The sequence below is a fragment of the Pinus tabuliformis genome, chromosome 3_1 (genome assembly GCF_031772625.1).
Source record: "Pinus tabuliformis cultivar Carrire ecotype Pingquan chromosome 3_1, CPIR1, whole genome shotgun sequence".
Taxonomy (NCBI): domain Eukaryota; kingdom Viridiplantae; phylum Streptophyta; class Pinopsida; order Pinales; family Pinaceae; genus Pinus; species Pinus tabuliformis.
Window position 1 is genome coordinate 190,843,461 of NC_142301.1, and position 144,179 is coordinate 190,987,639.

At 39.5% G+C, this 144,179-nt stretch overlaps 1 protein-coding gene across 1 annotated transcript; it reads right to left on the reverse strand.

Moving 5' to 3' along the window:
• Positions 1 to 48,521: 48,521 nt before the first annotated feature.
• LOC149186453 (putative receptor protein kinase ZmPK1) lies at positions 48,522 to 99,766 on the reverse strand. Its single transcript, XM_089409352.1, has 2 exons — positions 99,521 to 99,766; positions 48,522 to 51,044 (listed from the first exon to the last, which is right to left on the reverse strand). Exons 1-2 carry the CDS (start codon positions 99,764 to 99,766, stop codon positions 48,522 to 48,524), a joined length of 2,769 nt encoding a protein of 922 aa, XP_089265478.1.
• Between the last annotated feature and the right edge of the window lie 44,413 nt (positions 99,767 to 144,179).

Sequence of the window (144,179 nt, forward strand, 5' to 3'; positions counted from 1 at the left end):
GCGCATTGAGATATAGAAAGGTTAAGAATAAAGGAAAAGGATGATGAGTTTAATAGTAAATGCATACCTTTTCCATGACCCAACATACTCCTTTGCTTACCCTTTTTCATGTCCTCATGAAAACCATGTAGTTCATAAAAAGAGCAGTCAAGGAATAAGTTGGAGAAGGAATGTCGTAAAATGGTTTGAAACCATGATTCTTGGCCAAGAGCTCAAAGATGTTCCCTGTCTATCCTTCAGGCAGTTCATATATAACCCAGTACCCTTCAGCGGGATACCAAATAATAGGGTTGCGGAACTGACAACCTAGCCAATAAGGGCCTTCTCTTAGGATGAGATTGCTATAAGTGACAAAGCATTCTGCAACCAATTTAAATTTTTTATAATCAAATGGCTTTCTATTCTATACATTGCTATTAGAAATTGTCCACTTGAACTTGGCTGTGGCCAAGGAGCTTTCCTGAATGGAGAGGAAGTATTCTACTCCCTTCTGGACAATTTCTTTCTAAATAGGCCCTAGAATTTTGATTACTCCTTCCCTTTTCATCAAACTTTTGTGATTGGCCAACATTTGTAATGGGTTTTTTGGTTCACCTTTGATCCAGACGTCCAATCCATTTTCCCGCTTCTGGGACGTGTTATGAGCCTTGAACCATTTCAGTTGATTAACAACGAATGAAATAAAAGCTTGGAATTACACATCCCCCACAAAAGGACTAGGGTTCTTTTCGTTTTCTTCCTCTAATACAAAATTATGTAATTAAAATTCACACAACAATCTCTGAACTTATACCCCATGTTGTTTGCAATAGTTTATGAAATTCTCAATTGTTTTTAATTCTATTGGTTTTCCAGCTCGACGGCTTTGTTTTTCAGCTGCATGTATCTTTCTAGCAAAAATAAGGCATAAATATTGGCAAGGATCTGCATGCCAAGACATCAATGTACAATGAGTAAATAGTATCCATTTGACTCATGACCTTCTCTATATGAGCTTCATTTTCTCAATTCTTTCCTCTTCCTTTTAGTATTTATCGAAGGTCTCACTTTCTAATGTATTTATGTCCCAAATTTGCCGCTGTAATTATTTGTATTTTTGCTAGGAGACAGTTTCTAGCTCAAGCTGTTCTATGGTAAGCCGAGCCTGAGCTAAATCTTCCTGAAGTTTCACTATGGTGGGGTCATTGCTCGTCGTGATATTTTTGGCTTGGGTATTTGTCTGTGTACTCCTGATATGAGAACAGATGCCTATTGTTTGTGTTTCTTTGGTTTAGGAGGCCGAAGCCTCTGTCTGGGTATCCATGTTGTAGGAGGATATCGTCTTCGTCTAAATAGCTAAGTCATGAGAAGGTATAGCCTCTATTTGGGTAGCTGCTTCTACAAAAATTGCATGTTGTTCTTTAAAAAGCTTAGTGAGTAAGGGCTCAGTTTGAGTCCCCGTAGCTTTTATTTCATGTAATTTAGTTTGAACGGCTGCATTTATTATTTCTGGGGTTTTATCTGGAACCTTCCCCACTGCTAATTTTCTTATCTTTCGCCTGATCCTTTTTACTATTTTCCGCAGCCTCCTTTGTTCCTTACTAAGCTTCTTAATTTTGCTTTTATTCTTTTTAGGAGGAACAATTGTTCTGTTAATCATCTCTGCTCCTAACAAGCTCGGTTGCTCATCTTGGCTTTGTTCTACAAGAACTATGTCCCTAGATTGGTAGTCATCTCCCTGGTTTGTTTCTATTTCTCCTGTTTGGCCTACATTCTCTGTATTTAGGCCTACCTGAATGGGTTCTTCTAGAGGCATATCACCAAGTTGGCTCACCTCTTCTTGAGTGGCCTCTGCCCTTGTTTTTTCTTCATAGCTTATGTTTTCTTATACAATTCTATCGTGGCCAGAGTTCATTGCAGATTGGGTTGCTCCAATGTTCAAATTGAGCAGGATTTTCAGCTGTATGAACTCATTCACATTGGCCAAAATCTCAGCCAATTCAATTTCATGCAGTAAATCCCCTGGGGGACTTGATGCTGAGGGGAGTTCTGATTCATTGCTTTCCTCTTCTCCAGAATGCCTTGATTCTTCCCCATGGTCCGACTCAGAGTTATCTTGGCCTTCTATCTGCAATTGTTGTTCACTTCCCGAGTGTTATAGCTCCAAATCTCACTCTTATGGTTTGTGATGCTGCACTCATGGCCTAGGGCAACCCCTCCTTCCAGACCTGGTCCTAAAATTTAAAAAACAATGTTTTATCCCTTATACGCGACATTTCCCTGAGTTAAACGCGTGTACACGCGGGTCTGTGTATACCCAACCCGCGTGTATGTATTAAAACACTTAAAAAAATAAATAATTCCTTATTTTCGGACGGAGATCGCGGGTTTTACCTGCTGATCACCTGTTAGTGCCCGTGGCCCAACTGTTCCCAACCAACTCCTAACTAAAAAACTACTTTGGAGATGGTATAAAAATACATCAAAGGGAAGGCCTAAGGAGAGAGAAGAGAGAGCAAGATTATTATGCTGAGATTTTCCCCTTAGACCAGGTCTGAAGTCCTTGGTGCTTTCTGCACTTCCCCCATTTTGCATAGGAAACCCTTGTTTCCATGTGTATTGGTGATCATTCATCCTTTATATCACCATTGAGTAAGACTTGGAAGGAGCTCTTGTTGGAGGCTTGAGGCTGGAACGAATCCGGGAGGAAGCTTTGCTTGGATCCTGCTGAAGGTGTTCCAGGTGAAATCTTTCCGTTATATGTACTTTAATTGCCTTTATATAAAGAAACACGTCTTGGTTCCCGAAACAATCTTTCTTTATGCTTATGAGATTCTTGTTTTGAATTCTTATGCAAGTAGTTACTTAAAGATTTTTATAACTAGCTTTATAGCATGAAGATGGTTTATGTATAAGTATTTGTCCATGTACTGTTGTGTTCTTTGATTTGTTTGTTTTACAGGTCAAAGGAGAAGAAGGGAACTCCAAGAAGGGTTTGGACCCTAAAGGCCTTCTCGAACGTAGGACCTTAGGTACGTACCCTCAACATTAGAATTTGCTTACAGTAAAGATAACGGCTGTGTGTGTGTTTCTTTGAATAAGCAATTTTCAGTCTGGTAGAGTCTTAACCCAAAGGACCCTAGGGGTACTTTCCCCTCAACCAGAATTGGCGACTCCGCTGGGGAACAACACTCTTGTTGTTCCTAGTTTGGGTAGTCTTCAAGCCAATCAAGGCTCAGCCCCTCTGTTTGCTGGCTCTGACTGTCTGATCTGTTCTTGAAATCTAAGCTTTTCCAGTTTTTTCAGTCTGTATTTTTTATTTTTCTTGAAAATCTTCAGATACGCAGTTTTGCTAGGTTAGAGAAGTGTATATACGCAAGTTTAACTAAGTGAACCCGCGTATATGCAGGTTTCCTCAGTTACAGTCGCGTGTACACGCACTCTGCACATCACTGCAGGCGCGTATATTATATAATTTTCAAGATTTATAGATTTTCTTTTTGCTGAATGTTTGTCTGGTGGTTTGGGTCAGTTTGAAGCAGTCATTTTCCAGTAACAGTCCTCTGTTTAACAGGGGGCATCTTGTTCTGAACTCTTGCTAGTTATAAGGAGTATTAGTCTTGTTTTCGTTGATTGCAAGCGTCATTGTTTTTGGCACACAAGATTTCTGGTTAAGAATCTTGACTGCTCTGTTTTGGCAGAGTAGGAAGATTGGATTCAATCTTTGTGTTCATTTTGTTTTGGTGACCCTTTTGTTTTCTTAACGAAACCATTTTTGTGACCATTTCTCCTTCGTTTCGGGAAAGTTGTTTGTTACCATTTTCTTGAAACTTGTCTTTTGATCTTTTGGACTTTCATTGCTGCTTCTGATTGTCAAGAGCGATTTCAAACGCATTTATTTTTGTTGGGTTTTCATCATTTGAAAGGTGTCAATTCACAAAAGTGTTTGGTTGCCTATTCATCAATCATTGGTGTCAGTATTTTTGAGAGCATTCTTTGAAAAAGACTTCTTGGCTTGATTGAAAGAAAATCTTTTGAAAGTTTTGAGTTTCGCTTTCTTAAACTTGCTTTTTATTTGATTTCCTTTTTTTTGCGAAGTGAAAGTGCTTTGTGTTTATCTTAGAACTTGTTTTTATTGTTTGGACGAAATGATTGGTAACACATCATTTTCTATCTAAGCATTTTCGTGGCAAGACAAATTTGATAAGGTAGAAACTTTCCTTCTTTGTTTTTAGAGTAGTCTTTAAATCTTGCATCCACACATAGTTCTTGCATTAGGATAGATTTGCATATCTTTTTAGGCATATATAGTTTCGTTAGTTTTTGTGAGTGTGGAGTCTGAAAAGAAAAGGAAAATTTGTTTATATTAGAAGTACCTCTGAACCTCATAGAAATTGCTCTTCATCGAAAACAAAAAGTGCATGTGCATGTAGCTAAGTTTTATTAATTTCTTTTGCGTCCATAAAAACACCACAAGTTTCATCTCCATTACCTTGTGACTTAAAGAACAGCCTAATAAAATCAAGCGCTAATTAAAATCCACTAGAACTTTTTGTTTTAGTCAGCTACACCAACAAGTTTAGGATTTTAGGGCCTTGGATTAGGCGAGTGGAGAGTTAACTCTCCAAGGCCACATAAAACGTCAAACATAAGAGTCTGAATAACGAGAGAAAATCCAATAGCGTTAGGAAGACTAGGAAAGCTCCGGATCTGGGAGTTAAGCACGAGGGCCTGTGAAGACAGGGAAGAGAGATACCCCCTCTCCTACTTGTCCGAACTTACCTCACGACTGTTCCGCCTGGCTTCTGCGACAAGTTGGTACCCATAGTTGCCTCTCCTAGGGATCTACACAGGTGGCTGCGGAGGGGAATCCCGTGGCACCTGAGGTCGACGTTGCATCACTCTCGACAGTACTACTGGAGGGCACCCTTGCGAAGCTTGGGGGCTTGCACCGGCGCAGGCTGTTGTTAGGAGGTCAGCGTAACTTCCTCTGATACCTTCGCTGATAGGACTGGGCCCTCATCATCCCAGACTATCTTCGGAAGGCCCCTTATTTCACTTTCTCGTATTTTGGTGTCCGGTCCTAATCACCCGGAGCGGAAATACGTGGAAGTTGTTTGACTGGCTGTATCTTTAGGGGCTTTATAGTGTGTGCTCTGTGCTCCTAGTTGGCCTAGCTTTCAATTTTTTGAGTCTTTAGTTAGATCATAACAAAAAATTCAAGGTGGCTGACCGATCTCCTAGACGGTCTCGAAGACTTCGTGGTCTTTCGCCACTAAGTTTAGAGCCTTCTCCGAGAAGGCGCAGAGGGAATACCACCGGTGGGCTTCGTCCTACGCCGGTTGACGCATCGGGGATTGATCCTCCTCTCGGGGACATTAGCGGCCAAGAAAGGCCTGGCACTTCTGAGCAAGAGAGGGACACTCCAGTCCTTTCTCGAGTTCGTTTTCAAGTGGAGAATAACGTAGAGGTAGAAGAATTCTCAGAGTCGTTAGGGGCTCCGAATTCTCTCCTACCATCTAGTCATCCAGACGTATTGCAATACGTTGGGCCTCCATCTCATAGACCATCAAGTCCAGGTTACGCTACGCGCTTTCCATTCATGACCACTACTAGAAGCATGGCTTCTACAAGTGCTACGACTATGCAAACCCCTACATCGGTGCAAGGGGGAGGAACCATTTCCATCCCCTCCGCTTCCTTGTTCGGATCTTTTGCTAGCACATCTTTAGTTGGGTCTACCTCCATTCCGTCCACTAGTGGAAATGCCCAAACCAATGCTTTTGGTACTGGACTCTTCCCTTTTGGCACCCAATCACAGGGTATTCCATCGGTTCCATTTAGTGCCGCTACGTCCATGATGGGCGGATCGGCTTCATTCCAGGGTTTTCCCTTTGAAAGTGGTCATATACCACATTCCAACCCGACGGTAGGATCCATGCCTTTTTCTTCTGTAGGACAAAGCAGCAATCCTTTCCAAGGTTGGAATAACCTTGGGGTTAGTAGTGTGGGAACTGGGAATTCGTTTAACGGCCAACAAGGGAATAGGCCGTACTCCACGGTTAGCATGTTTCAAAGTATTCCTCCCCTTGCTTCGGCTTGGAATCCGTATCAGGGGTTATCAACTCCCTACAATCCTTTAGGAAGAAACTTTGCTGGTTATGGAGGTTATACGGCAAGAGTTGGTCAAACTCCGAATTTTGCTGGACCACAAGGCTTGCCTTTTGGTTCAGCCGGTTCTACTGGTCACTTCGGGCAGCCTGGTGCCTCCCAAATTCCAGGACAATCTTTTCAGAGCTTTGGGAGTTCTGCCCAGTCTGGGTGGAATCCCCTAGGTCCTCCTAGGCTTCCTTTCCTGGCAACGTTAAACTTGCCAGATCTCACTAAGTTAACAAATGACCCAATCAGGTATAATCCGGCTTGGCCTCCGGTCCCAACCAAACTCCCTTCGGACATTCCAAAATTCGAAGGGAAGAGTGGTGAAGACCCAGGCGACCATGTAACCACATTCCATTTGTGGTGCTCATCCAACTCCCTTATCGATGATTCGATTAGGTTGAGACTCTTTCAGCGCACCTTGACTGGTAATGCGGCCAAGTGGTATATAGAGTTGCCAGGGGGCAACTTCAAATCCTTCGCTGACTTAGCCAATATTTTCTTAAATCACTTCCAGTTGCCTGTCCGATATGATGCCGGAACTGAAATTCTGGCCACCTTTCGTCAGGATAAGGCAACCCACATTTCTGATCATATTCAAGAATGGAGACGGAGAAAGAGGCTCATTAAAGCCGAAATTCCTCCGGAATACCGTCTCGAGTGGTTTTTGAAATCTTTACAACCTGAGATCTCCAAAGATGTCTCCATGTCTGGGGTCTATTCTCAGGAGCAAGCTATTTTTAGGGCCCAGCAATTAGAATTGATTTACTCTCAGTCTGGGATCCTACAAAAGTACTTGCCAGATGCTCCTGGATCTAAGGTTGATTTAGCTAAGCCGAAGCCAGGTCCGCACGTGGATGGTATCGTTGGGTCAGTAGACACAACTACAGTGAACATGTTGAATCAATTGCAGCAGTTGTCTTTGCAAACTGCTTCTAACAACCAAGTCACATTGTCTAATCCTCCCGTTTCCCAAACTTCTTCAATTAATGTCTTCCAATCCGATAACCCCAAAGGAAATCAAAGTTCCAATGGGAAAAGGAAAGGACGTGGTAAGAAGAAGAACTCGGATGGGAAGCCCGATGCAAATAAATCCGGTAACAACGCTGGTGGTGGTAAAGGTGAGTCGAGAAAGAAAGTTAAGTTTCCTTGCAAGTTATGCAGTGGAGACCATCTAACTCATCTTTGCCCTAGGATTGAAGACACTCAGTGCTTGTTAGGACAGCAAGGGACTTCTAGTTCGCAAGCTATGTTAACTAACCCGTTTCCCCAAGGGCAGCAACTTCTTGCTGGCGCGAGTTCGAACCCTGGGACCTCCTTAGGGGGCAACCAGGAAGGGGACAAAGCATCAAATGTTTTTATGATGGGTTCAAATGTCCATGTGACTACTCGGTCACGTGATTATGGTGAAGCCGAAACATCTAAGGATAAAACTGTTCCCGGAGGTACTGACCTTCATATTGAGCGACCCCCTGTTGAGACTATACCTCGGATACCGAAAGGTTCTGCCAAACGCGCGACAATTAACCCTAATGCCAGGGCCGCCCAGAATTACTCCATTGTGGAGGATCTGGCTCAAAGCCCGTGTGCTATGTCCACTTTAGAGGTTCTCCAGTCGTGTCCGGCTCAGAGAAGTGCTTTACTCTCCGCAATTGGAGCAGTTGATCCGACTAACTCTTCAGTGCTCACTTTTGACATGTTAAATGTCAAAAAGCGACTCCCTCATCATATGGCTTTTCAGATAAAGTCTACATACCGGAAAATCAATATTTTTCGCACCGTTATAGATGAAGGAGCTTCCACATGTGTCATGTCGATGTCATGTTGGAAGGCTATTGGCTCACCTTCGGTTGTTCCTTCACCAACCGTCTTGATTGCATTTGATGGTCATTCTCACAAGCCGCATGGGATTATCCTGGCCTTTCCTATATGTGTTGGAGGGAAGGTCGTTAATATCAAAGTTGAAGTCGTAGATGCTAACCTAGACTATAATCTCCTATTAGGAAGGAACTGGGTATATGAAATGGAAGCCGTCGTATCGACTCTGTTTCGTGTCATTTGCTTTCCTCATGAGGGAAAAATCATTAAGGTTGATCAATTGGACTATTCCCCAATCAATCCTCAAGCAAGCTCCGACTCTACTGTTCCTTTGGTGGATAACCCTCGCCCGCCGACTGAGAATTTAGGAGTAGGGATGTATTCCTCATTGATGGGTACATTTGATCTTCCCTCTCCTTTTGCAAAAATCAATGCTATTTCATCATCCAAGGAGTCTCCTCGAGAAGAGTTCTTCCGAACTCATTATTTTTCCGACCCTTGGACCTTGCCTTCACCTACGACCACATTAGTTGAAGGACAAGTAAATGGAATGGCGTTTCCTATATCCGCAGCTGAGCTTAGATATCAGTCTATCGTAGACGCTGCAGATAACCACTCCACTCCTTTTTCTGAAGAAGAGTTGGATGGTCATGTGGCCCCAGCCTGGAGCCTAGATTCTATCTCTACCTTGGATTGCTTGGATTCAATTTTACCTTCTGAAGAAGCAATCCTTGAAGTAATGATGGGTATAGATCAACCTTGGGAAGACTTACACCATCGTTCGTACTTTCTTCCTCCTTTGCAGGAAGTGGAATCTAGGTTTTCCGAGCTCTGTACTAGTGATGTTGATATGGTGTCAAACCCTTTGGCTCCAGCACACATTTGTGCCAAAGGTAATATGTCGGTAATTTCAAAAACGATACCCATCAACATCTCTAGGGACCCTAACATCATTGAGAATATCTTCATCGGAATCGAGTGTTCCCCTGAAGAAATTCAAATCTACACTGACCTCTTTAAGGAATATCGTGACGTATTTGCTTGGTCTTATGAAGAAATGCCTGGCATTGATCCTTCTATAGTTCAACATGAGATCAAGACATATGAAAACGCGAAACCTGTTCGTCAAAGACTTCGTCCAGTTAACCCTAGGAAAGCAGCAGCTATCAAAGCTGAAGTCCAGAAGCTGCTAAAGGCAGGTTTTATATACCCTGTTCCTCTTACCGATTGGGTTTTTAATCCAGTCCCCGTAGATAAAAAGCAAGGAACAATCCGAGTATGCATCGATTTTAGGGATCTAAATAAGGCTTGTCCAAAAGACAATTACCCCACGCCATTTATTGATCAAATTATCGACGAGTGTGTGGGTAACGAGATTTTTTCCTTCATGGATGGTTTTTCAGGTTATAATCAAATTTCTATCCGTCCTGAAGATCAGCATAAGACAGCCTTCATATGTCCCTGGGGTACCTTTGCATATCGAAAGATGCCTTTTGGTCTTAAAAATGCTGGAGCCACTTTTCAGCGGGCCATGTCATACGCTTTCCACGACATCAAACATGTCATTGAGGCATACTTAGGTGATCTCGCTGCTCGTTCTCGAAAGAGAACAGATCACCCTAGTCATCTTCGATTAGTCTTTGAGCGATGTCATTTTTATAAAATCTGGTTGAATCCTAACAAGTGCATTTTTGCGGTTACGTCCGGTCGGCTGTTAGGGTTTATTGTGTCCAATGAAGGCATTCGGGTTGATCCCTTCAAGGTTGAGGCAATAATTCAGTTGCCTCCCCCGTCTACACTTCGGCAACTTCAAAGTATTCAAGGGAAGGCTAACTTCTTAAGACGATTTATAGCAAATTATGCCGAGATCACTAAAGGGTTCATGCGTCTACTATGGAAAGGAGTTCCATTTATATGGGATGACTTTGCGCAGCAGTCGTTTGATGCTTTGAAAAAAGCATTAGTCTCTGCCCCGCTTTTGAGTCCACCGGATTATGGCAGAGACTTCCTTTTATATCTCGCTGCAGCAGAATCAACCATTGGTATGGTTCTAGTTCAGGAGGACGATGCTCTCGCCGAGCACGTCATTTATTATTTGAGTCGAGGCTTAATAGGCCCTGAACTTCGCTATTCTCCGGTTGAGAAGTTGGCCTTGGTAGCTGTCCATGCTGTCCAACGGCTCCGTCATTATATTTTGCTACATAAAACTTTTGTCTTAGCGGCAGTCAATCCATTTCAATTTGTCCTCAGTAGGCGAGTGATTGGGGGCAAATATAATAGATGGATAGTCATTTTGCAAGAATTCGATCTCGAGTTCTTGTCTGCCAAATCTAAGAAATCCATGGTTTTTGCAGAACTTATCTCGGAGCTACCTTGTGGAGATGATATTGTTTATGAGGAAAGTTTACCCGACGAACATATATTCCTCATCTCTGCACAAGACCCTTGGTATAGAGATATCATTGTTTATCTCCAGACTTCGAAGTGCCCCTCTACTTTCTCCAAGGATGAACGTCGCAAATTACGTCACCTGGCAAAAAACTATGTTATTGTTGGTGACACATTATATCGTCAAGGGGTTGACTCAATCCTCCGGTGTTGTTTAACCTTAGAGGAAGCAGAGTCTGTGCTCAATGATTGCCACAGCGGAGCTTGTGGTGGTCATCTATCAGGGCTTGCTACAACCCAATGCATATTACGTGCCGGCTATTTTTGGCCTTCACTTTTTAAGGACTGTGTGGAAGCAGTCAAACACTGCCACCCATGTCAAATTTTTACTCGGAAGATGCGTGCGCATCCAGCTCCTCTTTTTCCCGTTGTCACTGTCGGTCCCTTTACTAAGTGGGGCATTGACTTTACGACTTGTAATCCGCCTTCAGCGGTGAATCACAAGTACATTATCGTGGCTGTAGACTACTTCACGAAGTGGGTTGAGGCCGTGCCTACTTATAAGAACGATAGTGACACGGCAGCTTTGTTTCTTTTCAATCAGATCATCTCAAGATTCGGTATCCCAAAGGAGATTGTCACTGACCATGGCAGTCATTTCTAGAATCAACTGATGTCCGAATTGGCTTGTAAATTAGGCTTCCGTCAGGAGCATTCATCCCCTTATTATCCTCAGGCCAATGGGCAGGTCGAGGCAGTTAAAAAAACTCTTAAGACGATACTCCAACGGACAATCAATAGAAATCGGTCCAATTGGCACATTATGTTGTATCCGGCTCTATGGGCATACCGAACCTCCATCAAAATGGCTACTGGTTTTACACCCTTTCAGTTGGTTTATGGGATGGAATCCATCTTCCCGGTCGAATGTGAAATTCCATCTCTTAAGTTGGTTGTTGAACTCCTTCCAGAGACTTCGAGTCTCGAAGAGCACCTAGTTCACTTAGAACATCTCGATGAGCAGCGTCGAGACGTTGCCACGATGAATGAGGCTCATAAGAAAAGGTTTAAAACGCAGTATGATAAGTCTGTCCGTCCTCGAGCCTTTTCTGAAGGTGACCTTGTCTTGGTCTACGACCAAGATAAATACACCTTGGGGGCAGGCAAATTTAGGCCTATGTGGTACGGTCCTTTCATTGTTAAACGATTTTTAGAAAAAGGGTCGTGTGAGTTAATCGACTTTGAAGGGAACAAGCTGGCGGAGCCCCGAAATGGGCTCTACCTAAAGAAGTACTTTGCTTAGTTCAAGCTGGGCAATGACTTCTTTGTACTTTATGTATATATTTATACGTATATCGTCGAGCGTTTTCTGATATCAGTGCTTTTTGGTCTGCTGTGGCAGGTGCTGATGGATGATTTGGTCTATTTTGGGTTCGCCGATGGTGCTAGTCGACACACTCGGAATCTTGCTTCCGCAGCTTGGGTACTTTATTATCCAACTAGTCAATTGATGGTATCGAGAGGCGTGTGTATCGGTCCTGCTTCAAACAATATGGCCAAGTATACAGCTGTTATTAATTTATTATCCGAGGCAATCTCTTATGGGATCGACTCGTTGGTAGTATATCTTGATTCTCAATTGATAGTGTCTCAATTAAATAACATTTATCGGGTTAGGGATCCATTATTATATCGCCAATATTTAAGGGTGAGGTTGTTGCAAAGATCATTTATTTACATTAATTATTTGCACATTCCAAGATCTCAAAATTGGTTAGTTGATTCTATCGCTAATGAAGCATTAGACTGGCATATCAATCATTCATCATCATAAAATCATGCATCAAAAAGTCAAACTGTATATATATATATATATATATCATAAAGCGCCTCGAGTGTACATATGTGTGTCCAAAAATATACAAAATTGGGACTCAAATGCCCATAATCATGTCAGGCATATCTAGCGCCTCAGCTCAGGATGAGCGTCTAGGTATGTCACTATAGCATTAGCCACGCGCCGAAAGACGCCCAGTCACGTGGCATGCCAACCACATGACGCTGCATATCCGGAGGAAGGTCCTCTATGGCGGCCATCGGTACTCGGCAGCTCAGTCTCGCCAAGTGTCACTGGACGTTGTTTAGGGTCCGTTCCGTATCGGCAGCCGCCTCTTCGGCTCCTCGGCCACGCCGTCCATGCTGCGGGAATCCATCTGGTCGTACTGGCCCAATATCTGAAACATGATCATCATATTAGTCATTTGAGTCTCACCAAAAAATATTTTTCAAAATTCATCAATTATTTTTGAAAAATCTAAAAAATAACAAAATAATAAAAAATTCTTACCAATCTCGCCCCATGCTGCATCCGGTGGTAACACTAGATCAGGATCTCCTTGGAAATCCAGCCCAGCATAGGGGTAGTCATCCACGGCGATGATTTGCTGCTCCCACCAGGTAAAGAAGTCATCGTCAAATGCATTCCTTGGGACTTCCCCACCCCCCAGACGTTTCATCAGGTCAGCCCACCGGCCCATGCGTGGATCACGTGGGCTACTGATGGCAACTTCTACCCTGGGCGGAGTGCGGGAACCTTCTCGAAGAAGAAAGTGCACAAGATGGTTCCGAACCCAAAGTTCTTAGTATGTCCCCTCCTGATAGAAGTGAGTTGTTCCTTCATGTTGGCCAGAAGAGGAGTACACCAGTCAAACACAGTAGTGAGACAGTCCACTGCCACGCTCATGGTTACCCGTGACGCTTGATGTAGTGAGGATGATCCGTTCACTCGAGCTATGGTGAACAAGATTATCCTGAGTGACAAACTCGCCACATGTGGGATAGAGATCTGGCTCCCGACCTTCCGATGACCCGGGCAGTAAATCTGTACATAGTCATCTAAACTGAGGCTATTCCGTGTCCTGCCCCGGGAATGTACTACCTCTCCCCTTCGGGAAAGGCCCGTGATAAAATATATGTCTTCCACTTCTATCCTGAGTGGCATCTGATCAATCATGAATGCTTCCTCATCCACATCCCAATAATCAATGAGCCTCTCGAGCAGACACGTGTTCGCTTTCATATTTGGCAATTTGAAGAATTTAAGCAACCCGCATCCTCGTAGGGCATCTAATGCCTCATCATTGCCCATAACTTCATTATCCACGGCTGCGTGCTCTCTTTCACGCCATGTGATAGTCATCCTGGAAGAAAAAATCATTTTCATCCATTAGTTTTGTTTATAAAATTAGTTCGCTGCGCACACACGGGTTCCTATATACACAGTCGCGTGTAGGGCCGTCGTATACACGAGTTCAATATTGCCAACCCGCGTGTACGCCGCGAAGGAATTTTTTTCAAAAATCCAACGGTAAAACATCAACTAAAATTCCTAAAAACTATCCCAATTAATTGCAAGACAAGTTTAAGGCTTACCTGGAAGTTTTCGGCAAGTTTGAACGGTTGAATTGGTCACAGGGAAGTTTGCTCCTTTTGCTCCACAACTTTTGCTCTCCAAGTCAAATGGTGAAAATGGTGAGTCCAAAATGCCTTTTATAAGTTTTGAAAATGCAAAATTTTTTCAAAATTTTATTTTGTTTGGCCTCATGTGACTTTTAACTTGGCAGCTTGGAATGTCGAGTTTGGTTTGTTTTTCAGGACATTTTGGACATTTTTCGACAATTCGAGACGGTTCCATGACCGCTGACCCGTCATGGCAGGTATCGTGTTTTCACTGGCATACAGGTTAGGGACACCATTTTTCCGTTGCATTATGCATGCTAGCCTCCATGTGACCGATACATCTGCCGTAGGGTCCACCCCATCGTGTTATGGTTCGTAAGCCATTTTCACTCGCCGATTCTTTAAATCATGACACGGTGGTAGAGCCATCCCTTTACATGTGCATCGTAGTTAGCACCTCACTGACATTTTTTGCCCATGCTGCTTCGTTTTGAGTAGGCTCGGGAGTCCTCTGTAGTCCCGCCATGACTTATGCGTTGAAGACTCATTCCTCTTTGCTTCTTCGCTTCGTTCTGGCCTTATACCCTAGAGGCTCCTATGTGTGTCGAGTTGTACTTCTGCATTGCATGTTGACCATTTTCACCTTTTGGCCTAGAGCCGACTTCACTTGGACTCGTGTTTAAGCCAACTTTTGACCATGACGTCTGCAAAATCAACCTTGCATACCTTTGACTTCTGCAGCTTGACATACCTTGATCCGTGGAAGGAACATACCTCTGAGTGTCACTGACCAGTTTTCACCTCCCTGCATTGAGCATAGGAACGTTCCTTTCCCAGGAACTAGATCATCTGTTTCACCGAGACTCGTTCTTTCCACTGTACCATAACATTCTTTTATTCTTTTTCTGGCTTAACAGAAAAAGACAAAAAAAATAAATATTCCAAAAAAGAGCGGGAACAGGGACATTATTTCCATTTATTGTTGGCAGCTAGAGTCAGTCATGTCGCCCTTGAACAAAGCACTCAAAACAAAGTCTCCTCCATATGGGTGGGATTTAGTTTGACTTAGGTATGCCATAACCTTGTTATTGAGTCAGTTCTCCCCCGATTAGTTATCTCTTCCAATCATATGGAGGGTTCGTTCATGCCTCCTGCATGGCGAACTTATACAGAGATCATATGCTGCCACATAGTCACATTGAGTCGTGCTTTTGTTCAAGGGAAGTTAGCCTGAGTCGGCCTCTCTGCGGTGTCTCTTGACTCATTTTTCAGTCGGCCATCCCTGGTTGTCAGTGTCATGTCTATCATCACATCAGCTATATTGGTCCTTTACTCGTGCCGGTTTGAGAAGGTCCCCATTGACTTCTTGCTGGTGGGTCTTGTCCTTATCGACGACGACACCGTGCTCTGAGGACAGGCCTAGAGCCGCACCCTGGCCCTATTTTCATTATTGATAGGTCACCTTGTGCTCAACATCGATCAGTATCATGGGTCTTTGACTAAGTGGTTTCCCTTGTGTTCGACATCAGCATACATTATCACACATTGGGATTCGTGCAGTACCTTAGTTTCCATTTGACCCTATTGGTGGATACCTCTCCTCTGTGTCAGCTTTCATTATTGGTTGGTTTAGAGGGTTTCTGCCGTGCGCTAGCCACATCTTATGTACGCCGGAAACGTACTTCGGTTGGGTTACTACATCTTTTTCGTCCGATTCCTTCCACATTATTGGCCTACGGGTTACACTCGTGCTAGATTGATGGAGGATGCCTTAATTCCTTCCTTCTAGCGGATCTTTCCCTATCGACTCCGACTCATTGCTCTGGGGCAAAGATCTAGAGTCCATTTGGCAATACCTTGGGGTTTGCAGTCATTAGTGGCAGATCCTTCGCTATCGACAGTGGGAAACCAACATTGTCTCCTGATCGATAGATTCTTACAGGTGTTCGACTTCAGCTCATCTATTCACACTTGTTAGATTGTACTGGGTACCTTGACGCTCATTATCATTATCGGTGAGTAGTCTCGCGTTTGTTAACGGTATACATCAATGACCGGTAATCAAACGATTTCTCACATGGTCGACTTCAGATCATTTATTCCCATGGTGTAGAAATGTACCACGGCGGTCGGTGAAGACCTCAGGTTGTATCAGCATTCATTGGTTCACTTGACAGTTGCTCCTGTTGCTGCCAGTTGATACCACTGCACCTTATATGTTGCAGTCAGTCATGGCGACATTCTATATGCTAGCACCTGAGTTTGCAGTGTAGTACCATCCTATTCCATCATGTTCAGTTGGTACCTTTTGGGATCAGTCTTTGATATCAGTGATCCGTTGCATCTTTTAGCATCATTGACAGTCTTATATGTGATATTCAGACATGTACTTGCTCATTATGATCAGATGATCCATTATGTATCTTCCAGTCGTTTATACTTGTATACTTAGTGGATCCGCTTGTACTTGATATGCGGACATGCTTTACTTTTTCTGAGCATGGGTATGCCCGCCTCAGACAGTGTTTCTTTCTGATCTCCTTTTGGTGGCTTGGCAGGCTGAATTCTGGTGAAGTCCTCCTCGGTTTCTCGACAGACTTCCTTTCCATGTACTTACATAATATATTTCGGCCATCATGTTCCCCTTCTGACCTCATATATTAGGGGGCATCTGTTATAGCTCCAAATCTCACTCTTATGGTTTGTGATGCTGCACTCATGGCCTAGGGCAACCCCTCCTTCCAGACCTGGTCCTAAAATTTAAAAAACAGTGTTTTATCCCTTATATGCGACATTGCCCTGAGTTAAACGCGTGTACACGCGGGTTTGTGTATACCCAACCCGCGTGTATGTATTAAAACACTTAAAAAAATAAATAATTCCTTATTTTCGGACGGAGATCGCGGGTTTTACCTGCTGATCACCTGTTAGTGCCCGTGGCCCAACTGTTCCCAACCAACTCCTAACTAAAAAACTACTTTGGAGATGGTATAAAAAGACATCAAAGGGAAGGCCTAAGGAGAGAGAAGAGAGAGCAAGATTATTATGCTGAGAGTTTCCCCTTAGACCAGGTCTGAAGTCCTTGGTGCTTTCTGCACTTCCCCCATTTTGCATAGGAAACCCTTGTTTCCATGTGTATTCGTGATCATTCATCCTTTATATCACCATTGAGTAAGACTTGGAAGGAGCTCTTGTTGGAGGCTTGAGGCTGGAACGAATCCGGGAGGAAGCTTTGCTTGGAGCCTGCTGAAGGTGTTTCAGGTGAAATCTTTCCGTTATATGTACTTTACTTGCCTTTATATAAAGAAACACGTCTTGGTTCCCGAAACAATCTTTCTTTATGCTTATGAGATTCTTGTTTTGAATTCTTATGCAAGTAGTTACTTAAAGATTTTTATAACTAATTTTATAGCATGAAGATGGTTTATGTATAAGTATTTGTCCATGTACTGTTGTGTTCTTTGATTTGTTTGTTTTACAGGTCAAAGGAGAAGAAGGGAACTCCAAGAAGAGTTTGGACCCTAAAGGCCTTCTCGAACGTAGGACCTTAGGTACGTACCCTCAACATTAGAATTTGCTTACAGTAAAGATAATGGTTGTGTGTGTGTTTCTTTGAATAAGCAATTTTCAGTCTGGTAGAGTCTTAACCCAAAGGACCCTAGGGGTACTTTTCCCTCAACCACCGAGCTAGATAATTCTATGGGCTAGTTGATACTGCCCTGGGGGATTTCGGCTGCTCCTAAGTCTATCCTCAACCTAGCGGAATGTATACGCTTTTGGGGAGTGTTTGATGTAAGGGTAGTCCTCTTCCTCTTCGGAACAGGGTTAGGCAAAGGCAGAGCTAGGCCCCCTTCAATGGAAAATACTAATTCCTCCCAACTTGATTGCTACTGGGCGAGGTTGTAACTCACTATCAACCTAATCAAGTAGTGGTGGCTCATGATGGTTTCTATATGTTGGGATTTTTTCATGCTTCAAGCGGTGTCATGCAACAGAAAATTCAAATATGCACGAAAATTCATAGATAATTTTTGTTTCAGAACTTCTAGGAGTTTAAGTTGATGAGGCCTTACCACGTGTTTTCGCCCATCACATGTGACGTAGTTCCCCATGGTTCTCCCAGGGATGATGGTCGAACTCCTTTGCCTTTGATGATCAGGCCCTGTCCCTCATCCTTGAAGACTACAATAGCATCCTGCAACTTTAATATTTTATTAGCCCATATGGGTCCTTCTGCTGGTAATCCAGACACTTCAGCTATCATTGCATCTAACACTATGATTTGCCTCCCTCTTATCATAGATTTCTCATTCTATAAATTTTGTAGGAATTCAATAGCAATTGCTTCGTTGGGTTGTTGAAATCATGTGAAATATGTTATCCACCCAGCTTGAGCTAGAATTTCTCTGGCTGCATCAGCAATAGCCAGTATTAGTGGCTCCCTGCGCACTATTCTTCCTCCCATACTACCTAGATTCAACAAACAGTTAGTGTAGCAGAGATATCACAACAATAGATAGAGCCGAGTGACAGAACAACAAGTTGTTATAATGGTTATTTCAGATGATACTTTACAGGCATAAATATCGTTAACTAGGACTTGATATTGTTCCACATATTTCGTAATTATGGAATGTCGTATTTCCCTGCACAATCGAATAAAGGACTAGAACACATACATAAATACATTGGAGTTTGCTCCTGTCTCCCCTTTGAAATGATAGGTCACCTTCGACCGAATGAGTGAAGGAATGACGTGTTGGCGACGAAGTGCACGGGTGATAAAAGTGGCAAGGTATGCATATTAATGATAGGATCGCAAAATATATCGGAGTGCTAAAATCAATTCATATAACAAAAATTATCAATAAGTGTGGAGATGTCGTGAGGTGATTCGAAAAAGAAAAAGTACATCTGATGCAGGAAAGATACCTTTCCGTCATCATTCCACTTAAACAACTACGATTGATTTTTAAAAGATATCACATGCATAAAGTTTCAAAAATAGATAAGGAACATAATTTCTCTATAGTAAAGGTAAAAAAAATAAGAAAAGGGAGTTATAATAACAATTGATGTTAAGAATAAGACTCCAATACCATCAGTAGTGCTTCTGTTGCCCGCAGGTGTTTATAACCTCAACAGAGTTTCTTTTTCACCTTCTGGAACAATGATCCTCTATGTATAATTAGGAAAGTGCATTATGATGTTAGAGTAGACACCAATGTACTGACTTGCTAACCAGATGAATAAAATTCCATTCACTGGGAAGGAGCAAAAGGTGGGTAGGCCGGCTCGTGATGAGATCTCTTGTTCCAAGGATTTTATTTTTCTGATGCATCCATTGGATCATATACTTGGTGCGGTGGCCATAGTGGGAATGCCACTTCGCTGCTTCCTCATGATCATGGTAGGCTGGCTTATGATGAGACCCCCTATCCTCCATCTGAAAAATCATAGAATTGTTAGTAAACATATGTATTTTTTTTATTTGTTTTCTAGACAACACTTCCTATTTATATATATAGGGTGGCTAAACAGTCCTTAAGAGTAGGGATGGTGGAATAAGTCTGAACATATCAATAGAAAAAAAGTGTGCCCTTAACCTTATTTGATGATAAAGAACAAAGAGAATTATAGGGGTTAGGGAAGAACCAACATGGTACAAATAATCATTCAATTCGATTTATAGTGAAAATAAGGACAGTGAAGTGATATATATGGTTGTGTCCTTCCTTTTTCAATCAATACAAAGCAATCTCATTAAAGATGATAATATTCAATTTGCTTGTTCCAGTAAACTTCAAATTTTGTATCCTTACATATATATTTGTATACTTTCCCTATAGAGGATCATAAAGAGTGAGCAAAAGAAAGGGATGATATTCACAAAGTGCTTATTTCCTAAAGGAAACATCAAAAGAAAACCTCACCTGAAGAGTGTTGTTCCTTATAGGGAACAACAAGAAAAAACACACAAAAAGGTGTTGTTCCTTAGAGGGAACAACAATTGTTCCCTGTAAGGAACAACAAATGAAAAATACACGCAGATGGTGTTGTTCCTTGTAGGGAACAACAAAAGGATATATACATGAAAGTGTTGTTCCTTATAGGGAACAACAGTTGTTCCTTAAGAGGAACAATGAGAAGAAAAACTGCACACTGAAACTGTTGTTCCTTAGAGGGAACAACAAGAAGAAAAACTGCACACCGAAAATGTTGTTCCTTAGAGGGAACAACAAAGGAAATACATGCTGAAAAAAATCATTGTTCCTTAGAGGGAACGGCTGCTGTTCCTTAGAGGGAACAACAGTTGTTCCTTAGAGGGAACATTAGCTATTCCTTCTAAGGAACAACAAAAAGAAATAGAAAATTGGACGTGAAATTGGTGTTCCTTAGAGGGAACAGCAGGAAAACAATGACACACAGAATCGTTGTTCCTTGGAGGGAACAACAGTTGTTCCTTAGAGGGAATGGTAGTTGTTCCTTAGAGGGAACATCAACTGTTCCTTAAAGGGAACAGTGGAAAAACAATTCCATACAAAACAACTGTTCCTTAGAGGGAACACCAACTGTTCGTTAGAGGGAACAATAGTTGTTCCTTAAAGGGAATAACAACTTTTCCTTAAAGGGAATAGTGAGAATACAAATTCATATGAAACGATTGTTCCTTAGAGGGAACAACAAAGGGAAAAAAAGAACTTATATATAATTCATACAAGCAATTCAATCAAATATAAAGGAGAATTTATGTACAAATTTCAAAAACAACTAAATTCTCCACTAGGCCAATGTTGTGGACTAGTTTCCCTCCTCAGCATGAATTTGTATGGTGGAATCTTCCCATAATTGTTGGCAAAAGGACTCCCTAGTAAGTGGCTTGTGATAAAGTCGTACTCGATGTCCATTCACTTTAAAATAGTAGCCAGACCCATCAGTGGTGGCTAATGTGAGGGTGCCATTATCATGCACCTCTTGTATCTCATAAGGCCCTAACCATCTGGTCTGGAGTTTTCCCGGGAAATCCCATAACCTAGAATCATACATGAGTGCCCAATCTCCTTCATGGAAGATCTTCTTCTTGATAAGGGCATCATGCCATTTCTCTCTTTGTTGTTGGATCAGTATAGTATGCTAAAGAGCTAATAGCTGGATTTCATCCAATTCATTGATTTGATGTAGCCTATTAATCTGTGCTTCATTTAAGTCCAAGCCTACCTCCTGAGCTTTCCTCAATGTCTAGATTTCAAATTTGATTGGGAAGATAGGTTCTTTGCCAAACACTAGCTGATATGGGGAATATCCCATGCTATTTCTCCATGTCGTGCGGTATGCCCATAGGGCTTTTGGCAATCGGGTGGCCCAATCACGTCTATGTGATGCAATTGTCTTTGTGAGTATTGCCTCGATTACTTTATTAGTGCTTTCTATCTGGCCATTTGCTTGCGGGTGGTATGGAGTTGTGATTCTGTGCATGATATGATGATTCTTTAATGTTGCAACAATTTGATGGCCTATAAATTGTGGCCCTCCATCAATAATTATTTCTCTAGGCAAGCCATATCACACGAATAGTTGGAAAACAAAGTAGATTACCTAGTCCTCTGTTTCCTTTGGTAATGCTTCTGCCTCCACCCATTTAGTCACATATTCTGTTGCGACTAGTATGTATGTCTTTTGATTAGATGATGGGTTTATTTGACCAATGAAATCTAACGCCCATTTTTCAAAAGTTTTAATGACTAATTGCGGATGCAGGGGCATCTCATTAGACTGCCCAGGGTGTCCCATTCTTTGGCAACTATCGCATGCCTGGACGAACTTCTTGGTGTCTTTAAAAATGGTGGGCCAATAATAACTTGTCTGTAAGACTTTGTGACCAGTCTTGTGGTCTCCAAAATGACCACCACAAGGCCCATCATGGCAAGCTTTAAGGATGTCGAAAACTTTATCTTCCCTAACACATCTTCGAATGTGCATATCAACCCCTATATGAAATAAATATTTGTCTATCCAGGAGAACTAAGTGCTACGTTGTACTATTTGTTTTCTTTCATTAGGCATCAGGTGCTTATAAGATTTTCCCACTGCTAGGTATTTTGTGACATCCGCGTACCATGGTGTTCTCATGGTGACAAAAATAAGTGTTCATCAGGGAACTGGTCTTCTACTGCTGCTGAGTCGCCCGTCTTTGTTATTCGTGAAAGGAAGTTTGCTACTGGATTTTCTTTTCCTGATCGATATTTGATAATTATGTCGAATTCCTGCAAAAGGATCAACCATCTTGTCGCTCTTCCATTTGTAACATGTTTATTAGCTAGATATTTAATAGTAGAGTGATTAGTATACAAAACCACAAGGTATCTTGTTATATAATGTCTAAATTTACTGATAGCATAGATTACAACGAAAAATTATTTTTCAGTCACAGCATAATTTAATTTAGCAGGAGATAGATTTTTGTTGATATAGTATATTGCATATGGCTTCTTATCTTGCTTCTAGTAGAGAACTGCTCCAATGGCTATGTCTGAAGCATCAGATGAAATCTCGAATGCCAAATCCCAGTTTGGGCCCCGTAATATAGGGGATATTGATACAAGCCTTTTTAAATCTTCAACAACAATGTCACATTTGTTAGTCCAAATGAAATTGATATTTCCTGTTAATGCATATAATGGTGCAGCAATTTGAGAAAAATTCTTTATAAATATTCTATAATAGCCAAAAAATCCCAAGAAACTATGTACCTCAGTCTATGTGGAAGGGGTATGTATTAAAAGAATTATCTGAATTTTTGTTGGATCTACCTAGATTCCAGCTACTGAGATATAGTGACCCAAGATGAGGCCCTAGGTCATCATCATGTGGCATCTTTCATGGCTTAAACAGAGCCTGGTAGCAATGCATCTTTGCAAAAAATTCTCTAATGTTTGTAATGCTGGCTCGAAGTCATCTCCGTAAGGTGTAAAGTCATCCATGTACACCTCGAGCCCTTCATTTATCAGATCTGAGAAAATGCTGAGTATAGCCCTTTGGAATGTGGCAAGTGCATTGCACAACCCAAAGGGTAAGACCATATAAGCAAATGTCCCCCAAGGGCAGGTAAAGGTAGTCTTATCCTAGTCTTTTGGGGCTATTTGAATTTGATTGTAGCCACTAAAGCCGTCTAGGAAAGAAAAGAATTTTTTTCCTGCCAATGTGTCCAAGACTTGGTCAGTGAACAGAAGGGGAAAATGGTATTTTTGGGTTGCTTTATTAAGCTCTCTATAGTCAACACATATACACCACTTTCTATTCTTTTTAGGAACCACTACTAAAGGAGAGACCCATTTACTGTCAGATATAGGGTAGATGAAATTTACATCTAACAATTTTTGTAGTTCAACTTTAACAATGTCTTGAAGGGGAGGGTTTAACCTCCATTGAGGTTGTTGAATGGCCCTAACATCTTTCTCTATATAGATGTGTTGCATGCATACTTGGGGATCAATCCATTTCATGTCTAGGTAATCCCATGCAAAGGCCTCTTTATATTTTCTAAGAAGTTGAACAAGCTTCTACTCCTGGTCAGCAGTTAGGTTTTTGTTAATATTTAAAGTTTTTCCTGGTCCAATTTCTATGGTTTTACTGTTATAAATAGGAGTTGTTGGTATTTACTGGTCATTAATCTCTTTTAAGAGATCTTCTTTTATTTCATTATTGAGGGCTGCTTTGATCATGTGACATTTTAGATGGGATATGGCATCTGGTTGGTTACTGTAAGTGTTAATGATGTCATCTTTTGTTTGATCCTAAATTCGAGAGCATCTTCTATAGTTAGCGGTGATCTAATTTTTCAGTTAGATATCATACATGTTGTTTTTTGGTTTTGATTATTGTTAAACTTGGCTGAGCTGGAGGGTATAAGGCTAAATTCTTCACATTGCTTCCTCCTGCTATAGTCATGCTGCCTGTTCGACAACTTATGTAAGCATTTGCGGCTGCTAGCCAAGGTCTACCTAGACTTAGGGGATGTCCATCGAGTCAGTTTCTAGGATGGATTAGTAGAAAGTCTACACGGTATTCCCAGGAGTCTATAGACACCATTACATCCTGTAATGTGCCTTCTGGTTTGACTATCGATCGGTCATCCAATTCCAACAAGGTCATGGTTGGGTCCAAGGATGTAATGCCAAGATTTTGCCAAGTGGTTGTTGTAAGAATATTGATTGTTGCCCCTAAATCAACTAATGCATTGGGAAAGGAGCATCCATTTATTTTCATAGTGACTATAGGATTTCCTAGGTCCTCATATTTTACTGGTGTTTCTCTGCCTAATAGTAAATCAAATAAGGTATCGACTACATGGACAGTTGGGGTTGTTTTTATTTTCCTCTTTGGATTTTTCATGCACAATTCCTTAATAGTTTTTGCATAAATTGGAATGTCCTAAATAGCCTGGAGGAGAGGTATTTTACACATCAATTTTTAAATTCTCCCAGAAGATCAAAATCGGGATATTTTATTGGGCAGGGTATGATTAATCTTTCAGGCAATGGTGGAGAAGAGGTGATCGTTTGATCATGATTTTTCTATTTAACCATGTTCTCCACTTGTGGTGCTTGTTCTATAGGTAACGAATCCTCAATTTGTTTATTTTTATCCCTCTCTGATTCTATTATCTGCCTAGACCTTAATTGAAGCTCATTTCACTCCCCCAGGTCGATTTCTAGTTCTGGTCCTTCAATAATTTACACAAATTGGACCAGTCTGTTGTTGGGGTTTGGGTTCGGTTGGGTTGGGAGCTGCGGTCATGGGTTGGTCTGAGGGTTTTGTTGTAATGTGTAGGGTGCTGGCAGTGTGGGTTGAGGTAGGGGGATTGTTCTTGCTAGCTGGTTCATAGGTCTTTGCTAGCTTGGCTACCAGTTCTAGTTCCGTGAGGTGGAGGGTGACCATTGAGATTGATATGCATTGTTCTGCCAGAACAGTGGGAAGTAAGAGGAGTTTGGCCAATTGTTATTTTGATTTCATTGGTTGGGCGAAGGTGGCATAGAGAATGGTTGTTGTGACCAATTGGAAAAAGGTGGCTGGTTCTACCACATAGCTCCTGGGTATTGTTGCGAATTATATTGCGAGGGTTGAAAGACGGACCAGTAGGCATACTTGTTTGTCGTGGTTGCCATTGGTGACACTGATTTAGCAGGTAGATTGGTTCTGTTTCTTCCTCTGCCTCTTTGTAGACTGCTTTTAACCCTAGGAGTGATGGGAAACTTTCTATGGCATGATCTTTAGTACACATGGCACATGTTTGCACCATATTCAGCGGGCACTCTTTTTGACTATGCTTCTTCCTGCATCTAGGATAGAATTTCACCAAGTTTTGTTCTCCTTCAGCCTTCTTTTGCTTGGCTTGCATAATGTCGAATTGCGTTGTCAGAGTTCCCAAGATATCTATTTTGAAATCCTCTAGCAGGTTGCCAGTTTCTACACGAGTTATACCTCCACGAGAGATTTTTTTGTCCGTGGAGTTCATGTCACGTTTTGCTGGTTTCAATCTCATATTGCCTCTTGAGCACCTGATACACAATTTAATAATATCATCATAGTCTTCTTGAGATATATCACCTTTACCCATAATATTTAATGTCTCTACCCATTGTTCCTTCATCCCTTTAATCAGTGTAGTTTTTAGCACGTTATCAGGCAAAGGCAAAGTTACATAGGGAGACCACTGGAGGTTATACTGAAAGCGTTCCACATATTCTTCTAACGTTTCACTGGGTCTTGCTACCATTTGGAATATTTCTTCCTTCAATTCCCTAGATCTACAATAGTCCTAATATTTTTTAAGGAAAGCGGTTTGCATTTGATCCCAATCATTTATTGTACCCCCACCTAATCCCCTAAACCAGCGCAAAGCTACTCCTTTCATTGTAGAAGGAAACAACTTTAGTTTTTGGGGGTCAGTGGTATAATCATAACCCCGACATAATACATCAAATTCAAACATAAATGCATCTTGATCCTCTGATGTGAGTCCATGAAAAGTGGGAATATTTTGCAAAGAGATGGCTTTCATGGGTGCGTTGACAGCTGTGTCAACGATGGGATACTGCAGTGTAGAAGTCTGGGTTGCTTGTGTTTTTTTGGCCATTTGATCAAATATATGTCGGTACCCTTCTAGGATCTCTAGAGAGTTATTGCTAAGATGGTTAGAAGGGGTGGGAATGATCTTAACAGCACTCCCTCGGTTTGGGATATTGGGTGTTCCTTGTTGAATTACTACCTGAGGGGATCTTGGCTCCTATGTTTCCCCTGTTTCTCCTCCTCCTTCACGATATTACAAGAATTCTATTCTTGTGAGGAAATTGGCCGTGAATTTTCAATTTCTTGAAAATTCTACTCAGTCCCTACTATTTTACTGTGGACCTCAGCATAGGTTACAGATGGTGAGCCTGTGGCCCAGAGGGAGATAGTAGGTTGTCTGGAAGCAATGTTTTTGGGACCTACTGATGGCTGGCATTCGGCTTTCTTTAAGATGTCGTCTATGAAAGTTGATTGTCCAAGGGTCACCATTCCCTTAGATCTGTCGGGTTTGGGTAGTGGAATTGGATTGTTTTCGGGTTTTTTCCTTTTAGTCATTCATGCAAAAAATTCAAATGTTTATCTCTACCCTAAGTTCCTCACAATTCTACTGGAAAGCGAGTGGGAGAGCAGGCATTTCACGTGTTCTGTACGTAGGTTCTTACTTTTCATTTTTAATACCCAGTTCTTTCTCAACTGACAAGCAACAAATACCTACTTCAAATTTCTGTAATTGTGCTAAAAATAAGGCAGAGGAGAAAGCACTTTAGTTACTCACTACGTAGGTTCTTGCCTTCTGTTTTCAATACCCATTTCTTCTTCAACAACAATCATTAGATGTACATTACTCTTTAGAAATAGCTACATTGTCCCCAGAAATGGCGCCAAAATGTTGGTCGATAAAAGGTGCCTTTTAAAACTCCTAATTATCCTCACATGAATTATCAATCCAGGCAAGTATTCTTATTTCAAGAGTGTACACAGTGTGTGGCTGCTATTTACTCAGAGAGTAATGTTTCTAAATTGCGATATAGATATTTTAAATACAAGAGTAAATGGATGCATCTAGTAAATTCTAAGTTAAAGAAAACTCAATCCTTTAACTAAATCAAATCTTACATTCATCAAAGTAACAGCAACATCGGTTGAGAGTAAAGTAATGATAACTCATTCCTCTTTAACTGATTCAATCTAAATCAAACCCAATCCTCAATAATTAATTTAAACAGCAAATGAATATCAATCTGAGTTTCAACAACAATAGTTAATACTCTTTACAATTGATTATATAAAGAGGAATATTTATCTAAGAAACTTGATCTGAAATGAAAGCAACTTAAATCATTGACAATCCTGCAAATTATAAAATAAACATATTATGTCAATAATGGAAAATAATAAACAGCGCAGCGATAAAATCACAGAAAGCAAGAATACTATCAAAACATCAGACTTGTGAGAATTGGAAATGTATGACACGAGAAGAGCAGTTGAATCCACCAGAGGTCGGGCCCTTAGCCGCTAGCGAAACACTTCTAAGTTACTTCAGGAAATGTGAGGGAACAACAACTTCACTTATATATTAATCATCAAACTGAATGAGCATTACAATATATTCATGTTCTTCTCGACAACGAGAGTCTGTGATTACAATTGCAATTACAATAATATAGAAATTCCTCCTCCCTTTCTTCTTACAAAGCATCTCCTTTTATAATAGGAAAGGGTGAAAAGATAAATGCTAAATACGATCCCTCGAGAGAGATCCTGAGGGATTCGCAATAGTTTTCCATCTTCGTACATCATTTGCTTTCCTACATTGATCCTGTTTATTTGCTTTTGGCCGTATCTGCAACCCTCACATTCCTTCTTTAGCTTGTTGTTTCTTTCTGTTCCTTCTTAGGGAATAGCATTTGTCCCTTTTGTTGTTTTCTTGCATAAAGGAAATTAATAATTAGCTAAGTCATAACTGCAGGTAATTTCTTCATTTCTTACCATAATTCCTTAATAGATTAGCACATTGAGATATAGAAAGGTTAAGAATAAACGAAAATGATGATGAGTTTAATAGTAAATGCATACCTTTTGCATGACCCAACATAGTTCAGCATGGTGAGCATGATCAAGCTACTCATATTCAGAGGAGTAGGGAATGAAGATACATACTAGTTCTGGTTCGTGGTAAGAGCAATGTGGAAAGCGCAAGGGGTCATGGACAATAACATTAAGAAGGATACATTGGTGAGCATGCTTCAGGACCGCGCATTGACATGGTATATCAAGCACTCTAATGACCACCCAAATGCAGGGATAGCAGAGATCCAGAATGCATTAAATAGAGAATTTAGTCGACTGAAATAAGAGACACAGTCAATCATCGGGTTTAAAGAGATCACGATGCTTCCAACTGGGACCCCCTGGGATCTGGATCAACGACTAAGGTGCATGATCCGCGAGGCTAATATGACGCTAACGGATGCGCAGCACCACACATGGTTTGTGGAATCTCTGACACTGCACCTGAGGACGACGCTGTCACAATAGAAACTTTCAACCTAGGCAAAAGCATTAGAAATGGTGATGAGGTTGCATGAGACACCAATACAAGATCTGGAGTTGGGAGTTCAACAAATCCACGTGCAACTACAGAACCTCTACCTAGAAATGTAGAGCTTGAAACAGGATAGGGCACCGCGGCCGGAGGCATGTGAGGAAGTATGGTGCATAAAATGCAAGGGCCAGGGCCATGATAAGGATCACTGTCTAGTATTCACGAACTACCTGGCAGGAGGGGGACCAATGCCGTTGAGACCAGAGGCAAAGGCAGGGCCGAGTGCGACACTCGCATTATGGTGCACAATCTATTAGATAGGAGGAAAACACACGATGGATAATTGTCATTTGTTGCAAAAGTATATACAGACTACCCAGCAATTGTTTTGTAATTTCTATAGGTCAGTAGGCCACAACGAGCATACTTGTCACAGCTACGAGTTAATGATGGATCAGACCCCAGCTTATCGAATGCAGACAGAAACATGAGCCCTCAACCTAGTGCCAGGGATGGCGGGCACTGGATTTCAAGGGCGAGGTTGACGACGAGGAGGAATGGGACCAGGAAGGGGCCACGGACAGTTAATTTGTTACAATTGTAGAGGACCGGGGCACTACGCCTGCGATTGTACCAACCCAACGAGAATATCATGTTCATACTCTACTCAGTTCGATCATGAAGTAGTAGATTGTCCTACGTTGATAGCATAAATAAGCGAGAAAGGGGTACTCCAACCTCCTCCGACTCAGAATATTCAAATGACGATGTCTGAACCACGCGAAGAAGACCCAAATGTGAACTTGATGCTCAGAAGCGGTGCGACCATAGGGGAGGATAAATGGAAGAAACCCGAGGAAGGTACATGGGTTCACAAGGCTCCTACAAAGGAACCTGAGTTTGACTTAGAATGCACAAAGGAGATGTTCATGGAAGCTAAGAAGAGATTCATGAAAGCCTCCACTTTAGGTAGCAAGGATCAACCAGAGCCAGGGATGGATCCTTCCATGCTTACTACCTTTTTGGAGACATGCATGAAACTAATGCATGACAATAAGGTAGTTAAGGCACTACATGAGTTGATCACCAGGTGCACAGGGTCAAGGGAATCGCGCATAGTTCGAAAACTGGGAGAGAATCCATTGTGCACTAGGAGGGAAATGAGATTGACGGAACATATTGGCAAGTATGAAATGGATCAGGTAATCCTAGACCTAGGTTCGGACGTGAATGTATTACCAAAGCAGACATGGGAACATATGGGCAGGCCCGCATTACAGTGGTTCCCTATTCATTTACGAATTGTGAACCAACAGAAGATTTTTCCCATGGGGAGGTTTCAAGGGGTAATAGTTGATATCGAAGGTGCGAGCACATAGATAGACTTTGAAGTAATAGAGATTGTCAATGACAGAAATCCTTATCCCGTGTCTCTAGGAATGGACTAGGCCACTGATGTGAATGGAGTCATTAACCTGAAGAAGTGGAAGACGATATTCGAGAAAAATTCCCTACGCATAGTAGTCCCACTAGAGCCAGCCAAAGGAGTGCACTACACTGAACCTGTGCGCGACGATGGAAGTGACAATGAGCTGGATTTTATTTACAAGATAACTGCACGAGATCAGGATCAGGTGAATCCAACTACAAATGGGAGGATCTTGTGGGAGCATGCAAGTTCCTGCACCTCAGATTCAGACGAAGAAGATGATCGCTGGCACAATCGGTTGAACGAAGTGGCAATGATAAATTGCTACATGATGATTAGATCACTACGTTGCGTAACAACATAGACCTGAGATCTGCCAACATATGATGGATTGACAACGGTGGATGAATTCTTGAGCAAGTTTGAAAGTGCAATAACGGAACAACAGTGGTTCGATGCGTTGAAGTGGGCATTGTGCACAACACCTATGCGCTAGTTGGGAACACACCAAGGAAATTTTGAGAACTGGAGCGGATGTAGAAGGGTGATGTGCCTACGATTTGGGAAACCACAACTATGGATAGAAGATAAATACGATGGACGAGATGACCCACGCATGCACCTTGCGAAATGGACCAAGGCCTATGGGGAAGAACCACAGCCTGAATGGGTACACTTATTCTACCATACCCTGGATGTCATACCCATGAATTGGTATACTGAGACAGAACTCCAACATGGTACAGGTGAATGGGATGTCTTGCGCGAGGGATTTTTGTTAACATTCACATTTGAAGACCGATGGTCGGATACTGTTGACGATGCGCTGCAAGCAGTAAAAGCCACCATCTTCAAAATACCATAGGAACCAGTGCAATTAGTTCAACCAGCATGGGCAACCCAGTTAAGAAGTGCCCTAGAATGTTATAACATGAAATTAGAGGAGGATGATAAAGACCTCCATAATATTAATATTCCAGAAACTGAAGGCTATCGCAAGGTTCGAGGACCATCAATTGAGGATCCCAACATCACTGCACTGCTAGAAACAAAGCAGGTAAACATTGGCATAGACGTTGACCCGAAGTAGACTATGCTTGGGGACTATTGGGACGATACTACGATAGATAAGGTCGCTAAGTTACTCTCCGAATACCAAGATTTGTTCCCGACCAAAATCACGCACTTAAAGGGGATCATTGGCAACTTAGGGATGATGAAGATCACTTTGAAACCAGACGCGAAGCTAGTCAAGCAACAACCTTACTAGTTAAATCCAAAGTATAAAGAAAAGGTCCGTGACTAATTAGACAAAATGCTCACAGTCGGAAGTATTGAACCAATGGAAGAATCTGAATGGGTGAGTCCTATGGTAGTATAGGAGAAGAAACAGAAGGGTGAAATTAGAATATGTGTGGACCTCAAGAAGCTTAATGACACCTGTGTTCATGATCCATTCCCGACACACAGATGAAGTATTAGAGAATTTTGGCAGTTAGGAAGTTTACTCATTCACGGATGGCTTCTCAAGATACCATCAGATCAAAATCGTGCCGGAAGATAGGAGCAAGAAAACCTTCACAATCGAATGGGGCTACTTTCAATACATCATTATGCCCTTTGGACTGAAGAATGCGCCAACAATATTTTCGCACATAGTGGTGGCCGCATTCAAGGAATACATCCACAAGTTCTTGGAGGTCTATCTGGATGATTGGACTGTATTTGGGTTAGTTAAACACCATATAGCATGCTTACATTTGATGTTGGATACTTGTTGATGACACTAGATTGAATTGAATCTTAAGAAGGGAACTTTCTCCATCCCCTTTGGAAACCTGCTCGGCCATGTGTTCTGCAAACAAGGCCTGATGGTGGACCCTGTGAAGACTACTGATATTCTCAATTTGGAAGCACTGTGAAGTGTCAAACAACTACGCGCTACTTTTTGGCACACTGGTTACTATAGAATGTTTATCAAGAGCTATGCACAAATAACAACACCAATGGAAAAACTATTGAAAAATGATGCTACATATTGTTGGAATGATGATTGTAGGAAAATTTTGGATGTTCTCAAGGAGAAAATGGCATTCGCTCACATCCTGGTCTTCCCAAAATGGGATTTAGAATTTCATGTACATGTTGATGCGTTGTGTATTGTGCTGGGAGCTGTACTTACGCAAGAAGGCGTGGAAGGCATGGGTCACCTAATTGCATTTGCGAGTCGGCAGCTATCTAAAGACGAAAATAACTACTCTACTACTGAGCACGAAGGGTTGGCAATGGTCTATGAGCTCCAGAAATACCAACACTATTTACTTGGAGGGTACTTCAAGATGTATACCGATCATTCCGTGTTGAAATACATGGTGAAAAAGCCTGTGTTGGGGGGAACATATGTAGATGGTTGTTACTATTTTGAATAATATGACTTTGAGGTCATCGTAAAGCCGGGACGCCTAAATGCAGGACTAGATCACTTATCATGAATTGAGATAGGCGAGGAGCCAACAAATTTGGAGGAGGGACTACCGAATGCACACCTCTTTGCAGTGTGTGTCGTAGATGGTCACTTCGAAGATATAATTCAATTTTTAACCATAGGGACTACATCGAAGGAATATTCAGTCCAGTAGAAGAAGGAATTGGTGGTGCGCATGGCGGACTTTTCTGTGATCCGGGGCACCTCTACAAAATGAGAAACAATGAGATATTGTGAAATATGTACCTGAATTTGAACAAGGACAGATCCTTGTGGAGCACATGGGGGGGCCGCAAGAGGACATTATGAAGGATTCATGACTGCATAGAAGATTCTTCACTCTAGGCTATGGTGGCCAACCCTACATCAAGATTCGAAAGCACACTGTCGAGCCTGCGACATATGTCAAAGGACTAGGAAACCATCACGAAGGGATGAGATGCCACTCAATCCACAAATGATGCTACAGCCATTCGAAAAATGGGCAATCGACTTTATGGGACTGATCACACCTCAGGGAAAGATGGGTGTGCACTACATCATCACCGTGACAGAGTACCTGACTCGATGGGTAGAAGCATAGCTAGTTAAGGACTGCATGACTGCTACAACTGTGAAATTTTTGTTTGACAATGTGTTGACACGGTTTGGTTGCCCAAAAATTTTAATGAGTGACCATGGAATGCACTCCCTAAATGAAACCATCAGCGCACTCCCCGAGGAATTCCAGGTGTATCATCATCAAAGTACACCGTACCATCCGCAAGCTAATGGGACAGTAGAAGCATTTAACAAAATTTTGGAGACTACACTGACCAAAGTATGTAACACGCAGTGAAATGACTGGGACCTGCGCATACCTACCATATTATGGGCATACAGAACCACGTGCAAAAAATTGACAGGTCAGACACCTTTCAAGTTAGTCTATGGCATGGAAAAAATAGTGCCAATGGAATACATCATACCCATTTTGCGGATAGCAGCACTTACATTCATGTCAGACCGCGAAGCCTTGGAAGAGAAGCTCGCGCAATTGGAAGAACTTGAGGAAGAATAGTTTCTAGCAGGATTCCATCAGCAGGTAAAGAAACAATGCGAGAAAGCCTAACACGGTTGCCATATCAATTTGTGCACATTCAAGGTAAACGATTTAGTGTTGTTTCATGATAGAATGTTTGAAAATTTTCCTGGAAAATTTAGAATGCATTGGTTGGGACCATATGTGGTAAAAGAGGTCACAAACGGAGGCACGGTCCAGCTAGTCAAAATTAATGGAGAACCCTTCCCAAGAAGATTAAATAGCAGTTGACTGAACCCCTACATAGGTAGGCTGACTATCTGACTAACTGACCAAAGCACAGTCTTCGTGACCTGAAAAGTCGGACAAAGGTACGGGACTATAAACATAGGTACTAGAAGCCGACATCAAAGTAGAGAATCAAGTTAGACGCAGATGTACATTTTTATATTTCCTCAAGAATAAATCTGAAGTCTTTGTTAGGTTTAAAGAATTTAAGGCTCTGGTGGAAAACCAGACAGAGAAGAAGATAAAGATGCTGAGAACAGATAACAGTGGAGAGTTTTGTAAGAAGGAATTTGAATAATTTTGTAAGAAGTGTGGTATAGCACGGTAGAAGACTAGTCCATACACACCTGAGCAAAATGGAGTTACAGAAAGAATGAACAAGACGTTGATGGAAAGGGCAAGAAGCATGCTCAGTGGTGTCGGGTTAGGACAAGAATTATGGGCAGAGGCAGTGGAGACTGCATGTTACCTGGTCAATAGATCACCTTCATCAGTGTTGGAGGATAAGACTCCACAAGAGGTATGGACTGGTAAGAAACCCTCTCTTTCACATCTAAGGCTATATGGATGTGATGCATATGTACATGTTCCAAAGGAGAAAATAAAAAGTTGGAAAGTAAATCTGAAAAGTGCATCTTTATTGGGTATAAGGATCATTTAAAAGGTTATAAACTTTGGAACCCGGTAACAAGGAAGGTTTTGTATAGCTGATATGTGGTGTTCTTATCCAGGAGAATATTGGTGGCCACGTGCAAATTCTACTTGGACCCCCACCATTGCTTCTTTCAGTTTTTCAATTTCCTTAATTGTAGCATAGTTTACTATTTTTAGCATTTTTTTGGGTCCTAAACTTCCGGAGCCATTTTGAGGCCCTCAACGATGTTTTTTTGGAAATCTACCGTGAGCAAGTTTCTATCTAAAATCATATTTTCCATTGTAGTCCTTATAGATATCTTTCCAATAGGTTATCATGCATGTCAAATGAAGATAATATGACCAAGTCGCGACCCCGAGAAGTTGGTTGTCCAACTCAACCCAACGGGGCCCATAAACTCTTCTTGTTACATCTCCTCGGGTTAGGGTTTTGGTTGTTTAGGGTTTTCTCTTATTGTTCAACAATAAAAAGGCCCTTGAGCCTCATTGTAAGGCAGTTCAGAGGCATGTATCTGCCACATCTCTTCTCAGAGATAAGCTACCATCGCCCGAGCTAGTTTATTTCCATTTCTGTTTGTAAGCATATTTCATTATTCTCCATTAATGAAATGAAGTATTATTTATGTTTTACCTCTGTATCTATGTTTATTTCTGTACTTTATTGCATTCCTGTTTAAATCCAGATCAGTGGTATCAAAGTGGTTTTCTCTTTCTCTGTTTTTCCTTGCATGCCCCCAACGAGGTCAGGATATAAGGAGTTAGGGCTTTAACTGGTCGAACCTTTGCAATATCAGCCTCGCAAATCCTAACGGCCTCCCATGGAAGATGAAAAGAAAGACGAGGGGACACGAGATCCTATCAAAATCTTGCTCGAAGAGGCCCTCGAGTGACAAAAGAACACAATGATGGATAACTTTGCCCAAATCCTTCAGTGACTACCCAGGGGTGACACATCTACTTTCAGCAGCTACTCTAGAAGCACCACACCCTTTAAGGTACAAGTTAACTTTGGCATTCCCATATTTGAGGGTCTGATATATGCAAACGCTGTAGATAAATGGTTAAATCTTCTAGAAGGGTATTTTTCTATTCATGATTTTTCCTCCCGGGAAAAGATTACATTTTCTCTTTTCAAAGTCACCCCCCACGTTAAGGACTGGTGGGAAACCTAATGCAAGCAGAAGGATGAAAGTATGACCTCACTGTTTTTAGCCGCACCCACTTGGAATTCATTCCGGGCTGCCATCAATGAGAAGTACTACCCTGTCGGAAGCTATGAGGATCAATACATAAAGTGCACCACGTTGGGGTAGGGAAGGGACCAAGACATTCCAGAGTTTACCAATATTTTTCATACCCTTCACACAAATTTGGGTATTAAGGATTCAGAGTAGCATTTCGTACTCAAATAGCATGGTTGCCTGCACATGTACATCCAAGAGAAAATAGAATTCCTGAACATCTTCTCGCTCGGCACGGCATACTAATATGCCATTAAGATCGAGCAAAAGTTTAAACAGAAGAAGTGAGACTTTGGATCTGTGAATCTGAAGTAGGGTAAAGGTGCCCCCAAACTGCAGAACAAAGGACAAAGCCAAGGTGGGGTGGCCCAAGACAACCCACCAAAGCCACAAGCAAGGAACAATGTCATGAAGCTGAAAAAGCACATGGAAACTGGTGTGAGTTCCATAAGAGCTCCACTCACAACACAAGTGAGTGTCAAGCCAAGCAGTCACTGGTGGTCGAGCTAAAGGCTTCAGAATCAGATGCATGTTCCGACTCTATGTCAAAACTCGACAAGGGGAATGAAAAAGGGAAGCAGATTATCGATGCGGATCCCAACGCCGCCATTACCACCATGAAGATCGAGAAGGAGGAACTCGAAGATATAGAGGAGGAGGAGCACCTCTTCCACTCCTAGATGTGGGTAAAGGGCTCCCTACTACAGTTCATTGTCAACAGTGGGAGTGAAAAGAACCTCATTTTGGCAGAGGTCGTGAAGCGGTTGGGCTTACCAACCACAACACATCCACAATCATACACAATCAGGTGGCTTCACCATGGACGGGATCTTCGTGTGAGCCAGCAGTGTCACCTTCCACAGAACATCAAGCCCTTCACGGATGAGGTATTATGTGACGTTGCTCCCCTTGATGTTTGTGATGTATTATTAGGCAAACCATACTTGTGAAAGCGACATGCTTTGTATGAATCAAGGCCGCGTGATGTTATTATTACTTTGGGAAATAAGCTATATAGGATACCTGAGGTAGCACTGCCTACCGCCATCTCTTTGATTACTGCAAAACATTGCAGTAAGTTCATTTTCAAAAAATGGAAATTTGTTTTCTTGATGATACACCCTCATGGAAAGAAGAAGATGGTGGCCACGACCTCCAGACAGGGCCCCTCCGCATGACAACTACAGTGTTGGGTGCAGGAATTATACTTAAGTAAACTCCTCAACTTTTAAATTGTCAACCCAGGGGATTCGTAAACTTAGAGACGAAGCACAAGCAATGCCAAAGATGGTATGAATATTTCTAATATCAACTCCTACTTTCTTAAAAGGAAAAATTGCATAATCATACTATAAAGGAATAGGCAACTCGAACCATCAAAAGAATCCAAGGCTAGAGAAAAAAGAAATGTACTTGCAAAAGCCATTCAGAAATAAAAGGAGGCAATTACTCTAGCTGACCATTGATTAACTAGTGAGAATGTGTTTTCTTTAGCAAAAACACCTTAGCAGTCTTCAATAGATGGAACCCTTCAAACCTGCTTATGTAAAGATGTCCTTCTTGTAGGAATCGATCTTGCACTAGTGTAGTCTGCTTGCACTAGTGCAGGAACAACGATTTATGCAGAAGGTGTAAAGTAATGTCTGTACTAAAAGTGCCTTTCTTCTTGCAAGGGCTTCAACTTTCTCAAGTCCAAAGCACTCAGATATAGTACCAAAAAACTGGTTCTTGTACCCGATCATAGCTTCTTACACTTTAACTTTTAATTCTTGAAATCAATGCTTGATTATTGCAAGTGTTATGAATATCAAAAACATGAATGTCTGAAGAAATAAAGAAACAATATTTTCAATTTATCTTGTTGTGAAATGTTAATGAAAGCAAGAAAGTTGTTAGAAGTAAACTAAAGAGGCTTACTGCATCACACTTTCTAGCACTGGTGCAGGAATAGTTCTCCTACTCGGACCAGGGGAAACCAAACCAAATGTCCAGAAAGTGAATAGCACACCAATGTGCACTGGTGCAGGTAATTTCTCCTACTCGAACCAGGTGGGGAAAACCAAACCAATCATGTAGAAAGTGAATAGCACACCAACGTGCACTGGTGCAAGTAATTTCTCCTGCTCGAACCAGGCGGGGAAAACCAAACCAATTGTGTAGAAAGTGAATAGCACACCAACATGCACTAGTGCAAGTAATTTCTCCTGCTTGAACTAGGCGTGGAAAACCAATTCAAAATCACATGCAGAAAAGGAAATTTAACTACTTCGCGCTGCAGATCTACTTTCACTCAGATAGAAATTCAAATGTTGTAAACTAAATCACACTTGGCAGTTCGAAAACATAAATTACAAGATTAGAAAAGAGAGAAAGTTATGACGATTGTCCCACGGTCACATGTTTGAGATGGAATTCGGGAGCATGCAAAAACCCTAACTTCCTTGGATCATATGTCCGCAAATATAGTGATACAAGATTTGCAATTCTGTCACAAAGTTCATCATGATTTCTTCTCAAATGGGTTTTCTTTTAAGCTTCTGAAGCTTTGTAGAAAAAATGTTATGGAAAACATTCCATGAGGACTTATTTGAAGTAGCGAAACCCTAGAATCCAAAGCTCTGATACCAAAAGTTATGCAACCATCTCACAAAATGATCGAAAAGATAGATCAACCACTTCAAAATCAACCTCTTTAAGGGGAAAACCTCATTTACATTACATAAATGAGTAATTATGGGATGATTCACAGACAATACCTCCTTTCTATATATAGGATTCTAAGGGGTCACAATATAATCAGAGCTGAAATAAAAATAACAATGTATGGGCGCAAAAATAACAATAGTGGGCCTCTATGGGCCACAATAATAACAATATGGGGACAACATGGCAACAGAAATAACAATAGGGGCTATAATGACAATACTAATGGGGGAATATACTACTATTATAGGGAGCTAACAATTTGTTTGCTTGGCTACAATTTTATTTTATAATATTCATATTTCAATGACATCATTGCAACAAATCAAAGATATGAGTTGAAGGTTATTATGAGTCATGTCAAGCTTAAAAACCCTAACTAAAGATGTGGCAGGAGGAGAGGAATACATGCAGCTCAGTTATTCCACATTAAAAAATGTGTCGCCCCACATTGCTTTCCATGATTTTGTTTGATCAAGTTGTAATTCCCTGTAGAAACTGAATTCTTAATTGTCCTCGAATCGCCTCTTCTAGTTGCCTTTCTAATAGATTGTAACGCACAAAGGAAAATGCAGAGCTTTCAAATACTTTTAGATGAAGAATATCTGAAAGAATATCAAATCCTAACCCTTGGTTAAAAATTCAACGTGGGTCCATCCATGTGACAGTGAAATAGGAATCCTTCAGCTAATTAATAAATAATATTCACTAGGGTAATGTGATGCAGGTGATGTGTGATGTGAGATGTGAGGTGGCTATATATAGGTTTTAATCAAATTTATTTTCAAATTAAACATTTAAAATATTAATATTAAGTTTGATGATTATTAATTATAGAAATTAATAAATGTAATAAAATAAGTGAAATCAAGTGATGGGAATAATTTAAGATTTTGTGATATTAGCAAATATAAAATTAATAAACAATAAATAGTAGGGTAGGGTGACGCAGGTGATGTGAGGTATCTATATAAATTAATAAATAAAATTAAGCTTAATTGTTAAAGATTAATGATTATTCACTATATAAATTAATATATTAAGGTGTGTGGGACAATGCGAAATAGCTTATGTGATTTTGGCTATATAAATTAATAAATGATAAATGAGGTTAGTAAGACAATACGAGGAAGGTGATGTATGTTATGTAGCATTTACTTAAATTAATCTTATTTATTAGATATCGTTTATTTATTAATATATGTTAATGAATTGATGAGGTTAACTTAATTATTTGTCCTATAAGTTGTTAATATTGATTGTTATTAGTTGAGTTAATTTTTTAGATTGCATATACATAATCCAAAAGTGTGTGTCAAGCTTAGTGGAAGTTAAATAATAAGTGACAAAAAAATCAATGTCAATTTTATAATATAATGGTGTGAATTAGCACATATAGAAATAAACATATACATTTTATTTGATGTTCATGCACATTTTGTGATTTTTGGTGTGAAGTTCATGAAACTTGTAATGTAATAACCACTATTTATGTTGTGGTCTATTGTCCATTTTGGTGGAATAATATCCTTAAAGTGAAAGTTGCATGTGTGTAGCAAAGTGTTGAAGAAAACATTAATGCAATGCCTAGGAATCCCCTTTGTGGTTTTCCAAGTATGATATGTACATGGGAGTGAAATTGCATGAAATGCATTATTGGGTATTGAATATTATGCATAGAGTGTTGGCATACTAAAGTAGGGGAATTAAACTAGTGCCCTCCATCCAAGTCTCATTACATGAAAGATGATAGTGGAAGGTATATTGGGTCATTAATAAAACCTCAACATTCCAATTACTATGTTCATTTGAAAACTTCTATTTACTCATGCAATCTGTTAGGAAAAAGCACAAGGAAGGGAGAGAGGAAGAGTGGGGTAGAGAGAGAGGGTTTTTGGGGAGAATAGAGGGATAGAGTTAGAGGGGATCATTGTGTTTGTGTGTGTGTGGGTGTGTGTGTGTGTGTGTGAAAGAGAGAGTGACTAAGTGAGTGAGAGTAAGGGGGTACGAGGGTGTTATTTCCTAAAAATTGCTCATGCAACTACATAGGTGATCAATGGAAGACATCATCAATTAAGTATAACAAAGGTTATGTAGGCTTTCTAATCAACAACCTAAAAACAATTGACTAGAAAATATAAATTAGGTTTTATCTATCCATGCAAAATCATGAGTCAAGATTTACACAAATCCACGTCCATATGCCTTTGGTAGTTACGCAAATATGTAAAAAGTGGCCTTTCATCAAAGAATGACACAAGGAAATATTAATATCATATCATAATTAAAGTACTAAGATTGCACGGGTACCCTCAACCTCCCACACACTTGAGAGAGATTACTTGGGGCCTCCAAAGTACTTCTCATGTCCTCCAAGCATTGTCAACATAAAATGGCATCCAAACTCAGTCGATGAACCAACAACCATGACATTGATCTGGGAAAAAGTTATAAATAAGACCCTTAAGATAGTCATTTCATGAAGAGAGAGTGCAAAGTCATGTTACCAAAATCAATTTTAATTTTTTCATCACAAGTTCTCAAATATTGATAGAATTTTACTTTTAACCTTTAAACATCCATAATTAGAGTTCTTATCCACTTTTGGGAGAGAGATCTTGCAAAGGGAATGGAAGGATAACCTTCCATTGGAGACTAGAAAAGAGTGCCATAAGCCTCACATCCTCCATTGTGTCTCTTAGTAGACCAATTTTCTTCAACCATTTGGAATATAGAGTCATTGCTTCCCATAATCCACCTTGTTTCTTATTTTTGTAAATTGTTGATTTACTTATCCATTTAAGAATATATGAAACATAAATAATGTTTCATTTTGTTTATCTCCAGTCTAACTATTTTTGTGGGTTTATGTAGGCAACAAAAACCTCTCAAATTTAGTTGAATTTGACTTAACTATTCAATAAAATCCACACCACATATTGATGACTCCAATGTTCTCTATCCTACCTTTATTCTTTGTAGGACTACCCTTATTTTGAAATTTCATTCAATCATTTATTAAAGACCTCTTCCAACACCTAAGTGCCTTTATTTGGTTCTTTGTTTATCGCATTTGTGTATATTCCATACACAAATAAACCATGTGGACATTGAAGAAATAGACATGTGTTTATTGTAACTACTATTTGCGCAATTGGAATAAATGTTGAATTTCCTATCACCGCATCGAAAAAGATAAACTTTTGTAAAATTTTCCACATATTTGGTGGTTTTTTCATTATTGTTTAGAAGTTTTCAGCACACAATTTTCACCTTGATCAGTTTTTTAGCACAAGGTGGTTTTGTCCATGGTTTTGTAGTTTTGATTAAGGGGCTATGGTTTCGTTTTCATATAGTCTAAACGGAATGGGAGTTTACAGATGTTGTGGTATCTACATATTGTATTATAATACTATAAAGATGAATATATTGAAAACTGTTTTTTATTTTCTAAGGTAAGATCACACACCTTAATTATGCACATGATTTTGTTTTGCAAATGACAATATCACATATATTTTTGGTATGTGTTATATTCTCTAACTAACTACCTCCATATGTTTTACATCATGTTGGCGAAGTGGGGAGGTGGTAGACCTCATGAAAAAATTTAGGGGCTAATATTCAAAAGTGGGCTAATATTCACAAGTGGGCTAATTTTCAATGATTTTTCCAAAAAAGGATTTGCCAATTTCCATTTCTTTATAAAAGTTATTAGTTTACCTTAAAAATCACCAACATTATATCGAAAGTATATATAAAATCCTGATAAGTTTGAATAATTTTACAAATACATAAATAAACATTTTATAGTTTGCATATTAGGGACTAATGATATTCGCCAATGTTTTTAGACTTCAAAATAATTTTCCATGCTTAAAATTTTCATTGGTAGCCCTCTTTGTTTGAAAGGGTTGAAATGGGGTGGAAGCCCCCTACATAAGGGTTCAAGGGTAGTGCTCTTGAAACAAATATGTGTGGCTTTTGTTTCATTTTTAAGTAGGCTTTGAAACATGGTTTTCACTTTGGGTAGTTTTGTGGTGCATGGTGGCTTTGTCAATGGTATTGTAGTTTTTATTAAGGTACTATGGTTATATTCTAATATAGGGTAAATGGATTGGTAGTTTACAAATGTCATAGGATAGACATACTGTATTGTAATACTATAAAGATGAATACAATGAGAAATATTTTTGGTTTTCTAGGGTATGATCTCTATGTGAATGTGTGTACGTAACATTTTTTCTTTTCTATTTTATTGGTCATTTGTTTGCAACAATTAATTAAATAGGGTTAAACCCTACATTTGATGTCAGAGCAGTTTGGCTTCAAGGGGACACTTTTGTGGCTAAGGGGTCTTGCTTGGGTTTGTGGTAGGCCCTGTTACAGTGGGAGACCTATGTAATTGACTATTTTGGTAAAAGGAAATATGAGTAGTTCAAAGTTAGAGATTGAGAAATTAAATGGGTATATTTTTCATCTATGAAAACTCAAAATGGAAGATTTGTTGGTGGAAAAAGATCTGTTGTTTTGTGGATTTAGGTACTGCACTAACAAGGATGTCAACAAAATTTTGGAGCAAGTTGGATAGAATGATAAAGTGTACAATGCAATTATGGCTCGCGAATTCAGTATAACTGAATGTTTAAGGAGAACCTATATCGAATCCATTATGGAACAAGTTAGGGACTTTATTCCAATTTAATTCCTTGGTGAACGATTTTTTTCAATGGAAAATCCCATATAACCCTAGGATAAGGCATGAAAACTTGGTGATAAAGTATATAAATGCCTTCAATATTGTGGTAATTCAACTATTATATATTGATATTAATATTTCAAATGAAGATAAGTATACCGATTTGTTTTCTTCTTTATTCAACTCCTAGGATTGTTTGGTTGTTTCCATAGGTACTAATGCTTAAGTTTCAATGATATAATCTCATCCTTGTTATTAGAGGAGATGAGATTAAAAAACACAGAATGTTAGAAGAAGGGTTCCTTTTATTTGTGGCTTTTAATTACCTTTCAGTTGCCTTAGAGAGACAACCAAAAGACTATTCATTTAATTGTTGACCCATGGTTTGTAAGGGAACTTGAAAATTGTCATGCACAATATATCCTAGTACAATCATGTATGTTTCTTGAAGTTGTAATAACTAAATGATTGTCACAGTTCAAGATAGATGTTTTTTCAAGTCATCTAGCAATCTAAATCACACCTTCAATCCTTCAAGACAATCCACACTTGTAAGAATATATATCACGCTATTTAATCTATGTTGGAGAAAAGTAAATTACAGGAAAGTAAATCAACTTGTGTGAAAAATAAATCACACCCATGTCCAAAGATGACTTTCTCAAGTGTCAAGAATAACCTTGATTGTTGTAATGGATATGTAAAATGGAAATGCATTTAATAAATAAATCATTAACTCACACTTTCTAGAAAGAAAATTGAAACAATAACCCAAATGCATACATTAACTAATCCAAACTATTTAAGAAAGCATAATGTTTAAGATTTTGGAAATAGAGCAATGTTAGAGCTATATTAAAGTTACAACAAGAAACCTAACTCATATGATGTTGTAATTCCTTAACAAATACATGAATAAAGATTGAAGTTGTAGAAATTAGCAATTTATTAGAATTACAACCATACCAAAAATAAAATGCATACATAAATAAATAGAAATATAAATTTTAACTATAACTAAGTTATGGATATAAACCATAGTTTACTAAAGAAGGGGGCTTCTTCCTTAGAAAGGGCACTAGTTAGAAAAGTGATAAAATGTGAATCCTCAAGAAATTGTTAAACAAATTGGGGAAATGCATTGCAAATTGTAAAAAACAAAATCCGTAAATTATGATTACAAACTACCAACTTCGAACTTACAAATTCTCTCTCTACTCTCTCAAATAAAGTGAGATATTTTATAAAAAAAAGATTTTTTCTTAAATAAACCAAACAGGTAGATGGACCGCCATGAAAATCAAATTCTTCATCTTGTTACATCATTAATCCTATTACATCCATTAAAGGGTTATGATTTTAATCCTATTACATCCATGAAAAGATTATGATTTTAGATACAATGATGAAAATAATGAAAACAAATTAGTTTCATTTTCTTTAATTACGTTGTCCTAATGATGGATATATGCTTTCATTACATTACAACAATAATGGATATATGAATGCATGTGAGTAAAGAGGAATCCTCTGGTTGGCACACTGTTAGCTCTGTACTGCAGAAGACGAGGAATAGGAATCACCCCGTGCTGTGGAAGAGAAATCCGTCGAGTCGAAAGGAAACATGAAATTTGTTGTGGTAAAGGAATCTACTTTAGAAAGTATTTCGATGGCCTCGCTTATGGAAGGTCTCACATCCTTTTCACACTGAATATAGAGAACTGTTTTTTTAAAGAATCTCTCCACCTCTTCTAAATCAAAATTTCCATGCAATTTGCGATCCACTACTTCCTCAATCCCTCTCCCTTTTTTCATCATTGCAAACACCCACTGCACCAAATGGCCATAATTTTGGACTGTTGAATTGGATAATGAACTAGAGGGATAGAGATAGAGATCCATGTTCGTAAGCCTTCAGTAGTTATGCATATATGCAAAAAGTAACCTTCTATCAAATAATTACACAAGGAAAGATTAATATCATATCATAATGAAAGTACTAAGATTGCATGGCTACCCTCCACCTCCCACAGACTTGAGAGAGACGACTTGGGTCCCCCAAAGTACTCCTCATGTCCTCCAAGCATGATCGTCACAAAATGGCATCCAAACTCATTCGAAGAACCAACAACCATGACGATGATATAGGAAAAAGTTACAAATAGGACCCTTAAGATAGTCACTTCATGAAGAGAAAGAGTGTAAGGTCATGTTGCCAAAATCAATTTTATTTTTTTCATCACAAGTTCTCAAATATTGATAGCATTTTCCTTGTAACCTTTGAGCATCCATCATCAAGTTGTTCAGCACTTTTGGGAGAGAGATATTGCAAATGGAATGGAATGATAACCTTCCATTAGAGACTAGAAAAGAGCTCCATAACCCTCATATCCTCCATTGTGTCTCTTAGTAGACAAAATTTCTTCAACGATTTGGAAGATAGAGTCATTGCTTCCCTAATCCAAATTGTTTCTTATTTTTGTCAATTGTTGATTTACTTATCCATTTAAGAATATGTGCAACATTATTTATGTTTTATTTTGTTTATCTCTAGTCTAACTATTTTTGTGGTTTTATGTAGGTAACAACAACCTCTCAAATTTAGTGGAATTTGACTTAAGGCTTCAATAAAATCCACACCACATATTGATGACTCCAATGTTCTTTATCTTACCTTTATTATTTGTAGGACTACTCTTTATGTCTAAATTTCATTCAATCATTTATCAAAGACCTCTTCCAACACATAAGTGCCTTTAGTTGGATCTTTGTTTATCACATTTGTGTATATGCATTACGTAAACAAACTACGTAGATGTTGAAGAAATAGACATGTGGATCTTGTAATTACTATTTGCACTATTGGAACAAATGTGTGATTTCCTATCACTGACTCATAAAGATCAAATTTTGTAATTTTTTCCAAATATTTGATGGTTTTTGCATTATTGTTTACAAATTTTCAGCAAACGGTTTTCACCTTCAGCAATTTTGTGGTGCAAGGTGGTTTTTTCCATGGTGTTGTAGTTTCAATTAAGGTACTATGGTTATATTTTAATATAGCATAAATGGATTGGTAATTTAGATATGTCACAGGATATACATATTGTATTGTAATACTATAAAGATGAATACATTGAAAAATACTTTTAGTTTTCTAGGGTCGAATCTCAATGTGAATGTGTGTATGTGCCATTTTTTTTTCTATTTTATTCATCATTTGTTTGCAACAATTAATTATATATGATTAAACCCTACATTTCATGTTAGAGCAGTTTGGCTTGAAGGGGACACTTTTGTGGCTAACTGGTCTTACTTGGGTTTGTGGTAGACCCTGTTACAATGGGAGATCTATGTAACTGATTATTGTGGTAAAAGGAAATGGGAGTAGTTCAAAGATAGAGATTGAGAAATTCAATGGGTTGATTTTTAATCTATGAAAACTCAAAATGGAAGATCTGTTGGTGGACAAAGATTAGTTGTTTTTGTGGATTTAGGTAGTGCACTAGCATGGATGTCGACACAATATTGGACCAAGTTGGATAGAAAGATAAAGTACACGATAAAATTATGCATCTTGAATTTAGTATTAGTGAATGTTTAAGGAGAAGCTAAAACAAAGCCATTATGGAACAAGTTAGGGACTTTATTCCAGTTGAATTCCTTGGTGAACAAATTTTGCAATGGAAAATCCCATATAACCTTAGGATGAAGAATGCAAACTCAGTGATAAAACATATAAATGCCTTCCATATTGTGGTAATTCAACTATTATATATTAATATTAAGATTTCATATGAAGATAAGTGTATCGATTTGTTTTGTTCTTTATTAGAGTCATGGGATTGTTTGGTTGTTTCCATAGGTGCTAATTGATGGGACCAGCCCTGAACACCTACGACTTATAATTAATTGTTGATTGTATTGTTGATTGCTTTGTGGTTGGTTGACTTTATGGCGCAGTACTGTGGTTTGATTGATTTTAGGACAAGTGTCCTGGTCTTGGGGCTCGCTCCTCCTACCTCTTACTGTACCCAAGAAACCCTAGCTCGGCTCATTCCATTGTTGCTCCGGTCTTCTGTTGCGTTGTCGAGGTGAGTGTTTCCGCTTTGTCTCAGGTCACTGCTCCTCAGGGTTTCGCTTACACACTCGGCAATGTCCTCTGTTTTGCACCCTATTCTGAAGTTTCAAGACCCCTGGTCTCAGTCATGGGTTTCTGTTTATTCGGCTCTGGTTATGGTCTTGGGTCCTTGTTGTTCTCTGGTTTCGATTATGCTACTAGTTTTCAGATGTCTGCCTCGTTGTTTGACTGTAAATTTGGTTTTTTTCTACAGGTCATGGTTGTAGGGTGGCTCGACTCTCGGCTCTCATTCGACATTCCACCAGAGGTGAGTTCTCCTTCTTTACTTTGCGTTTCTGCCTCATTTTCTTTTGTCACTAACTATTCTTGCTCCTTGTGAGCAGTGGCCACTCTATGACTGTGACCTTGGTCTGCGGCTTCCTTCCTCATTCGCACGGGCTCGGCTCCTTCGGTAAGTCTCTCCTTAAACCCTTGCCTCTGCTTTCAGTTCTTTGTTTTTGTGGCTCCGTTTACTGGGTTCTAATGACCCTGCTTGTTGGCCACGCAGGTATACGGCTGGGCTCTCCATTCGCTTGTCTCGTGCCTTGACACCTGCACTTGTATCGGGTAAGGTTGCTCCTTGTTTTGCCTCTATCTGTCTATCCGAAGCGTTCTATGTTAGCAGTCTTCTTTGAGTCTGTTGTTGGGAATTTGGCTTCGGCCTCATTGTGTCTTGGCCTCTGTATTTATGCCTCCTGCTATTTAACTTATGAATTGTAATTATATCGGTCCTATGGTGACATTGTGGTTGTATTTTGGCATTGTTACTAGAGGAACTCTGTTTTCATGGCTTGTTTGTATTTGGTGACTATATAGTGGACTGTAACTACTCGATATTGATATATATATACACATTGATATATATATACACAGTGGTTTCTTTTTCCTAATTAAATAGCAAAGGAGAATGATGAGTTCTGTTGGTACCTGTAGCTATTTGCTTACTCCTTTGACAATGATTTACTTGATTCTTCTACAAGATCACTCCGTTATTTTGCTAAACTTGTCTGCTTACTCTTTTTGCTCCTGTGTTAGTTATTCATTCTCTGTCTTTGTTATAAAATGATTAAATGATCTTTGTTAAGTTAGAAAAAAAATACTGAGGCTGCAATATATGGATTCAGATTACAAACTACCAACTTGATACTTACAAATTCCTTCTCTCCTCTCTCAAAGAAAGCTAGATATTTTATAAAAAATACTTTATTTCTGAAATAAACCAAACAGATAGATCGACAGCCATGAAAATCAAATTCTTCATCCTGTTACATCATTAATCCTATTACATCCATTAAAGGATTACGATTCTAGATACAGTGATGAAAATAATGAAAGCAAATTAGTTTTATTTTCTTTAATTACATTGTTCTAATGATGGATATATGCTTTCATTACCTTTCAACAATAATGGAATGGATATATGCATGCATGAAAGTAAAGAGGAATCCTCTGGTTGCCACGCTGTTAACTCGGTACAGCCGAAGACGAGGACGCACCCTCTGCTGTGGAAGAGAAATCCGTCGAGTCGCAAGGCAACATGAAATTTTCTGTGGTAAAGAAATCTGGTTTAGAAAGTAGTTCGACGGCCTCGCTCATGGAAGGTCTCACATCCTTTTCATACTGAACGCAGAGCAGTGCTGTTTTCAAGACTCTCTCCACCTCTTCCGAATCAAAATTTCCATTCAATTTGGGATCCACTACTTCCTCAATCCATCTCCCTTTCCTCATCACTGCGGACACCCACTGCACCAAATGTCCGCAATTTTGGACTGTTGAATTGGATAACGAACTTCGTCCAGTCACTATCTCTAACAAAACAATGCCGAAGCTATAAACATCCACCTTGGCCGTGATGGGCAGATTCATCGCCCACTCCGGTGCTAAGTAACCCCGCGTACCTCTAATTGTGGAGAAGGAGAATGCTCGATCTCTGTCTACCAGCTTTGATAAACCAAAGTCAGAAACTTTTGGACAAAATTTCTTGTCCAGAAGTATGTTTTGGGGCTTGATGTCACAGTGCAGAATCCATTCCAAACATTCTTCGTGGAGGTAGGCTAAACCCTTGCCCGTGCCTACTGCAATCCCAAATCTTTCTTTCCAGCCCAAAACTCTATCATTGCTTTCTGTGAACAGATACTTGTCCAGAGACCCATTTTCAACGTACTCATAAACGAGCAACCTGTGTTTTCTTTCTGCACAGAAGCCAAACATACGAACAAGATTCATGTGATGGACTCTCCCAATCATACTCACTTCTGCCCAGAACTGATCATGGCCTTGGGATAGCCCTTCTAGTTGCTTTACAGCTATCACCTCACCATCGGGAAGCACGCCTTTGTACACCGTCCCAAAACCTCCTTCCCCCAGTTTTATTTTGAAGTTATCAGTCGCCTTCTTCAACTCTGAAAAGCTGAACTTCTTGAATCCCCCGGGAATCATTGAGTAACGTCCTAGACTATCCAAGCCAGGATCTCTAAATGCTCTAAGCATATACCGTAATCCAAATATTGCGCAAACCAGCTCTGCGACACCAAAGGCAATCGCAAATCCTAGCGTATATTTGACAACGCTTCTTGTCTTATGCTTCTTGTATTGGCCCGTCCCAGAGACAATCGGTCTCACAACCGAACAGTTTAATGGCAAAGGTTTAAACAACACACTAGTAGAATTAGAAACAGAAGAATCATCGCTGGAAACTTTGATATACATGTGGTTTTGCTGACCAGGAGATCGATATCCACTGATAAGTAAAGCCTTAGGATAACAAGTTCCGCTGCCTTCCATTTCGTAGGCAAAGCCTTCACATTTGCTGGTATTCATGCACCAACTTTTACAGCTTTCAAACGTGATCCCAGTTTGATAGTTTAGATCATAGCCATAATAATCTGTATGTGGAAGATAAATAAGCTTTGCACTGGACGCACTCAGTGGTTTATTGCGCTCGCAACCTTGGAACCAATCGGTGGAATCATTCCTGTGAAAACCAGGTGGGCAGGTACAGCTGGGCATCGGAGTGTATATGCAGAGACCGTAGATTCCACAGAAGCCATGAACAGAACATTGATTAGGAAAAGCCATCCATATAATATTCCATATACCTGTCTCTTCCACCAAGCTGTATAGTCTGAGGTTTCCATCAAAATCCAAAGTTAATCTTCTCTTGGGGCCTTCGCCGTAATCTGACGCGTTAAAGGTAAATCCGTCGCTTGACTGGAAACTACCGAAGCTGTCCAGCACCGCTTGGCGGCTGCTATTATATGTGTTTCTGCCTTTCTGAAAGTTTGGCAGACTGGGATCAGGCCAGTAGTTGCTCGATATGCCTGATCCCTTGTAACTCAGACGAAGAACATTGTCGCTATCGAAATAGAGACGATAGTGGCCTTGGCTAAACGTGGAAGTCCCCAATCTGGATATTAACTGCACTGAATTATCATTCAGGGTTTGAAATGGAAGAAGAGTATCGGTGGGCTGCTGGAAGCTTTCCCACACAAATGCTTCACCTGAAGAGCTGCGTAACACCAGATTTCCCGTTTCTAGAAGAACAGCATCCTTTACATTCTTGTTACTGGTGTTGGTACTCCACACAACGCTACCATCTGCATCCCTGAGAACGAGGTTTCCATCTTTCTCCAGATAAAGACGAGACTCTCTTCCGTTGACAGGTTGGTCTCTGTTGGCCACCCAGACTACTGTTCGGTTAGCTGTGTAAGTATACCATATGGCAAAAGCATAAGCATTGTGACCTACTCCATAAAATCCAGCAGAAAATCTTCCATTAGGAGAAACCAGGCAAGTAGTGTTCTGTTGAGGAGTGAGCGACGAACCAAGGCTCAGCCGTTGGTTGTTGGAATCGGGAATTCCAGAAACAAGCCGGCTGCAGGTGAAGAGAAACAACAAACGCCAATAGACTCCCTCTGTGGCTTTCATGATGGCCAGGCCAACTTTGTTATGAACCAATTCTGCAGTTAGCTTTCTCTCTTTAGAACTCTGTACACCGATCCCAACCACAGACGCCCACTATAAGCAACGGAAGAAATCATGTGTCGCGTGAGGGCAACTGGTATTCTGGGTGCTGTAGAATTTCCGAACTGGGAACAACTACCGGGAGAAAAAGGTTGGGAAGGGCCGGCTAACAGTATCCCGTTTGATTGAATTAAATCTATATCACTGCGCTGGTCTGGGTGAGCCGGAACTCACCAGAATCCGATATGGACAAGTTGTGCTTAGCCGGTCGGACGAGGGCGCCGATCTTGTTCTTAATCCACCAACCACACCCCCACCAACCCCACCCCTACCAACCCCACTAATCCCACTAACTTCCTAGGGGTGCTAAAATCTTTAATTTAATTTACATACGCTTTCTAATTGTTCAGTTCACGTTAGTCGCCAAGCCTTGGCATTTAATTTTAGTGTTATCCGACTGCGTCAATTCACCATCTTTGCTAAAATCTCTAAATACAAGCAAACAAACTTCGCATTCGTCCGGACGCGTTTTGTGAATTATCACACGCGCTGATTTGTCGTCTTCTATTGGTTCGTCGTGCATGTGATGTGGAATATGACAACTATTACATATCAAATCTCAATGCTGATATGGGGTCTACTATTTTATGAGCTAATCGCATGTGAGTTTTCTTTGGTGTATTATTTACTTGAGGATGATATAAGTTAATTATGTAATTTTATTTGGTATAGAGGTTGTCGTTTCATGTGATAGGTTTATTTGATCGTGTTTTTTATAATATAATAATAAAGGGCAGTTATATTTATATATATATATATATATATATGATAAATTAGTAATAATGTTTTTTTTTTAATAGTTAAGCTTTTTGCATTTCAGCTTTATTTTAAATTGTAATTTCAAATAATTTTTTCCATAATATTATAGAAATAGAATAATTCAACTGTTTTATATTTCATTTTAGTCGTTTTGTTTTCTTATCACTACTCTGCTTATTCTAAAGTCTGAAATCTTGTTTACAACTATGAATTTTTGTGAACCATTTAAGTTATATAGTTATGTTATTTTTTGGATAATTATTAAATATTAACTATTTTAAAATTTATACATTTAATAATATTTATTTAATTTTTAAAATTATCAAATATATATATGATTGTAGAAAATAAAATAACAATCTTGCTAGTTGAGACTCTAAGATACACAAAAAAACAAAAAATGTTTCCAAAGTGTCTGAGACTCCAAGATAAACATAAAATCACTTATAGTTGGTAATTGGACTTGTTTGAAAAACCCTATCTCCATCCTCTCAACTCACATCTTGCAATCTTGCATTGTACAAAAATTAAGCTTAAAGCGAGAAGCTTAAAGGTTAATATCTACTCGATATGACTACACCCACTAGCCATTCATATCATGCTATACAAAAACACTAATATAATTGATTTTTTTTGTTTTATTGGTGAAATAGACATTTTCTATTTGATTTCAAGAGTTCTTATGTAGTTTCTTTACTGTTCATAAGCTTAGGGTAGATCTAGGTTTTTATGAAATGGGTTATTTATTAGTTTAATTAGAAAAAATATTTATTTAGTGGTTAGATATAGAAATCTCAAATATATTTTTACAAATCATATAACGTGTTCAATACATTCATACATGAATCTAATGTTATTAGAAATTAAATAGCAAAGCAATGGAACACATAAAATATTGCAAAATCACAAACACAAAAAAACATAAAAAAATAGAGAGAGATATATGTGGTTCACTCAATTTGGGATACGTCCAAGGAGAAACATATACTCCTTCCTTTTATATTATCCAACAACTTGAAGGGATGCAACCTATAGCAAATTTGTTGTAGCTTCATCTTTTCTCTCACATTGTCTCCTATCTTTTTCTTACACATAATAATACATAATTGTAATACAATTCCCTCATATAAACCGAGGCTTTCCATCTAGGGAGAAAGCCCTAAATTAACATAAATTCTATTGTCTTTTGCCTAGTGAACGATCGAGATTGACTACAAAATTGCAATATTTTACAAGGCAAGTATAATTGGGTTTGGATAACTTAGGTATTTTATATTCATACTTGAATATGGATGCAACTGGGTTTGGGCCTTTTACATGTTAGGCTATGGGTGGGAGAGAATTATCCTTCTTACTTGTCAAAATGATATGAACTTCTTCAAAATGTAGGTTATGTATATTATTATTAGTTGAAAATTTAGAACCCTCCTTTATTCATATTTAAAAGTGCGTTGAAACTTGTTTTGTTATTTATAATGTCCTCTTTCATTCTAACTCATCATGCTAAAAGTTGAGATCGATTGTCCCTCTTCAAAATACTCTATAATTAATGGGTTTGAAAAGATAAGTGACAAAACAAATTTCCTAATGGTTTAACATGGTTTCTAAAAAATTAAAACTACATAGATAATGCTTATGCATCATCCGATAATTACACCAAATCATTGGCTAGTTTGGCACTAAGAATGAACACTATTGAATATGTTTATCTTTTCTAAGTAATACAATAAAAAAATTCATACCTCAGTTCATAACCATTTTAAAATTTTATTCCATGTAAAAGGGTTGTAATGATACTCTCATTTTTGTTGTAACAATACTTCCACTTCTCTAAAATAAGTCTTCTTTCCAAGTGCAAGCGACTACTCCTCGTGAACTAGGACTTCAGCCAACTTTAACCAATGATATACAATGATATGCAATACAAATCAATGCTATATGGAGCAAATACATCATTTTGATAAGTATATATGATTGATATATAACTCTTATATCACCAACCAATGACTCTATGGACCCAACTTACATCATTCAATCAAATTTTCCAATATAACAAGGGTTATGTCAATGATATGAAGAAAAATACTTTTACAACCAATACCACATACATAGCTAGATTTAACAACTTTTGCAACACATGCTAGACACCATGTGTCTCTCCATGACCAATGCACAAAAATTTGAGACAATAATGGTACATGGATTTTACGAAGGTGCACAAGTGTGCTCTCTTATATGCATGATCAATACAATGATATGCAGAAAATACATGCATGCATGTGCAATGATATGTGCTCTTTGCAACAACACCAATAAGAGAAAACTACATGGAACATGCTAGCACATCAGGGAAAATTTTAAGAACCCCCCTAAATTTATAAATATAATAAATGGGCGAATCTCCATGGTATATAGGAAAAATGGAAGGCGATTTTATCAATAATATAATATGTATATATAATTTTTGGGCAAATCTCTCACTAGGCATGGCGAATATTTTACTCAATTATAAAATCTTGTAAGATCTTGGCGAGTCTTTTACTAAATAATAAAACTTTGTAAAGTCCTAGTGAATCTTAGCATAGGCTACATGCTGGTTTAATTCCCCCATTTAAATAGGCTACAATACCATGGGTCAATACCATGTGCCATTTTGGTGAATACCATGGGTCAATACCATGTGCCATTTTTATTTTTATTAATTCTAATATTAGGTTTAATAATGGTTTTTTGCATGGTATTAATAACAGTCTAGTCCATGGTATTTGTCCCATAGTATTTTGGCCATAGGTTTCACCTAAATATAACCCATTTTTTGAGTGTTCGTAAATATAAGGTGACTTATGGAGTAAATTAAAAAATGTTTGATTTGTTTACCATACCTCTCGTTTATTTATATTTTTATTAATTTACCATACCTCTTTTACAAATATGGTATTTGGCCCATAGGATTCACTTAAATAAAACCTCTTTCTTGAGCCTTCATAAATAGAAAAAGAGGGTTATGGACTAAATATAAAAAGAGGTTTTATTTATTTACAATACGTCTAGTGTATTTATATTTTTATTTATTTACCATACCTTTTGAGTAAGTATAAAAAGACGTTTTATTTATTTACCATACCTCCACTTTACTTATATTTTTATTTGTTTACACCCTTACATGTATATAAGGTGACTTATGGAGTAAATATAAAAAATGTTTTATTTATTTACCATACCTCTCATTTATTTATATTTTTATTAATTTACCATACCTCTTTTATAAATATGGTATTTGGCCCATAGGATTCACTTAAATAAAACCTATTCTTGAAAATGGGCGAATGGATTCATTTAAATAAAACCTATTCTTGAAAATGGGCGAATGGAAGGTTGTAATTCCTAATTTCAAGGGCTAAATTTACCTTTTTTACCCTCTCCCTTAAAATAAGGTGGGCTATTTGAGGTGATTTGTAAAAATGTACTATGATACAAAATATTCGCCCACTAAAAATTTAAAACCCCTTAATTTTGCCAAAGGGTGAACATTCGCCCCTAAAATTATCCTTGTAGCACATGGCTACTCTCAACACTACAACCATAAATAAGGATTTCAGCAGCAGCATATATGGAGCTCTTAATAGTATATAAATGTAACCTCAATGAAGGCCTTTTGCAGTATCTAAAATCCTCACAAAAAATTAAGTATAACAACAAAATATCATTGATCAACAACATATAAAATAACAACTGACACCAACATTGAACTCTTTGTAGCAATCACCATACTCTGCATAGACATATACAAAATAATGATCTGATAGTAGAAATACAAATAGCTTGACATAGTAAAAACAACATATATATATATATATATATATATATATATATATATATATATATATATATATATATATATATATATATATATATATATATATCCTCCTCATCAGTAAAAAAATATATCATCTATGAAGCTCAAGATTATAGAAGCATACTCTTATAGCACCAAATCTAGCTCCGGGCAACAAATTAGCAAGTAGAAAAAGCATAACGGGTAGCAAATAACACAATATAACAACAATCTCTGCAACATCATTGTATGTTTCCAAGCAAATAGTGCATCTAAGAAGCAATAACAATGAACTGATCTATGCAACAACAACAACAACATAAGATATTTCAATATAGCAACATCAACAACTCATAAACTCATAATCTCCTTGACCTCATGCTATGAAGGTAAACAACCTCTCTCCTCATACATTGACATCAAAATCCCAAGCAGTAGAAGCATGCCAATCTCTAGAACCAAGACATCATAGGCAACATACATTCTCTCATGATTCTCATCAACATCATACTCTCTCCATGTGTTAACAACATTATACATCATACATCTAGATATATAAAGAACAAATAACAATTTGTACACTCTAGATGTGCCAACTCTGATATTTGATCCTTTGATCTCTATAGCAACCACGCAAACATGATAATACATGAAAATATGTAATCTATTGATGTGACCACTAGCAACATACCAACGTTTCCATGCAAGCATACTAACACATCTAAATATTCATGAGGCGGCAACAACACAACTTTTTTTAACATACTCCTACAACAAAGCAATGTCAAATAGATGCATAATAAGCTCCTCCATAATTCACACAATGCCAACAATTTGTTGGTCCATTGGAAGCAAAGGTTCTCCCCTCAACATGTGCCATTCCTTCACTCTTTTGCATCCTTCTCTTTGAAGAGTTAATGCTCTAAATCTTCATCACAAAACTCTGAGCAGATTCACCATCAGTAGCATAAATTATTGTAGCATATAATTGGAAACACAAGTAATGTTCTTCACTAAGGCAAACTTCTATAATCCAGGAAATGACAACATTCTCCCACAAAGTGGTCACAAGCTCTTGTTTCATATATCAATCATTAAAAATATACAATATAAATTATCTTCAAACAAACACATGTATGCACATCACACTTGTACTAAATGAGCTCCTTGACCATACTCATAAATAAATGGTTGTCATGTCCTAAAAAATATCATAAGAATCAACTTGCAGCTAATCTGAAGCTATTTTAGGGGATGTGAGCATCTTTCATAGATCACTATCAAGGTGCTAGGGGCTAGGAAAACTACATGCTTCGCTAATGAATTAGCAAAAGAGTTGAGTTAGCTAAATACATGTTTAATATGAATGTTTTGGATGGAAAACATATAAGTCAAAATTCTCTAGTATATAGTATTTAAACTTCTATCCATTAGAACCAAATTCAATTAAAATGTTCTATGATATTAATTGAGTCTCTCACACTAATAAGAGACCTAAGGCGGAAAGAAGAAAAATAGTCGATTTACCTAAATATATATTAAATATGAATGTTTTGGATAGAATATATATAATTAAAGATTCTATATACAATATTTAAACTTCTAAATATATGTTTGATACAAGTGTTTTAGATGGAAAGTATATAATTGAAAATTCTTTGATATACACTATTTTAACTTATATCAATTAAAATCAAATTCAATTGAAATGTTTTGTAATATTATTTAAATCCCTCACATTAATAAGAAACCTAACAAAAAAAATTAATAGTACTTCAATCTCTTACAATAATAAAAATCCCAACACTTAAAAAAGAAAAAAGAAAAAGATGAATGTGGACATGGTCCGATGGTTAAGTGGGAGGTTTAGTTCTCACCGGTCTTGTGGTCCACTCCTTTGGAAAAATATGTATGATTGAGAGTAGCTCATACACAATTTTTAATAATCTCACGTATGTAATCCAACAGGTAAATGAGTAAATTTGGTCCCTACATGTCCGTGGTCCATCCAATGCAACATAATTTCTTTCGTTAAAAGAAATTAATAAAACTAGTCTTCGAATAAAATTATACATTTAAATATAAGCCCAAACCCTATTAATAATATATTTTTATTTATCTTCCAAAACCATAGAAAGTCCTCACGCGTACCTCCCCGGAATCGCATAATTTTTCAACCATAATTAAAGCTATAAAAAGCCCTCACCCGTGTCTCCTTATTTGTAATCTAAAGATGCGATAATTTTTATGTCATTTTATGATTCAAATATAATTCCAAAATTATAATTATATCATATGAAATAAATATAAAATATAAAATTAATTAATTTTATTTTAAAAATATTAAAAGAAATTAAATAATAAATAGTTATAAATAATTTAAATCTTTTAAAATCCAAATCATATGCATCATAATTATTTTTATGTAAAAAAATTGTTTTATTTTTAATTTAGTTATGTTCTAAAATAAAATATTAATGGCAATGCTAATAAGGAATTTAAAATAAATGATGAGTTCTAGTTTATTATACTAAATTTCATTATATTAATTTGTTTCGTTGTTTATTTTGTATTTTTAAATGTAAAAAAATTTGCAACTATATAAATTATATATTTTTAGATTCCAAGTATTCCTAAATTAATAATGGGCATCATGATATATCTCACATTGTCAAAATTAAAAAAATCATAAAACTTAACTAAATTATGAGTATATTTTATATTATCATCTTAATGAACTATATATATATATATATATATATATATATATATATATATATATATACACACAGATATAACAACAATAGACAATAAGAAACTCACAAGGTGTAGACTAGTTGTTTTGAGTACGCCTTAGTCTTCATGAAATTTTATAGTCAAACCCTATGAAGAGGAGATGAAGATGAAAAATATTTTTGAAAAAAATAAACTATTTCAAAACACATCCAAACTCCACCCACATTAATTCAGCACATTAAAAAAACTCTTCTAAATACTCCATTTATATAAATTAAATAATACCTAATAAAACAAAAAAATTGTAAAGTGAAATATGCCATTGTTTGAGTACTCCAAATTAAACTTATTAAACCACAGAATTCCAATAAAGAAAGATATATCGCTTAAGCACTCACACTCCCTAAAAGTTTGTTTAATTCAAAGAAAAAGAATAATTCAAGGAATAGGATATATATAGATCCACTAAGGATTCACATGAGCTAGGGAAAGTATGGTATCTAGGCAAGGCTCAAGGTGTTTATAGCCCGAATCTAGAAGCGATCGCGCACAAGGATTCACAGAGTTTCTTGAAATCATCTTCTTGTAATTGCAAAATATCGAACTTGCGTCGCCCTAGTTAGTTATCCAGCCAAGCAGCGTCTAATTTTTTAATGTTGTGCAGGTTTTCTGTATTGGATGATTATCGATCAGTTCTTCCACTTCTTTATTTAATTTTTTCATCATCCATGACCTTATTTACCTAAAGGCACTTAACTATGCTTGAAATATAATTCTGACACTGGTTATTATGGTTAGGATTTGTAAATTTTTTGTTTAAATATGATGACCAGTTTGCTGTGTGTAAACCCTCACACTTTCCTCATGGCTGAAGTCTTAATAATGTTTCCAAAGATCGCCATCTAATGGCTATCGGAGTGAGCCGTATGGAGAAGTTCTTGGTGTTTTCCCTGCAGAATTCGAATTGTAATTATGCTACCTCTGATGCAGGTGATTTGAATGAGCGTAAGTATGCAGATTTTATTTATTTTTATGAATCTGGAAGTATCTTTTTTATCTATGCACTGTAATCATAGTTGGAGTTTTTTTATGGCGGTAATGACAAGGCTTCCAAGGATGCCAAGATTGGAAAGAAAATGGGTGAGCTTCAGCTCGCAGTGCAGTTCATTTGCTCATATCAGGTGAACATGATGCACATGTTTCTACCATGGAAGAGGTGGTCACTCCACTCAAATCAGTTTAGATTAATGGATTGGTCGTATTGAAAATCATAAAGCATTGCATAGAATGTTCGACTACTCTTGTCAGCGGGAAACTTTTTGGGTTTGGATATTGGAAGCGTTCTTGAGGTCACCAACTATTTCCCATTCCTGAGCCAGGGAGCATAGAGGATTGTTGTGATTTTCTCGATTTACAAAACTTGAAGATGTTCAAGTTGCATAGAATATAAATGGGCAGATGGAAATTGTTGGTCGAATGTGTCATTGATCAAGTTGAAATGTAGGAGTTTGGGGCTAATGTTGATGATTTTATTGCCTATTTTTATATTGTGTCATGGTATTTTTGGTCGTTATTAAAGTGACAGTGGTCTGACCAACTATTGTCACAATTCTGAGTGTGAGTTGGAACTGGTCATTCCAGCAATACACAAATTTTGCAGGATATGATGAAGACATGACATTGAAGAAGGAATTAGAGAAGTTGCATCAAAGATTAAAGGATGATGGACAACTAGTTAAAGTTTGTGTGAGTTTGTGGAACAGACTCATGGTGTATTATGTGTCACATATATTTACTAGTAAGCAAGTGTAGGATGTTTTGTATTGGTCTTTATAATGTATGTACCTAGTAACTTGAAAAATTGGATTGTGTAATGTAAGCCTGATGTGGCATGTGTACCCCCATAAAGTTTGTGGTAATCTTTAAACCACTTTGTAATTGCGAGTTTGTGGTCAACAGGAAACCATTGTGCAGTGTTGGTTTGTGGTAAGCCAGAAACCACTTATGAGAGTGAAGTGGACAGGGATTCCTGTGGGCATGGTTTAGGGTCAGCCGACAAAACCCTTGGCATGGTTGAGGGTGAGCCGAGAAAACCCTGGGCCTGGTTAAGTTGGGTTTATGGTGAGCCTTGATGGTTGAATTGAGTGCCTTCATGGTTGAGTTGAGCCTTGGTGGTTGTGTTGAGCCTTAGTGGCTGTGTCTGAGCCTTGTTGGTTGAGAGCCCTTGTTGGCATGGTTGAGGGTAATCTGATAAAACCCAAAGCATGCTTATGGGTAATCCGATAAAACCCATGATGATGATGGCGGGGGGTTTGAAGGTATAGGTACATGTATGCAGTTATAGTGTTTGATAGAACCATGTTTGCAAAGGACATCGTAGTAAATTGTGCTATAACACAACAATTAGCAACCATGCATTTTGTTGGATGGTTTCTCCTTTATATGGACATCAACATATTCTTTTGTTATGTTTGACCACAAATAGATTTTGCAGATTGATATCAAGACAAGTAGTCATTAAGGCAGAGTGTTGGAAAATGTAATTCCTACTTGTCTTAGTTGTGAATTTCTATGTAAAGGAGTCTATTCCTATTCCTTAGGGTTGTTATATGTAGATGTTCCTAGATTGATGTATCGTCGAGATATTGTCTCAACTAGGTGATTGCGTGTCCAACATAGTCTACCTATCTTGAGACAACACTAAATGTATTTATATGTAACCTAATTTGATGTGAATAGACAATATAGTTTGCACTATCGCTTGGTGTTTACCCTTTCTTTGAGTAAATACTACGACGAGTGGTCCTATTAGCCAACCTCTTGTCCTTCATATGTCATGAGTAGTTCCAACATTACCAAAACTAGTTTCTACCCTCTATACCACTTCTTCCTCCAAGGGAAGTTTTCTTTAAGCTCTTTTCAGACTCCCTAATTTAGAAAATATTTCCGAGTGAACTTGTCTACTTCACGATCATTAAAGTATCTAAAGTTTCATGTACCTAGCATAAGTTTAACCCTTTTCCGAATTGGGAAAGACTACTTACGAAAAAGGAATACACTTGTCTACCTCAGCTAGGAGGTTCTCCCTTCTATACTTTTATCTCTTTTTCTGGCTTAGGGGACAACTTTATGAAAAAGGAACTTATAAAAAATAGAAGGGAGGGAACATCTTTTTCCATTAGTCATCTTAATGGCAACGTCAGTTGCATCACCCTTAAACATGGCACCTGTCTGTTTCATTATATCACAGATGGGTTTTAGCTTGCCTAGGAGTTGTACCATCCATATGAGTCTCTTTACTCCTCTGACTAGTTACTCTTCTAGTCATATGGAGCATGCTTCGATGCCTCTTGCTTCATTGCATGATATCACATGGTGCTCATTAGTCATGCTACCAAGTCACTCTTGTGTCATGCCTCTATGTATTCAATGGAAGTCTCATCCTGTGTTAACCATCTGCAGTAGCCTGTTGACCTTTTTGAGTCAGCCATCCCTATGTTAGTTGTACTTCATCGCTTCATGAATTCATCGATTCATCACATCATCCTAGTTTTTTCCATGTTGATTGATGGGAGATACATTAAGGCCCTCCTCAATGTATACATGGGGGATACATGGGGAATACATTTAGTCACCTTCAAAGTTGTCTGATCCACAATCCTGGCTTTGTTTCCTCACTCCCATATTGACCTCTGAGTTTTATCATAATGTATTTCAGTGTTGAGCTTCTCTTTTGACCTCATACATTAGGGGGAATTTGTTATCAACCTATTTTACCCTCTAGGTATGAACCTTAGTACTTGATTCTAAATTACTTTTTCCAGAATCAGGACCCTTTTTCTCCCAATTTGATCCAAAGTCGCTCACACAGCAGCCTATGGGAATGACTATAAACCCAAAGTCGCTCTCAGGCCCACTCTATGGGAGATACCACCAAATTTTGTTCCCCTTTCAGTGCCAGTGACCAAGGATGCCTTCTAAAGTGTCTTAGTCCCTAGGAGATCAGTGTGGAGCGATAAAAAGTTGTCTTTTGAACTCCTAATTACCTTCACATTAATTATCAACCCAGGGACGACTTTTTATTTCAAGAGTGTACTCAGTCTGAGGCAGCTATTTACTCAAGAGTAATGTTTTGTAGTATAGTACTTAAAACCAAAAAGTAAATGAATGCTTGAAAAAGAAATCTAACAATAACATAAACTCAAATGCTCTGAAATCCAACTATTCACTCAGCAAACATCAATTGAGGATACAGTAGCAATAACTCATTCCTCTAGAGATTGATGCAATTGAAATCAAACCGAAACAAGACAATCAATCTGGGAACGAGGAAGAAATAACCAATGTTCTCTACAGTTGATAGTCTTGCTTTAAAGCAATCAAAAGGAAATCGAACTTGAACTAAAGCTTCCATTGAAAGTAAACTAGGAAAACTCTTTAAAAGCAAACTAGCGCAATTAATCAATAGAAATGAACAACAAAGTAAATGGGTGCATGTCTACAACTTAACTACTTCAAAAGGCTAAATCATACCAAGCATTGCATTAGTCAAAGGTTCGGTAGCAATAACCCATCCTTTTCATAACTGATGAGAACAAATCCAAGGTCTGGGAGCTAGGTAGCAGATGCTGGGGCTCACTACAGCCTGAGATCGTCCTTGATGAATGTAAATGAAATGGCATGTAAAGGAAATAACAATGAAATAGAACAACACATCAGCCAAGGGTTTGGTGGCAATAACGTATCCCTTTCATAACTGATGGGAGCAGATCAGAGGTCTGGGAGCCAAATAGCAGAAGCTGACACTCACTACAGCCCGAGTCTGTCCTTAAGAAATGGCAAGTAAATGAAACAACAAATCAACAATCTTGAAATAGACCAACAATTGAAATCAAACAACACGCAGAAATAGAACACCATTAAATAATAATGAATATGAAACAACGATGGAAAGTCAAATACAAATGCATAACAACTTAACACACGACACACCTCAATAGCAATCTGATCTTGGTAATATACTTGTCAGTCTTAGTTATAAATAATACGATTGTCTTTTAGAATGGAACAACAACGTTCATAGATTCAACAATCGCAAGGAAATATAATTTCTAAGATGAATTCAATAATACCAATGGTCAAATGTTACAATACAGACATTCCATAATTGAATAGCAACGGTATCCTGTAAAAACCATTTATGTCAGAACTTAAAGAAACAGCAATGCGTTGCAAAATCAATATGATATTTCTGTCTCAGAAACGAGATTACATGACAGAGCTGTGATGTAAAATAATAGAACATACCATATTACCAAGTAAAACTGATAAGCAAACCATGCATAAAACAAAAGAATATAATATACAGTAGCAGCAGCAGCGTACTCCACTAGAGGCTGGGCCCTTAGCCACCAGCGGATGCTGCTGGGTTACTTCAGAATGAAAAGAATGAACAACAACTCCCAAATCATGTATTAATCATTAAATTATGAAATCATTACAATAGCAAAAGCTTGAGGATTACCACATGCAACAACCCCTTCTTCTTCCTATCCTATCATGAAGCCTTGCTTCTGAATCTCTAATTCAAATCATCAATTCTCCATTCTCTTAGCCATCCCCAAATCATCCCATATATCCCCATCTCTGATCTCTGTTTTCATTTAAATAGAGAGAGATCAGAGAGAAGTTACAATAAGGATAAGTACAACATGATTCCTATTACAAAATTGGTTTGCTTCTAACCATTTGGTCAACAAGAACAAGGCGAATTTGGCTTTGCAGCTGAGATTTGGAGGACGACCGCAACAATAAATCTGAGAAAATCGTGTTCAAAGAACCCTACGTTTCTCTCACTACAAGATGAATTTGGGCAAACCGTTTTGTGTTAAACTTAATTGGGTCCGTTCTGGATAAAACCCATGTTTCGGATTTTCCAGATTCATCTTCATTTGCTCAGAATCTCAACCGCAAAACTGTCACTTCTTATTCGAGCGAATTTCTGGGTTGGCACTTTTAATGATCAAATCTTCAATCTGGAAATTATCTTGGAGGCTAAAAATGGTGAATAATGTTACCACTGATTTATTAAAACTATTATTGATAAAATCGTGCATAATCATCAATTTATTAGAAATAAAGGAGAATAAATAATATTCATCCATAAAAGCATAAATTATTTATAAAATGGATTTAAATGATAAATTATAATAAATGAGATGATGAAGAATAATAGAAATGGGTGGAATAAGTGTTCAAAAGTGATAATAATAATGGCATATTAACGACCCAACATACCCCCACATTCAATATGTTGCATGTCCTCATGCAACGAAAACTGAATATATTGCATGTCCTCATGCAACCCAAAGACAAAAACCCATGTGTTAACCAAGCAATAAAAAATATGATCATCTCAGCTCATGAAACGGATAGAACAAATGAATTTTTCCTTAATTAATGAATATTCAATTTTAGCAATCTTGATGAAGGCATAACAATTTTTACATTGACATTCAACTATATGTATGAAGTTGCAGCAAAATATGATATACATAACAACAAACTTCATTAACCATTTTCTCAAAAACTACAAACCAGATTTTGTTGAAATGTTGCAAGTAAATTCATAATATATGAATGTCTTTATGATCCAAAAATCGCATTGTTTTGATGCACAGATCATGAGATATAAACAAAATGGCCGTAGGTGAGAGTGCATGATTTCCGAAATTATATGAACCAATTTATCTTGAAATAATCTAGGTATGGGTATTTTAATAGTATTTCTGTGTTTCCTAGAGATCACAAGAATTGAGTTCATAGTTTTAAAAATATTATGGAAATCAATTTCTACACTTAAATTGTATGCCTTAAATGAGAAAGAAAATAGAAAACATCTACAATGCATAGCAATTCCTCCCCCTCTTTGAAAAATTAGCATGCCCTCATGCGATGTTAGAAAACAAATAGAGGTGGTTGCTACTATCTGTTGAATTCTATGTTTGGTGTAAAACAACATGGAATAAGGGAGGTGTTGAGAATGAATAAGAATAGCAATGGATGATAAAGAATATGAATGATGTGGTCATAAGAAAGAAATGAAGGAACACTCCCCCACACTCGAAAATGATATGCTGCTGAAAAAGGGGAAGTGGTAAAGATGTGAAATGAAGGATGATAAATAATGTTCAAAATGGATTTTCATTAAATTCTCCTAAATTCGTAATAAATTAGAAAATTATGCTATTTTACCTCGAATTTTACCTCCAAAAAGAAAAATGTGAAATGACATATATGGATTGGCAGTTGTTGAAGCTGAGTTGGTGCGAAAAGTGATGCAAAAGGTGGAATCCAGGTAAGCACATCATGTCTGAAGAATTTTTCACGTTCGCGAGCCTCTTCTGTTAAGTGCAATAGTGTGGTCATGCTACGAATAGAATTCTGCCCATACTTGTTGTTCTCCTGTAAACAAAGCACTATTTTGCATACAATGTTCTTGAATCCATAGTGTTAGCTTTGAATAGCAACAGATAAGATACATGCAAAATTTCAATTAGAAAAACTTATGTATACATGCAATACTAATATGTTGTCAAATCAACAAGGTATGACAAAGTGGAGTAATCATATTGCATGCAATCCCATAATGCATACATTCCCCCCTCTAATTGGAAAATGGGTTCCATAACCATAAAGCATATGAAAGGGGTGGTGCTGACGGCAAGGAAATGGAATGAACAATATATCAGTAAATGAAGCAGAGTACACTTATCAATGATAGGACAGTGAAAGTTATGGTTATATTGAGAACGAAGTGTGTAAAGATAGTTATGAATAAGAGATAGGACGCTTTGGATTGATGATAGTTTATGCAAAACGAACAAGGACAACAATATGCTAAAAAGATGCTTTGCTGACGGTATTCTAGCTGAAAATGATGTGATTGATCATAAAACAATTTCTCATGCATAAAGGTTCAAAATAGGGAAAAAGTTAAGGAAATAACTTCTCTGATAAAAAGAAAAAAATAAGAAAAGGGTATTATAGTAATAATTGACGATAAGATATAACTTCAATACCATAAGCAGAGCCGCTGCTGCCAGCAAGCGTCCATAGCCTCGGCAGGGTTGCTTTTTAACCCATACGAGCTAGGATCCTCAAGTTATAAATGGAGAGTTTCAGTGTTGTTCTACAGAAGAGATCAGTGTGTTGGCGTGGTAACCAGATAATCATATTGCCATTCACTAGAATGTAGCAAAAGTGATCAGGTCGGCTTGTGATGAGACCTCGTGTTCCAAGGATAATTTGGCTATCCAATGGATCATAACGCTGGTGTGGTGGCCATAATGGGAATGTCACTTTGTTACAACCTTATGAACATGGTAGGTTGGCTCGTAATGAGACCCCCTATCCTCCATCCGCGAACAAAATTTTGTTGTTATTACATATTTTTATGATAAAATGAGGGAGGCTCAGTACTCCTTAAGAGTAGAGATGGTGGAAGAAGTTGAACATGTCAATAGAAAAATATACCCATAATCTCATTTATTACAGACAGAGAAGATTATAACCAGGAAGGGTGGAACCAACATGGTATTAAGATGATCAATCAATATCATGTTCAATAGAAAACAATGCAGTAAAGTAGTATATAAATAATTGTGTTCCTTTGAAAATAAGCTATCATCAAGGAGTTGTCATGTTAAAGATCATAACGTGAATGATATTAACTCGCTTCAATAGAATCCATAATTCTTGTCCTTATAAAAGTAGTGTACTTCATGCCATGAAAGGGAGTCAGTTAAAATGTGGTTGAGATGAATTAGGAATAATCCCACAAGAGGAAGGAAGGGTTGCTCTCGAAAATAATCCCAAAGCATTGCTCTTTTGAATGAACAACAAAAACACTCAAAAAGTGGTGTTCCTTGTAGGGAACAACAAAGGAAATGCACACAAAAAAAACAAAAATACACACAAAAAAAAGTGTGAGAATGAAAATGTCATTCCTTTGGAAAAATGAACAGCAAAAACTAAAAGTGTCGTTCCTTTAGAAAAGGAACAACAAAAATGCAAGTGTCGTTCCATTGAAAAAGGAACAGCAAGAATGAAAAGTGTCATTCCTTTGAAAAGGAACAACAAAAATGCAAGTGTCGTTCCTTTCGAAAAGGAACAACAAAAATGCAAGTGTCGTTCCTTTCGAAAAGGAACAACAAAAATGAAAAGTGCAGAAGTGTTGTTCCATTAGAAAAGGAACATCAAAACATGAAAGTGCAGAAGTGCTGTTCTATTCGGAAAGGAACAACAAAACGTGAAAGTGCAGAAGTGTTGTTCCATTCGAAAATGAACAGCAAAATGTGAAAGTGCAGAAGTACTGTTCCATTTGGAAAGGAACAGCAAAACGTGAAAGTGCAGAAGTGTTGTTCCATTCGGAAAGGAACAACAAAACGTGAAAGTGCAGAAGTGTTGTTCCATTCGAAAAGGAACAACAAAACGTGAAAGTGCAGAAGTGTTGTTCCATTCGAAAAGGAACAACAAAACGTGAAAGTGCAGAAGTGTTGTTCCATTCGAAAATGAACAGCAAAACGTGAAAGTGCATAAGTGTTGTTCCATTCGAAAAGGAACAGAAAAATGTGAAAGTGTAGAAGTGCTGTTCCATTCGAAAAGGAACAACAAAATGTGAAAGTGCAGAAGTGTTGTTCCATTCGAAAAGGAACTGCAAAACGTGAAAGTGCAGAAGTGATGTTTCATTCAAAAAGGAACAACAAAATGTGATAGTGCAGAAGTGATGTTCCATTCGAAAAGGAATAGCAAAATGGACAATCATAAAATGCAAACATGCAAAAAAACAAATTAGTTGCTCATGGCATTGATGCTGAGGATGAGTTACACTTTGAATGAAGCAACACCTGAAACACAAAATATAAGAAATATTAGAAAAGAAACAACGTTTTATTTAAAAACAATATGTAAATAACTAAATTAAGTTACAACAGCTATGATATTATGTAAAAAAAAATGATCTTTTTGAAAAATGTTTTGGGAGAAGTGATAAGACATGAATCTTCAAATCGAAATCAATTCTTCATTTGTTCTATTATGAATCCGTTGGGTAATAAGTTGGATAAAATTCCTTTGTTTTATAAAAATTTCTTTGAAAAATCACTCATCCATAAATTGACCTTCTTTATTTTCCCAGGACCTGCAAAAAACGAGTATCTACCTGCAATAAAACATTAAATCATGGAGAAAGAGAGGTGCGCAGGCTCCCCTAATCCAAGAATTATGCAAAAAAAACTAACAAGTAGTTACTCTGTAGAACAAATCCACAGAGAAAATAACAAAGTGAAATTTATTTGTCACCTGCGGGAGAGCAGTGGTCGACCATACTAACCAGCGGTGTTTTAATCACAACTTCTTTGTTTTTCATCCAAATTGAGTGATTCCAAAGCAAAACGAGAGCTAATTCAAAGGTGTATCTCCAATGGAAACAGGTTTTAAAAATTCAATTATATGATATGTCAATTTTAGTTAGAACAACCTGCATAATAGAGTCATTGTCGATTACCCGGCTTAGACCAACAATTGATATTTCCAGCATAACGTTTTTGTTTGATGTCAGATTCGAATGATTCAAATTGGAAATGAAAATAGATTCATTTATTTATCTTCAATAGAAACAGGTTTTTAAGACAAGAAGAATTGATAGGTAAAATATTGTAAGGAACAGCCGAAAAGACATAGTTTTAAGGGTGTTGATTTACGATAAGAAGTCAGTATTTTGATCATAACTTCCCCATACGATATCGAAAATGAGTGATTCCAATTGAATTGTAAACTAGATTCATAGGAGAATATTCCATAGAAACAGGTTTTAAAAATTCATTCATTTAAGCCTCCAAAAATTGACTGTCCCAACTCTATTCCTAAGCTGCCTGCTAGACACCCTGTCAATGTTTCGGTTCTAACGTTTTCGTTTCAAATCCAAATTGAGTGATTCAAATTGGATTGAAAAGTAGACATCAAGAGCTACTTAGGATGGAAACAAGTTTTAAAAATATTCACTTTTTGTCCCTCAAAACATGACTGTCCCAACTATTTTTCCATAAATTTCATCAAGCCCGCAAGCCAAAAAAATGATATTCAAGCATTTTTTCATATTGATGATAAAAATGAATATAAGTGTTTGTAGAATTGTTATTTCCATTTTAAATCATCTACATACACAAATGAATTAAAAAAAATTATCACCGATGTTGATTTCCATAGCATGTTGCAACAAAAAAACAACTAGCTTTACAAGAAAAACAAAATGCATTTATTTATGTCCTTATTTTATTTTCTCCACTATCCTACTCTTCTTTGAGAATCGAATATGTTTATGTATAAGAGTATTTCCAGTGGAACCATTTTAGAATTAAGGCTTTACATATGCACATACCCAAATTTGAAAAATGCATGTTGATAAAAATTAGGGTATGAGAAGCCAACTTCCCTTGAAAAGATGGTATCAAAAATTGTTGAAGTATGGAGTGATGATGCAAACACGTGATGGAGTGAAAAGAATCTTCAATGTATCCGTTACTTTCTTGATTTCTCATATCCATCATATCATGAAGTTCTTGAGCTTTTAAAATAGCTTGTTGATACATACTATAAGAAACCTCATTTTCTTCCATAGCTTCTACAATTTTTGAATTTGAAACATTCTGAATCTCATTGTAAGTTTTCTCTAATGGCGCATGTGAGATAGAATGGGTGGGAAGGGTGGGTAAATTTGGCAGTTCAACATTGTAAGCATGTTGTACTGATTTATTATGGTGAGGGTGTGGAATTAGTTGAGCAGGAAAATGTGTGAGGAATGGAGCATTGTGATGATGTGGTTGATTGGGTTGAGTGGATGAATTTGGTATGCAAGGAGGATGTTGTGGAAGAGCTGGTGAAAAATATGGAGAATATGTTTGTGCTACAAGATGAGGGAGAGTAGTCATGCCATCAAAAGATGAACCATGCCCAACTTATAAACAAGATTGGTGGTTATATTGAAATTGACATGGCTGCCCTAACACATTAGCATTCCATAATGGATTATGCAAGTATGACAATGGAGAAAAAGTGTTTTGAACCATACCTATAGGCCTTGTTGCATCTTTCCCATCTCTTTGATATGATATTTCCATTCCAGATAAGGAAGAGTGAGTATCTATGGGATGCTCCTTTCGGTCATGAGGGAAAAACACTTCATCAAATTCTTCATTTTTATCAACCTGCAAAACATCCAATTTTGCATTTAGAGAGCTAATAAAATCAACTTTAAAATTTTCGAATAAAGCATTGATTTCAGCTCTTATGTTTCCTATTCTTGTAGCAGATTTAGAAAATAAGGAACAAACTTCTGTAGAATTCTTACCTGCCTTGGAGATTCCTCTTGATTACCTTATGCACAATTCACAAACATCATCATATGACAACTGAAAAACATCACCTTTTCCTATCAGATTTAAAAGTTCTAAAAATTTATCTTTGATTCCTTTAAGAAGGAGTGTTTTTAAGATCTCTTTTTCCAAATGCTTATATTTTGATTTTTGAAGGTTGTATTGAAATCGATCTACATAGTCCTCCAAACTTTCATCTTCCCCTTGTATCATACCGAAAATATCTTCATTGGATTTGCAATAGTCTTGGTACTTCTTCAAGAATATGTTCTTCATGTCCTCCCATGATTGGATGCAATTCCCACCTAGGCTCATGAACCATCAGAGAGCTGCTCCTTTTAGAGTAAGAGGAAACACTTTCAATCTTTGATCATTAGTACAATAATCATATCCTCTACAAAGTATTTCGAACTCAAATAAGAATGTATCTGGATCTTCATTTGCTAAACCATGAAAATTTGGTAAAGATGGGGGAATTATGTGCATTTTTGTTACTCCTCCTATATCTTTGATAGGAAATTCAAAAGTAAAAATGTGAGCCATTTCTTACCATAATATAAGATGTTCTTCAGGTGTTTCTTTGAGGCCCCTTCTTCAAATGTTCCTATCAATCGGTTAGTGAAATGGGTGGTGCTTACATCACCACTTGAGAGAAATCATGAGATTTTTTTTTTAAAATTTCTATTTTTTTCTTTTAATTCATTCACACAAAAATTCAAACATCTATTTCTACCCAAAAAATCAATAGCAAATCTATTAGGAAAGCGGACAGTGGAGCAGGGCTTTTACATGCTCCGCACGCAGGTTCTTACCTTCCGTTTTTAAGATCCAACACTTCCCTAACAGGCACTCATCAGATGCACACTACTCTTCAAAAATGGCTACACTCTCCCTGGCAACGATGCCAAAATGTGGAGCGATAAAAAGGTGTCTTTTGAACTCCTAATTACCTTCACATTAATTATCAACCCAGGGACGACTTTTTATTTCAAGAGTGTACTCAGTCTGAGGCGGCTATTTACTCAAGAGTAATGTTTTGTAGTATAGTGCTTAAAACCAAAAAGTAAATGAATGCTTGAAAAAGAAATCTAACAATAACATAAACTCAAATGCTCTGAAATCCAACTATTCACTCAGCAAACATCAATTGAGGATACAGTAGCAATAACTCATTCCTCTAGAGATTGATGCAATTGAAATCAAACCGAAACAAGACAATCAATCTGGGAACGAGGAAGCAATAACCAATGTTCTCTACAGTTGACAGTCTTGCTTTAAAGCAATCAAAAGGAAATCGAACTTGAACTAAAGCTGCCATTGAAAGTAAACTAGGAAAACTCTTTAAAAGCAAACTAGCGCAATTAATCAATAGAAATGAACAACAAAGTAAATGGTTGCATGTCTACAACTTAACTACTTCAAAAGGCTAAATCACACCAAGCATTGCATTAGTCGAAGGTTCGGTAGAAATAACCCATCCTTTTCATAACTGATGAGAACAAATCCAAGGTCTGGGAGCTAGGTAGCAGATGCTGGGGCTCACTACAGCCTGAGATCGTCCTTGATGAATGTAAATGAAATGGAAAGTAAAGGAAATAACAAAGAAATATAACAACACATCAGCCAAGGGTTTGGTGGCAATAACCTATCCCTTTCATAACTGATGGGAGCAGATCAGAGGTCTGGGAGCCAAATAGCAGAAGCTGACACTCACTACATCCTGAGTCTGTCCTTAAGAAATGGCAAGTAAATGAAACGACAAATCAACAATCTTGAAATAGACCAGCAATTGAAATCAAACAACACGCAGATATAGAACACCATTAACTAATAATGAATATGAAACAACGATGGAAAGTCAAATACAAATGCATAACAACTTAACACACGACACACCTCAATAGCAATCTGATCTTGGTAATCCACTTGTCAGTCTTAGTTATAAATAATACGATTGTCTTTTAGAATGGAACAACAACGTTCATAGATTCAACAATCGCAAGGAAATATAATTTCTAAGATGAATTCAATAATACCAATGGTCAAATGTTACAACATAGACATTCCATAATTGAATAGCAACGGTATCCTATAAAAACCATTTATGTCAGCACTTAAAGAAACAACAATGCGTTGCAAAATCAATATGATATTTCTGTCTCAGAAAATGAGATTACATGACAAAGCTGTGATGTAAAATAATAGAACATACCAGATTACCAAGTAAAACTGATAAGAAAACCACGCATAAAACAAAAGAATATAATATACAGTAGCAGCAATAGCGTACTCCACCAAAGGCTGGGCCCTTAGCTGCCAGCGGATGCTGTTGGGTTACTTCAGAATGAAAAGAATGAACAACAACTCCGAAATCATGTATTAATCATCAAATTATGAAATCATTACAATAGCAAAAGCTTGAGGATTACCACATGCAACAATCCCTTCTTCTTCCTATCCTATCATGAAGCCTTGCTTTTGAATCTCTAATTCAAATCATCAATTCTCCATTCTCTTAGCCATCCTCAAATCATCCCATAAATACCCATCTCTGATCTTTGTTTTCATTTAAATAGAGAAAGCCCAGAGAGAAGTTACAATAAGGATAAGTACAACATGATTCCTATTACAAAATTGGTTTGCTTCTAACCATTTGATCAACAAGAACAAGGCGAATTTGGCTTTGCAGCTGAGATTTGGAGGACGGCCGCAACAATAAATCTAAGAAAATCATGCTCAAATAACCCTGCGTTTCTCTCAGTACAAGCCGAATTTGGGCAAACCGTTACTTGTTAAAGTTAATTGGGTCCGTTCTGGACAAAACCCATGTTCCGGATTTTCCAGATTCATCTTCATTTGCTCAGAATCTCAACCACAAAACTGTCACTTTTAATGATCAAATCTTCAATCTGGAAATTATCTTGGAGGCTAAAAATGGTGAATAATGTTACCACTGATTTATTAAAACTATCATTGATAAAATCATGCATAATCATCAATTTATTAGAAATAAAGGAGAATAAATAATATTCATCCATAAAAGCATAAATTATTTATAAAATGGATTTAAATGATAAATTATAATAAATGAGATGATGAAGAATAATAGAAATGGGTGGAATAAGTGTTCAAAAGTGATAATAATAATGGCATATTAACGGCCCAACAATCAGTTGAATTCCTTATATGTTCAAGCTAGCGATGATTTATCTCTTAGAAGTTTCTATGACTTCTCTTTTTCCTGAGTGTCCAGATACATCCTTCCAAGACCTCTCCTTTGCCTCTTTATATTGGACCATCTAAGAGGGTCAACTAGTTTTGAAGAGCTAGGATTGAAACTGAGATCTTGAGATTATGTTATAACTTGTGAGGTCTTTTTCCATTGGCCTACTACCCTTCATGCTCATTTCTCGGATATAGTGGGGAAACTCTGCCAGATTGCGGAGAAGAGGCTTGGAGGTGAAAATTTATCATTGTATTGTTCCCTTTCATAATTAATGTAAATATATATTGCCTTCCTTACATGAATTTGTGTTCAGTATGCTATATGTTGATATCTATTGCTTTTGATCTAACGATTTTCCGAGGAAGATCACTTGTTGTCTTCATTTAGTTGTGATTGTGTGCAAGGATAGAAATCTAGTGTGGATGTGTTGGATCTCTTGAGTGGAACGAAACATCTGTATTGAAATCAAAACCCTTCCCTGACATGCGAAAATTCCAGGTGTGGTCTCTTATATTTTTATAGCATAGATCCGACTGGTTGCTGCAAAATTTGGCATTTAGGTTGGGAATTAGTTTATTATTCCATTGATTCTATTTTTCTTTGTCTGATAATGTGATTTGGACATGATATCACGGAGAAAAAACTCCTTACATATTTATCTGAAACACTCTATATGATCAACCTCCCTAAAGTCAACCTTCATATTGTCAACCTCCTTATGCTAAACCACCTTATGGAAAAAACCCACCACAGTGGGGGCAGACCCAAACTCAGCAAGGTTGGAATACTTAGTTTGATACATACCAGAGACCTTACACCCCATATAATCCACAATTTCCATTCTTGGCAATGTTAGAATTGTCAGATGTGTCATGGCTTACAAATGAAGTAATACTACACTCATCGTATTGGCCTCCAATACCAACTAAAATACCTAGCAATTGTCCTAATTTTGAAGGTAAATCTAGAGAATAACCACAATCACATGTTATGACTTACCACCTTTGGTGTTCATCTAACTCTTGGGTTGATGATTCAATCTAGTTGCGCCTTTTCTAGTGCACTTTAATGGTTTTTGCCTCTAAATGGTACATCGAGATCCCTTGAGGTTCTTTCCAAGATTTTAATAGTTTGGCCATGTCTTTCCTCACCCATTTCCAATTTCATGTCTGCTATGATTCTAGAACCCATCCCTTAACATATTTGCAACAAACGATTTCCAATCGTATCTCCAATCATATTCATGAATGGATACATAGATGTCGTCTCATCAAATTTGACATCCCCGATCAGGTTTTTACTAAGTGGTTTACCAAATCATTCATCCCTTCTATCGCTAAAAATATAGCCGTGGGTGGCTGTGTAACTGAGGAACAAGCCATCGCCCATGCCCAGTATTTGGATCTTGTGTATTCACAATATGGCACGTTGTATGAACTCCTACCTAGTATCCAATGACCTTCGACTGGTCTTGCATCTTCCACACCTACAGATACACCACCCATTGATGGTATCATTCGATATGTGGCACATCAGTCTAGTAGTACCTCGACTTCTTCTAAAAAATCTAAATCTACTTAGGATGATGCAACCTACAATACTGGAGACAACTTAAAGAATCCTGGTAAAACCTAAGCGGTAAATGATGTGCAGTCTACTGTAATAGATAAATCCTTAAAATGAAAGAAAAATGGTAAATGAAAATCTAATTAGGATACTCCCAAATAGGACTCCCAAAAATTGTCAGTTGATGATTCATCAAAGCGAAATCCTAAATATCCTTGCCTTATTTTTTATAAAGGTCATTACAGTAAGGATTCCCCCTGATGTGCCAAAGTAAGTCGTCCTCTGGTAGGAACATTAGAGACACCATCTATGATGAAGGAACCTTTCGCATATGAGGAGATGAAAATGGTAGACCAACCCCATGCTCGAACCTCTATAAGCTATTAAAGTGTTCATGAGTGGCTCGGAACCTATTTTTGTAGCCACTAGATCAAAATATTATCCTCCTCTTGAAAGAACCATGGTGGAGAAAGATGCCACTAATATACCCTCTTCCTGCACTTCACCCAATTCCTATCCTCTACATATCTGGAAACCTAGAACTAGTTCCATAATCTAACCACCCCTTAAAGGTGTTCTTCAGAAATTGTCTTATAACCCAAATGTGCAAGGTGCCAAACACTACAACATTGTAGAAAATATGGCTCAAGCACCCTTGCCAGTGTCAGCTTTGGAATTCCTTCGAACGTGTCCATCACAACGGAAGACTTTTCTATCCACCATTGGAGGAATTGATCTCACAGATTCCAACCTGATCACTTTTGATCTTGAAAACTATGTCCCTTGCTTAACACCTCAACATGTTTTTCTCATACAAGTTGTTATCATGGGCAAAACCATTGACCAAACTATTGTTGATGAAGGAGCCTCTACATGCATTATGGCCTTATCATGTTGGAAAGCCATTGGTTCCACTCCTCTCAACCAGTCCCCGAATACTTTCGAAGCTTTCGATGGTAGATGTTTCCGACCGTATGGTATTCTCAACTCTTTACCCATTCAATTCAAAGGAAAAACTGTCAATTTCGAAGTAGAGGTTGTTGATGTGAATCTCAATTATAACCTTCTACTTGGCCAAAGCTGGAATCAGGCAATTTTTTTTGTGGTCTCTTCTCTTTTTCGTGTGCTTCATTTTCCCCACCAAGGGAAAATTGTCACAATAGACATATTGGCCTTATTTTCCTTTGACTCTTCAACCGGTAATGTACCTTATGTTGGGAAAACCATCATTCCTTATGAAAATGTCGGAGCAGGTCTTTTCAAAGACTTTGCCTTAATGGGAACTTTTTCCGTTCCTCCTCCCACCAATGTTGCCTTAGTTAACATGATCTCGTATAGTAATGACCCTTGGATCATCACTTGCCCTGATCAGATTGATAATTTTGGTGACACCATGACACTTAGTCCCGTTGAACAAGATTACCAAGCTATCCTTATGGATTCCACTCTTGCATCTGAAACCAACAACCGATTGAATATGGTCCTAGACTCATATTCACAAACTTCTTAGATTGGTTCTTCGGATTCTGAAGATCCTTTGAGTGATACTTTCCCCACTGACGAAAATATCATTGAAGTCATGTCTCTTGAAGAAACCCCTTGGAATGATATTCATCATCATTCCTCTTTTCTTCCTAGCCTTAGTGTAATTCCTACCTCTCTAGAGACTTTAGTTTCCCATGCAATGAATGCTCCTTTTTAGACTCCTATCTTGGTTCACGAGGTACCGTCTGAAGGAAATTTGGGAAACATATCAACAACCATGCCTATCGACATCTCTGTGAAACTAGGGATAGTCGAAAACATTCACATAGGGGCTTCTTGTTCTCCCAATGAGATTAATATCTATACAACCCTATTCAAAGAATTTCATGATTCCTTTTCCTAGAATTACAAATAAATTTCTGGCATCGATCCAAGTATTGTGGTGCATGAGATCCCAACCTACCTAGATGTGAAACCTATTCAACAACGTCTTTGTCTGGTGCATCCAAGGAAGGTAGCTGCTATTAAAGTTGAAGTTCAAAATCTTCTCAAATCTTTCTTTATTTACCCCATACCACTGAAATATTGGGTTTCCAATATCATTCTAGTAACTAAAAAGCAGGGAATCATACATGTCTGTCTTGATTATCATGATATTAATCAAGCCTATCCTAAGGATAATTACCCTACTCCCTTTGTTAACCAAATTATCGATGAATGTTCTAGGAGTGAAATATTTTCCTTTATGGATGGATTTTCTGGATATAACCAGATTAATATCCTTCTTGTTAATCAACATAAGACTACCTTTATATGTCCTTGGGGTACTTTCGCCTATAAAAAGCTTCCTTTTGGCCTAAAAATGTTGGTTCCACCTTCCAAAGGGCCATGTCTTATGCTTTACATGATATTAAACATATTGTTTAGTTGTATCTTGATGATTTACCTGCACAGTCATCTAAATGTCAAGACCATACAAATCACCTACGAGCAATTTTTCTTTACTACCAACACTATAATATCCATTTAAATCCTCATAAGTATGTCTTTTGTGTAAAATATGGTCATCTCTTAGGATTCGTAGTCTCCAAAGAAGGAATCAAAATAAATCCTCTTAAGGTGGAGGCCATTGTCAATCTCCCACCTCCGTCTTCTTTACACCAACTTCAAAGTTTGCAAGGGAAGGAAAAATTTCTTCTTCACTTTGTCCCAAACTATGCTGAGCTTGCCAAGGGTTTTACTAGCCTTTTGAAGAAATGGGTCCTATTCATTTGGGATGACCTTGCTCAGAAGTCCTTTGATGATTTAAAGACCACACTCATTAACGCACCTTTGTTGCATCCTCCTAATTACCATCATGATTATTCCCTATACTTGGACGCCACTGATAGTACCATTGGTATGGTACTGGTTCAAGATGATGACGATGGAAATGAGCATGTTATCTACTACTTGAGTCATGATATCTTTGATGCTGAGACTCAGTATGCCCATGTAGAGAAGTTGGCATTGTCAATAGTTCATGTTGTCCAATGTTTTCGCCACTACATCCTCTTACGCAAAACTATAGTGATATATGATTGTAACCCCATCACTTATATTCTGTCTTGGTAGTTGCTTGGGGGGAAATAATCCAAATGGATTTTCATCTTGCATGAGTTTGACTTAGATTTCACTAAAGATAATTCAAAGAAATCACTTGTTTTTGCTGATTTGATTTGTGATCTTCCCTCTGTAGACATGACTTTTGTATATGATGAACTTATTTGTGATGAACCTCTCTTCCTTATTAGCAACCACAATACATGGTACATAGATATCATCATATATCTCCAAACTTAAACCTTTAGATAAGAGCTATCTCACTCTGAACGACGCTGAATCTGGTACCAATTCCAACCCTATCGCATTATTGGGGATACCTTATACCACCTTGGTATGGATTCAGTCCTTCGAAGATGTTTTACACATGAGGAAGCTCAAAATGCTTTAAGTGATTGCCACTCTAGAGTGTATGGTAGTCATATGTTAGGATATGCTACCACTCAATAGATCCTTCGCATCGGTTATTTTTGTCCCTCTATTTTCAAAGATTGCATTCTTGCAGTTGAGAAATGTCATGCCTTCCAGATCTACAACAGCAAATAGTGAACCCCACATGCTTCCTTACATCTAGTTGTAACCATTGGCCCATTTTCCAAATGAGGCATTGATTTTCTGACTTGTAATCGTCACTTAGTTGGGGGGCATGGATACATCATCATTGCTATTAATTATTTCACAAAATGGGCTAAGGAAATTCCTACCTACAATTCCAACAGTGAAACTACAGCTCTATTTCTATTCAACCATGTTATAGCTCAGTTCGGTGTACCACAAGCTATAGTCACCAACCATGGCTTCCATTTCTAAAATCACATGATGAAATAATTGACTTCTCAATTGGGCTTACATCACAATAGCTCAACCCCGTATTACCCACAAGCCAATGGCCAAGTTGAAGTTGTCAACAAAGTTTTGGTCACTATGCTTCAACAAACCATTTGGACACATAAAAATAATTGGCATCTCATTCTTTTTTCGGCCTTATGGGCTTACCGAACTTCTCCTAAAACAACAATTGGATTTACACCTTTACAATTGGTCTATGTGTTATAGACAATTTTGTGCCTTACAGCAACAGGCATGAATTGTCAATAATCCAAGGGATCCAAAGTTCCCTAAACATGATGTTCTTACCCCTAGAGGAACAAGGTCAGCAAACCAACAACTCTCAGATCAGTTCTCCACCTGAAAACACTCAAAAACAAGCAATCCTGAAATCAAAGCAGGTGCTCCACTAGGTTTCTGCGCTGAAACTCAGTTGCTCCATGGTGTACCTGCATTGCAAAGCAAGTGGAACAAAGGCCACCTGCGCTGAGCGAGATGGGACAAGTGGCACACTGAGTCATTGCTCTGGAATCTTCCAAAAATGACACTTGGATCAGGTATTTCGCCTTGTGATGAGTCAGAGGCTCTGTTTCTCCAAGTGGAAGCAAGGTTCTCCAAGTGGACTCAAGAACTGAAGATCAACTAAAGATTAACTGAAGAGAGAGAGGACACAAGGCAGCTACACATCAGTTGCAAGCTGACTCATCCTTTCTCAATTCATCTATATATTGAGCTCTCTCCTATGAGCTCAAAAAGGCTGGAATTTTGTGCAAAGTAATGATATGCTGTTGGTTTCATTATTGAGTTATTGGGTGATTGTTTGAGAGAGGTGAAGAAGAGAAATTCTTTCTGCTGGGAGGTGTTTCTGGGTTGGAGCCTTCAATGGTTGTAATACTCTCAGAACCTTTATTTCTTCATTAATAAAAGCTATTGAGGTTCTTCTATGTGCTCTTGTTTCAATTATATATTGTGATGATTGCATGTTTGGTTTATACTAATCCATGAACCAGTTATGATTGCATGCCTCTTGTAGTCTCCTTCTTTGTTATTTTGCAGGATCTCATTGTAGCTGGGCGAGCAGAAGAACAAAGAGCTAGGAGAAAGCGGCCAAAGAGAAGAGTTTGGATTCGACATTAAGCGCAAGGCAACGGTTAGTGCTTTCTCCATTCTCTTTTGCTTTCATAAAGAAGTAAACCTTAAGTAGTTTGTTTTACAGTTGTTGCTAAGGAACTGTCACCCTTAGAGTGGGATAGGGTCATCCGAGTCGGATACGTTTCCCTACAACAAACTGGCGACTCCGCTAGGGATCGTATCCATTTGATTGTGTTTGTAGTATTTTGCTATTCATTTCCTGAACAAAAGAGTACCAAATCGAAAAGCTTTTGACTATATCAAAAGCGAAGTAGAGGGCAACTACTCTTGCTCATTTTCTGAGCAAATTCATGATTTGAAGAGCTGATCTACAAGGATCCTTGTAAGCTCTTAGTGATAGCTTTGCACCTTCTTAATCATCCCTTTGAGTGTGCTTGACTGATTGCTTCTGATTTGAGCAAAAACCGTGCATTTTTGAGAAAATTATGACCCGGAAACTGTGAAAACGCAACTTTCGTTTTCCAAAGCAGGCTGCACACAGGCTACCTGCTTTGCAACGCAGGTAGCCCCTTCGGGACCTGCGCTGAATGTCAAACTGACAGTGTACTACCTGCTTTGATCCAGTTTTGCCTAGTGCTGCTGGGGTTTCCTCCTGTTTCTTGCCCTGTTTTCACTATTGCTTTTTGCAGCCAGTTACCAGTCTTGTACCTGTTCTGAAACCAACATTACTTGCCATCATTCCGCCTCTGTTATATAACGAAATTGTACTTGTTCTTTTGTATTTCTTATTTCATTTACAATTTCCCATAACGAAAAGTAAACTAGTCTTGCTTTGCCCTCTTAGATCTGAACCTGTGTTAGGCATTTTGGTGGTCTAAAGAGTTAGATTGTTTGCTATCCATAGCTGATTAGTCATTTTACTTTCGTCATTATGGTTTGATTTCATGTATTTCCAGTAATTAAACAAGTAAATCTTAAGGTGTCTTTTGATTTTGGACAAGCTTGTTTACTTTCGCTTTAAATCGAAATCAAAGTTATATAGCAACTTTCTTTTTGTAACCCATCAACATTAAGAAAGGGAAAAGAAAATACATGCATTGTGCATTTTGCATTTGAAAAAGTTTGCATGATGATTTAGGAGAAAGTGCATTAGTTTGTGCTGTATGAACTGTGTGAAAAGATATGCCTTTTTTCTCCCTCAGTAGTTAAGATTTTCATCAGTCAAAAAGATTTGAAAAAAGCTTGCTTCTCATCTTAGGCTGCATTTAGGAATTTGTCATATACATCTCGTGGTGAACCTTGAAAGGCAAACTTTAAAAAGATCAACTTAAAATATACTGAATGAACCTAACAACGCTTTGAAACATAACGCAAACACATAGAGGTCTAAGCTAGAAACGTGTTCCGGCGTCGTTAAACGTAGTGACTGTCGATCTCGAAGAAGGTGGGTGATTCCTCCTGAGAGTCGGTGGCACTAATATGGACTTGTGCTCCCACGTACCGTCGAGTATATATTGGGAGACCCCTATAGGCATATATCCTTTATCCTTAGGAAGCCGTGTCGACCGCCCTACTGATCACAATGCAGTGAACACAGCATTCACGAAGATTGACCACACGTACCGTAAAACGTATTCCGTGGTTTTGCGAAAAGTTTGGCACACCCTCTGCCTAGATCTCCAGAGCAGTTTCTTTTGGCCTTTTTCAAACTCTATAACTGAAAAAGTCCATCCGAGCATTTGTCACTTCGGGCTCGTTAAAACATCGAAGGAGACTAGAGTCATCTTTAGCTTTTTCTCGACTCTTTAAAACTGAAAAAGCAAGTTGTGTCTAAAGCGTCGTTATAAAATTTATTTTAAGCGGAATAATCATCACCCTTCCCTCGTTGATCTTCGAAATTAGTCCACCGCAAGTGGAAGTTCCTGTAGAATCGCTAAGAAATCTTTTGGATAGACTAGATATGTCTGAACAACCGTCGACATCTAGGACTGTGTCATCCGACACAGCAGCAGTAGAACCTCCTGTTGCTACTCCAACGATGTTCGCTGGTATACCATCTGTCCCGGCAAATTGTCAACAACAAGCCGGAGTACCATCAGGGATAACGACATGGTTAGTTCCTATTTCTTCATCCGGATTATCATCTGGTATTTCTTATGTTGAAACTCGCCAAATTGATCCATTTGGAGGTCAATCTGGGCAATCAATCCCCTTGAGTTCCGGATTGATATCATATGGGGGGCAGTATGCCCTTTCATTACCTCCTCTGGGAGGATACCCATACGTGAGTTCACAACAAAGTTCAGGTCAAACTGGAATTACATCCAGCGGTTGGATACCAATACTGCCTCAACAACCAGGAGTTGTATATTTGATGCAACCAGTACACCCTGTGTCGAATATTCCCACCGTACCTGCTATAGTGAATGTGTCGCAAGTACAAGCTCCACCTGTTGTATGTCAACCCCAATCTCAGGTTGCAATACAACAACCACTTGTCTCAATGACTCAATCGCAATCTCAGGGTAGTGCCTCCTTATCTGGAGCGACTCAGGCTCAAACAACTACTGTGACTCCTCATCCTGGTCAATCACCCAGTATTGGTCAACAACCGCCATTCCAGCAATCATATCAAGGACCTGAGCAACAAGTCTTTGTAAGTAATGGGCAACCATACTATAATGGTTATGCCCATCAACCTTGTCAAAATTGCCAGCATTATGCTGGTCTGCAAAGACCCATTGCTCAGGCGATACCATCTTATCCTGGATATGCTTCGCCTAACCTGAACCAACAGTTTCCCTTTGTAGCAACTCTAGAATTACCAGATCTAAACCGGCTGACGAATGATCCAATTGCTTATGCCCCTTGGTGGCCAGCGATTCCGCACAAACTTCCATCAGACATTCCTAAATTTAATGGAAATCCAGGAGAAGACCCGTCGAATCATGTGATGACATTCCATCTATGGTGTTCATCAAACACCCTGAATGATGATTCGATAAGACTTCGCCTTTTTCAGAGGACATTGACAGGTCCAGCGGCTAAATGGTACATTGAATTGCCAAGAGCCTCTTTCGACAATTTTAGCTCCTTAGCCACGACTTTCTTAACCCATTTTCAATTACCAATAAGGTATGAAACGGGAACAGAACTCCTTACCAACTTCAAACAGACAACGGCCACTCACATATCTGATCATATACATGAGTGGCGACGTCGTCGTAGGATGGTGAAAACTTACGTTCCCGATCAGCTGTTAGCTGAATGGTTTATAAAGTCATTACTTCCGGCTATAACAGAAGATGTGGCCAAGGGGGGGGTCGTAACAGAGGAGCAGGTCATTGCTCGTGCTCAATATCTGGACTTAGTATATACTCAGTCTGGCACGCTCTACGACAAAATACCTAACGCCCCCAGACCTGAATTTTCAATTCCTCCCCCTCCTGAATCGAATACTAACTCTCACGCCAGTAATGGCATGACTGGCAAACGCAAAATTTCTAGTCAAAATGCAAATGAGGAACTTCTTACCTCAGAAGTAAATGCCATGTCGACCGACAAGAGCAAACAACTGAAGCAGCCAGGGGGCAAGAAGAAAAAGAAAAGGAAAGGGAGACCCCCGACAGGGTGTCATATATGCGATGAGGATCATTGGACAAAAGATTGTCCACATATACCTGAAGTTAAGAAACTCTTCAAGAGTTCAAAAACCCCGGCAGTATTGACTGATCCGTTTCCTAATCCAAGACAAAATCAGGTTGCGAATCAAAATGCTTCCCGATCCCAAGTGCTTATGTTGTCCACTTCAAGGCAGCAGAATAATGCTTTGACAAGGAATAAAGGTTACCGGAATCCACAGCAGTCGAATAACAAGGCTGATAAACAACCTAGTAGTTCGACAACAACTTTGAACGAAGTTTTGCCACCCATCGTTCCTAAGCCAATAATAAACTCGCCAAAATCGACATTTAATCCTCGTGCAAAAGTAGCACAGAATTATAATATAATAGAGGACCTGACCCAATCGTCGTCCGCTATGTCGACACTTGAGGTAGCGCAAAATTGCACCTCCCTAGAGCAAGCTTTATTATCAGCCATAGGTGGGATTGGCCCAATGGATTCCAATCTTGTGGCCTTTGATCATAAAGGGTATGACCCTAAGTTACCAGCTCAACTAGCTTTCCTTATTAAAGTGAAAGCCCTCAACAAAACTGTTCATCGAACAATTATTGATGAGGGGGCATCTACATGTCTTATGTCGATGAGTTGCTGGAAAAATTTAGGCTCACCACCCTTGTCGAAATCGTCAACGACATTAAAAGCATTTGATGGACGATCATACACTCCATACGGGATTTTAAGTAACTTGCAAGTTGAACTAGGGGGCAAAACAGTAGAAGTTGATGTTGAAGTAATCGACGGGAGCCTTGATTACAACATCCTACTGGGAAGGCCTTGGATATATGCCATGGCTGCTGTTGTGTCGACCTACTACAGGAGGATTGTATTTCCTTTTCAAGGAAAAGTTACAATCGTCGACCAACAAACATTTCTCCCCAACAGTTCTCAAGTTACGGGAAGCAGCACAATGATCCATGAAAGTAATCAATCACTACAAAATATCGGAGTAGGTCTCCTAAAAGACCCTGCCTTAATGGGTACTTTTGCCCTACCTCCGGCAAGTAATCTGGCGGAAGTAGCCACAGTGGAAACCTACAATATGAAATCTTCTATATCCAACGGATTCAGAAGATTCCTAAATATTTTGTCAGCATGGATCGTCGCCCTAATGGAAATACTGTAAATACAGTGGGTCCCGAGGACGGTTCTTATCTCGTGTCAACCTCGTTAAAAAATGAAACAAGGAGTCACGAGGATAGTTCTTTTACTATGTCAACCTCATTAAAAAATGAAACAAATCCCCTGTTCAAAATTCAAAGGTAAACCATCATTCCAACCACCAAGTTGAATGCAATGAAGCTTGGGGGGCACCCTCCTTCGACATGCGTCATTATGATGCTGGGGGCATGCAAATAATCTAGCAGTTTTAGCACATAGTTCATGCTCGTTAAAAAATAAATGCAAGAACCGAGCAGTTTTAGCACATAGTTCATGCTCGTTAAAAAATAAACATAAGTCGTGAGCAATCTTCCCCTAGAGTTCGAGCTCACCCAGAAAAAATGAACCGGTAAATGACCTTGAGAAATGTAACCTTTGACTGCCATATTAAAGCCCTTGGTCGTGTTCTTGCAGTCTCACCTCCATCCGTTCATTTGGCCAATCGTTCATCTCCATATGTTTGTTTACCCGTTTTGAGGAACAGTTGCGAAGAGTGATTTCACTTAGCCATCCTTGTGACACTGCCGTGATTGGAAAATTCCAACCTGTACCTGGAATCTGCTGCTATCCCTGTTTATCACTCGTTCCTCAAAAGACGAGTCTTCTTTGAGCTCTTTTCACTGACTCGTAAAATATGAAAAGTTTGCCGAGTTTTGGCCTTCCAGCTCGTTAAAAGGACCGGAAGAGCTATCCCTCCTCTAGATTTTAATCTTTTTGGACCTGAGGGATTATTGCACAAAAAGACCGAGCGCTTGTTTTATTCGGCTCGTTAAAGAAATCGAAAATTCATCCCTTTTGTATTGTTTTATACTTTTTTGGACTTAAGGGATTAGATGACGAAAAAGGAATTTTGGAGTTAACTTTCCGTACCTTTTCAGACTCTCTAAAAATGAAAAGGACCGAGTTTTCCTTGTCGTTAGACTCGTTAAAATGATTAAATAGCGACAAACTTGTCTTTAGACGAGAACGAGTTTCCCTATCGCTAGGCTCGTTAAAACATAGCGATGGGCTTGCCCGAAGGGCAGGTTATAGAACAAGCATATGTTATCCTCCTCAAGCTTGACAAAAATAAAGAGGTACTGGTCAGCAATGACTGGGGAAAAATTGGGAGAACCTCACAGCATTAATGGTAGCAAGTCGCTCTTGAACATGACACTTTGTCCTCCGTATCACATCGGGTTGGGTTGTTTCATTCACCGGTCTCATAACCATGGTCCTCGCCACACCATCCACAATTGGGGTAATGCTACCAATCCATCACATCAGTGTCGTTATATGTTCAAGAGATGTGGTTCTGCAAAGAGTCAACCGTGTCTCATCCACTGCCATACATTATCCTTCATCCACTTCATGGCCGCCACCCTGAATCATACATCACAGTTTGTTTTCACCTCATCACAATCACTAGCTCCGTTCCGTGTCGCTGATGTGGGATTCATTAAGGCCCTCCTTTGACGGATCGCTCCTTGTCGACATCAGCTCATTATCCAAGGAGTTGATCTAGGAACACCCCCTTCAGTACTTTGAAGCTTGCATGCCTCAATGGCAAGTTTCTCACTTCCGGCGACAGGTATACATCAACGACCTTCGACCAAAAGATTTTGCATGGTGGTCGACGCCAAGTCCTTTATTCCCACCATGTGAATTGTACTGCCGTACCTTGAGGGTCATCATCCTTATCGGTGATTCCTCTCGCGCTTGTTAACGGTTTACATCATTGACCGGTAATCAAGCGATGTCTTTCCATGTTCGACTTCAAGAAATTCTCACATGGATCGACTTGTACATCGAGTGAAGATCGGAAGAGATTGAAGACCCTGGATCTAGTTTCATCCATCCGGGCTGCAATATATATTCAGGACATAAATACATTTGATATGTACATCATTACAGCAGATGATCATCCTTCTCAAAGGATGATAATTTCAGCAGAGAATTATCAGTCTACAATCAGACGATCGTCTGTTCTATGTACCAAAATGTATTTATAAAGCTGAGCATGGGAATGCCCGCCTCAGCTAGATCATGAAAATGTATGAAAAATAATGTATTGTATTGTATCTTATTACAGGACACTTCTCAGCAGATTGAATGAACTTCGGATCCTCTCAATAAAGCATTTCACCCGATAAACGACCTCATACTTTAGGGGGCATCTGTTATAGACAATTTTGTGCCTTACAGCAACAGGCATGAATTGTCAATAATCCAAGGGATCCAAAGTTCCCTAAACATGATGTTCTTACCCCTAGAGGAACAAGGTTAGCAAACCAACAGCTCTCAGATCAGTTCTCCACCTGAAAACACTCAAAAACAAGTAATCCTGAAATCAAAGCAGGTGCTCCACTAGGTTTCTGCGCTGAAACTCAGTTGCTCCATGGTCTACCTGCATTGCAAAGCAAGTGGAACAAAGGCCACCTGCGCTGAGCGAGATGGGACAAGTGGCACAATGAGTCATTGCTCTGGAATCTTCCAAAAATGACACTTGGATCAGGTATTTCGCCTTGTGATGAGTCAGAGGCTCTGTTTCTCCAAGTGGAAGCAAGGTTCTCCAAGTGGACTCAAGAACTGAAGATCAACTAAAGATTAACTGAAGAGAGAGAGGACACAAGGGAGCTACACATCAGTTGCAAGCTGACTCATCCTTTCTCAATTCATCTATATATTGAGCTCTCTCCTATGAGCTCAAAAAGGCTGGAATTTTGTGCAAAGTAATGATATGCTGTTGGTTTCATTATTGAGTTATTGGGTGATTGTTTGAGAGAGGTGAAGAAGAGCAATTTTTTCTGCTGGGAGGTGTTGCTGGGTTGGAGCCTTCAATGGTTGTAATACTCTCAGAACCTTTATTTCTTCATTAATAAAAGCTATTGAGGTTCTTCTATGTGCTCTTGTTTCAATTATATATTGTGATGATTGCATGTTTGGTTTATACTAATCCATGAACCAGTTATGATTGCATGCCTCTTGTAGTCTCCTTCTTTGTTATTTTGCAGGATCTCATTGTAGCTGGGCGAGCAGAAGAACAAAGAGCTAGGAGCAAGCGGCCAAAGAGAAGAGTTTGGATTCGACATTAAGCGCAAGGCAACGGTTAGTGCTTTCTCCATTCTCTTTTGCTTTCATAAAGAAGTAAACCTTAAGTAGTTTGTTTTACAGTTGTTGCTAAGGAACTGTCACCCTTAGAGTGGGATAGGGTCATCCGAGTCGGATACTTTTCCCTACAACACTATGGCCTAGAAGAAACCCCACCTATAGAATGAAAAATCCCATCATTAAAGCTAACTATCGAGCTACTTCTCGGTACTTCACTTGATGAAGAATTGTTGCTTTACCTAGAACGTCTTGATGAGACGCACTGAATTTTCGCATCAGTAACTGAGACTCAAAAGAGACGGGTCAAATCTCACTATGATAAAATCATGACCCCTCATACAAACGTAGAAGGTGACTTGGTCTTACTTTATGATCAAGCTAATGACAAATTATGTGCTAGAAAATTCGAACCCATGTGGCATGAACCCTATATTGTTAAACACGTATTACAAGAGGGTTCATATGAGTTAGTTGACTATGATGGAAATCATTTGTGAGAGCCCTACAATGGGCTCTACCTTAAAAAGTATTATGCTTGATTTTCCGTGGACACTTTGTACATTAGTGTGTGTTTGATTAGTGTGCAGTCTTTTGGTGTGATTGTTTGTGTTTTTTTAAACACGTTTTCCACTTCTTAGCATGTGTTCCACTTGGTTTTCAGATGTCGACAAACCCTATTCCTTATGTCAGTTTCATTGATAGCGCTTGTCGTAGTACATGGAATCTATCTTCCACTGTGTGGGAACTCTTTGATCCCAATGATGAGTTAGTGAGTTTACAAGGTATATGTTTAGTTCATACAACTAATAACATAGTAGAATATAATGCAGTCATCGAACTATTGTCAGAAGCTATTTCTCTTGGTATTAGATCGTTAGTTGTTAAACTTGATTCACAACTCATTGTTCTACAATTAAAGATGCATCATTTCGTCAGAAACCCTAACATTTTAAGGACGTATTTTCATGTTTGTCTCTTCGAAATAACTTTTGATTACATCACATATCAACACAATCCAAGACATCTAAATACATTGATAGATGCATTAGCCAACTATGTTTTAGATCGACATTTGTAGCATATGTAAAAACAAAAACTATGGCATAATAGGAACATCAAATAAATAGGGTAAAACACACACACACACACACACACACACACACATATATATATATATATATATATATACATATATATAAGGTTTACAAAATGTTTATTACATAAAAAATAAAAATTGTGTTCTGAGACACATGGATTCTCGATCCTACATAATTGTAGATAATAAAATTGGAGACATAGCTATCCATCGACATGGTGCTCATGATAGCATGGAACGACCCTAATAACTTGTCCCAATAGCCGACGTAGTCTAGATAAAACTCCTAAATTATGCTTCTCATACTGGAGTGGTACCTCATCAATCATAGCATACTTTGGAATGCCTCTTGTCAAGGCCTCCAAGTTGCATTCCACCCCTACCTCGGGATTGAATCCCTCCTCATAGGGGGCATCCTCAACCTACCATGCCACCCTCCTCGCTTTTGGAGAAACCCCTAGAGATCTCTTTGGTCCCACATCTGCAAAATATCATAAGTTTAAATCTTAGCTCACATAATGAAAAACACCAAAAAAATTGAAAAAAAATAAAAATAACAGTTCTTTACCCGAGTCAATCCACTATGCTCCAAGTGGTAGTGGGAGATTGGGATCTCCCTAGAAATATGTAGCAGCATAAGACCAATCATCTACCATGATGAGTTGTTGTTGTAGCCATCCAAATAATGCTGGGGGGAAGACATTTGTTGACCACCTACATGATGAGGCATCAACTCACCCCACCTCAGTAGATTTGGATCCATAGGTCCATGAGTTTCCACATCTACCCACTGATACCTGAACAATGGGACATGCTCTAGGATGAACGTCCCCAAAATCTATCTTGTAGCCAAATTGTTTAAGTCTCCTTGTCTTTCATTTGGTGAGCTGGTCCTTCATGTTGACCAGTATTCCTTTGCACCAGTTAAACATTGTAGGACTAAGACAATCTACTACATATTGGAAGTGAGACTTATTTGCTTCATGCAGAACCTGGGCCACAACTACTTGGACTATAGTAAGTAGAATTGTTCTCAATGGAAGGTTTGTGATAGTTTTGATATCAATCTTCCCGCTCTTTGTCTTGCGGGAACCTAGGCAATGTCTAGCTATCAACATGTCAGTACTCTCTCTGCCAGTACGAGGACCAGAAAATTGAACTCGTTGTCCCCTCCAGGAGAAACCTGTGATGAAATAGATGTCTACAATTTATATTTCGAGCTCCTAGTCTCCTATCATGAAGTTCTGGAGGTCTACCTCCCACCATCCTACCAAGTGTTGCAGTAATTCCATATGGGTTATGATCCCAAGGATATAGAAGAATTTGAGCAATATAAATGCCTGAAGAGCCCTTATGAAATTTAGATCTTGTGCTGCTTGATGGTCTTCCACTTCATGACCACTTTCCTTCCACTCAATAACCATTTTCGCTAGCAAATGACCTGTTAAATATCAATGGACATAGTTTTAATTGGCAGTTATGGAAGAAAATTTGTAAAATAATTATTAATTTTGGAGATATCTTAAAAATTTTTGATTCATGACGCCAACATGTTTGTTTGTATTTTTTTCCACGCTTCCACTGTGATGGCACCATTGGGCTCAGGGAGAGTAGCGTGGGTCTGATGGGTAAAACCTGCAATGATCACCTTTGACATAATTTTTTTGCAAGCCATCCTAACTAGCTATCCTGTGGTTGAAATCACTTAAAAATACTATCAAATTGCAGAGGAAGGACAAATCTCTTACCTGTAACAAACTGTTCATCAAACTATGCGAGGGATCGATCATGCTTCTCACCTGAAGATCAGGGAGAATTGGGGTAAATTGTGCTCTCCAAATTACAAAATGGTAAATGGTGAGTTTATTTTTACCTTTTGAGTTTATATAACCTTTTAAAAGTATTTTTACCATTTAGGGCATCTTTTTACCTATGTTTTAATATTTTTCTCGAAACGGGTAATGTTTGTTTAGATGTCTAACCTAAATTTATGGATTATTGGTGAAAGTAATTTATTTTGACTGAACTATCAATTTTTGTTTTATTTCTTTTTCAAACTTGTGAAAAATAAATGAAAATGGAGCCCCCCTGGAGTCATCTTTCAACTATTTTCTGACTCTTGAAATATGAAAAGATTGTCGAGTACTTGTCGTTTCAAACTTGTTAAAGTAAATGAAATGACGTCTAATTAGTTTAAGTGTAACCCTTTTATGGACTAAGATAGACTAATGTACGAAAAAGGAATATCTCGGTAACAAATTGGTAAGAGGTCCTCTTTAATATTTTTTCCTACCATTTCAAATTTGAGAGACTAGCTACGAAAAGGGACCCCTGGAGTTTCCTTTTTTCCTCTTTTGAAAACTCTCTAAACATGAAAAAGACACTGAGTTACCCCTCTGTCGGACTCGTAAAACTAAAATGATGAAGGAATTGTCACCATGAGGAGACCAAGCTACTCCTTCCTAGGGTTTGGTAAAAATACTAAGATGGATTCATCCAAAGGATGAACTTATACAACAAGCATATTATATCATCTCCAAGCTTGAGATAAAGAATAATGAGGCACTCACTAGAAATAGTGTGGAAAAATGGAAGTAAACATGTCCTGTATTTTGTATAAAGGAAACATATCACTCTTGAACATGACACTTATCTGTTGCTCATGTTGGGTTTGGGTTATCCTCACTTCATCACTTGCCTTTCTGGGTTTTCAGAATCCCTTTGCCTCTCATCCGATTATATCCTATTGTCATCGTGACCTTTGATCCTATGTTGAGTCAAATGCTGCCAAAGTCTAGAGTCATGTCGTCGATATGTTCAAGGGAAGTCCCATCTACAATTTAAAACACTTATACTTTTTTTTCCTTTTCTGCAACAATCGTGAAATCACTCTTACCAACTCTGCTAAATCCTATGTTTTGTGTTGATGATGTGGGAAAAATTATCACCTTCCTTAGATGGATCACTTCTTGTCGACTCCATCTCATTATCTAGGAAGATGGTATAAAAAATCCATTTCAGTACCTTCAAGCTTGCATGCCTCAATGGCAGGTTCTTCACATTCTAAGATAGGTTCACATCATTTCCCTTCGATCCAATGATTCTATGAGTGTTCGACTTCAGCTTCCTTGTTCACACTCGTGGATTGTGTTGTCATATCGTGAGAGCCATTGTCATTATTAGTGGTTTATCTCATGCCTATTAACGGTTCACATCATTGACAGGTAATGAGGTGGTTTTCTACCATGTTTGACTCTGACACATCTATTCATATGGTGGGATTCGTACTTTGGTTGGGTCCAGATAGAGGTGAAGATCCTAGGTTTCATCTGATAAATCTAGAGTACATGGAGTTATTAGCTATTCATGATTGTAAACATGATTCCTTCTATTTGGATGGTTGCGTCCATGCTATGGGTCCATACATATGATCCCTTCTATTCAGATGGTTACATCTATGCTGTGGATCCATACACATAATCCCTTCTATTTAGATGGTTGCATCCATTTCGTGGATTCATGTATTGTTAGATTCCTATTCATAGATGTATTATTAGGCATACTTATATCAAAGATTTCAGATATATTGTATCATTCTTGATTTGTAGGTCTTATAACAATGTTTCTCCAAGTCCATGCCTTCACTTGTAAATCATTTCACCCATCACTCTTGTTCTGCCTTCATGCTTTAGGGGGCATCTATTACATAATATTTTTTCACACTTCTTGTCTCATATTTTGAAGCGAAAAAATTATGAAAGGTGTTAGTGTATTCACCATGAAGCCTTGATGATGGAAGCCTCCTTTAGGTGAGTTTCCAACTCCTAGCCAAGACCTTCAGGCACTCCTTTCGTTTTATAAAAATGGGAAGCATTTAGTCATAGTTTTAGCATAGGAAGGAAACCAAGCAATAGCCAATGAGTTGTGGATACTAGGGATCTCATTTATAGCGAAGGACAGGGAGTTAAGGATCCAGAAAAGGAAGGAGAGGTTCCGCAACTCAAGGAAAATATCCATGAAAGTAGGATCAAGGACCAAGAATGGGAGATATTTCTCTAATCCTTATTCATCTGTAACCAACTCGTTGTTCTCGAGACTTCTAGTAAGAGAAGCTTGTCCTCCACTTTAGGAAAAACTGCCTAAAGAGGATTGGTGCATGTTTTCCTTATAGTATCGACACTAGTAGTGCTAGGTAAGCATAGTGCAACAAGTTAGTCTCATGGTTCACCAGTGGTGCAAAATGCGTTGATCCTGAAAGATAGATTTTTGACAAATTTTATCAGAAATCTTTTAGGGAAAGGTTTTCTTCTGTTCTTCAGAGATTCTTATAAACATGTTTCAAGGTGAACACATGATCACTGTCATTCCTATAAATGAAATTCGATTATGATCAGGAAGGACAATTAACGAAGGAAAATCAGTCGTCGTCATCAAGGAATAGGTACCCTCCACATCATCAAAAAATCATTCACCAAACATAAAAAAACAACAGAAAGAAGAAGAATCACGGGAACCACCGTACTCGGAAAGACTAATAGTAAATAAAGAGGAATTCCTGCTTGAATATGACCTGGAAAATGAACATAGGAATTTCTATATTAAAATCCCACTTTTAGAAGCAATTAGAGACATTCCCATATACACTAAAATTATCAAGGAACTCTGCATTAAGAAGCTGAGAAGACCCATGGGGTACTTATGTGTATAAAGTCCTTCCCTTTGGTCTTTGTAAAGACCCTACCACCTTCCAAGGAGCTTGCTTGCAAGTTTCTATGATTTGATCCATGACTGTGTGGAAGTCTATATGGATGACTTCACAGTATATGGGGATGACATTATAGAGGCTTTGGGGAATCTAGAGAAGGTATTAATCCGTTGTCAAGAAGCTAATCTAGGCCTTAGTAGCGATAAATGTAGAATGATGCAAACTAAGGGAATTGTTCTAGGCCATCATGTGTCAATTGAAGGGATTCAAGTTGACCTAGCAAAAATCAAGGTAATTTCATGTATCCCTATTACGAGCTCGCAAAAATAGGTAAGAATTTTTTTAGGGCACACAAGATATTATCGATGATTTATTGAGAATTTCATTAGAGTTGCAGCACCATCATTCAAGTTGTTAACTAAAAATGCTAACTTTGTATGGAATGTTTACTGTCAACAAGCCTTTCAGGTACTGAAAGAGAGATTATCTACCGCTCCGGTGCTAAGAGGGCCAAATTGGTCCTTACCTTTTCATATTTGTACAGACGCTTCAGACACTACACTAGGAGAAGTTTTGGGACAAAGGGAAGATAACTTTCCCTATGCCATTTACTTTGTTAGCAAAAATCTCTCTCCCATTGAATTAAATTATACGGTTACTGAAAAAGAACTGTTAGTAGTTGTGCATGCTATAGGAAAGTTTAGACATTATATTACTAGTTATGAGACATTTGTCCATACTGACCATTCTGCTATTAGATTTTTAATGAATAAACCTATTACTAACAGTAGGATAACTAGATGGTTGTTGCTTCTACAAGAATTCACTATAACTATAATTGATAGGCCTGGAAGAGACAACTTGGCAGATGATTTCTTATCTCGTTTGAATCTTACGCAGGGAAGCATGCCAACACTAGTGCCAGATGAATTCTCAGATGAAGCTTTATTTTCCATTTCTACTGTTACTCCTTGGTTCGCTGATGTCGCCAATTATTTGGTATTAGGAAAACTACCTCAAAACCTGTCAGCCCGAGAGAGGCACAATATAGTGCAGCGTAGTGCAAGTTACTCCTGGATCAAGGGAGATCTATTTTATACAGGGTCGGACTTGATTATGAGGCAGTGTGTGTGGGAAGATGAAATGCACAATATAATAAGTGCCAGTCACAACGAGCCTTGTGGTGGCCATTTTGCCGACAAAATAATGACATATAAAGTTCTCCATAATGGATACTATTGGTTGATCCTATTCAAAGACACCAAGAAATTTGTTTTGAGTTGTGACACTTGCCAATGAATGGGGAGATCAGTTGTCTGCAATGAAATGCCTCTTCAACCACAAATTGCTATTTAACCTTTTGAGAAGTGGACATTGGACTTTGTACGGCCCATCTCCCTAATGTCAAACAAGAAGAAATATATTTTAGTATGCATTGATTACATCACCAAGTGCATGGAGGCCAAAGAATTGTATGCTGCCACTGAGAAGGTAGTACTAGAGTTTTTGTTCGAGGACATCCTTACAAGATTTAGGATGCCTCATGAAATTGTCATTGATCAAGGAAGGCAATTTACATCAAATTTGGTCAAGGAACTTACGGAGCAATATCAAGTTAAGCATTGTAGATCGACCCCTTACCACCCCTAGGCTAATGGGCAAGTGGAATCCACAAACAAAGTGTTGGAATCTATCCTTACAAAAACAATTCAACTGCATCACAAAGATTGGGAAGAAAAGTTACGAGAACCACTTTGGGCTTACCGGATCACTTAGAGGAATGTGACCGAACACACACCTTACGAATTAGTCTATGGTAAGAAAGTTCTTTTGCCCATCGAATTCCAGGTAAAAACATTTAGAACCGCTACTCAGTTGGGAATGAATTTAAATTAGGCTCAAGAACAAAGATTGATGTAATTGAAAGAGCTTGATGAGATCCAACAAGATGCCTACCGCAGAATTGCATTAGTATAGGACCAAAGAATAAGATTGCACGAAAAATTTATTAAGAAGAAAATATTCTATCCAAGTGACTCGGCCTTGTTATACGATAGTAAGTTTAAGCATTTCAAAAATAAATTTTTCACTAGATGGTAAGGACTATATGAGGTAACTAAAGTATTTAATAATAGTTCAGTTCGTATTTGTAGTATCAATGATGATAATATTTCTTTTGTAGTAAATGGCCATCGGCTTAAATTTTATCATAAAGCACTTTCACGTGATCAATTTTTGCAGGAACTTCGAGAGGATCTAGGATTGGAGTTGATTCATGCTAATAATCAATCCCTTGCTGGTTTAGTTGATGATATATATATATATATATATATATATATATATATATATATATATATATATATATATATATATATATATATATATATATATATAAGTAAACCAGTGGGTTGTCACTTTTTATATCTGTGGTTAGTCCTCCCCATAGCCCATGTAGAATAAAGGAGGAATCCACCAAAATTAAGTTTATTCCTTTATCCAGGTTTGATGGATTATCTACGGAAAAGGAACTGGCAGAGTCTCCTTTGAAACCCTTCAGACTCTCTAAATATGAAGCTTCCGAGCATCGACTGATCTAGGCTCATAAATGAAATGGACCAGTATTAGTCTAGGGATTCCTTGAGCATAGAATTGTTCTTTTACGGGATCAAGGAAATGATTATGGAAAGGAAACTTGTGGAGTCTATTTGGGAAATTTAGACTCTCTAAATAAGAATGCCTCGAGCACTAACTACTTTAGGCTCTATAATATAAGAAGGTAGTAGTAGTATAGGGATCCTTTGGGTTGTGAATTATTCTTTTCAAGGCCCAAAGGAATAAACTATGGAAAAGAAGCCCCCTTGGAGCTCTCTTTCTGGCCATTTCCAGCTGTTAGGTAAACTTGACTCGGGATAGAGTCAAAGTTGACGAGGTTAAACAGTGATGGTTTTGGGGCACATGGTATTGTGCACCCATAGTATTATGCCCATGGTATTATATGTAATGGAGCTTATAAAAGGCTGGAAGGACTTCATTGTAATGCAAGACCTGGAGGTGAGCGGTGAAGGCTCACTTGGTTGGATTGGCCAGGGTTTTGGCGAATGCTAATGAGTAATGCAAGAACTGGAGGTGAGCGGTGAAGGCTCACTTGGTTGGATTGGCCAAGGTTTTGGCCACTACTAATGAGATCTTATTAGGTTGGGTTTTTCCCCAAATTTGGGGTTTTCCGGGATAAACATTTGTGTTTATGTGTTTATGGTTGTTGCTGGTTATTTTTATATTTATTCCTCTCAGTAATTATTTATGTTATGCAGTAAATTTCTTAACAACTGGTATCAGAGCCAGATATTGGCTTCAAAGGGATTCTTTGATGCCAGGGGTTTATAGTTCCTGATGAGATCAATGTAGCCTTTTTACAGATCTAGGTCTAGAAAATAATGGTGGAACAATCGTACATGGAAGAACCTCGAGGAGAATGTGTGGAAGATAGTGCCGTAACTGCCAGGGATCGTAGTGCATTTGCGATATTTATCGGTTTGGAACATGCTGATGAATTGTTCAGGATTCATGCGGCTATTTAAAAAATGTCAGCAGAAGAAAATTGTTCACGCGGCTTCAAAAATTGTTCGTTTTCTACTATGTGAGGCCACTAGTGCTGGAATCTACGAGGTTCTCATCAAGCTCGCAGTTGGAGTGGTTTGATAGAAGTTTTTGAGAAAATCAAATTGAGAGAGGATGGATCAGAATCGCAGTAAAAGTAAAAATAAAATAAAAAAATTAATGAAGTCAAAATTATTGCATGTAAATGGGCATACTACTGTAAGACCTGGTAAGGCATGTGTACCCCTCAGTGATCACCGGTAAAGTCTGGGTTAGACCTAGGTGATAGGGCGGATGTTTGGTTAACAATACCCCGGTAAAAACTCTGAATGGGGTAAGAGCTAGACTGACCAGGATTGTCTCACTTAGCAGGTTTGGCTGGAGTTAGTCAAGGAACCCAAAGTCAAGTTTAAGGGGGGAATTGTTCGGTAAAATTGACTCGGGATAGAGTCAAAGTTGACGAGGTTAAACAGTGATGGTTTTGGGGCACATGGTATTGTGTACCCATAGTATTCTGCGTGTGGTATTATACGTAATGGAGCTTATAAAAGGCTGGAAGGACTTCATTGTAATGCAAGACCTGGAGGTGAGCAGTGAAGGCTCACTTGGTCGGAATGGCCAGGGTCTTGGCCAATGCTAATGAGATCTTATTAGGTTGGGTTTTCCCCAGATTTGGGGTTTTCCTGGATAAACATTTGTGTTTATGTGTTTATGGTTGTTGCTCGTTATTTTTATATTTATTCCTCTCAGTAATTATTTATGTTATGCAGTAAATTTCTTAACACTAGCTCCCTAAAGAAGAAATGCCCCAGGAAGCTATCATTCTAGGCCTGGTTAAAATCCATGGATTGATAAGTAGTCTCCTTTTTTGAAATAATTAAGTAGCCGGGTCTATGACATTCAATTTGAAGGTTCCGAAATCAGTACAGACAGTCGATATCTTATACTTTATCCAAGCTTCAGTTATTCTTTTATGAGGATATCAAAATTTGATTCCACATGCTATTCAAGATACCTATGTTTTATGTCTTGATCAAGATACAATGTTTCATTTTCTGTTAAAAGGCCTATGTTCAATGCTCTGTCCAAAATGAAACTCATATTTCATACAAGGGTCTGGAGATCTTGCCTAAAAATTGGGGCGTATAATCACACAGTGTTGTCGCAAGATGCGCAAGAAAATATTTTGTATCATAAAAAGGATCATCTTGTTTGTGTTAACATGTTTTGATGAGTTAACATCAGTAGACAGGGAACGATCAGGGCTACCAGCTCACTTTGAGTTAAGTACAGATTCATGGAATCAGTATTCAACTCACCAAAGGCACAATATGGCAATTCTCTAGAATCAAGGCAGAAGGCACATAATTGCAGAAGGCATTGCTTCAGAACATCGATTGCACACTTGAAACAAATCATTTATGTGGTAAAGGTACACAATTGTTTTCTGCTTGAGTTTAACTGACAAGTAGTTAAAATGTTAATCATTGAAGGATGCCTTTGAATCTATCCTTTGATCACCATGATCATACATCCTACGCCCTCACCTGTCTATTCCCGATCTCATAAACACTTATCCTCCAACATGCTAGTAAGACATCACCACGACCGCCATGATCTATTCTTGCTATGATGACTACTCGCCCACTTGACCATCGGTTCATGACATCCTCTGCCATCATGGTAAAGATGCGTTGTCTCACATCCGAGATGCTCACAAGCTCCATCCATGGATCACACACTGCAATCAAGTTCCCATGCTCTAAACTAGTCGAAGACGGGATTATCACCATTATGGCAATCGATCCCATGTATCTGATCCATCATTGCAACAATCATTCATCTGCCATTAAAACAGAGGTTGATTGTGAGCATGGGTGGAGGAGTAATAAGGGACCAATAATGCAGTCAATTGAAAAAAAAAGGAATTTCAGCAAAACATAGGCACCATGGGAGTAGATAGGCATGAACCCACTTTTGTTCAATTTCTGTGCAGCCCAGAATATGAACAATGTAAGGGAATTCTGGAGGAGAAAGGATGGATGAATTTTTTACAGAAGTTTCAGGGCTATAACGATCAGGTTGCAATAGCATTTGAATGGATTTTTAATGGGGAGCATGCCTAAGTCAGCGACCTCAACTTCAGCATCACATAGGAATTAGTAAGCCAGGCTATTGGGCTACCAGCTATTGGTGAGTGATTTTTCAAGGGCAGCCAATTATACATACTAAATTGCATCATGTTCTTGAAACCGACCTATAGGTCAATTAGTTGGGTGAAGGGAGTGCTTCGTAACTGCATAGAGGACCAATGGCATCCACTCCTGACAATGCTAGAGGGTTTCGTGACCTGTGAGGGAAGGTTTATCATTCTATTTCTTTATCATATTCGGCTCATGGTTCATTTTACTGAAGATAGGCCACTAAACATTCCTTATTTCCTAAGATTAAGCTTGCATAAAATGGAAAAGGGTGTATAGTGTCATGGCAAGAAGCTCGAAACTGCATTGTATCATCATAGTTTAATTAAAATTTTACTGGTTGCCGAGCTTAAGAAATGGAAGAGGTCGTGGGAGGATTTCCTGATTGAGGCATTCCCTAGACAAGAGACACAAACCAAGGGTAGGAAACACGCAGTGGGCCACTCCCTAAAAATAAACGATGCAAAACCCCCATCCAAGTCTGAGTCTACCCCTACCCATTCCCCTACTCTTGGTTTTGAACTTCCTCATACAACTGTAAATAGTTTAAAATATGGGACAAGGAAGGGTTCAGTGGAAATCCCATTGGGCTTCCAACAAAAAAGGAAACATGATCAGGAAAAATCCACCCATCCAAAAATAAGTCCCATGGCAGAAAGAAACGCTTTGGAATCTCCAGCAGAACCCTCCTTCAAACCCAAAAGCACCACTCCTAAGGCTAAACATCGGCAACCCATGTTCCCCTACAACACTCCCCCAATTCCTATTGCTAAAACCTCAACTCAAGGACACCGTCGGACCTGCTGGATGGCCCCTACCCTGTAGCCCATTTATGAAGGCATCGACCTAACACATATTCCTATTTAGTCCTCCTGTGATGATGATCCTCCACAATAAAAAATGCTTCTTGAGGAGGAGCCCACTGCTATGACCAAGGTTAAAATCCCTGAGGATATCACATGGGATCTGGAGGCTTTGTCTCCCAATGGACCGACAGCAAGAAAGGACACTACACAGGCTACTCCACATCAGTCATCATCTAAGAAACTGAGAGGTAAATCGTTGAGAGGAAGTACCTCGCAGCAATCAACAACCCCGACTAAATCCCCCACACTGGATGCTGAAGAAAATTTAAAAAGCAGGCTTATCAAGCTACGGAAGACAATCACCAAGCTTAGAGAGTAGGCAAATAAATACAAGGTCTTATTTCATTTTGTAAAAGATGTGAATGAGCAAGTAAGGGACTCTAATATGAAACTGTATGCCTAGAATGATGCCTTGGAAAGGAAAAGAAAGCACCTTCTGAGGTGGAAAGCAACCCGAAACAAGCCTGCCAAATGGTTGAATGCCAAGGGATTGGCACTGCAATTTCAAAAGTGTTCGCCACCTATCAGACAAGGGATCGAGGTTTTAATCAAGACTATTGGTCTCTGACCACAGTCTTCTTTAGTTGAATGCAGTCTCCTTTTTGTTGGATGCATGAGGGCATGCATCAGGATCGGCGTGGGAGGATGTTGATCCTCTGTTTTGTTCTTATTAATACCATCTTCAATCCCCATTTTGACCTTTTTTTGACACTATGGAACCTGTTTCCTTGCTATTTTGCTACCCTACAATGGTCCCAATCCCCATTTGAGGTAAATATTTTTATGGTTACATTTGGCTATTTGTTGGTGGATTTAAGTAGATATAGGTAGCTGATTCCAAAAACTAACTAATTATTATGACCAAGTGTAGACTTCTCAGCAAGATGTGCAGGAGGATAACAAAAAGAAGCAGCTAGTGTACCATGGCTCCCTACTATTGTACTCAAAATATATATTTAGATTCGGTACTCAAATAGTTAATTGGATAAGAATCACGTGCTTCTGGATGATGAGATGTCACCAGCCTTGAAATGAGCGCATTTGATCCTGAGATCTTCATTCTGTTTTCTCTGGTTACAACATACACCATGTTTGGGAATTGGTTACAAGTTGTTGGACCAATTCGGGCTAGCCATTCAAACATATTTTCTCTAGAGGAGTCAAATTGTTAGACTATTATAACTTACGATTTTTAGTTCAGTTTTTATCTGTAATCAAATGCCTATAAAAGGAAGAGGATGTAATATGTCAAGTTAGTGCTAAAACAGTGAAGTATTTTTTCGTGAATTCCATAACTCATCTTTAATAATATTGAAATGGTTCTGCTTTGAATTTGGCATTAAGTGTTGATGGATTGTTGAGGATGGTCAGTTGATTGTGTTTGAGATATTTTCTTTACTGTAAGTTTATCTAGCTCCCAAGTGTGGTTGGGCCCACCCATCTGGGTTTTGTTTGTATATTGCAGGATAGAAACACTATGTGACTAGTCATGGTTAGTTTTACCTTCATTACAAATTGCTTTGGTTTGGATTGCTGCATGTGAACTGCATTAATTTGGTTGTTTAAAAGAGTGTAGATGCATTGATGTTCTTTAATACCTTTGTTTCCATAATTCATAGTTGAACTTTTTTGTGATACTTCCTTTGATTTTAGAACAGTGTATGCTTCCTATCGCATTGATTCATAATCAATGGGGAAGTGCCACGTGATCATCTAATGAGTGAGACGAATTATCTATACATTGAGAGTGATAAGATTACTTTGAAATTTAACTCTATTCAGTGAATTCAAACTAATTAGAATGGGATTTGTCTGACCAACAAATTTTTCTTTGTTCCCTCAGGAACTCGATTGGATTGACTCTTTATTTGAATTGTTTTACAGGAAATACCACATAAAATAATTCTTGTTGATCGTTTAAATGTTGTAGTACCTTTGGTTTAATTTCAAGTTATTTGGATTGAAGATTGCTTTCATGAATATTGGATTCTTTACTATCGTTTAGCTCTATTTCATTTGATAAATAGACTCTTGGATTGCGTGGATTGAACATAGCATACCAATGAGTGCTTTTGATGATTAGTTGTTAACTATGAATTCGTTAGTTCAAAATAGATAAATGGTTCCCCTGTTTTGTGTGTTGATTGATTTCATTAAGTTTAATAGATAAATGATTCCCCTGCTTTTTGTGTTGATTGATTTGATTAGGTTTAAGAGATAAATGATTCCCCTGTTTTGTGTGTTGATTGATTTCATTAAGTTTAATAGATAAATGATTTCCCTGTTTTGTGTTTTGATTGACTTCATTAAATTTAGTAGATAAAGGATTTCCCCTGTTTCGTGTGAAGATCAATTCTATTAGTTTTCCAAATAAACGACTTCCTTTGCTTTGTGAGGTGATTGATTCCAGTTTCAGGAGTCATATATCAATTAGAATTCAAACAATAGTACATTGGCTCCAAGTAAGGTTATTCGCCAATAAGGGTTGGTGTGATTACAGAATGGTTTAGAGTACACTTTCTTAGGAATTGTTTGGTTGAATTTCTAGGTGCTGAATAAGCTGAGTGTTTGAGTTGCTTTCATCAAATTAAGACTTGTAGATTACTTGATTGTGAGTATAACAATAAATTAGTGAGTGATAGAGTAGAATAGAGTGATTGCTCTAGATCAGTACTTAAATTTCAAATATTTGTTAATAGGGTGACAAGCCATTAGGTACAGATTGATTGTTTGATTGAGTTGCTATCAATATAAATTGCTTGTTTGCTTAAGAATTGAATTGTTATAGACTGCTTAGTTTCTTCAGGAATGAATTGTTGTTTGTGTAGATTGCTTAAGGATTGAATGGTTATTAGTACAGGTTTGTTTGTCTTCTTAAGGATTGAATCACCATCATTATAGGTTTCCTATTGAGTGATGAATAAACCGTTACCACAAATAGAAGGTCTAGTACCAGCATTTGAGGGTTTGATGGAGTAAGTTTTTGTGTGATTAGAATTCCATTTTTATAGCTTGAGATTCATAGCTCAATAGTTTGTTGAGTTCACATTTGAATGCTAGAGTTTGTAAAGGTTTTTGAAATCTCTAGATTAAATTTTATTGTTGGGTCTACTTTTTACAGGTAAATGTTTGTAAGTGTTAATGTGTTTATTACTCCACAAATCATTAGAAGGAAATGTTAAAAATCTAACTTAACCCTGAACGAAGAGAGCACAAGGCAGCTTGTGTTCATGAACCATAGGTTGAAAATTAATATTAAGGGAATTAATCTGACAATTTAATCTCTCAACAGAGTTTGTTGTCCTTGATTCAGTATTTGGCTATGTTTCAAGTTAGATTTCATTGTCATCTTTTTCCATCTCCATTTCTGCAATAAGATCTCACTCATGCTTTCATTCCCTTCAACAACTTTCTTCTGCATAATATAGGCAATTGATTCATGCTTTTCTAGTTTATGAAAATGTATCATGTCGCATAGTTCTGGGAAGACACACATGTTTTAAGCAGAGTAGGTACTTTAGGAGGATACCAAGAATGCATCACCAGCAACCACCTTCCACTCCATCCACCTTATCCATCCCTTGTTTCACCATCACCCTCACTAGTTTTTCATAATTTTTCATTAAAATTCCGCTAGATACATTGAGTGAATCTAGCCATCTCTTATCTTGGATATTAACTCCTGAGTGCTCCTAGACCTTATAACACTCTATTCCACCCATCACACACCTTTCCCAAGCTTCCCAACACCTCCAAAGACTCACAATTAGCTCTCAGTTGTATCCTGTAGGCTTCCTGTAATTCCTACAGGACCATCCTATAGGTTTCTGGTACATCCTGTAGGCTTTCCTAAAACGGCTTGTTTTGAAGTGGGATTGATGGGAAACCTATAGCAAGTCACAAAAAGCCTCCTAGGACCCCTCCACACCATCCAACCAATTCATAAACCTTCTATCCATCCTCAAACACCTTCCATCCACTTGTCACATCCACAAGAACAATTAGTTTGTATACTTGATTTTGCCAAAAAAAAAACCAAAAAAATGAAAACAGATTTAGTTTAGTTTCTTTGCTTGCACATTAGTATTGTTTAATTATTTTTACTTCTACAACTTAGATAGTAGAATTTGTTTAGTGTTGATTTAGCAATTCTACTTAGCATAGCTGCTTAAATGGTTAATTAGGATATGGTGTGGTTTAGCATTACATGTTGGTTCTTTTCCATTACTGCAATAGAGTAACTCTCTTAGAGTAGATTTTCCCTTCTTCCATTAAAGAATCAACCTTCTTCTGACTCTATAGAATTCTGGCTTGGAATCCAAGTGGTCTCTCGCCAGCTGAACAGTGACAACATGCAGAAGCATCACTTTTACTTGTGCATACAACACTGTCACCTCCAAGTTTGTACGAACCCCGAGTTGATAAGTAAAGCTGGTAGCCCAGGAGTTGCATCATCCTTGCTGCAATACTGGCACTCATCACTTTTGGCACCATTTCCACGGAGGTGTCTGAGTAGAATGTGATTACTGCATTCTTTTCTTCTATTTCTTGTCTTCAATATTTTGCCGTTAGTTTATTTCTGCAAAAATAATATAGTTGTTTCCTTTCTTTCATTTTTCATTATCTACTTTCCTTTCCATTCTGCAAGTAGGATTTCATTTCTGCAAGTACTTTCCAAGTTAAAAAAAATAATACAAAACCAACCCAAAAATATTTCCTTTCATGCCTCGTAGGAATAGGGACAACTTAGGGAAATTTTTTCCAAATACCCCCACTGCATCCAACAACCAACCTTCTCTCTTCTTCAGTGGTTGTGAACTGGAGGAACCCTTATGTGAAAAACTTGACATATTTGAAGAACCTACAGGGAAAGAAGAAGAAGAGGAACCCATTCCTACTGAACCAATGGTTGAAAACTGAAATGACATAGGGAATAGAGAGAGATTTGAGGGTGCCTTCCCCATCAGGGAAACCAATGGGGACACTAAGATGAAAAATATAAGCCCCTCTGCCCTACCTCATTTCCATGGCCTAACCATAGAGGACCCTGACACTTTCCTATTTGAGTTTGTTGTTATATGTTGAACCTATGACTATACAGATGATGAGCAAATGTTAAAACTATTTCCATCTACCCTCAAGGATGCAACATTGCACTGGTTCATGGGCTTACCTAGAGATAGCATCACAACTTGGGCTCAAATGCAACAAGACTTTAACAACAAATATCGGGACTACTGTCGGTCAAAGGATACTAAAGAAGAAATTTTCAGGATGACCATAGGCCATGATGAATCCTTAGAAGACTACAAATAGAGATTCCATCTCAATTACAAAAGGGTTCAGGTGCACACTTGACCCTCAGTCACTAAAGTTGGTCCTACATAGGGGAGTAAGAGAAGATCTTCTGGATACCTTACATTTGTTAGTAGGAGAAGATATCTACCAATTACCCTATGAGGATATCAAGACTATCTTTAGAAACCATTCTAGGATGGCTAGGAAAAAGGGTAGGGGTAGTCAACCTATGGCAACTTGGCAAGTACATCATCTTCCAACTCATCCATCAAGGGAGAAATTGGAAACATGATGGAAGATTTCAAAAGTGAGATGCTGCAAACCCTTGCCTTGCAAATGGACACCATGAACATTAAAAGGAAGCAGGAGGAAGAAGAGAGAACCTTGGCCATCTTTTGTCCTAGATGCACTAGGATGCATCCTAGGAATGAATTTCCATTGAACTATATTGAAATTTGCTTGGTCTGTGAAGAAAACCACTCCACAGACAAGTGGCCTTCTTTACCCGGACTCAAAGTTGTATATCAAGGAGCTGAAGGGGTCACTTAGAAACTTTGTTACATTAACCAAAGGATACCTCCTGGGTCTAGACCATACCAGAAGGGCATGAAAGGGTCATCCCATGCATATTACGACCCCAACCAAACCAGAGCTATACCTTTTTGGGTACCCCTGCTCATCCTTCCTAGTCTACAACCCCTCCTTGGTCCTATGCATCTGTGTATCATTCCCAGCAAGCCAACAAGTCATTTCAACCTTATGCTCTGCCACAACCTCAGAGGAATACACCACTTGAGGTATGGAGGCCCCAATACAATAATGCTCCATCTCTATTGCCTCCACCACCTACCCAACCACAGCTCCTACACTCTGCTCCACCCAAGTAACCCCATACGCCTACCCAACCAAATCCAAAATCGAACAATAGGCAGGATCAGCAAGTATGCATTGGAGAGACCTCATATCCAGCTTATGCTATGGAAATCCAGGAGATTAACTAGAGATCTGGGAGAATTCTCCCAGATAACCAACACCCCCCTCCACCTAAGGAGGTTGAGGAAGAAAGAGTGGAAAGCAAAGTTAAAGTAAATCCACCCTTTCTTGAGAGATTAGCCCAACCACTCTAGCCTACCCCAGAAGAGACTAAACTTTTGGGAGAATTGAAAAATCTATGTGTAAAGATCCCCCTTCTCTAGGAAATAAAAGATGTTCCCCTTTACACTAAGTTTATTAAGGAGAAATTCTTCAAGCATACATGGAAGCGAAAAATGGATGCCCCTATCATTAATTTCATTGGGCAATGGTCTGACTTAATGCCGGGGCAGGTAATATGTCCAAAATATTTGGAGCCTAGAAGCCCTGTAGTATATGTGCACATCAATGGCACCATTGTACCACACACTCTAATCGATCTTGGGGTTACCATTAATGTGATAACCAAGGACACCATGCTCGAGCTCAACCTCCAAGGGTTATTAAGGAAGACCACAATAATTCTGCAACTTGTAGACTGTTCCATAGTAACCCTTGAGGGCATTATGGAGGATGTGATGGTCTCCATTGACTCCTGGGAGTACCCTATAGATTTCCTATTTATCTAGTCTAAGGCTAAGCTTACTGGTTATCCTATCATCCTTGGAAGGCCATGGTTGGCCACAGTCGATGCTTACATTAGCTTCAAAGCTGGGAATATGACCATCAAGAAGGGGCATATGTCCCAGCAGTTAGTCCTACACCCTCCTACTCAACCTTCTCTAGAGCATGATTTACCTTTATGGTTGGAGGAGGAGGAAGAAAATGAGGTTTATTCTTCCCAACTTTATGCTTTGGAAGCAACCATGGGAGGAGGGCAACAAGATGAGGATTACTTGATTGAATACTTGCTCCAAATTCCAACTTCCAATTCATTACCTTTGGAAGAAGCAGTAAAGGAAACCCAAAAGAATCATCTAATTGACTTATGCTTGGCCGACTCCAACCCACTCTTTTTCAAAACCATAGAATTCAGCCCTGAGAAAACCTTGAAAATCAATCCATCTATTTCTGCTCTCGAAGAGGAGAAGCTATGCAACATGTTAAAGGCAAATCTAGAAGCCTTCGCTTGGAGTTACAAGGAAATGAAGGAAGTACACCCGTCAGTGCGTACTAAACACATATACATCAAAGAAAGTTGCAAGCCGGTCTAGCAACCACAAAGGAGGATGAATCTAGCTCTTAAAGAAATAGTCAAAGAAGCACTACAAAAACTGCTAGATGCAAGATTCATTTACCCTGTCTCCGACAGTGAGTGGGTCTCCCCTTTGGTGTTAGTTCCCAAGAAAAATGGTAAGTGGAGGATTTGTGTCTATTACAGGGAGTTGAAAAAGCCACAAAGAATGATCATTTTCCCCTACCCTTCATTGACCAAGTTCTAGACGACCTCGTAGGGAAAAGGTTTTTCACTTTCCTAGGTGGATTCAATGGGTACAACCAAATCTAGATCTACCCAAAAGACTAGGATAAGACCACATTCACCTATCCTTGGGGTACTTTTTCCTATAGGGTCCTTCCTTTTGGCCTATGCAATGCTCCTGCCACTTTCCAGAGAGTAGCCTTGAGTATTTTCTTTGAATTAGTCCATGATGTGGTGGAGATTTATATGCATGATTTTATGCCTTATGGCTGTGATTTTCAAGAAGCCCTGTCTAACCTAGGAAAGGTACTACACAAGTGCATTGAAATGAATCTGTCTCTTAGTCCTGAAAATATGTGAATTCTTAATGACTGCAAGGACCGTGTTAGGTCATTCAATATCTCAACAAGGACTGCAGGTGGACCCAAACAAATAGCCATCATCCGAAAGGTCCCACCTCCTCAAAAGTAGAGAGATTCAGAAGTTTCCTAGGGTTATCTGGATACCACCAAAAGTTCGTAAAAGATTTCAGCAAGTTGGCCTCTCCTTTATTTGGTTTGTTGGCCAAAGATTCTAAGTTTATATGGTAAAACAGTTGTCAAGAGGCCTTAGACATGCTAAAAGATAAGTTAACCACTGCACCAATTCTCCAAGGTCCAAACTGGGCCTTCCCCTTTCATATTCATGCTGATGCCTCACACAAAGTGTTGGGTGCAGGATCCCCGAAGGGTAGTTTTGGGGCTTAGAGCCCAGATTTTGGTTCAAGTTTGTAATTCCAATGTAAAGACTCCACATTTTGTGGGCGCGGAGTGTGGAGTTATAAAAGAGTCATAGGGTTGTCTACCCTTATTTTGGTAATGTAATTTCAGCTGTAGAAGATCTACCCATGGTCTGCAAACCCTCGGATTGTATAAATAGAGTGAAGCTCTAAGTGGTTAAGGCATCACAGAATGTCTAAGGAATAATGATGTATGTGAGATAGCTCTGAAGTGTAAGTCTAAGTTTTTGGTTGTAGCGTAGGTAGAGGCTCTGCAGCTGAGTGTGTATAGGTCTAGTACTCTTTAGCTGAGTGCGTAGGGTGTGTTTAGTCTGTACTTATCTGGAAGTATTAATAAAGAGAAGTTTCTATCAATTCTGCGTCTTTATTTCCTGTTTTATGCATATGTTATATTGGGTATGAATTTCACTTCTAAATGCTTATATGATGCACGGCTATGTATAATTGTATTGGTTAAGTGAACGCAAGTGAAAATATTTGTTACGTGAAGATAACTAAGAGTTGTCAATAAGATAAGTAAGATATTTACTCTAGGTTGGGAAATAGAAAAGTTCGCTTCCACAACAACATGAAAGCATCTCAACCCCTGGTTAGGGCTACGCAAATGCCGATTGTGACACTTCGCAAGGGTACTAAAGGGTGGAATGGAGCGCGAAGCAACCTGCACGAAGGTAGGTATAGTTGGACTAAACCGAAATCACACCCATCTCAAGGGTGCAGAAACTTGGTTCCAGCATCCCCCCATACTGCTTCGAGTGAGAGTTCAGTCCGCGCTTCGTGGGCTAATGCCGAATGGGCTAGTAGTGTAGGGATGTGTTTGGATAACTAACTTGGATTGTATAAATAGAGTGAAGCTCTAATTAGTTAAGGCATCACAGAATGTCTAAGGAATAATGATGTATGCGAGATAGCTCTGAAGTGTAAGTCTAAATTTTCAGTTGTAGCGTAGGTAGAGGCTTTGTAGCTGAGTGTACAAAGGCCTAGTACTCGACAGCTGAGTGCGTAGGGTGAGTTTAGTCTGTACTTATCTGGAAGTATTAATAAAGAAAAGTTTCTATCTATTCTGCGTCTTTATTTCGTGTTTTATGCATATGTTATATTGGGTATGAATTTAATTTCTAAATGCTTATATGATGCACAGATGTGTATAATTGTATTGGTTAAGTGAACACAAGTCAAAATATCTGTTACGCGAAGATAACTAAGAGTTGTCAATAAGATAAGTAAGATATTTAGTCTAGGTTGGGAAATAGAATAGTTCGCTTCCATAGCAGCGAAAGCATCTCAACCCCTGGTTAGGGCTGCGCAGAAGCCGATTGTGACACTTCGCAAGGGTACTAAAGGGTGGAACGGAGCGTGAAGCAACCTGCATGAAGGTAGGTATAGTTGGACTAAACCAAAATCACACCCATCTCAAGGGTGCAAAAACGTGCTTCCAGCATCCCCCCATAATGCTTCGAGTGAGACTTCAGTCCGCGCTCCGTGGGTTGATGCCGAAAGGGTCAGTAGTGTAGGGATGTGTTTGGCTAACTAAATTTTAAGCTGGGTCAAGCCCCCATAAGCCAAAAAATGGTTCTGTTGTCGGTAACAGAATCTGCATGAGAGATGTGTGATGTCATACCATTGGAATCCAACTACGAAAGAAATTGAAGACCAGTTGGACAAAAGAATTGATGAGTTTGTGGCGCAGGAGAACAGAAACTTGCGACTGTAAAAAAAAGAGTGGTTAGAAAGCTACCTGTATATGGAGATCCATGAAATATTTTTGATGTCCTTCCCTACATAGCTATACGAGTGGATCACGAAGCTAGCAAATAGCCAAGGAAGGTGGAAGTTTGACGGTCCTATTGTGTGGACCCTAAAGTTAGTGCGAAGATTGGAAGCATCAAAGGATAAGATCGTGCATGTTTTCGATCATTGGCTCGATCATATTATAGGATTTTTTGTTATTGAGTTTACAGTTGACACCTCAGTCAGCTACAGTGAGGCAGAGCAATGCTTTTTCAAAGGACCGCGAGGTAAGTATGTAAAGTCTTTGAATACTTGGATTAAAATGATGTTGTGCGAAAAGTGGGTTATGTAGTTACCCTGATGTTCGGAGCTATGCAAAGTAGAAAGATTTACAAGAATGAAGGAAATAAGGGTCCGAAAAATAGCCCCTTGATTTCACCTCCGTGAGGGGATGAGGAAGAGGTCGCGAAGGTCTCTCCATGAAGTGATATTCATCTGATAAGACAAAGAATTCTACAAATTCCACCTCCAACCACACCACCACCATCACCTTCATCTTCACTCGCACTAACCCCACCACCATCGTGATTTAGTATGGCAAGCATAATGAAGTTTCCTGTGTTCAAAGGATTGTGAAATGAGGATCCAGACCAATTCTGGTTCGTTGTAAGGGAGGTATGGGAAGTGCAAGGTGTTACAGATGACTATATAAAGAAAGCGACACTGGTTAGTGCCCTGTAGGATCGCGTACTAACCTGGTATATTAAGTACTCCAACGATAACCCGAATGCAAGAGTCGCGGATATCCAAACAACATTAAATAGGGAATTTAGTAGGCCTAAATCGGAAGTGCAGTTGATTGTGGGATTCAAAGAGATCACGATGCTACCAAGAGAGACACCTTGGGAACTAGATCAGAGGTTGAAATATATGATCTCCGAAACCAATATGAATCTGATGGATGGAAAAAATCACGAGTGGTTTGTAGCTTCGCTACTACCACATTTAAGGAGTGTGCTATCACAACAAAAGATAACAACTCAGGCAGAGGCTTTAGAGATTGCCATGAGGCTTCATGAGACCTCGATGTAGGATCCTAACCTAGGAGTTTAGCAGATCCACGTGCAGCTGAAGAATTTGTTCCTTGAGATGCAGGGTCTGAAACAATACAAGAATATTTGACCAGAAGTGCACGAAGAAGTGTGGTGCGTAAAATGTAAGAGCCAAGGTCATGATAAATACCACTGCCCGATATTTACAAATTCCCTTATAGGAGGAGGACTGATGCCTTTAAGGCTGGAAGCTCAAGTAGGACCTAGTGTGATGCCTTCTTTTTGGTGCTCTATCTATCAAATAGCAGGAAAGCATGCCACAGAAAACTGCCACTTGTTACAAAAGTATACGCAAAATTTGCAACAATTGTTCTGCAACTTTTGTAGGTCAGTGGAACATGACGAGTGTACTTGTAGAAGCTATGAATTGATGATGGATAGAATGCCCACCTACAGAGATTAGGATGAAACATGGCCCCTTGACCAGAATGCATGGATGGGGCAGACAGGATTTCAGGGGTGCAGACGAGGCTGAGGTGGAGGAGGACCTGGAAGAGGTTGCGAACATTTCATTTGCTACAATTGTGGAGGGCCAGGACACTATGCTCACAATTGCACGAATCCAACATGCCTTTCGTGCAAATATTGCATGATGTTTGGTCATGAGACAAAGGATTGTACTACGCTAATAACTAGGATATGTGACAAAGGAGCGCTACCGCCACCCTCGACTCAGAACCTATAGATGATGAGGTCTGAGTCGTGCGAGGAAGACTCGAATGTAAACATTGTGCTCTGAAGTGGAATTGTGATGGGAGATGACAAGGGAAAATAGCCAGAAGACAGTACATGGGTTTGTACAGCCCCAGAGAAAGAAGCTGAATTTGATTTAGACCGCGCTTGGGAAACCTTCATGGAATCTAAGAAGAGCTTCGCTCATACCTCCACTTCAGGAAGCAAGGATAAACTAGAGCCAAAAATGGACCCATCTATGCTCACGAATTTCCTAGAAACCTGTATGAAGTTACTGCGTGACAGTAAGCTTGTGAAAGGGCTACAAGAGCTCATCAATAAGTGTGTTGGGACTGCGCTAGATGAACCACGTGTAGTCTTGAAAATTAGAAAGCATAAGACAAGGACAGGATGTGAAATGAGACTCATTGCATGGATCAGAGAATATGAGATGGATCAAGTCATTCTAGATTTGGGACTAGATGCGAATGTTCTACCAAAACATACATGGGATCAAATGGGGAGACCGATGCTGCAATGGTCTTCAATTCAACTAAGGATGGTAGTAGAAAATAATACCCATGGGGTGATTGTAGGGAGTCTTTGTGGATATTTAGGTAGCAAGAAAACTGGTAGATTTTGAAGTGATAGAGATTGTTGATGATAGCAATCCCTACCCCGTGCTCTTGGGAATTGATGGGCTACTAATATGAACGGGGAATTGACTGGAAAATTATATTTGAGAAGAAGTCACTCTACGTAATTATGCCCCTGGACCTTGCTAAAGGACCACGCTACCTGGAGCCAGTCCACAACTATGAAAGTGATGATGATCTAGACTGTATCTACAAGATAACAACATGAGACAAAGACTAGGTAAATCACACCATGGATGGGAAAATTACATGGAAACGTGAGAGCTCTTGTACTTTAGATTCTAATCAAGAAATAGAGCACTGGAAGAATTGGTTACACGAAGTAACTACGTTGAACTACAATATTATGACCAAGTCGCTGCGCTGCGTATCGAAAAAAGTAAGCGATTTGCCTACTTATGATGGTTTGAGTGAGGTACATACCTTCTTGGATGCATTTGAAAGGGAGGTTCCAGAGAAAATGCTTCCAGGCCTTAGATTGGGTACTGTTCGCTATGCCCGCGAGATGGTGGGGTACGTAAAAAGGAAGTTATGATGATTGGAAAAAATATAGGAGAATGATGAGAGTATGATTTGGGAAGCCTAAGGTGTGACTGATAGACAAGTATGATGGACAGGATGACCTATGAGCACATCTGGCCAAGTGGATGCAGGCATATGGAGAAAAGCCACAACCTGAGTGGGTTCACCTATTTTGTCATACCTTGGATGTTATTCCAATGAATTGGTCCATAAAAATAGAGCTTCGCCATGGGATAGGAGAATGAGATATCCTACGCGAAGGGTTCATGATGACATTTAGTTTTGAGGACGGGTTTGATGCCGTTGAGGAAGCACTACAAGAGGTGAAATAAGGCATCATTAGGATCCCGTAGGATCCTTTAGACCTTAAGCAACTTGAGTGGGCTACTCAGCTGAGTTTCACGTTGGAATGTTATAATGTAATTGCTGAAGAAGAGGGTGAAGATCCATGGAAAATTATTATTCCAAAGACTGAAGGCCACTGTGAGGTTCAAGGACCACAGATTGAGAACCCTGATATAATTGCGCCAGTGAAAACTAAGTAGGTGAACATTCGTATGGAGGTAGAGCCAAAGTTCATGAAGAGTGGAGACTACTGAGATGACGCGACGATGGATAAGGTCGCTGAATTACTCCACGAAAATCAAGAATTATTCCTGACCAAGTTTATAGATTTGAAAGGAATAATCGGATATTTAGGAGTAATGAAGATCACATTAAAACCTGATGCGAAGCCAGTTAAGCAGAGGTTGTACCTCTTAAATCCGAAATACAAAGAGAAGGTCCACGTAGAACTAGACAAAATACTCGCAGCAAGCATCATTGAGCCTATGGAAGAAATCGATTGGGTAAGCCCAATGGTGGTGGAAGAGAAGAAGCAGAAGGACGAGATAACAATATGTGTGGATCTTAGAAAATTGAATGATGCTTGTGTGCATGATCCATTCCCAAATTTGTTAACGGATGAAGCATTGGACAATGTAGGTGGTCAGGAAGCATATTCTTTCACTGATGGGTTCTCGGGGTACCACCAGATCAAAATCGCGCAAGAGGATAGGAGAAAGACAACCTTCGCAACTAAGTGGGGTTGCTTTCAATATACTGTCATGATGTTTGGATTAAAGAATGTGCCAACTATCTTTTATCGTGTGGTTGTTATGACATTTAAGGAATATATTCATAAGTTCTTGGAAGTCTATTTTGATGACTCGACTGTATTTGGGCTAGTCAAATGCCGTGTAGCGAGCTTGTGCTTGATGTTGGATACCTACCAAAGATACCAAATTGCACTCAACCTCAAGAAGTGTGTGTTTCTCGTTCCTTTTTGGAACCTATTGGGGCACGTGGTTTGTAGACAAGGGCTTATGGTAGACCCCATGAAGCTCACGATGATTCTGAATTTGGAAGTGCCAATAAGTGTGAAATAGCTGCATGCTACTCTGGGACATACGAGATATTACAAAATTTTTATCAAAGGCTATGCCCAGATCACCATGCCGATGCAAAAATTGTTGAAGAATGATGTCATGTTTTGTTGGAATGATGAATGTAAGAAAATCCTGCATATATTGAAAGAAAAAATGGTTACTGCACTGATTCTTGTCTTCCCGAAATGGAAGAAAGAGTTTCATGTCCATGTTGATGCATCATGTATAGCGCTAGGGGTAGTACTAACAAAGGATGGTGGAGAAGGCTTGGATCACCCTATCGCATTCACAAGTCGCAGATTATCCAAAGCAAAGAAGAACTATTCCACCACTAAACGCAAGGGACTGGCTATGGTGTATGCACTTTAGAAGTATCGACACTACTTGCTAGGAGGCCACTTTAAGATGTATACAAACCATTATGTGCTAAAGTACCTGGTCAATAAGCCTGTGTTGGGGGGGCGCATCTATAGATGGCTTTTATTGTTCTAGGAATATGATTTTGAAGTTGTTGTGAAGCCTGGACGATTGAACATGGGACTAGATCACCTGTCGTGCATGGAGACAGGGGAGGAACCTACTAATTTGGAGGAAGGATTACCTGATGTGTAGCTCTTTTCTATGCGTGTAGAGAATGGACATTTTGAAGATACAATACACTTTATAGCAATTGGTACTACGCTAGAAGGATACTCTGTCTAGGAAAAGAAGGAATTAGTGGTGCGCGTGGTAGATTTCTCTATCATTGCTAGGCATCTATACAAGATGGGGAATGATGAAATATTGCAACGGTATGTATCTGAATTTGAACGATGCACCATCCTCGTGAACACTCATGGGGACGCTGCGAGAGGACATTATGTAGGTAGAGCAACCACGGAGAAGATTCTACGCACGGGTTTGTGGTGGCCAACCCTTCATCAGGATTCAAAAGCATATTGTAAGGCATGTGATGTATGCCAAAGAATAGGTAATCCATCGTGGAGGGATGAAATTCCTTTGAATCCACAAACAATATTGCAGCCTATTGAAAAATGGGCAATATATTTTGTAGGACATATTTAGCCTCAAGGAAAGACAGGCGTGAGGTATATTATCACTGCGACAAAGTATCTGACTTGGTGGGCAAAAGCGCAACCGGTGAAAATTGCACTAGCGTGATTGTCACAAAGTTCTTGTTTGAACATGTACTGACACGATTTGGATGTCCGAAGATCTTGATGAGTGATTGCGGTACACACTTCCTAAACGAGACAATTAATGTGCTAATGGAAGAGTTCTAGGTGTATCATCAAAAGAGCACATCGTATCACCCACATGCTAATGGGACAATAGAAGCATTCAACAAAGTGCTGGAAACCACATTGACCAAGTTATGAATTGTGCATCAAAGTGATTGGGATCTACGCATACCTGTAGTATTATGGGCTTATCAAACGACATGCAAGAAGATGATGGGACAGAGACCTTTTAATCTTGTTTATGGAGTGGAAGCTGTAATGCCTATGGAATACATCGTGCTTAGTCTGCGCATAGTAGCACTCACAGGTATGATGGATCATGAAGCCCTAGAGGAGAGGCTCACATAGCTCGATGAGCTCGAAGAAGAAATTTTTTTGGCTAGATTTCACCAAAAAGTCCAGAAGCAGCAAGGAAAGGCATGGCATGATTGACATATTAAGCTTCACACCTTTAAGGTGAATGATTTCGTGTTGTTGTATGATAATAAATTTGATAAAGTTCCATGGAAACTTAGAATGCATTGGTTGGGGCCGTATGTTATTAAGGAGATTACTGATGGTGGCGCGTCTAGCTGGTTAAATTGGATGGAGAACCTTTCCCTAGAAAAGTGAATGGCAGTTAGTTGAAGCCATACAGAGGAGGCCCAACCATCTGACTAGCCAATAGAAGCATAGTCTTAGCACTCCAGGTAGCTGAAAGGAGGTGTGATACCATAAATTACTATGCCCAGAAACTGTGTGATGTCAGGAATACGCACAGTAGCGAGGTGTCACAGGGTCTGTGATAGCACGAAGGCAGCTACACTGTCCCACATGTGTATTGGAAAGTGACTGTTACAGTCACTATTCATGATTTGATGCTTGGTTTCAGACCAAATGGAGCGGGCAACAAGAAGTTAAGGTGAACTTTATGGGCTATATTCTTGAAAATCTACAGCCAATCTAGCATTAATGGACTTAATGTGGGGGGAATGGTCGAATTCAAATTCAAAAGGCACTATAAATTACAAATGGCTATCCATCAAATAACACTTGGCAATTTTAGAACGAAGTTGTTGCATGCTCAGATATTCATGAACCGAGACTTATTCGATATTCTGAAAGCAAATTCGTTGCTTGAGCAATTACCAGAGATAATGAGAGATCTATGGAATAACACTATGTTAGCACCCGAAGAAGTCACGGACATAGGCGTAGTGATAGTCGATGCAGCGGCATAGAAAATTGTAGAAGTAGAAGCCCCAGAAAGCACCGGAATAATCGCAGAGGTTCATAAATCACCACGCACACTGAGACCTAATAAGGATAAGCATGCCATGATACCAGTGCATATCTCACCTAGAAATCCACTGAGAACCAAGCTCACATTGGAGGAAAAGGGTAAGGCCATCAATTTGGAGGCTGATGAGGAGGAAGAGTTTGAAGAAATCTTGGTGGAGGAGGAGGATGTAGAGATGGAAGTCAAAACCCAAGGTGCAGACCCTCTCACTAAGCTACCTGCATATGTTCCTCCATGGAAAGGTAAAGCCAAGGTGCCCAAGGATATAGATGAGAGAAAAAGCTCTCTGCAAACTCCGTTGCTCCCAGATGATATTGTGTTTGAGGGAGCGCACTTGGGACGGGTTCCTGTATTAAAAGTTGAAGATTTGGACCTCACATACCATGAGAAGTTCCTGCATTTAGCAACCGCACAGCTAATGCATAGGAAGATAGACGCGCTCACTGGAATGATAGAGTTGGAGCCGCGCAAATGGCTTAGAGGTGTTGAGAAAGCGACACAGATATTGGAAGGAATAGTGATGCGGAAGTGCCGCACGGATGAGGTGCCTACGCCAGTGGTTGCACTAGCAGTGCAATGTGTAGAAGGGGTTCAGTTCAACTAGGAAAAATATCTATGCGATGAGTTCCTTGCGAACTACCATGAGGCACACGAGTAGGTAAAAACATTTCATTACACATGGCTCTTGTTGTCAATAGTACTGGTGGCATGGGAGTTGCCCGAAGATAGCTAGCTCCCATTGATCACATAGGACCTTCCAGAGGCAGTGAAGTACGCTTTGTTATGGGCAACCAAGGATGTGCAGAGGATAAGAGAGAGAAAGATCTTTTGGGTGCTTATGGAGATGAACATCAGGATGGAGATCAAACACAAGATGCGGTTATCGCCCATTGTCTACAACAATCTGCATAGCTTTGCAAAGTTTAAAGATGACTTTTAGAATGTCTTCATCAGGGCGTGGAAGGACCCCACGAAGACGTGGCATGAGTTACCATACTCGGCGACTGACGAGGTAATTTTCATGGTCCTTGAGTCTTGGCTTCTAGAGTGGCATACTCTAGCTAGCTCTGCGGTGGGAGCAGAGAAGTCAGCCACACAATAGAAGAAGGAAGAGACAAAACTTCAGATGGCATAGCTAGAAGAAGAGTGCAAGAAAGAAGAAGCAGCAGCTAAGGCCCAGGGAGCGCACGATGCTGTGCAGTTGGCAGGGTAGCAGAAAAAAACAAAAGAAGAGTGTAAAGGACAAAAGTCACCTTCGCTCAAATCAGAGACAAAAATAGAAAAAGGTGGTACGGACCCATAGACAACATCCACCCATCTCAAATGTATACATCCACGAGAGTAGGTGGGACCGAGAAAGAAGACAAAGGCCTCAAAGACTTTGTTGGACCCAATCACGCTCACTAAGGGGGATCTACATGATGTTAGTGAAACAGTGAGGGATGTCACCACGGAGGCCCTCCAATAGTTTGAGGAGCAACACCAGTTGGTATTGGGGGCTCTCTAGACACAAATATAGGAGTTGTAGGTTCGCACTCCACAAGTTGGCATAGTGTCCACCAGCCTCACAGTCGACACTTTAGCGGCCAAGGAAATGTTGCACGCCAAGATGACCAACACAATAGTGCTACTAGATGGAGCACTCATGATAGAGAATGAGGTCGGTAGGCCTATGGTTAGCATCTTGAAAGGGGTCAGGCTAAACATGGTTGCCCTCCCTCCGGAGACACTTTATCTCTTGTAGGATGGAGTCACTACAGAACTTCAGGCTAGGGAGAGTCATGCTATACAGGTAATGAGTGAGCAGCGCATCAACATTGAGTAGTTGAGCCTATAGCACAACGAGGGCATGGAGCAGAACAAATAGATAGCACGGGTTGAGGAAGCCTGCTAGATGGTCCTAGAGTTGGCCATCCAAGAAAAGGAACCGGTGGAGGCACGCGTACGTAAGTTAGCGAATGGGGTGCATGACGCAAGAGTAGAAATAGCCAGGGTTTAGCTGGAGCTGAACCTTTAGATAGGAAAACTACAGTTGAAGGTGCAACGTTCAACTCCATAGAAGGTCAGAGAAAAACACACCACCGTGATCACAACATCAATGGTGGCAATTGAGAGTGTAGTGATAGAGTGCATGAAGTTGTTCGAGAAGTCATTCAAGGTCCTCACCACCCTATAGGAGGACCTAAACATAGAGCACCTATAGATAGAGGTGTGTGAGGTGCAGCAAAAGTATGATGAGGTAAAAGGTACAACACAGATGGTTTCCCTTACACAGAGGTTTGCGAGGATGTAGCAGGACAAGGCAATAAAGTAACAAGTGGATGTCACTCAGTATAAAGAGGAATTTTTGAAAGCGTGCCTACAACCATGGATCAATGAGGTGTATACAATTATTCATCCATTAAAGCAATGCTCGCACAACTGCAAGCAACTCATGAGAGGATTTAGGGTAGTAGTTCAACCGCAGGAATCACTGAATAACGCGTAGAGGAAGTTCAGTAGGCAGCCATTCAGTGCACTACCGAACTTGAAATGATCCAATAAGAGTTGGGAGGTCTTTGTGCTAATATCTCCACACCTATAGAGTGACTCAAGGGTGAATCACAGTTTTTGTGTTGGGGGCCTGTTGGGCGTGGGATCCACCAAGGGCATTTTTGGGGCTTAGAGCCCAGATTTTGGTCCAAGTTTGTACTTCGAATTTAAAGACTCAGCATTTTGTGGGCACAGAGTGTGTAGTTTTAAGAGAGTCATTGGGTTGTCTGCCCTTATTTTATATTGTAATGTCGTTTGTATAAGATCTACCCATGGTCCATGGACCATGGGATTGCATAAATAGAGTGAAGCTCTAAGTAGTTAAGGGATCACAAAATGTCTAAGGAATAATGATGTATGTGAGATAGCTCTAAAGTGTAAGTCTTATTTTTGGGTTGAGGTGTAGTTAGAGGCTCTATAGCTGACTACGCAAAGGCCTAATAGTTCACAACTGAGTGCGCGGACCCCTGCAGCTGAGTGCGCAGGGCGAGTCAAGTCTGTACTTATATGGAAGTATTAATAAAGAGAAGTTTCTATCAATTCCGTGTCTTTATTTCCTGTTTTATGCATCTGTTATATTGGGTATGAATTTCACTTCTAAATGATTATACGATGTGCAAATGTGTATAATTGTATTCGTTAAGTGAACGCAAGTTAGAATTTTTGTTACCAAAAGATAACTAAGAGCTGTCAATAAGATAAGTAAGATATTTAGTCTAGGTTGGGAAATAGCGTAGTTCACTGCCATAGTAGCGCAAAAGCATCTCAGCCCTTGGTTAGGGCTACATGGAAGCCGATTGTGACACTTCGCGAGGGTACTAAAAGGTGGAACTAAGCGTGAAGAAACTTGCAAAAGAAAGGTATAGTTGGACTAAACTGACATCACAACCATCTCAAGGGTGCATATATTTGGTTCCACGACCCCCCATCCTGCTTCGGGTGAGACTTCAGTCTGCGCTCAGTGGGCTGATGCCGAAAGGGCCAATAGTGTAGGGATTTGTTTGGCTAACTAACTCTGAACCTAGGTCAAGCCCCCATATGCCAACAAAAAGCCATAGGAGCAGCCCTAGGTCAGATAGATGAAAAAATGCCTTATGATATCTATTTTATCAGTAAGAACTTATCAAAGACTCAACTAAATTATACAGTGACCGAAAAGGAACTCATGGATTTTGTGCATTCGTTAAACAAATTTAGGAATTACATTATAGGCTATCAAACATTTGTGCATATTGACCATGCTGCAATCAAATATTTAATGAACAAACCAGATGTGAATGATCAAATTATAATATGGTTACTTTTATTACAATAGTTTGATCTAACCATTGTTGATGAACCTGGCAACGAAAATGTGGTTGCAGAATTTTTATCTAGGGTAAATTTGCTTGCAGGTGAAGAAGGAATGGTGGATGACCAATTACCAGATGAGCACTTGTTTGCTATTTCAGTTCTCTCTCCATGGTTTACTGACAAAGAAAAATATTTGGTATTAGCACAGTTCCCACCACCTCCAAAGAAAAGAGCAAGATAATTAGGAAAAGCGCCCCCTTCACTTGGATTGGGGACAATATTTTCAAACTTTGCCTAGATCAAATCTTGAGAAGGTGTGTCAGGGAAGAGGAAGTCTTTGACATCCTTCTGACCTGTCATGACGGACCTTGTAGAGGTCACTTTGTAGCAAAGAGGACAACATTCAAAGTGTTACAAGCAGGTTATTATTGGCCCACTCTTCCTCAGGATGTGAAAAAGTACACTAGTTAGTGTGATCGGTGCCAGAGGATGGGAAGGCCTAATCCAAGAGATGAAATGCCTCTACAACCTCAAGTGACTTTCGAGCCATTTGAAAAGTGGGGCATGGAATTAATTGAGCCTATTGACCCTCCTTCAAAGCAAAAACATTACATTATTGTGTGCACTGATTATTTGACTAAGTGGGCTGAAACCAAGGCAATTAAGGCATCAATAGAAGAGAAGGTGTCTGAGTTCCTAAGGGAGAATGTATTCTACAAATTTGGGTACCCTAGAGAGCTAGTCACAGACAAAGGTAACCAGTTTACCTTCACCATGATTGGAGACTCGCTTAGCCACCACAATATCAAGAACAAGACCTCCACTCCCTATCATCCACAAGCTAATGGGCAAGTGGAGGCGAGCAGTAGAGCACTGGAGGGAATCTTCACCAAGGTGGTGAGTAGCAGCAGGAAGGATTGGGCAGAAAGACTAGTTGAGGCCACCTAGGCCTATAATACCAAATGGAAGACCACCACTAGATTCACACCCTATGAGCTGGTCTATGCAAAAAAGGCCTTGATGTCCATTGAATTTGAATATAACACATTAAGGATGGTAGCCTAACTAGATTTGGATCTTAGCAGTGCACAGAGAGAGACATTGTTCCAATTGAATGGCTTGGATGAATTCACAACACAGGTCCTCCTACATACAGAGGTAGTTCAACTTCAAAGGAAGATGTAGCATGATAAAAATATTAAGGAGAAGCAATTTCAGGAAGGCGATTGTGCATTGTTATATGATTCTAGGTATAAAGACTTCAAGGAAAAGTTAAGGACAAGATGGCTCAGATGTTATGCTGTGGAAAGATACATGATAATGGTTTAGTGCAAATCACAACCATAAATGAAGAAGCCATTACTTTTCTTGTTAATGGACACCGATTGAAAATGTATAAGAGATATTTATCAAAACAAGAGTTCGTTGATGATATCAATAAAACAATGATGATGGTGAAGCAAGTTCCAACTCCTCCCTCATCAAATCACTGAGAAAAAATAAAAAAGAATAAGGAGTCAGGTGAAAACCTCCATGAGTCACCTGAGTCCCATCTTTGGGTTGAAAACCTCTTTAGGCAGACTAAGTGATGAAAAAAAAAGAGAGAAAAAAGAATGAAAAGAAAAAGAGAATAAGAAGATCCCTCCGTGAAAACTTTTCTTGAGGCGCCCAGGGAAAACAACTAGGGTGAAAACCTCTTTGAGACAGCCTAGTTGTTTTTCAAAAAAAATAAAAATTGTTTATCATGAAATTTCCATTTGCAGGTGGGTGAGAAGGACAATCAAGTAGCAAAAGAGGATCCCAAGGAGATCCTTGCCTCTCACATATTCATTTTATTCACTCCTTACCATGAATCCCTCGATCTTTTTTTTCATTTTTCCACTCCATTGCTTCGATTTATGTGAAGACTATGTTTTCTACAGGATCCCCTGAAAACCTACAAGATGATCCTATAGGAATTACAGTGACCCAAAAATCATACAGGAAGCAATCTGAAGGCATATGATGGACTTGTTAGGTCCCCAGAATTCACCCTATTTATGATCTAGCACCTCACCTCATCCACTATCATCATCTGTCCACTCACTATTAAAAAAAAATAGTTTCAACAGTTTCTTCGAGTCTTCAAAAGAGAAAAACAAAAAGAGGAAATAGAGAGGAGTAAAGAGAATTACCTGAGTATCCTTTTATATCCACTCTTCCACTCATTCGTTCCATCCATGTCACCATCCTCATAGCCGCAACAAGAAAAATGATTAAATAATTCTGAGGGAGAAGCAACTACAGGACATCCTGTAGGAAATTCTGTAGCAGCCTATCCCATAGAATGTCAATCACACCAGCAACAAGTATTCACCAGGATGATCTAGGAGCTCCAAAGTAGTAGCATCGGATATTCAACCATAGATACCTATAAAAACAAAGAAACCATTAGTAGAAAGTAAGAGGAGGAAGAAGAATGGCATGCAACAAATATACATAGCAACACCTACCGTCTTCGACCACTGCAGCATAGCATTGAAACCATAGGTAAGTATCCCGCTCGCTCTCTCATATGCATCATGTAGTCAAGAATTACAAGGGTTACAAGATAGTTGGTTTATAAGTGAAAAGGTGTCCGGTTAACTTGCCCACCTTCATTTAGTCAACATATGCACAACTGGATTTCCTCTCACATGTGGTTGCAGTCAACTCAAAGATAGAGAAGGAGTAGGACAAAAAGCAGTTATACCATGGATCTACGAGGTGGGAGATGATTACGAGGAGTGAGAAATGATGGGGTGGTAGTGGGGACCAATGGTCCAAAAATGGCAACGTACCTTTGCTGCTAGCACACCACCTCACCCCAAATCACCATAAGAGGAAATAAAACATCATTACCATGCATTCATGCATTTCACCTCCTCGAAACTCCCTCACTCAAGTCGCTCTCATAACCCAGGCCACCCAGCGGAAGCAAATATCCATTGTTCACTGCACAGTAATTCCTATAGGAGCATGTGCAGGGATTCCTAGAGGATACAGTTTATAGGATACACAAATGTTGTCTACAATATTGGCAGAGAAGAGTTCAGAAGGGATATCATGGGAATTGGCCACTGCAACTAGTCTAAAGAGGTAGGCTCTAAAATTACATCCCCCTTTCCAAGTAAATTAACCAAGGATACTCTAAATTTCAGTGAATTTAGCAACTACGTGAAGGGAATCAAATACACAGTCAACTCTATTTTTCTCCTATATTTGAAAAATTGTTTCAACCCTCTCACTTTCTCCTCAACCTTCACCAGCAAGATGACAGGAGGGATTAATAGGAGAGAGCCCATAAACACTGTGAGAATCCAACAACACCCCCAAGTTCTTGATATCTTCACAAGACATAATTGGATGGGGTTTTTCGAAAAATTCAGAGTGTATGATGATGAGGTGGCTCAAGAATTTTCTCTCTCCCTTACTTTACACAACAGAATCCATGCCACTATTGTAATAAGGGGCCTCACTATAGATCTCAACCTAGAGCTCGTCAACAGGGTCACCACACTTCCCCTAGGAATCCCATGGAGAAAAGAAGACAAAGGAAACAGTTAGGTGGAAAAAATTATTTTTAGAAGGTGAAGAGCCCACTGAGGACAAAAATGGAGTAAGGAGGGAAAGTTTGCCATACCCATGGAGTGAGGTAGGCTACCAACTCATCAAATACATCTCATGTGAGGGTAGATATAGTGTTTTCTATGTCTATCATTTAATGGTACTTAAAGAATTAATATTTGGAGTAGAAACACCCCCTCACCAGAGGCTTAGTGTTGGGAAGTAAAGGCCCCACGTAGTGGTTTTGGGGCTTAAAGCCCGTAATTTTGGGGAAAGGTATAGTAAAGGATCCATGATATTCGTGGAGCACGAATTGTAATAATTCAAGTCAAAGGGTTGTCTGCCCAAAGATAATGTAAAATAATTCATCCGCCCATGGTCCGCGGACCATGGAAATGTATAAATAGAAGAAGGCTCTAGAGTTAGGAGTCAATTTTTTGGTATGTACTTTTGGATCTGGAATGTAATGGGATTTTGAAGAAAGAAGTCTTGAAGTGTCTGTAAGTCTGAGTCGAGGGTTTTGGTGGGTAGATAGAGGGTCTACAGCTATGTGTACAGAGGCCTGGTAGATTCTGCAGTTGTGTGCATAGACCCCTGCAGCTGAGTGGGCAGGGCAGATCTAGTTGTATTAGTGAAAGACATGATTAAAGATAATTTGGTTTTGAAATACTGTGTTGAATCTTAATTATTACAAATCTGGTTAATTTTTGGTTGACATATCTGTTTGATCTATGTGCTTATGTTTACATATTGATTTTATGAAAATCTGTATCTTTTATGGGTGGGCGAATTGATTATCTTTATGAAATGTTTGCTTAAAGACTGTAAATAGTAGATCTAATCTGTAACAAAATCCATAATCATAAATATCAAGGAATTTCCTTGTTACGGATCTACGCGGAAGCAGAGTGGCGTGAGGCCACAAAATGGCGCACGGACCTTCCAGACCACATCAAGACATCCCAAGGGTGCGGAAACCTGGTTCTAGCACCCTCCCCTACTACCTCGGGTAGACCTCAGTCCGTGCTCTGCTGGCTATTGCCAAAAGGGCTGGTAGCTGTGGGATTTGTTTGGCTAAAGAACTCTTCTGAACCTGGGTCAGGCCCATATAAGCCAACAAATGGTTCCATTGTCGGGACTGGGATCTGCCTAAGGGATGTCCGATGTCGGAATGCTGGAACCCTATGAAGAAAGAGCTTGAAGATTGGCTAGATCAAAAGGTTCATGAGTTTGTGGTTCAAGAAAAAAGAAATCTGTGGATATCAGAAGAACATTGGTTTGATTGTTACATATACACAAACATCCATGAGGTCTTCTTTGCGTCATTCTCGACAGAGTTATGCAAGTGGATCATGGAGTTATCTGACAACGTGGGGAGCTGCGTACTAGATCAACCTATTGTGTGGACTCCAAAATTGCTGTGCAGGCTAGAGGCATCTGAAGACAAAATCGCACACGTAGTAGATCACTAGTTGGATCGGGTAATAGGAGGGTTTATCACTGAGTTCATGATAGACACAAATGTGAGTTATAGTGAAGTAGAAAGGTGCTTTCTCCGAGGACTATGGGGTAAGTATATTAAATCATTGAATACTTGGATTAAGATGTTGTTGTGTGAAAAACAAATTATGCAGGTTTCTTGATGTCTGGCGTAATGTGGAGTGGAAGAGGTTACCGAGGAACCGAAGGAGTAGAGAACAACCCTTTGATCTCCATCTCACGAGAAAGTGAGGAAGAACTCATAGGGTTCTCTCTGAGAAGCGTAGTCTGGTTGTTTGGGCAACACATTTCGGTGATACCACCACCGCCCATGCCATCACCTACTTTGCCTACATCAAATCCATCTTCATCGACTCCACCTCCACCTCCGCCACCACTGAGGGTTGGGATGGTGAGCACAGTCAAGTTGCTAGTATTTAAGGGTGTAGGAAATGAGGAACCATGTCAGTTCTATTTTGTGGTAAGGGTTGTATGGGAAGCCCAAGGCATAATGGATGATAACATCAAAAAGGCTACTCTGGTTAGTGCGTTGCATGACCGAGCATTGACATGGTATATAAAGTACTCAAGCGATCATCTGAATGCAAGAATAATGATGATCTAGGAAGAATTGAAAAGGGAGTTTAGTTGGCCGAAATCGAAGACGTAGTTGGTCATTGGATCCAAGGAGATCGCAATGCTACTGGCTGAAAAACCCTGGGATTTGGATCAAAGATTGAAAAGAACAATCCATGAGGATAACATGACGTTGACAGAGGTGCAAAATTGCACATGATTTGTGGCGTCTTTGACACCACACCTGAGGATGGTGCTATCACAGCAAAAGATCTCAATCCAAGCTGGAGCACTAGAGACAACAATGAGGTTGCACGAAACTCCAATACAGGATCCAGGGTTGGGAGTTCAGAAAATCCACGTGCAACCACAAAACCTATGCTTAGAAATGCAAAGCTTGAAGCAAGAAAGGGCACCCCGATCAGAGGCGTGTGTAGAAGGAGGGTGCATTAAGTGAAAGAGCCAAGGACAAGACAAGGAACACTACCCTATCTTTGAAAACTATCTGGCAGGAGGGGGCCCAATGCCATTGAAGCTAGAGGTACAAGTAAGGCCAAGTGCGGCACCCGCACTCTAGTGTGCAATTTGTCAAGTGGGAGAAAAGCATGCAATAGACAACTTCCACTTGTTAGAGAAGTATACCAAGACCCCACAAAAGTTGTATTGCAACTTTTTTAGAGCAGTAGGTTATGATGACTAAACTTGTCGAAGTTAAGATTTAATGATGGAAAGAACCCCAGCCTATCGAGTGCAGACTGAAGCATGGGGTTTTGACCCAACGGTCGGGCGACATGGGGGATTTCAAGGATACGAGCGAGGAAGAGGAATGGGGCTCAGGAGAGGCCGCGGACAGCTAATCTATCATAACTACAGAGGACAAGGGCACTATGCTCACGACTGCACAAATCCAACAAGGATATCTTGTCCATACTGTGAGAAATTTGACCATGAAATGGTAGACTGTCCAAAGCTTATCACCCAAATGCGCGATAAATGGGTATTGTAGCCCACTCCAACTCAAAATGTCCAGATGATGAGATTAGAACCTCGTGAAGAGGACCCCAGTGTAAACATGGTACTAAGAATCAGCGCAACTACCAGAGGGGATATGAGGAAACAGTCTGGGGAAGATGAGAAGGGTCGTGGTGCTCTGACAAAGTAACCTAAACAAGTGAAAGGGACGATTAGAGAAGCTCCAAAGAGCTTCACGACGGTCTCTACTCCAGGTGATTAGGATCAAATTGAGCCGGGAATGGATCCCTCCATGCTTACCAGCTTTTTAGAGACATGTGTGAAGTTTCTACGCAATAATAGGGTGGTTAAGGGACTCCATGAGCTTATTACTAGATGCGTGGGGTCAGGGAAACTACGCATAGTTCAGAAACTAAAGAAACATGCTCTGTGCACCGGGCGGGAGATGCGACTAACAGCGTAAGTTGGGGAATACGAGATGGACCGGGTCATTTTGGATCTAGGGTTGGATGCGAATGTATTGCCTAAAAAAATGTGGGAACACATGGGTAGGCCTGCATTATAGTGGTCTCCTATTCAATTACAGACGGCCAATTAGCAAAATATATTACCGATGGGACGACTGCAAGGGGTGAAAGTGGACATTGAAGGAGTACGTACGCAGACCGATTTTGAGGTAATCAAAATTGTTGATGATAGTAATCCTTACCCTACATTACTAGGAATAGATTGGGCCACAGACATGAATGGGGTTATCAACTTAAAAATACAGAAAATGACCTTCGAAAAAAAGGCACTTCATGTCACAGTCACACTGGACACAGCTGAATGAGCACGGTACACCGAGCCGGTGCATGACGAATAAAGTGACGATGAACTAGACTACATCCACCAGATAACAACACAAGACCAGGGTTGGGTGAATACCTCAGTGGACGAAAAATTCTCATGGGAGCATGATAGTTTGTGCACATCGAATTCAGATGAGGAGATTAAGAGATGGAAGAATAGATTGCAGGAAGTCACCACACTCAACTCTAATATGATTACTAGATCACTGCAGTGCGTAACCACTAAAGTAAGGTAACAACTAGCAGAAAATGGTGCAACCAGTGAAGGGAAAATCATCAACCTGGGCACGTTAATCATGGCCCAAAAGCAGCATGGTGCATCAGAAGAAGCGTCATGCGCCCGAAGGTGGTGTGAACAGAGGAAGCTGAGATGGAGATGGTGGTTCCATGTACGGATTGGAAGACGTGCATGTTATAGACATTTTTGTGCCTAACAGCATGAAGCATGAAATGTCAATAATATAAGGGATCCAAAGTCCCTAAACATGTTGTTCCTACCCCTAGAGGAACAAGGTCAGCAAACCACAACACTAAGAATCAGTTCTCCACCTGAAAACACTCAAAAACAAGCTATTTCTGGATCATGTCAGCTGCTCCACTAAGCATCTGCGCTGAATGTCAACTGCTCCACTCTGTACCTGCGCTGAATGTCAAAATCAATGAAGGCTACCTGCGCTGGGCGAGATTGGCCAAGTGGCACAGTCATTCTGCAAGGTGTCAAATGCCCAGGAAGCTTCCAAAATGACACTTGGATCAGGGAATTCGCCTTGTGATGAGTAAGAGGATCTAGATCTCTAAGTGGAAGCAAGAAACTCCAAGTGGACTCAAGAACTGAAGAATAACTGAAGTGGGAGAGGACACTAGTCAGCTTCATGTCAATCTCAAGCTGACTCATCCTTTCTCCAAAACTCCTATATATAGAGCTCTCTCATGAGGTCTAAGGAGGCTGGAATCTTGTGTATGTAAGGAAGTGTTGTTGGTTTGAGTATAGAACTATTGGGTGATTTGCTTGAAGGAGGTGAAGAGGAGATTTCTTTCTACTGGGAGGTGTTGCTGGATTGGGCCTATTATGGTTGTAACACTCTCAGAACTTTACTTCTTCCATTAATAAAGCATTTGAGGTTCTTCTATATGCATGTGTCTCAATGGTGTATTGATGCTTGTATATTTGATTTATTCTAATCCTTGAATCAATTATGGATGTATGCTTCTTGTAGGTTCCTTTTCTTGTGCTTTTACAGGATCTTTGTGTAGCTGGGCCGGTGAAAGAGCAAGGAGCTAGGAGCAAGCAGCAAAGAGGGAAGATTGGATCAACCATTAGCGGAAGATAACAGTTAGTGGATCCCTTTCTCCTCTCTCTCACATCTCATAAAGAAGTAATCTTGAATAGCTTTGCATTCAGTTGTTGCTGAGGTACTATCACCCTTAGAGTGGGATAGGGTCATTCCGTATTGGATACTTTTCCCAACAACAGTGCACGGCAGCCAAACTGGAGCAAGGGGGTCATCCATCTACAACAAAAGGTCCGGTTGCATGTTGCGTGACCATCGACCCAGCTAAATCTGCACGTAGCAAGGGTTCGCTAGGCCGATACGACCATACAAAGAGTAGGGTATGCCAATGGAACTCTATCCATGGACAGACGGGCTATTACCCCTACGGTCCAACCTGAACATGAACACCTTCTTGATGGGATTTGACCGCTATGGGAAGCCATTCGATGCAACAAAATGAGACTTCACGAGTTAGAGGAAACGGGGGCCTGACTACAAAAGCAAAGTGTGAGGTTAGATGAAGAAATTGATAAAATAAAATTAGAAGTCAATCACACGGGTCACACACAAGAGCTATTGAAGGGACGAGACATAGCCAACTCTCCTACACTACTAGGACAAGCCACGACCTTGCTAGCATGGTTGTGACTGCACCCTAGGGCACAAGGGAACACTAACCTCGATACACTATTAGACTCAAAGGAGCGCGAAGGGTGCCCGCAGTCCGGGCTAGTAGGGTAGCGGAAGGCTCGCACGATGGGTGAGACCACTTGACTATCCATAGGAGGCCCAGTCCCATCACTCCACACAATTGGAAGAGGGCGTCGGACTATAAAATAGGCTATAGGAAAGCTACAAAAGTTGATTTGGTTCGCACGGACAGTCAAAGGCATAGGATGCATCCATGTACTAGGTGGTGTGTTACCATAGGGATGGGATGGAAGGTGACCATTGTAGGTACTATTCATGATAAAATGTCCCATTTAAGATACATAGGAGTGGGTGGTGGGAAATTAAGGCATAAAGATAACCGCCAAAATTTAATTAATGAGCCACGAAGAGGGCAACTGACCGACTTTGAATTTGAAATCATATATAACAAGCAAGAAAAGGGGCACACCACACAGTTTGATCATTCAAAAACTAGCATGCCCTGTGTTCAAGCTGAGAGGAGCAATATGAATGAAAAATTATTGGAGGAAAGCCCGTGGTTTTAGGACTGCCAAAAGAATACCCCAGGGAAGTTTTCGATAAAAGTGGCGATGTGGCGATGATAGAAACCCTGAAAAAGAAGTATAAGCTAGAGAGAGGGCAGTGAGCATGCATTATTGATAGTATCTCGGTCAAAGCAGTCCATGTTGCTACCTGGTTGCTGGTAGGGAAAGTGTTGCGGCAATGCTGTGGCACCGAGGTTCCAACGATCGTCATTGCACTAGCTGAGGAATGCACAGCTATAGAATGGTTCAATTGGGCACAGCTCCTATGTGAAGAATTATTGACCAACTGTAGGGAGGTCAAAGAGGAGGGAAAGACCTTCCACTATGCATGGTTGTTGTTGTCCATTGTATTGTTTACCACTGACCTACCTGTAGAGAGTCAGCTTCCCTCCTTTGACCAAGATTGGCCAGAAGCCGCCAAATTTGCGTCGCTCTAGGCGACCAAGGATGCTCAAAGAATTGTGGGCATCAAGATGTTTTGGATATTGATGGATGCATATGTTTGACACAGGGTCACCCAACAACCCCAGTTGTCCAATGAAATCTATGACTCTGTGAAGCACATAGCCAAGTTCAAATCCAACACGCACTTTGTCTACATCCGAGTGTGCAGGGACCCAGACTAGACATGGACTACGCTTCCTTTCCTTGCCATTGATGAAGATATTGATGCGGTATTAGATACTTGGCCATCGGCATGGCATGGACTAGATGCGGTGAGGCGCGATGAGGCCGCCATCAAGAAACATAAGGCTAAAGCTAAGCGTATCTCACAACAAAAGCGAAAAAAATAGCATGTTGCGGAAGTTCAAGCGGCCCAGGAGGCAGTGTAGACTTCGAAAAACAAAGCACCAGCTAGAGCAGAGGACGAAAGCCTTCAGAAGGTGCCCACTGAGATTGCCAAGGAGACAGGGATGGAAGGAACACCATCAACAACCATGGGTGCACCCTTAAAATGGCCACCGCAGATAGAATGGGTGAAGCTACAGAAGAAGGCCAGGGCATCTAAATGGGATGAAGAAATGATCACCTTGACCGAGGGTGACCTAGGTGACATAGGGGACATAGTTCGCGAAGCCACTCGGGATGCAATTGACGAGGCCATGTTGGAGCAACAGATTGTGTTGGGGGAGCTTCACGTGCAGCTGTAGGAACTTGGGATATAGGTAGCACTGATAGGAACCACCGCTACTCATGAGGTTATTGGTATGTCAGCCACTAATCAGCTACTGAAGGCCCAAATGGCTCATACTATTGTGATTCAGGTAGGAGCATTGATAACAGAAAATATAGAGGACAGACTATGTTCGGATGGCTCATGGCGCAAGGCCTAAATTTGGTTGCCCTCCCATGCGAAAGTTTGTACCAGCTTCAGGACAGCACCACGATGGAGCTCCATGCTAGGGAAGGATGTGCGAAATAGGTATTCAACCAATACAGAACTAATATCAAATAGTTGAGCCTCCAGCGGGATGAAGCTATCTCCCAGAGTCAACAATTGGAGCAACTTGTAGGGGAAGCATGTTCATGTTCCCCTGAGCTAGAGATTGCGGCCGACTTCCCTGCTTGCATACAAATCCACAAGCTAGCTAGTGGGTTCCGTGATGCAAAGGAGGAGGCTGCGAGGATTCAATTGGAGCTCAGTTTGTAGATCGCAGAGCTGAAATTGCAGGTACAACCTTCGACGCCACTAGAGGTCACCGAGCAACACAAAAGCATTATTAACTCTGCATGGGAAACAATCACACATTCTATGAAGGAGTGCACCAACTTGTTGACTCAGTTTCTTAGTACACTCACTTCACTTCAGGAAGATCCAACCCTATAGCAACTGGAAATAGAGGCAAGGGAGCTCCAACAAGCCTACGATAATGCCAAGGGGACCGCACAGACAGTTGCTATTACGCAGCGCTTGGCCAAGATGAGGGAGGACCAGGCCCTAAAAATACAAGCTGATGCTACTCAACAAAAGGAAGCAGTGATTAAAGAATGACTCCAGCCATGGATTGATGAGGCATTCGCGGTTTCCACCACCATCGAGCGTAAGGTGGCACACATGCAAGCAGAATATGAACCCGAGGAAGCAGCTGATACCGAGACTGATGTGTCGGTGGCACGTGTTAAGCAGGTATAGTGGATGGTGGAAGAGTTAACTGCCAGTATAAGAAAAGCACAAAAGTTTCTAATTAACCTCCGCAAGAAAATTGTCACACCAGCCAAGTGACTCGGGACAAGTCACGATGATTCTATTGGGGGACTGTTGGGTAGCAGAGACCCCGTGTAGCAGTTTTGGGGCTTAAAGCCCGCAATTTTGGAGAAGGCTATGGTAAAGGTTCCGCGAGATGTGCGAAGCATGAATTGTAATAATTCAAGTCAAAGGGTTTTCCACCAAAATATAATGTAAAATAATTTGGCCACCCATGGGCCATGGACCATTGAAATGTATAAATAGAACAAGGCTTTAGAGTTAGGAGTCGGTTTTTTGCTATGTACTTTTAGATCTGGAATGTAATGGGTTTATGAAGAAAGAAGTCTTGAAGTGTCTATAAGTCTGAGTCAAGGGTGTTGGTGCGTAGATAGAGGCTCTACAGTTGTGTCTGCAAAGGCCTGGTAGAGTTCGCAACTGTGTGCACGGACCCCTGCAACAGAGTGCGCAGGGCATATCTGGTTGTATTAGCGAAAGACGTGATTAAAGATAAGTTGGTTCTAAAATACTATGTTGAATCTGAATTATTACAGATTTGGTTAATTTTTGGTTGATATATCTGTTTGATTTATGTGCTTATGTTTACATATTGATTTTATGCAAATCTGTATCTTTTCTGGGTGCGCGAATTGGTTATCTTGAGTAAATGTTTTCTTAAATACTGTAAACAGTAGATCTGATCTGTAACAAACTATGTAATCATAAATATCAAGGAACTAGCTTGCTTTGGATCTATGTGGAAGTAGAGTGGCGGGATGCCATAGAATGGCGTTCAGAACTTCCCGACCACATCAATACATCCCAAGGGTGCAGAAACTTGGTTCCAACACGCTACCCTTCTACCGCGGGCGAGACTTCAATCCATGCTCCACGGGTTGTTGCCAAAAGGGTCGATAGCTACTAGATTTGTTTAGCTAAATAACTCTTCCAAACCTGGGTCAGGCCCGTATAAGCCAACACTCGGCATACCATATTTCTTGCTTCAATCACTCATAGACTCAAGCATTAAAGTGAAGGAGGGAAATTCCAAACAATCGGCTCACCATTGATTAATTAGGATCCTCATTGAAGATTCCCTCCAAAACCTCAGAACCCGTATAACATGGCTAATTTTCAGAGACATGCCAGAAGAGGATGACATCAAAGCTTTCACTTATGATGTTAGTCCAACTATCAGTGAAGAGGAAGGAAAACAAGAAGAGGAGGATATAGAGCAAGGTGAGGATGAGATGGATGAAGAAGGAGGTGACACAAAGGAACATGATGAAGATGAAGAAGAAGAGGGAGAAGAGAAGAAGGATGATGAAGAAACAGAGGATGAAATTAGGGAGGAAACTGAGAGAGGTGATGAATATCTACAAGAAGAAGAAGACAAGAAAAACATATAGGAAGAACACAATAGAACATAGGGGAAAAAACACAAGGACGAGTCACCTAGGGTGTCTCTAGAGGCCACTAAGAGGGAGGCAGCAGCTGCCCTCATTGCACTCAGCACCCCAATCAAGCAAAAAGGAAAAAGACAGAGGCAGACCCCACTATATTTCAGGACAAGAAAGAGCACAAGAATAAGACAGGGGAAGCCGCAAACATCAATAAAAATTCCTATTGAGATTGAAGATTCCCCTACACAAAAAGACAAAATGCCTTCCCTAAAGTCCCCTATCACCTATGTAAGGAGGCCTACTACTAGATCAAATTCCTTAAAGGGTAAGGAAATCCTACAAGATCCACAACAAAATCTACAAGAAGCAAAAATAGTCCTACACAATACTCTGCTAAATCTACAGGAGGCATAGAAATCGGAAAGAAAGGTACGGGAGCAGCAAGATGCTAAAGAGGAGGACCCAGAGATAAAGGAACCTAGCTCCAAACCTAACCTGGACTCCTATTACTATTTTATTGAAGGATGTAGGGTCATACCTCAAAAATTCTCCATCCCACTATTCTTTGAGCTTAAGAAGGAGAGGGTTAGAACTCACCGATGGATGCAGATCATAAAATCAAAAGGGGGTGGAAGACATTGGGCACATGGAAGAGAAACTAAAAGAAATGGGCATAGAGCTAAGCGGCTTAGGGGACAGAGAAGCTATAATGAGAAATCAACTAGAGACAAAAAATGCATGACTGAGGGGACAACTGTAGGAAAGAGAGAACCAACTAGCATGTATGGTCAACCTCTCCTTGGAGGAAATCCAGTGTAGGATTAACCAAATCCTATGCTATCTACCTCAAAAACAATGGCTACAGTTTCAGATTAAGACACTAGCACACAGGGGAACCATGCCATTTGAGCACTACAGGAAGTTTATTGATCTTTGTGATCAAAGCACACTAGAGGATAGGGCCAAAATGGCTAAGTTTTATTTGCACTACATGGCCCTGATAGACATGAATGTTTGGGACCCTAATGCCAAGCTAGGAGATCTACAATTAATGGAATTAACATCATGGATGAACCATGAGGAGTCAAGAGCTGCAAAGATGAAAATGATATTGGCCAGAGAACAAATTGATCCTCTTTTTCTCAGAGCTAAACAATCAAATCCCATGGCCCTCATCAGTACCCATAATTTGATTGCAAATGATCCTGAGTTGGCACCTAGATATTGTGCTGCCCAAGAGCAATAAATTTCAACACATGCTAGAAGATGATAGTATACATGCTTTCCTAAGGATATGGAACATAATTCTATATAGCTTAAAGATAAGAGAATATCACTCCCTTCAAATCTTGAGAGAGGCACTCAACATGACACCTATGTATAAGCTGTTAACACCCAGGTTGTTCCCTTTGACTCCCAAGGGAATACGGCCCGGGTAACCACTAACCAGGCTTTGGATTACAGGCCCTAGCCTACCTGTAATCAGAGAGGGCTCTCTCTTTTAGATTTAACTTTGTTTTGTGAAGATTTTAGGCTAGTTATGAGGTCAAATTGTATTTGAGAGTTTGGTTGTGAACTGTTGTTTTGAGAAGGACATGAAATATTTAAAGAGAATTTAGTCCATTGGGCATATGGGGTCAGAAAGTTGAGAAGGTCTTGGTGTCTGTGATGAAGAAAGCTTTACTGCAAAGCTAGATAGACATTCATGATACAACTTTTGATTTATGAATAAAATAGTAAGATATAGAATTTCTACACAGTGTGACAGTAAGTTGAAGAGCAAGTTCTACTCAGTAGCATTTAAGAATTACTGGACAGAAACTATTAAAGATTTAGGGTAAGTCGGAGCATTTAAGAATTACAACCAGACAACTAAATCTAAAGAAAACATTCATAACAAGAAAAGATTGAATTCAGGGTGTCTCCACGGACAAATCCTGAGTTAGTCTTTTTCTTCCTTGCTAAGTCTAGATCACATACATCAAATATAAACTAAACAGAAGATAAAACAAAACAGAGTTTAGAGAAGACTTATTGTATCATGCCATAACACCAGAATTCTGCAGCATTCAATAATTCCAACACAGCATACATCAGATGGACTCAACTTCTGAAAAAACCCAAAGCTTCTTTGTATTATTTCTCCAGAATCATACAGCCGAGTTCTCTTTCTTGAACAACATAAGTAAAACAACCACCCCAAATGAGCTGCACGGGGGTGAATATATACAAAAATATCATGTAAAAATATTTGAAGTAAGAGTTATTGAGCAGTAATTGTTTCTATCAACTTTTACAATATAGTGGTTACAAAATTTAAAGCCTCTGGCACAGGTATACAACAGTTGTCTGCTGTTTGTCAGATTTGTTTGACTTTTGGGCCCATGGGCCAGCTGAGCTCTTCCCTGACAGTTTGTATTGTCTTTTTGCTTCTTTGTTGACACGCTGGCACAATCACCTCTCAAAAGACTGATCTGTAATCTCCTCAACTGCTTGCTGGTTGTTGTGGGATGCCTTTAATCTGAATTTTTAATTTAATCAAAGCAGAGTCCTGATCATATTCGTCCACCATTCATCAGTAGGCATTTGGTGTCTCTGCATCTTGTGTAATGTTTCATCAGCATCTGTATATTTGTAGTAATTAGGGGGCACTGCAAACAGATGGTTGATTTCATGTTCTATATAAAACAGATTTTCTAGTTTATCATACAATTCTTGTCCTGTAGGCGGCCCAGTTCCTTCTAAAGTGCTAGCTGAGGTAATCAATTGATCAGTGATGTAGTTGTTGACTCTTTTTGCATATTTCTCATGAGACAATAGCCTTCCAGTGCTGTTTAATAAACTGGGGAGTCCCCTGTCATATAATGCTGTGATCTTGGTACCAAAAGTACTTACCTCTACTTGAATATCCTGACATTTTCTTTCTAGTGCTTGCACATAGTTTCTGAGGGTGAGTACCCTTTTGATCAGCAAAATTCTATCAGTTCTATCTCTAATACCCATGTTTGCTAGCTGTATGCCAGTTCTATTGTTCAACACATTGATCATTCTAGTAGCTACATCTGGCAAACATCCTAGAGAAGCTCTGGCCTTTTGATTTTCTGCATAAGCCCTACCTAGCAAATCCATTTGCTCATGGATGGTCTCTATATATTGCCATTGGTCTGTGATTGATTGACCAATCTTTTGCCATATGATTTTCTTGAGCTCCATTATTGCTTTACCCATGGTCATCTCTTTCTCTAGCTCTTTTATTTTTCTTTCCAGGGTCTTTGCTTCGCTTGTCTTTTCTGCCACCTGTTGCTTAGATTTATCATATTTCTCATCAAGTGTGGCCAATTTCTCCTTGGCTTCATTCAGCTCTGCCATCTGGGCTTCTAGGACTTGAATATCCTTCATCATCTTCTGCATGTCTAGGCTTGGAACTTGTTCTTGTGCCGTTGCTGGTGCTGATGTTGATGGAGCTGTTTGAGCTGTCTGCCAGGTGGGAGGAGCGGTAGTTTGAGGGGACTCCTCAAGGTTTATGACTTGCTGAGGGGGCTGAGATGTCTGGCCTCCCTCTTTCTGCTTTAGTGCCTCCTGCAGTGCAGCCTCTGTTTCTACCAATTTACCTTCTATTTCAACCAGTTGCTTATGTAGTGTTATCATCAAGGATGCTGTATCCTGGTCTTTCATCTGCTCGGCAACCTCTTCTGTTTGAGGGTGCAGGGTTGCTGGGATCTTCACCATCTTTCTCAAAGCTGCAATATCCGCATCTCTCTCTTTTAGCAGTGCCTGCATAGCTTTGGGATCCTTTGGATCATGCCCGAGCTCTATAATTATATCCTCCAGGGACCTGATCCTGTTGTCTTTAGCCTGGGAGGATGCCTTTTCTAACTCCAATTGTGCAGTGGTATTATTCAAAGAATTCTGCAATCTATAATTTATCAATGTTTTATCTGCTAGAGTAGCATACACCATCTCACCCGTTTGTTTATGCAGCTCAATTTGGTCCATTGGGTGGATGTCCTTTGCAAATATTTCCAAGTTTGTCCTTATGTAGTCTGCAGCTGACTGTGGCTGTAGCATAGTAGGCAAAAAGTGGCTCATGGTCATCTTGCGTTTTGTTATGTCATAAGCTGACATAAGGCTCTGTTGGTTGGTAGGGGCCATCTTAAGCAAGTGATTGTATAGCTGGAGCCTGACTGGCTCATTTCTCTTGTTGATGTGAATGAATTGTTGCTTGATGCATGTTTCAGCTTTTCTTTGTTGTCCTGAGGAGCTGACCTCTCCTCCCAGTGGTCTTTGCTGTTCCTGCTGTAAGGAACTTACTGATGCCTCAGTACTTGGGGGGCCCATACCCATGGATGGACCAACAGGCATCTCTTCCTCTGAGAAGGGATCAAGCATTTGTCTTTTCTCCCCTTGTTGGCTTGCTGATGTGGTGGGGGGAGTGTCTTCTTGTCTATCTCTACTTTTTCCCCTCTCTTCATTGATGGGAGTTTGGAGCATAGAAGTCTCCACTGCTGTATTTTGTGCTTGGGGCTCCTTGTATTGAGCCTGTTGCTCTGTAGGTCCAGGAGCTTCTGCCATTTCTTCCTGCTGCTCAGGCTGATCCTTTTGCTGTCCTTCAGGGGGTGGCTGCTCCTGCTCTTTTTCTTTTTCTTTAGCTGGATTTACTGCTTGTGTAGTAGTCTAGGCTACCTTTTGTGGAGCTGTAGATGATGAAGCAACTGCTCCAACTTGAACGCTGGGGAGAGGGAAGACCTGTGCACAATGTTCCAAGTCAGCCTCCTTTTCAATGTTTTTATCAGCTCTTTGTGCTAACTCTTCTCTAGTGGTTGCTTCCTCTAGGGTACCTTCTTTCCATGTCAATTGATTGGCATATTTTTCAATATGTGGCAACCTGAGGTGATCATAACTAGCCAATCTATATTTGACCCTTCTAAGGCTGATGAAATGATTGGGATCATAGGGTACCCAAAGGAAACTGGTTTGCAACCCAAGGCTCTTTAATATTTTGTCTGCCTCTTGCCAGGCCTCTTCCCTTTTGTTGTAAATAAATGGACCTAGCTGGTTTTTTACCTTTAGCTGTGCTTTCTTGTTCTTGCTGTGGAAATGGACCATATCAGCATTTCCAAACTGCCTGAAATACTCTAAGGCAAACAGTCTCATGGGGACATATCTTGGCAGCCTGTATGGGGCTAGCTCACACCCATATATCCTTATTACTGTGTGGTTTTGGTAAAAGCACCAATCCCCAATGCTGTAGACCTTTGAGAGCTGGAGAATCTTCTGCATCTCATCTGTTAATCTGGGAGGAGGTGAGCTCAATAGCAAGGATGTGGCTGGATGAATGAAAAGGTCTATGAATTCACAGTAATTATAAGGTGAAAAAGACAAATTATGGAAGATGGAAGACCAAAACACCAAAGACCTTGGATTTCCTTGTGCATCTAATATTTTAACAGGAAAAGGGAACTGGTCATGCTGATTAAATAGGAGCAAATGGTAAATGTAGGAAGTGTATCTGAACACCCTCTCCCTACTCAAATTCATCAATTGTTCATGCATCTTGTTGGCAATGTATGCAGGATAGTCATAGTAGACTGAAGGAGGCTTTCCAGGAGAAAACATGGCCATCAAAACTAGAACAGTCTCATCCACATATTCAGTTGAATTATACCCCAAAATATAACATATCATGTCCATCATATCCCTGCCCAACTCATTGAGATACACATGAGAGATAGGAGGAAACCTTATAGATTGAGAGCCTAATGTAAGGAATAACTGATTGATCTTAGTGAATTGGGCATTGGACAACTTGCCCCCTTGTTCTATCAAGTTGAACATGGATAAAAGAGTTAGTTTCTTTGTAGTCTGGAAGTGCAACATTTGCGTTATGGCCTCAGGGGTGATATGGAACAAAACTGAGACTGAAGGATTAAGTACAACCCTCTAAGTTGGGTCATAATTGGCAGAGCATTGGTGGATCAGGTCTGGGAATACATTGACCTGAGGAAGCCTAAAAATGGGAAGGAAGGAGTCCCAAATACCCAGGATGTCAGTTCCATTCATATGTTTTGCTCTCAGCTCATTGAGTAGATGAATTTGATATTTGCTTTGCATTAAAACTGTCTCCATCATTTGATAATCCCTATCTGCCAGGGCCTGCCATTCCAGCTCTCTGTCCGGGGCATTTAGAGGGGCAACATTCAGAGCCACCGGTGTTTCCATGGTCAAAATGCGTTTTTAATAGGATTTATGACCAACTTTTGGGCAAATGCAGTTCTGCGCGACAGTATAGGTAAACTTGCGGGTTTACGGTGTTTCAAGGACAATTCAGGTGCAATTGGGCACAATTGGCCAGTGTAGGATTAATAAACTCGCTTCCAAGGCGTTGCAGGTCGAATCCTCAAGTGAAAATGGGCAATTCAGAGGTTTTTGCAAATGTAGGACGAAACAGAATAGGCGAATGGTGAATTCGGTAAGTACCTGGTCGTGGAGCAACGACGGAGCTTGGTTGAAGTCAATTGGTAGGCGGCAGCAGCTTTGGAGTTACTTCAGTAGGTTGGTGGCAGCTTTGGACGTAAATCGCATGCAGAAGGCAGAATACTCTTTTGTGCAAAAATGTGAAAAAACGGTGAAATTCGGCGAAATATGGGTAATTTTGGCTTTGGCACGCTTTTTTTTAGATGATGTCAGCATGACGTCATCAGGTGGGGCCGAAATTTTGATGATGTCAGCATGACGTCATCGGGTGGGGTTGGGTACGGGGGGGTGACATGGCGGCCTATGAGTGGTCCACTGAGAGTGCCGAGGTGGCGGACAACTCGTATCCATGGCAGGGGGGGGGGGGGGGGCGCTGATGTACTGTTGAGTTGGCATGACGTGGAAGTGACGTGGGCGTGACGGGATAAGCGGTAAACAGCAGGCGGTAAGTGGTTTGATCGGACCGCTCTGGATACGGTCGCGGTATTGTCAGAGGGCCGCCCGATCCAATATATTTGAGCCACGCATCCTCGCCCCTACGTCAGCCTATGTCAAATTTCGGGACGTAAAGGGGGAACGTCGGGGCCGCTCCGAAATGGCAGAGAGCCGTCGGATGGGAAAGCCCAGATCCGACGGCTGGCGGGAGGCCGAGATGATCGGATGATAGGGACTGGCGGCCAAATTTAAACAAATAATATTTATCAATATTTGCACCCAGCGGAACTTTAGGATATGACGAAGATTTTGGGTTTTTTCAATGTTCTCGGGGAAAATGGGTTATAAGGGGTTTATTTACAAAAACAGAGTTAGGCTATTAAACCAAGCGGATCTTGGTTTAATCCCAAAAATTAAACTCCCGGCGCCTTTTTGCATCGCGCTCTAATGTTTAGCGCTCAAACCTTTTAGACCAAATATAAAGCTATAATGCTTGGGAAAAGGGGATATGTACACCTTTCGGATTTTTCTTATAGGATTAACCTAATAATAGGGGAAATGGAGTATAGAGAGTTAAATAATAAGAAATTAGCAGTTAATATGAGTGGAAGAGGTGGATGAGGGGATAAAAAACACTAAGTTTTATATGAAATCAACTTAGTTTAGGAAGTAGATCTAAATGAAAAGAATTTTACACAAGAAATGTGGATATGGCATATAATACAAGTGAAAATAGGATGTTAGCAAGACTTATGATAGGGAAACTTGGGAAGTTAGACATGATTTATCCTGATGTTGTAAGATGATGGAGAAGAGGACCTTCTCTATCCAATGATGTTTCCTTTGCCTTAGACCAACAAAATGAAAGGAATAACACTTCTGCAATCCCATCTACCTACCCATCTACTTGCCTAGCATTTTTTGTTTCTTCATGGAGGGTGCACTTGAGCTAGCAAACCCTCAATTTCTCTTCTCTTTTCTTTTCTTTCTCACTTTTTCTTTTGCTTTTATATCTAGAACTACCCTTATTGCTTCCAAGGCCCCAGATTAAGCAGTTGGGAACCTTAATTCTCTCCCTAACTACTTGTCTGCCAAGATTAAACAGTTTGGACAGACTTCTTTCTCTATTCTACAACAAGAAATTGAAACATGGCATGATCCATATTAGGCTATTGGATCACCCATTCAGATATAGGATAACATCAAACTATGTACAAAAATGTTTCTCCATAGAAATATGAGATCTTTGCATCACCAAAGCAGAGCATATTTGGAACTTTTCTTGCCAATCATTAAAGATGAACCTATTGGTATAGGTAGCTAACAGTGGCTCCAATTGGGGATGGTTTTTCCACTTGAAGAACCAAGAACAGCAGGTCAGAATGCCTTGTCCCTTGATTCCTGTCAAAACTTGGAGTTTTCCTTCTTGAGTTTTCCAAACTAGACCATGTCCACATTGGTAGATCTTTGAACTGAATAGCCTTTTGCTAATTGCTTACAAAACTTTGGAAGCTGCAGTATCTACCTGTTAACAGAAAATAATATATACACCTGATTATGTACAAAGTAGAACTAAGCTACAAACATGGAAAGTAGTCAAAATAGTGCTTTAACATCCCGCCATTCACAGGACCTTCATCCAAATCAATTTCATCAAGATTTTTAAGGAAGTAAGTATTGTTTCCTTGCACTGCTTGAATAACAGATGGTCCTCTCCAAAGGGAATCAAATTTTCCATGTTTTCCTTTATCTTCC

Bases quoted from the DNA above. Each gene is read 5' to 3' on its own strand.
- LOC149186453 (XM_089409352.1), bottom strand. From the start codon at position 99,766: ATGGTGATAATCCCGTCTTCGACTAGTTTAGAGCATGGGAACTTGATT. The intron at 51,045-99,520 runs GTGAGGGCGTAG...ATCGGTGTACAG, and splicing joins ATGAGATCGGGAATAGACAG to AGTTCTAAAGAGAGAAAGCT.